This window comes from Mustelus asterias, unplaced genomic scaffold (assembly GCF_964213995.1).
Source record: "Mustelus asterias unplaced genomic scaffold, sMusAst1.hap1.1 HAP1_SCAFFOLD_346, whole genome shotgun sequence".
NCBI lineage: Eukaryota > Metazoa > Chordata > Chondrichthyes > Carcharhiniformes > Triakidae > Mustelus > Mustelus asterias.
This window is the reverse complement of record NW_027590306.1, coordinates 374,504-490,515: the sequence shown is the minus strand read 5'-3', so window position 1 is coordinate 490,515 and position 116,012 is coordinate 374,504. Positions and strand designations below refer to the sequence as shown.

General features: G+C 48.7%; 2 protein-coding genes across 3 annotated transcripts; both read left to right on the top strand.

Annotated features, from left to right (window-relative positions):
- Positions 1-592: 592 nt before the first annotated feature.
- On the top strand, positions 593-7,303 carry LOC144486457 (X-ray repair cross-complementing protein 6-like; the record flags this gene model as incomplete). The annotated part of the gene is made up of 3 exons (XM_078204488.1): positions 593-823; positions 1,199-1,299; positions 6,948-7,303. Coding segments are annotated over 3 exons (535 nt in total), but the record flags the coding sequence as incomplete, so codon positions are not given.
- Positions 7,304-28,939: 21,636 nt separating this feature from the next.
- Positions 28,940-103,723, top strand: LOC144486453 (X-ray repair cross-complementing protein 5-like). Of its 2 annotated transcripts, none has more exons than XM_078204482.1 (12): positions 28,940-29,032; positions 32,823-32,932; positions 34,023-34,161; positions 37,022-37,276; positions 80,912-81,095; positions 83,578-83,764; positions 87,155-87,323; positions 92,601-92,762; positions 95,374-95,503; positions 95,879-95,979; positions 98,749-98,865; positions 101,090-101,316. In XM_078204482.1, the coding sequence occupies exons 1-12, from the start codon at positions 28,963-28,965 to the stop codon at positions 101,290-101,292; spliced, it is 1,827 nt and encodes a 608-aa protein (XP_078060608.1). In that variant the 5' UTR covers positions 28,940-28,962; the 3' UTR covers positions 101,293-101,316. The 2 variants fall into 2 exon arrangements, with proteins under 2 accessions (XP_078060608.1, XP_078060609.1); XM_078204483.1 differs by lacking the exon at positions 101,090-101,316 and adding an exon at positions 103,497-103,723 and having other exon boundaries at positions 28,963-29,043; positions 32,825-32,932.
- Positions 103,724-116,012: the final 12,289 nt, after the last annotated feature.

Genomic DNA, 116,012 nt, shown 5'->3' with positions numbered 1-116,012 from the left:
GCAGTGATTTTAGACGTGGGTCTTCACTTGTGGTTTCCTCCCTGGGAACAGTAACCTGACGATAGGCAGAGTTTTTTAAGCGATGTTGATTGAGGGATGAATACTGGCCGAGACACCAGGGAAAACTCCCCGCTGCTCTTCAAAACAGGGTCGTTAACATCCACCTCCGTGGGATGTGGGGACCGCAGTTTTCTGTCACGTCTGAAAAGCATTAAATTACACAAAGAATCCACCCCACGGAGCTGCAATCACCACTCACACACGCACCCAGGGACCTGGGTCAATTTCCAGCTTGGGTCACTGTCTGTGTGGAGTCTGCACGTTCTCCCCGTGTCTGCGTGGGTTTCCTCCGGGTGCTCCGGTTTCCTCCCACAGTCTGAAAGACGTGTGGGTTAGGGTGGATTGGCCGTGCTAAATTCTCCCTCAGTGTACCCGAACAGGAGTGTGGCGACTCGGGGATTTACACAGTAACTTCATTGCAGTGTTAATGTAAACCTACTTGTGACACTAATAAAATAAACTTTGAAACTTTAAAACTTTACTAGTCGTAGCTTTGACCTGATTTCTGCAAAAACGCGAATGTTCATCCCAGGTCATCCCATCAAACGCAACTCCTGAGTCGGGCAGAGTGGACGTGTGAAATGCTCACCGATTCCTGGTACAAACAAAACCTTTCCGTCGTTTTCCCATCAGGATTCCACCTGATTTATTTGCCTTACGCCGACGATGTCAGGAAGATCGGCTTTACGGAGAAGCGAGTGGCCAGCGAGGATCAGATCGAGAAGATGAAATCAGTGGTGCAGAAGCTCCGGTTTAAATACAGGTCAGTCAGAGGTTCCAGCGATACTTTCTGCGCCATTAGAGGATCACTGTCTGTGCGGAGAGTCTGCACGTTCTCCCCGTGTCTGCATGGGTTTCCTCCGGGTTCCTCCCACAGTCTGAAAGGTGTGCGGGATTGGCCGTGCTAAATTGCCCCTCAGTGACCCAGATGTGTAGATTAGAGGGACTAGCGGGGTAAATACATTGGGTTACGGGGATAGGACCTGGGGTGGGATTGTTGTCGGTGCAGACTCGATGGGCTGAATGGCCTCCTCCTGCACTGTAGGATTTCTATGATTTCCCCAGTGCAGATGAACAGGAAATTTCTGCAAATTCTCCTTAAAATAAAATGGTGACCATTTCTATCCCTCTGGATTAGGCCTGAGAGCTTTGAGAATCCGGTTCTTCAGCGGCATTTCCGTAATCTGGAGGCACTGGCCCTCGATTTGAAGGAACCGGAAGAAGTTGAAGATTTGACACGTGAGTATCCTGCTGTACAGCTCGTACCCACTGCCCAGCAGCAAAAGGAATTAATTTGATTTGATTTGATTTATTATTGTCACATGTATTAACATACAGTGAAAAGTATTGTTTCTTGCGCACTATACAGACAAGGCATACCGTTCATAGAGAAGGAAAGGAGAGAGTGCAGAATGTAGTGTTACAGTCATAGCTCGGGTGTCGAGAAAGATCAACTTAATGCGAGGTCGGTCCGTTCAAAAGTCTGACAGCAGCAGGGAAGAAGCTGTTCTTGAGTCGGTTGGTACGTGACCTCAGACCTTTTCCCCGACAGAAGAAGGTGGAAGAGAGAATGTCCGAGGTGTGTGGGGTCCTTGATTATGATAAGGAATGATAGTGATTATGAAAAGATAGTGATTGTAAAGACTAAAAAAGCCCAGCTTTCACACGTAGTCTGTAACAGAGCAGTATATCGGGAATATTTCCCATTGGATTCAGGGCCCCGGGGCAGGTATGAATATTGGGTAATTGTTGAATCCAGTTGTAATGCCCCCTGGGGGGCAGAGAGGGGTTGCTGGGGGCATGAAGAGGGGAGAAATATGGCAAAGTGGGGGGGGGTTAGGGTGGGGGAGCTGGGGGATGCAGAGAGGAGAGTCAGTGTATCAGCAAATGCATACTGTGGCAATTACAGTAATTGCCTTATTAAAGACAGGCGATGGTTATTGACTCAACCTCTGAAAGAGTATAAATGGACACAGGGGGAACAGATACTGTGGGGGAATCAGAGGAGCTTGTATCTGTACTGAGCTGTATGTAGAATAAACTTGCTGAAGGAAAAAGACCAGCTAATGTATTATTCCTCCACTGTTAATAAGAGCGAGCTCGGACGGGGTGGGATGGGAGGGGTGCAGAGCTCAGGGGAAGAGGAGGCAGAGCAGGGGGGAGAGGGGACAGAGCTCAGGGGAGGGGGGGCAGAGCTGGGGGGAGAGGGGACAGAGCTGGGGAAAGGAGCAGATAGTGGGGAGAGAGGGGGAGCTGGGGGGAGGGAGGGGCAGCTGGCGGGGAAAGGGAGAGCTGGCGGGGAGGGGGAGCTGGGGGTGTTGGAGAAGGGCAGCTGGGGGGAGTAGGGGAGCTGAGGGGGAGCTGGGGAGAGAGAGGGAGCTGCGGGTGAGGGGAAGCTGGGGGGGAAGAGGGGGAGCTGGGGGGGACGAGGGGGAGCTGGGGGGGAAGAGGGGGAGCTGAGGGGGAGCTGCGGGGGAGAGAGGGGAGCTGGGGGGGAGAGAGGGGAGCTGAGGGGAGAGAGAGGAGCTGGGGGGAGAGGGGGAGCTGGGGGGGAGAGAGGGGAGCTGGGGGGAGCTGGGGGGAGAGGGGGAGCTGGGGGGGAGAGAGGGGGAGCTGGGGGGCGAGGGGGAGCTGGGGGGGAGAGAAGGGAAAGAGGGGGAGCTGGGGGAAGAGGGGAGCTGGGGGGAGAGAGGGGAGCTGGGGGGAGAGAGGAGGAGCTGGGGGGAGAGGGGGAGCTGGGGGGAGAAAGGGGGAGCTGGGGGAGAGAGGGGGAGCTTGGGGGGAGGGAGAATTGGGGGTGGGGAGAGGGTGGAAGTATACTGTGAAAGGTCTGACACTGGGAAGTTCCGAAGAACAAAGGGACCTTGGCGTGTTTGTCCATAGATCTCTGAAGGCGGAAAGGCAGGTTAATAGGGTGGTGAAAAAGGCATATGGCACACTCGCCTTTATCAATCGGGGTATAGATCACAAAGCAGAGAGGTCATGATGGAGTTGTATAGAACTTTGGTGAGGTCACAGCTGGAGCACTGTGTGCAGTTCTGGTCACCACATTATAGGAAGGATGTGATCGCACTGGAGGGGGTGCAGAGGAGATTCACCAGGATGCTGCCTGGGACGGAGTGTTTAAGTTATGAAGAGAGGTTGGATTGGCTTGCGTTGTTTTCTCTGGAGCGGAGAAGACTGAGGGGCGACTTGATTGAGGTGTTCAAGATTATGAGGGACATGGACAGGGTGGATAGGGAGCAGCTGTTGCCCTGAGTTGAAGGGTCAGTTACGAGGGGACACAAGTTAAAAGTGAGGGGTGGGAGGTTTAGGGGGGATTTGAGGAAAAGGTTTTTTCCCCAGAGGGTGGTGAGGGTCTGGAATGCGCTGCCTGGGGGGGTGGTGGAGGCGGGATGCCTCACATCCTTTAAAAAGTACCTGGATGAGTACTTGGCACGTCATAACATTCAGGGCTATGGGCCAAGTGCTGGTAAATGGGATTAGGTGGGCAGGTCAGGGCATTTCATGCATCAGTGCAGATTTGGTGGGCCGAAGAGGATTCTGTGATTCTGAGCTGGGGGGGCAGAGAGGGGGAGCTGGGGGGCAGAGAGGGGGAGCTGGGGGGCAGAGAGGGGGAGCTGGGGGGCAGAGATGGGGAGCTGGGGGGCAGAGAGGGGGAGCTGGGGGGCAGAGAGGGGGAGCTGGGGGGCAGAGAAGGGGAGCTGGGGGGCAGAGAGGGGGAGCTGGGGGGCAGAGAGGGGGAGCTGGGGGGCAGAGAGGGATAGCTGGGGGGCAGAGAGGGGGAGCTGGGGGGCAGAGAGGGGGAACCGGGGGGAGAAGGGGAGCCAGAGGGGAGATGGGTGCTGGGGGGGAGGAGGAAAGGTAGAGAGGTGGAGAAGGGGGGTTGGAGAGGGAGAGCCGTGGCAGTGGGTGGGGGGGGGGGGGGGGGGGGGGGGCGGGGGGGCTGGAGTGAACGTGGGGTGAGAAGCTGGGGGGGAGAGAGGAAGCTGGAGAGGTGCAAATAAATGACTTTGATAGAGGAGCGTAATAGGGGCCTGGAGCTGGTTTATCCCCCGGGCTATAACCTAGGTGAAAAGAGCCAACAGAAGAGGAAGCTCAGTGAGTACTGCGGCAAGGGGAGCAAATTAAACGTTGTGTCAGTAAATGCGCCGCGTGGGATACAAGTGAGCCACACAGACACGGAAATCTCTGCTCAATTCTCTCAGAACTGAACCAGCTGGTCGCCAAAAGAAACAAAGAATTGCGTTTCTTTAGTGCCTTTCCTCAGGACATTGTAAAACACTACAGTCAGTGAAGTGTAGTGGCCGCTGTAATTTATTACAACCCTGTTAGGAACATTTATAGAGAATTAACTGACCATAATTACCTGACAGAACTACGTCACTAGATTTCAACTTTTTCAAATAAAAACAAACTTTATTGTATTTTAGAGTTAAACAAAGCAAGCACTATTAACTCAACACCGCAGTTTATCATTCCTCATGCCTGTGAACTCAGTTCATCTTTGTGCTCCCTGCCCAAGAATTCCCCTTTACGTGGCAAGAATATTGAAGGTGCATTCACTTCTGTAGAAACCAGCCCGTGAGGTATGCCACAGCCCTCCAGAATTCACTTTATCGTTCCTCCCTGTTAGTTATTTCCTGAGGAAAGGTTTTATGGGGATCCTGCCCATTGATTTTTGGCAAAGCAACCTTCCAACCTTTATTTAACATCACACAACTGTGGAGGTTCAGCTCCTTGTTCTGGTGGCTGGTAGGTACCCAACTTGCTCCTCAGAGTTTCCAAACAATTCTGTTGACTGCTTTCGGCCTCAGGGTTCTGGGGTGGACCACTGTAGATAATCCAGGGAACAAATAGCTGTTTTATTATACAGGACAGATGCAAGAATATCAAATTTCAAAGAGCAGCAATTAAAGATTATCAGTCGGGCTCGCAATGTGGCCCATTTACGCCTGCTAGAAATTACGTGTATTCATATGGAGGGACCTGTCCTCTACAGGCAAAAGGAACATGTCCAGGCACTGCCTTTTTTAATTAAATGGAAGCATGGGGAGGGGGGGTCAATAGTTCCCTGGCGCACCCACCATGGCAATACCTCAACCAATCAAAATCGATATGCTGACCAATCAGCACCCATTTTTTCGTGGAGTATAAATTGTTACTCCCTTTGAAATTTGGCATTCTTGTGTCTGTCCTGATGAGTGCAAGATGAAAAGCTTTGACAGCACGCCTCTGTTTTTGCAGCGGTATTCAAATCCAGAGGGAAAATGTGGGTTCAAATGCCCACCATGACTGTCTGAGAATTCTAAGCGAGTATTTGTTTTTTAAAAACTTGATCAATATCAAGTAGCTCCCGATAAAGGTGACCCCAAAACCTGTCAGATTGTCAGAAAAATCCAACGACCGAGCTCATGTCTATTATGGAAGGGGGTGGCACGGCGGCACAGTGGTTAGCACTGCTGCCTCACAGCGCCAGGGACCCGGGTTCGATTCCCGACTTGGGTCACTCTCTGTGCAGAGTCTGCACGTTTCTCCCCGTGTCTGTGTGGGTTTCCTCCGGGTGCTCCGGTTTCCTCCCACCATCCCGAAAGACGTGCTGGTTAGGGTGCATTGGCCGTGCTAAATTCTCCCTCAGTGTTACCCGAACAGGCGCCAGAGTGTGGTGACTGGGGGATTTTCACAGTAACTTCATTGCAGTGTTAATGTAAGCCCACTTGTGACTAATAAATAAACTTTAAACTTGCTGTCTTTACCAGCCTGTCCTCCTGGTGATTCCAGTCCCAATGAGGCTGACAGCTGAACGTTCTCTGAATTAACTTGGCAAGTCCCACACAAAACTGCCCTATTCATGGCAACTAAAGAAGGGCAATAAATGCTAGCGATGCCCGCTCCTCCAGAATGATTATTGTTTTACTGTCCCTTATAGAACATAGAACAGTACAGCACAGAACAGGCCCTTCGGCCCACGATGTTGTGCCGAGCTTTATCTGAAACCAAGATCAAGCTATCCCACTCCCGATCATCCTGGTGTGCTCCATGTGCCTATCCAATAACCGCTGAAATGTTCCTAAAGTGTCTGACCCCACTATCACTGCAGGCAGTCCATTCCACACCCCAACCACTCTCTGAGTAAAGAACCTACCTCAGACATCCTTCCTATATCTCCCACCATGAACCCTATAGTTATGCCCCCTTATAATAGCTCCATCCACCCGAGGAAATAGTCTTTGAACGTTCACTCTATCTATCCCCTTCATCATTTTATAAACCTCTATTAAGTCTCCCCTCAGCCTCCTCCGCTCCAGAGAGAACAGCCCTAGCTCCCTCAACCTTTCCTCATAAGACCTACCCTCCAAACCAGGCAGCATCCTGGTAAATCTCCTCTGCACTCTTTCCAGCGCTTCCACATCCTTCTTATAGTGAGGTGACCAGAACTGCACACAATATTCCAAATGTAATTCCAAATTATAAACAATGAACAGGTGTAAAGTAAATTTAAAAGTAAAGTTTATTTATTAGTGTCGCAAGTAAGACTTACATTGACACCGCAATGAAGTTACTGTGAAATTCCCCTAGTTGCCACACTCCGGCGCCTGTTCAGGTACACTGAGGGAGAATTTAGCACGGCCAATGCATCCTAACCAGCATGTCTTTCGGACTGTGGGAGGAAACCGGAGCACCCGGAGGAAACCCACGCAGACACGGGGAGAACATGCAGACTCCACACAGACAGTGACCCGAGCCATAATTAACTGAAGTGGAATTGCACGGTGCTGTTTCTTATTAGCCGAATATTCAAGAGTGGGGCCATTGTTTGTCTTCGGTACTTCGGAGATTTGTCACGGTGACTGTCTGAAGAATGAACTGCTGTTCTCTGTGATCAGGCGACGCAGCCGGGGGAGCCGAGAAGAAGCCAAACGTGGAGGTGTCGCTGGGGAAGGAGGAGGTCAGGCAGTACCTGCGGAGCGGGACGCTGGGCAAGCTGACCGTGCCGGTGCTCAAGGAGGTCTGTAAACAGTACGGGCTGAGGGGCAGCAAGAAGCAGGAGCTGATCGACGCCATCACCGGTCACTTCGCTGAGAACTGACCGCGGTGGAATTCAGGCCATGGCCTGGGGGGGAGCGGGGGGAGGGCGGGGGCTGCGGGTCGTGTACGAGCAGCGGAGACTGTCGGGTTTAGCTGGGGAAAAGACCCAACTGGCCTTCCCAAATGAATCAAAACATCACAGGAATCTTCAAACTGTGACCGCCCCCCCACAACCGCCCCCCCTCCCACCCCGCCCCCAACATCCCCCCCCCCAACCCCCACCCCCACCGCAGCCAGCAGCCAGTATCCAAATCAGCTCTGATCCAAATATAACAGAACCAGGACTTGCTCTGACTCCGTGATTCCGACCATCTGCGTAATGAGGAGAGCCCAGGCTCTCCTTCCGAGGCCTCCAGGATATACAGGCCACCTCGCTGACAAGGAACTCAGAAATCTGCCCCCGGGATATTTTTGTACCTGTTGAATTTGTCACAAGTTTATTTTATACTTTGTGTTTTACAGGCCACCTGTAACCTACTCACCTCCAACAAAACCCAGTCCTGGGAAAGTCACTGCCACGTCTGAATATTATTTTCCTCCCTGTTATTTTTACCGGGGGGTTGGTGAGGAAGCCCCGGACTTGGTTATGGCAGAAAGGTACCTGTTAACAACCAGCTGGCACCGCCCAAGGGTAGTATACTGACCCTTGGCTGCGCTCTTTACACTTGTAGTTCTAGTGAGTGGAGAGAGAAATAGGCAGCACGGAGCTGCAAAGGTTAACCTAAACATGCAAGATCCATGTGCGGGCTGGGTGGATTGGCCATACTAAATAGCGCCTTAGTGTCAGGGGGATTAGCAGGGTAAATATGTGGGGTAACGGGGATAGGGCTTGGGTGGGATTGTAGTCAGTGCAGACTCGATGGGCCGAATGGCCTCTTTCTGCCCTGAAGGGATTCTATGATTTCTTTTAACAACGGTACAAAGTAATAACGAGGTTTTGGGACCTCGCTTTGATGGGAACAGTTACCGTATCAGATCAGTAATCTCTCGCTGGAAACAGAGGCAGGCCATTCAGCCCCTCGAGCCTGTTCTGGGTGAAGGCAGTTAGGGTTGCTCTGAGGTGAAAAGTTCAAATTAAATACAAACCATCTCTTCTCGCATTTCCCTCGCACGCTAACCAACCTCCAATCCTGATTTTGGCTGTCTGTATTTTAATATAAGTGACAAGATTAAAGAGTTTACTGGGGATGATTTTTTTTGGGTACTTCCTGCCTGTTTTGTTGCCGCTCCTGTGTGTTTTTCTTCTCGAAACTCTATGGCCAGAATTTTCCCGTTCTGCCCGGCACGGGAATCGGAGCGGGCGAGGGGCGGAACGCGAAAAGGTGCGTTGACCTCGGGTGGGATTTTACGGTTTCAGGACGAGTGAGTCTGTAAAATCCCACCCTTTCTTATTTACTTCCTCTCTCGGACCTCAGAGTCCTGAGATTCCACATCACCATCTCCAGACCACCACCATTGCTCACTCAGTGTTTAATTGAACCAGACTCTAAACATCTTTTTGTAGCTTCCTCAGAGCTCCATCATAGTTGCCTTGAGTTCCACAGCATCACTCTCAGAGCCCCATCGCAGCTGCTTCACAGCATCACTGCAACTCCCTCGCAGCACCACTGCAGCTCCCTCGCAGCACCCCTGCAGCTCCCTCACGGCACTGCCTGCAGCTCCCTCTCAGCACCACTGCAGCTCCCTCGCAGCACCACTGCAGCTCCCTCGCAGCACCACTGCAGCTCCCTCGCAGCACCCCTGCAGCTTCCTCCTTCTCGTTCCATAGTAATGATGTTCACCTCCTATATTGAGGACAAGACATGCAGCCGCTGGTGATTATACCCGAGCAACGAGTATGGCTCCCAGGAGGAAATCTTCCATTTATATGTTTCTAAGATAACTGTTTAAAGAAGCGGTTGTGTACGGGTCAGGACTTCATAATATCGAGAAGTTAAAATAATTCACTGTTTTGTTGAAGTAAAATATTTGAGAATCTGTTTCTGTTTTTCTGATACGGCTATTGTTGGGAAATTGGGATTACCCAGCGGCAGCTGGATTCAGTGTCACGACAGTGAGGGGCAAACTCCGCCCAGTGTGATTCTGAAGCTCCATTATCATGAGAATCATAGAATCCCTACAGTGCAGAAGGAGGCCATTCGGCCCATCGAGTCTGCACCGACAACAATCCCACCCAGGTCCTATCACCATAACCCCACATATTTACCCTGCTAGTCCCCCTGACACTAAGGGGCAATTTAGCACGGCCAATCCACCTACCCCATGCATCTTTGGAGTGTGGGAGGAAACCGGAGCACCCGGAGGAAGCCCACGCAGACACGGGGAGAATGTGCAAACTCCACACAGACAATGACCCAAGCCAGGAATCAAACTCAGGTCCCTGGCGTTGTGAGGCAGCAGTGCCAACCACTGTGCCATCCTGGCATTTATCAGGCATATCTGAGGGAGGGGGTGATTCTCTCCAGGCTCAGCCAGTATTAATTTATCGCACTCTCACTTTGGGACTGGAGTCTGCTGACAGAACCCTGCTCCAGGGTTTGGGCACATTAGGCTGGCACTGCAGGGCGATACCAGGCGGATGCTGCATTGTCAATGGTGCCATTCCCCCAATGGAACATCAATTCTGACCATTGTCTGGTTTCAGGGCAGTATCGAGATCTATGATTCAAACACAGTCACCCAGTGGCACACTGGTTGGCACTGCTGCCCCACAGCGCCAGGGACCCGGGTTCAATTCCCAGCCAGGGTTACTGTGTGGAGTTTGCACATTCTCACCATGTCTGCGTGGATTTCCTCCCACAGTCCAAAGGTCTGCGGGTTAGGTGGATTGGCCATGCTAAATTGTCCCTTAGTTAAGGGGGATTGGCTAGGGTAAATACATGGGGTTACGGGGATAGGGCCTGGATGGGATTGTGGTTGACTCAATGGGCCAAATGGCCTCCTTCTGCATTGTAGGGTTTCTATGATTCATACCCACTGCTGTAAGGAACTTTGAGTGCGACAAAGATGTTAACAGCAGGGGACAAATTGTAGAAAAATGGAGATTTATTAAGCATCAAGGATGTTAAATAAGATGGGCAGTAATTGACACAGGTTTATGTGCCCCTGTTTTAGCTTTGGACAACAGCACACACAAAAACCTGGACTGCTTTTCATGGAGTCGTAGAATCCCTACAGTGCTGAGGGAGGCCATTCCGCCCCCGTCCCCGAGCTTGGACCACAGTGTTTAAACTTATACAGACGTGCTCTCTGACAACGCATAATTAATTGTCAGGCGTGATATTCTCAGTGTCCTACCCAACAGTCCGCCCTCTGCCGACTCCAAAATAAAACCGATTGGTCACTGATACATCTGTGCACAAAATAACGACCATATTCATTTTTATTTATTGATGGGATGTGGGTGTCGCTGGCTAGACTAGCATTTATTGCCCATCCCTAGTTGCCCTTGAGAAGGTGGTGGTGAGCTGCCTTCTTGAATCGCTGCAGTCCCTGTAATGTAGGTACACCTAAAGTGCTGTTAGGGAGGGAGTTTCAGGGTTTGACCCAATGACAGTTAAGGAATGGTGATAGATGCAAGTTTGGATGGTGTGTGGTTTGAAGGGGAACTTGCAGGTGGTGATGTTCCCGGGTATCTGCTGTTATCCTAGCTGATTTTGATTTAATTTATTATTGTCACATTATTAGTATAGAGTGAAAAGTATTGTTTTTTGCACGCTATACAGACAAAGCATACTGTTGGTGTCTCAGTGAGGGAGTGCTGCTCGGGCTGCAGTGGAGAGTGACAGTTGGTGTCTCAGTGAGGGAGTGCTGCTCGGGCTGCAGTGGAGAGTGACAGTTGGTGTCTCAGTGAGGGAGTGCTGCTCGGGCTGCAGTGGAGAGTGACAGTTGGTGTCTCACTGTGGGAGTGCTGCTCGGGCTGCAGTAGAGTGTGACAGTTGGTGTCTCAGTGAGGGAGTGCTGCTCGGGCTGCAGTGGAGAGTGACAGTTGGTGTCTCACTGTGGGAGTGCTGCTCGGGCTGCAGTAGAGAGTGACAGTTGGTGTCTCAGTGAGGGAGTGCTGCTCGGGCTGCAGTAGAGTGTGACAGTTGGTGTCTCACTGTGGGAGTGCTGCTCGGGCTGCAGTAGAGTGTGACAGTTGGTGTCTCACTGTGGGAGTGCTGCTCGAGCTGCAGTAGAGTAATTAATTTATTTAATTATTTTTCAGTTCAATTAGTGAAAAAAATCGGAGGTTTTTTTTTCTAAACAGGAAATAGGCCCAGCAGCAGCCTGGGAAGATTTTGGAGGGTTTAAAAGTAGGCCGCACCTTTGAGCGGGCAGCGTCGTTAGCGGGCAGTGGAGTGAGCAGGGGACAGAGTGAGAGCTAAAAGGGCTTTGGCTCACAGGGCTTCGGCGAGGAAGGTTGTTTGTTTGTTTTTCTTCGGTTACACCCCCTTTTTGTTTTATCCCCAAAACTAAAAAGGACATGGCTGGTATGAGTGGGAGGCCAGTATACTGCATTCGGTGTGGGATGTGGGAGTTCCTGGAGACAACTTGCCTCCCGGAAGTCCATATCTGTGCCAGATGTGTGGAACTGCATCTCCTGAAGGATCGTGTAAGGGAGCTGGAGCTGAGGCTCGATGAACTCAGTTTAGTTAGGGAAAATGAGAGAGTCATAGATAAAAGTTATAGTCAGGTAGTGACACCAGGGTCTCGGAAGGAAGACACGTGGGTCACGGTTAGGAGGGGTAATAGTCAGAAGGGTGATGTGCCAGAAAGCACCCCAGTGGCAGTCTCCCATAAGAGAAAGGGATGGGCAACAGATGGGAGAAGGGAAGGGAGTGAGCAGTCTGTGGAGGGATCCCCTGTGGTTGTCCCCCTCCACAATAGGTATATTGTTTTGGATTCTGTGGAGGGGGATGACCCTCCAGGGGTAAGCCACGAGGACCGGATCGCCTCCACGGGGACAGGCTCAGGGGTCCGGAAGGGAAAGAAGGGGTTTAGGAGAGCGATAGTTGTGGGGGACGCAATAGTTAGAGACACGGACAGGCGCTTCTGTGGGACTGAACGAGAATCCAGGATGGTAGTCTGCCTCCCTGGTGCCGGGGTACTGGATGTCTCCGAGAGGGTAGGAAGCATATTTAAAAAGGAAGGTAGTCAAACGGATGTGATTGTACACATTGGGGGAAATGATGTAGGTAGGAAGAGCAGGGGGGTCATACGAGAGAAATTCAGGGAGTTGGGTGCTAGGCTAAAAAGTAAGACCTCCAGTGTAGCAATCTCTGGACTGCTCCCGGTGCCTAGTGCAAGTGAGGCTCGGAACAGGGAGATTCTACAGTTGAACGCGTGGCTAAAGGACTGGTGCAAGAGGGAGGGTTTTAAATTCATAGATAACTGGGAAATCTTCAAGTCAGGATGGCAACTGTACAGAAAGGATGGGTTACACCTTAACTGGAAGGGAGCAAATATCCTGGCTGGGAGTTTTGCGAGAGTGTTTCGGCAGGATTTAAACTAGTGTGGCAGGGGGGTGGGGAACAAAACAGGAGGTCAGTAAATACTGAGGCTGGGGTCGAGCTGGGGGCCAGGGCAAGGCTAGCTAAGAAGAGGAGCACTCTGGAGGAGGAGGACCTGACTGGGCCTGGAGGTCTGGAGTGCATCTGCTTCAATGCGAGGAGTGTAACGGGTAAAACAGACGAACTTAGGGCCTTAATGCTTGTGCGGAATTTGGATGTGGTTGCGGTGACGGAAACTTGGTTAAAAGAAGGACAGGACTGGCAGCTGAATATTCCGGGGTATCAGTGTTTTAGGCGAGACAGAGGAGGGGCTAAAAAAGGTGGGGGAGTAGCGATATTAGTTAAGGAGCATATTACCGCGGTGCAGAGGGTAGACAACTTAGAGGGGTCATGTACTGAGTCGCCGTGGGTGGAACTCAGAAACAGGAAGGGTGCAGTCACTATGCTGGGGGTGTACTACAGACCACCCAACAGCCCACGGGAAGTGGAGGAAAGGATATGTCAGGAGATTCTGGATAGGTGCAGAAAAAATAGGGTTGTTGTAGTGGGGGACTTTAATTTCCCTGGCACAGACTGGAAAGTGCTTAGAGCTGGGGGACCGGACGGGGAGGAATTTGTAAAATGCGTACTGGAAGGTTCTTTGGAACAGTATGTAGATAGCCCGACTAGAGAGGGGGCAATACTGGACCTAGTTCTGGGAAATGAGCCCGGTCAGGTCGTCAAAGTTTCGGTAGGGGAACATGTGGCAAATAGTGACCACAACTCTGTTAACTTTAGGATAGTAATGGACAAGGATGAGTGCTGTCCTACGGGCAGGGTGCTAAATTGGGGGAAGGCTGACTATAGCCGGATTAGGCAGGAATTGGTGGATGTTGATTGGGAGAGGATGTTCGAGGGTAAGTCCGCGTCTGGCATGTGGGAGTCTTTTAAGGAACTATTGATAAGGCTGCAGGATAGGCATGTGCCTGTAAAAAGGAAAGATAGGAAAGGTAGGATTCGAGAGCCGTGGATAACCAGGGAAATTGAGGATCTGATTAAAATGAAAAGCGAGGCGTACGTTAAGTCCAGGCAACTGAAAACAGATGGAGCTCTGGAGGAATACAGAGAGAGTAGGAAAGATCTCAAACGGGGAGTTAGAAGGGCAAAAAGAGGGCACGAGATGTTCTTGGCAGGCAGGATTAAGGAGAATCCTAAGGCATTCTATTCATACGTTAGGAACAAAAGAGTTGTCAGGGAGAAAATCGGACCTCTCAGGGACAAAGGAGGGGAATTATGCTTAGAACCCAAGGGAATAGGGGAGATCCTAAATGAATACTTTGCATCGGTATTCACGAAGGAGAGGGGCGTGTTAACCGGGAGTGTCTCGGAGGGAGGTGTTGACCCGTTAGAGAAAATCTCCATTACGAGAGAGGAAGTGTTAGGTTTTTTAGGGAACATTAAAACTGACAAAGCCCCAGGGCCTGATGGCATCTATCCTCGACTGCTCAGGGAGACGAGACAGGAAATTGCTGGGCCTCTGACGGAAATCTTTGTCGCTTCTTTGGACACGGGTGAGGTCCCTGAGGATTGGAGGATAGCGAATGTGGTCCCGTTGTTTAAGAAGGGTAGCAGGGATAACCCAGGAAATTATAGGCCGGTGAGCTTGACGTCCGTGGTAGGGAAGTTGTTGGAGAGGATTCTTAGAGACAGGATGTATGTGCATTTAGAACGGAACAATCTCATTAGTGACAGACAGCATGGTTTTGTAAGAGGGAGGTCGTGCCTTACAAATTTGGTGGAGTTTTTTGAGGAAGTGACAAAAACGGTTGATGAAGGAAGGGCCGTGGATGTCGTCTATATGGATTTCAGTAAGGCATTTGACAAAGTCCCACATGGCAGGTTGGTTAAGAAGGTTAAGGCTCATGGGATACAAGGAGAAGTGGCTCGATGGGTGGAGAACTGGCTTGGCCATAGGAGACAGAGGGTAGTGGTCGAAGGGTCTTTTTCCGGCTGGAGGTCTGTGACCAGTGGTGTTCCGCAGGGCTCTGTACTGGGACCTCTGCTATTTGTGATATATATAAATGATTTGGAAGAAGGTGTAACTGGTGTAATCAGCAAGTTTGCGGATGACACAAAGATGGCTGGAATTGCGGATAGCGAAGAGCATTGTCGGGCAATACAGCAGGATATAGATAGGCTGGAAAATTGGGCGGAGAGGTGGCAGATGGAATTTAATCCGGATAAATGCGAAGTGATGCATTTTGGAAGAAATAATGTAGGGAGGAGTTATACAATAAATGGCAGAGTCATCAGGAGTATAGAAACACAGAGGGACCTAGGTGTGCAAGTCCACAAATCCTTGAAGGTGGCAACACAGGTGGAGAAGGTGGTGAAGAAGGCATATGGTATGCTTGCCTTTATAGGACGGGGTAGAGAGTATAAAAGCTGGAGTCTGATGATGCAGCTGTATAGAACGCTGGTTAGGCCGCATTTGGAGTACTGCGTCCAGTTCTGGTCGCCGCACTACCAGAAGGACGTGGAGGCATTGGAGAGAGTGCAGAGAAGGTTTACCAGGATGTTGCCTGGTATGGAGGGTCTTAGCTATGAGGAGAGATTGGGTAGACTGGGGTTGTTCTCCTTGGAAAGACGGAGAATGAGGGGAGATCTAATAGAGGTATACAAGATTATGAAGGGTATAGATAGGGTGAACAGTGGGAAGCTTTTTCCCAGGTCGGAGGTGACGATCACGAGGGGTCACGGGCTCAAGCTGAGAGGGGCGAAGTATAACTCAGACATCAGAGGGACGTTTTTTACACAGAGGGTGGTGGGGGCCTGGAATGCGCTGCCAAGTAGGGTGGTGGAGGCAGGCACGCTGACATCGTTTAAGACTTACCTGGATAGTCACATGAGCAGCCTGGGAATGGAGGGATACAAACGATTGGTCTAGTTGGACCAAGGAGCGGCACAGGCTTGGAGGGCCGAAGGCCTGTTTCCTGTGCTGTACTGTTCTTTGTTCTTTGAAGGGGGGGAGGTTTAACACAGATATCAGAAGGACATATTTCACACAGAGGGTCGTGGGGGCCTGGAATGTGTTGCCGGGCAAGGTGGTGGAGGCGGACACACTGGGAACGTTTAAGACTTATCTAGACAGCTATATGACCGGAGTGGGAATGGAGGGATACAAAAGAGTGGTCTAGTTTGGACCAGGGAGCGGCGCGAGCTAATTGTTCCTTGTTTCTCGTTTCAAGGCTTCATTCTATGATCATCTTGCTGGTGCCAGTACAGAGCGAGACTGCGGATAGTTGGGAACCTGTCTCGGGGGCAGGGAATTCATATGGTGTTCATGGAAGTGGAAATGACTAGGGTTGGGAAGCATTTTCCGATCAGGGCCATTGTGATCTCCTGGACTCGTTTCGATCGCCTCAGGGAGTCGGAGAGGAATTTCCCAGATTTTTTTTTTCCCCATATTGGCCCTGAGGTTTTTCACTCTGGGTTTTCGCCTCTCCCTGGGGATCACATGGTCTGGAATAGGGGGGTGGGGGTGAGTTAATAGGTTGTAATGAACAAAGCATCGTAGCTGTGAGGGACAGCTCGGTGGATAGGATATTGGTATGTAGATAGGCTGGAAAATTGGGCGGGGATCCTGGATTCAGGATTCAATCCTGGACCGGGGAGCGGCGCGGGCTTGGAGGGCCGAAGGGCCTGTTCCTGTGCTGTATTGTTCTTTGTTCTTTTGTTCTGTTCATAGAGAAGGAAAGGAGAAAGTGCAGAATGTAGTGTTACAGTCATAGCTAGGGTGTAGAGAAAGATCAACTTAATGCAAGGTAGGTCCATTCAAAAGTCTGATGGCAGCAGGGAAGAAGCTGTTCTTGAGTCGGTTGGAACGTGACCTCAGACTTTTGTATCATTTTCCCGAAGGAAAAAGGTGGAAGAGAGAATGTCTGGGGCGTGTGGAGTCCTTAATTATGCTGGCTGCTTTTCCAAGGCATGATGGACTGGGCTACATTCACAACCCTTTGTAGTTTCTTGCGGTCTTGGACAGAGCAGGAGCCAAACCAAGCTGTGATACAACCAGAAAGAATGCTTTCTGTGGTGCATCTGTAAAAGTTGGTGAGAGTCGTAGCTGACATGCCAAATTTCCTTAGTTTTCTGAGAAAGTAGAGGCGTTGGTGGGGCTTTCTTAACTATAGTGTCGGCATGGGGGGACCAGGACAGGTTGTTGGTGATCTGGACAACTAAAAACTTGAAGCTCTCAACCCTTTCTACTTCATCCCCATTGATGTAGACAGGGGCATGTTCTCCTTTATGCTTCCTGAAGTCGATGACAATCTCCTTCGTTTTGTTGACTTTGAGGGAGAGATTATTGTTGCCGCACCAGTTCACCAGATTCTCTATCTCATTCCTGTACTCTGTCTCGTCATTGTTTGAGATCCGACCCACTATGGTGGTTTCATCAGCAAATTTGAAAATCGAGTTGGAGAGGAATTTGGCCGCACAGTCATAGGTGCATAAGGAGTATAGTAGGGGGCTGAGAACACAGTCTTGTGGGGCACCGGTGTTGAGGATGATCGTGGAGGAGGTGTTATTGCCTATCCTTACTGATTGTGGGCTGTAGGAAGTTCAGGATCCAGTCACAGAGGGAGAAGCTGAGGCCCAGGCCACGGAGTTTGGAGATGAGTTTTGTGGGAATAATGGTGTTGGAGGCTGAGCTGTAGTCGATAAATAGGAGTCTGACATAGGTGTCCATGTTATCTAGGTGTTTCAGGGTTGAGTGCAGGGCCAGGGAGATGGCGTCTGCTGTGGACCTGTTGCAGCGATAGGCAAACTGTAGTGGATCCAGTCAATGGAGTGTCAGTCAAGCGGCTTGCTTTGAGTCCTGAATGGTGACAGGCTTTGAGGAATCGGGAGCTGAGTTCATCGCCACAGCGACTGACCTGCTTTTGTAGATGCAGAACGTGGCTGGTCCAGTTAGGTTTCTAGTCATTAGTGACCCCCTCATGATAATAATGGAGCATTCAGCAATGGTAATATTTGAATGTCAAGGGAAGCAGCTGAGATTCTCTCTCATTGGGAATGGTCACTGGTGCTGGTGATGCAAGTGTTACTGTTAGATTTGCCCCCATGTCCCTTTTCCAGTCTTGTCCGTTACTTGGTGCCCCTCAGTGACACCATCTGAAGACATGATGCCAGGCTCCACAATATGCTGATGACATCCAAGTCTACCTCATCACCCCCTCTCGTGACCCCTCCATGGTGTTATCGGACTGAACAACAAAGAACAGTACAGCAAAGGAACAGGCCCTTCAGCCCTCCAAGCCTTCGCCAATCACTTTTACCTATCTAACCAACCGCTTATATCCCTCTATTCCCCGTTTGTTAATGTGTCTATCAAGATAAGTTCAATAAAAAAAATCTGGAATTAAGAATCTACTGATGACCATGAAACTAGAGTCATAGAGGTTTACAGCATGGAAACAGGCCCTTCGGCCCAACTTGTCCATGCCGGGCCACACTTGGAATACTGTGTGCAATTCTGGTCACCCTATTATAGAAAGGATATTATTAAACTAGAAAGAGTGCGGAAAAGATTGACGAGGATGCTACCGGGACTTGATGGATTGAGTTATAAGGAGAGGCTGGATAGACTGGGACTTTTTTCTCTGGGGCGAAGGAGGCTGAGAGGTGATCTTATTAGAGGTCTATAAAATAATGAGGAGCATAGATCAGCTAGTTCGTCAATATCTTTTCCCAAAGGTAGGGGAGTCTAAAACTAGAGGACATAGGTTTAAGGTGAGAGGGGAGAGATACAAAAGTGCCCAGAGGGGCAATTTTTTCACACAGAGGGTGGTGAGTGTCTGGAGCAAGCTGCCAGAGGTAGTAGTTGAGGCAGGTACAATTTTATCTTTTAAAAAGCATTTAGACAGTTACATAGGTACGATGGGTATAGAGGGATATGGGCCAAATGCAGGCAATTGGGATTAGCTTCGGGGTTTTTTAAAAAAAAGGGCAGCATGGACAAATTGTAGGGGTAGGGCCTGGGTGGGATTGTGGTCGGTGCAGACTTGATGGGCCGAATGGCCTCCTTCTGCACTGTAGGGTTTCTATGATTTCTATGATTTCTATGAAATTGGGCCGAAGGGCCTGTTTCCATGCTGTAAACCTCTATGACTCTAGTCCCAATTGCTTGCATTTGGCCCGTATCCCTCTAGACCCATCTTACCCATGTAACTGTCTAAATGCTTTTTAAAAGACAAAATTGTACCCGCCTCTACTACTACCTCTGGCAGCTTGTTCCAGACACTCACCACCCTCTTGTGAAAAAATTGCCCCTCTGGACACTTTTGTATCTCTCCCCTCTCACCTTAAACCAGTGGTTCCCAAACTTTTTTCACTGGGCCGCACTTTCGGAATAAAAATTTGCTCGCGCCACACCGGATTTTTTATTGATAAGAAATACATCCAAAAAAAAAAACAACTCCTAGCAGTGCTTGATTCATAACATAGAATACAACTACTTTATAATATGATCATGGGGCATCCAGAAAGTATAAAACAATGCTTGTTCAAACCATGTTTAACTGTTTCTTTGATTGTCCTTGAATCTTCCCACCACTCTTGCCATCCTCTCTCGCCGCACCAGTGTGGCGCGCCGCACCCTTTGGGAACCACTGCCTTAAACCTATGCCCTATAGTTTTAGACCCCCCTACCTTTGGGAAAAGATTTTGACTATCTAGCTGATCTGTGCCCCTCATTATATTATAGACCTCTATAAGATCACCCCTAAGTCACCTACGCTCCAGAGAAAAAAGTCCCAGTCTATCCAGCCTCTCCTTGTAACTCGTCAATTGTTGGAAAAACCCATCTGGTTCACTAATGTCCCTTTAGGGAAGGAAATCTGTCGCCCTTACCCGGTCTGGCCTACATGTGACTCCAGAGCCGCAGCAATGTGGTTGACTCTCAACTGCCCTCCAAAGGGCAGCGAGGGACGGGCAATAAATGCTGGCAGCCAGTGACGCCCGGGTCCCACAAAGTAATGAAAAAAAAAGCACAACCTTGTGTGATTTATTTTGTTGTGATGTGTTGGTACAAAGGCCCCAAATAAGCCCCAGTGTCAGGGTTGAAAAGGGCTCCCTCCAATCCTTTATTATTGTCACAAGTAGGCTTACATTAACACTGGAATGGAGTTACTGTGAAAATCCCCTCGTCGCCTGATGCGCATCAATTGGACACGAGGCACGAAGCTTCGGTAAAAGAAGGCTTTTATTAACTAACAATGGAACTAACAGAACTTTAACACACTATCCCAGACTGAAGAGGTCCCGCCCAAGCAGGGGGTCTTATACCTCTCCCAGGAGGCGGAGCCCGACTGGGATGTGCCACAACAGTAACAACCACAGGTGTATCAATCCCACCCTAGCCCAACAACAACATTAGAACAACCCAACAACAACATTAGAACAATCCCACAGTGGGAACCAACGATGGTTCACCACATTCACCCCTCCTTTGAGAACAAAGGCCGGCGGGGTACGAAAACAGACTAAAATGTCAACAGATTATAAGTTCAGACGGTCTGGAGGACCGCACCATCATTGTGACCTCCTCAATACCGGCGGTGACACCGGAGTAGGTGCATGCGGTGGCGTTCTCCCCAAAACAGCGTCCAGCTGTTCTCCCACGGACTCACAGGCCGGTTGACCCTGATGAAGCGGTAGTGCAGGGGATCCCGATACATTCTGCGATGGCGCCGATCTTCGGGGCTCAGGCAAGCTGTGCATTGGAGTAAAACTGTTAAGCACTGGTCCCGGTGCTGTCCGCGCCACGTCCGGGGGAGAAATAAGGGATAAGGGATTCGTCACTGGGGGTATGGGAGCGACAGGAGTTGCTACGTCCCCTGCGGGCGCCAGGTCTCGGATCGAGACTGTGTCCTCTCGCCCGTCAGGAAATGCCACATAGGCATACTGAGCGTTGGCGTGGAGGAGGTGGACCTGTTCGACCAAGGGGTCGGACTTGCGGGCCCTTACATGTCGCCGCAGAAGGACGGGTCCTGGGTACGTCAACCAGGCTGGTAAAGATATCCCCGAGGACGACTTCCGAGGGAATGAGAACATCCTCTCATGGGGAGTAGCATTGGTTGCCGTACACAGGAGGGAGCGAATGGAGTGAAGCGCATCAGGGAGGACCTCCTGCCAACGGGAGATTGGAAGGCCTTTGGACTTCAGCGCCAATAGGACAGCCTTCCAGACAGTAGCATTCTCTCTTTCCACCTGTCCATTACCCCTAGGGTTGTAACTCGTGGTCCTACTAGAGGCAATCCCGTATGAGAGCAGGAATTGCCTCAAGTCATTACTCATGAACGACGAGCCCCTGTCGCTATGGATATAGCTGGGGTACCCGAACAGGGTAAAAAGATCACGGAATGCCTTGATCACCGTGGCAGTCGACGTGTCCGCGCAGGGGACAACAAACGGGAACCGGGAGTACTCATCTATTATGTTCAGAAAGTACACGTTCCGATCTGTTGAGGGAAGGGGGCCCTTAAAATCTACACTCAGCCTCTCGAAGGGGCGAGTGGCCTTGACCAAATGTGCCCGGTCAGGTCGGTAAAAGTGCGGTTTGCATTCCGCGCAAATCCGACAGCTCCTTGTCACCGACCTGACGTCCTCCACCGAGTAAGGCAGGTTGCGGGCTTTGACAAAGTGGTAGAGCCGAGTGACCCCAGGATGGCACAGGTCATTATGGAGGGTGTTCAAGCGATCCTCCTGCGTAGTAGCGCATGTTCCGCGCGTGAGGGCATCCGAGGGCTCATTGAGTTTCCCGGGACTATACATGATATCGTAGTTATAGGTGGAGAGTTCAATTCTCCACCGCAAGATCTTATCATTCTTGATCTTGTCTCTCTGCGTGTTGTTGAACATGAACGCCACGGACCGCTGGTCCGTGATCAGGGTGAACCGCTTTCCCGCCAGGTAATGGCGCCAGTGTCTGATGGCCTCCACAATGGCCTGGGCCTCCTTTTCCACCGCTGAATGCCGAATTTCGGGGCCTTGGAGGGTGCGGGAAAAAAACGCGACGGGCCTGCCCGCCTGGTTTAGTGTGGCGGCCAGGGCGAAATCAGATGCATCGCTTTCCACCTGAAAAGGGATGGATTCGTCTACCGCATGCATCGTGGCTTTCGCGATGTCGTGTTTCAATTCCTTGAAGGCCAATTGGGCCTCTGGCGTGAGTGGAAAAGTCGTGGACTTAATAAGCGGACGGGCTTTGTCCGCGTAGTTGGGGACCCACTGCGCATAATAGGAGAAGAAGCCTAGGCATCTTCTCAGTGCTTTTGCGCTAGCGGGCAAGGGAAGTTCAGCAAGGGGGCGCGTACGGTCTGGATCAGGGCCAATGACCCCGTTTTCCACCACGTATCCCAGGATGGCTAACCGGCGCGTACGGAATACACACTTCTCCCTGTTGTAGGTCAAATTCAGGCGAGATGCAGTGCGTAAAAAGTTCTGGAGATTTGTGTCATGGTCCTGCTGATCACGGCCACAGATGGTGACATTATCCAGGTACGGGAAGGTAGCCCGCAGCCTGTTCTGGTCCACCATTCGGTCCATAGCACGCTGGAAGACCGAGACCCCATTGGTGACACCAAATGGAACCCTACGAAACTGATACAGACGACCATCCGCCTCAAAGGCCGTGTAGTGTCGGTCCTCTGGGCGAATGGGGAGTTGGTGGTAGGCGGACTTAAGGTCTATGGTGGAGAACACCCGGTACTGCGCAATCTGATTGACCATATCAGATATGCGCGGGAGGGGATACGCATCCAGCTGCGTATATCGATTAATGGTCTGACTGTAATCAATGACCATCCGGGGTTTGTTCCCGCTCTTGACCACCACAATCTGTGCTCTCCACGGACTAACACTGGGCTGTATGATCCCTTCTTTGAGGAGTCGCTGAACCTCAGATCTGATGAAGATCCGATCTTCAGTGTTGTAACGCCTACTTTTAGTAGCGATGGGCTTGCAGCCTGGTACCAGATTCTTGAATAAAGAGGGTGTGGTGATCTTTAATGTAGAAAGATTGCAGGCGGGGCGCTTTGGACAATTTGGAGACTGCAGCTGTTCCCCTACTGTCAGCGAAGGGAGTGGCCCACCATACTGTAGGATCACACTCTTCATGTGGACCATAAAGTTTAGTCCGAGGAGAATTGGTGCGCAAAGATACGGCAACACAAGGAGCCTGAATCGCTCGTAAATTGTACCTTGCACTTTCAAAGTTACCACACAACGTCCTAGCACAGGGACAGACCGGGACCTTGATGCCATAGTGATTGTCTGTTTGGCAGGTTGAATCTGGAGTCCACACCTCTTTACAGTGTCAGGGTGAATAAAGCTCTCAGTTCTCCCGCTGTCAAACAGACAATAAATTGCACGACCATTTACCTGTATATCCATCATCGAACAATCAAGCCTGTGAGGCTTAGCCTGGTCCAGGGTGATCGACGCCACCGTTGGTCCGTGAACGTCACTGCAGGCAGCTGAGGTCGATGCTGAGGACCCCTGCTGGTCGCTCATGGTCATCATCGACCAAAATGGCCAGCCCCATGAATCGCACATGGGTGAGGGCGCCAAACGTAGCGACTCCTGGTGGTCATCCTCCTCTGACTCCGTCGACCGCAATGGCGTCGTCCTGGACTCGCATATGGACGAACCCCGTGAGTACTTCGACGACGATGGTGATGATCCCCGTTCCGAAGGGTCACAGGCCGCACTGCCGTTCTTGGGCTTCGATCTGCACACCTTCGCATAATGTCCCTTTTTACCGCATAAGTTACAGACTACCGCTTTAGCGGGACACTTTTGTCGTGGATGCTTGGCTCCTCCGCAGAAGTAGCACCGCGGGCCGCATGGGGCTGCAGCCGTCGTCTGGTCCACATGGGAGCACGCCATAACACTGCACTTTGAGCCCGTGGGGCGAGGAGGGATTTGCGACTGCTCCTGCCACGTTGTCTCCACGTGGTCCTCCGGATACAGGACCAAGCTCTTCGAAGCCGCCTCAAGCATTTCAGCTAATTCCATAGCTTGGGTCAGGTTGAGATTTCCCTTTTCTAGCAGCTTGAGATGGATGTATGAAGACCCGACCCCGGCCACAAACGCATCTCGGGCGAGGTCATACATGTACTGCTCAGCCGACACGGCTTTGCAGTCACAGCCCCTGGCTAGCTGCAAGAGCTCATTGGCGTAATCCTCCATGGTTTCGCCCGACTGCCGACGTCGTGTAGCGAGGAGGTAACGAGCGTGGATCTCATTAGGAGGTTTCGTATAGCGCTTTTTTAAAAGCTCGAGGGCCCTCGGGTAAGTGGTGGCCGCACGGATCGCGAGGTAGACTGTGTCGCTTACCCTCGCATGGAGGACCCGGAGTCTGTCATCATCTGTGGTGACCGCTGCGGAGGCTGCCAGGTAATCTTCAAAACACTTCAGCCAGTGGTCGAAGGTGTTAGAAGCGCCCACCGCACGTGGATCTAGCGTCAGACGTTCTGGCTTTAGGATTTGCTCCATACTCTCCTTTTTTTTTTTCTTCCGTCGAGAGTTTTATGTGAGTTAATAAAATTGATGCGCATCAATTGGACACGAGGCACGAAGCTTCGGTAAAAGAAGGCTTTTATTAACTAACAATGGAACTAACAGAACTTTAACACACTATCCCAGACTGAAGAGGTCCCGCCCGAGCAGGGGGTCTTATACCTCTCCCAGGAGGCGGAGCCCGACTGGGATGTGCCACACCAGTAACAACCACAGGTGTATCAATCCCACCGTAGCCCAACAACAACATTAGAACAATCCCACAGTGGGAACCAACGATGGTTCACCACATCGCCACACTCCGGTGCCTGTTCGGGTACACTGAGGGAGAATTTAGCACGGCCAATGCACCCTAACCAGCATGTCTTTCGGTCTGTGGGAGGAAACCGGAGCACCCAGAGGAAACCCACACAGACACGGGGAGAATGTGCAAACTCCACACAGACAGTGGCCCAAGCCGGGAATCGAACCTGGGTCCCGGGTGCTGTGAGGTAGCAGTGCTAACCACTGTGCCACCGTGCCGCCCCCAAAAATAAGCCAAATTTCAAAAGTCAATCCCCTCATGGTCTGTATCATCCTGGGGAATTGCCCTGGACTAACGCCATAACCTGGTGTTCTGTCTGTGGGAGGGTGCCTGGAACTGAACTCCATGAGGTGTGGCCAGCGTTCTGTGTGAGCGCTGTCGTAATTTCGTGCCCCGGATGGCGCACTCCAAATCCATGAACTTGACCCTGACAACTGCGGATACACACCTCACCATGGTTCAGTTACTGCTCCTGCTAAACATTAGGCTGTATGATTGACTGAAGAATTAAATCCTTTTACAGGAGTCAGTGCCTTCAAGCTGAGTCGTGCTATCGAGGCTGTCGGCGGAAACTTACGGTAATCATTTCTCTTCCCAAAACTGCACTTTGATACATTTTGAAATGACCAATTGGGTTCTGCTCCTGGTGCAGTTGCTGAATGCACCACGTGTTGTGTTGTTAAACTATAAACACGAGTGGGGTGGCTCTGGGGAGGGTGGTTAAAACTGATCTCTGTGCTGCCCATTATTCAGCCTTTACGAGGCCTCTTAAACTCCCAAGATGGTGTCAGTGACATGTGTACACTTGCAATGGAAAGAATGCAGGACACCATATTTGTAAAGGTATTAGTATCTAGGGGCAGCGAGGTGGCACAGTGGTTAGCCCTGCCACCTCACAGTGCCAGGGACCCGGGTTCAATTCCCAGCTTGGGTCACTATCTGTGTGGAGTCTGCACGTTCTCCCCGTGACTGTGTGGGTTTCCTCCGGGTGCTCTGGTTTCCTCCCACAGTCCAAAAGATGTACTGGTTAGGGTGCATTGGCCGTGCTAAATTCTCCCTCAGGTAAAGAAGTTAAAATATTGAGAGATATGGGAGCTAGTCTGTCTCCAATAGTAAGAGATGAAAATATTTGCACTCCTGAAATATTGCCCGAGAGAGTGGTAATCTGTGGAATAAATGGAGAGAGGAGTATGTCCCCTGTGTAAGATAAGGCTAGAAAGTCCAATCAAGACTGGGTAAGTGATAGTGGGAGTGATGGAAAACTTGGCTATTCCAGGAATACAGTTTATTCTTGGAAATGATATCGCTGGTTCACAGGAGGGACTGATGCTCACTGTAGTGGAAAAGCCAAAAGAAAACCAGGGAACTGAGGAGTTAAAAGAAAAATACCCTGGAATTTTTCCAGATCGTGTGGTGACAAGATCCCACAGCCATTAGTTAAAACAGGAGTGGGAGAACAAAAGAGAAAGATGAAGGAATTGAGGTCCAGCTAGCTGACACTCTGATGAGATGGTAAAGGAAAGACCTAAGCAGGTAGAGGATCAGGCAGAGGTGTCTAGCTCTAAAAGATTAATGGAGTTATAACAAAGAAATGAGGTGATAAAGGATTTATATCATAAAGCCGACTCGGAAAAGGAATCAGAGTGTATTCCAGAATGCTATTACCTTAATAGTAAAATCTTAAGGTGAAAATAGAGACCTTGGCAAGTTAGTGCAGATGAGAAATAGGCAGAAGTTCACCAGATTGTGTTGCTGGTAGAATACAGACAGGAAGTATTGCGGGTAGCACAAGAGTTACCTGTAGGAGGTCATCTAGGGGTGAGGAAGACTCAGGCTAAGATACAGAAGCATTTCTATTGGTCTGGACTACATAAAGATGTGATTGAATCTTGCCGTACCTGTCATACGTATCAGATGGTAGGAAAGCCACAGGCAGTGATAAAACCAGCACCTTTGATGCCACTTCTCGCATTTGAAGAACCTTTTACACGGGTTATCATTGATTGTGTAGGTCCCCTCTCTAAAACCAGAAGTGGGAACCAGTATTTTTTTAACCGTAATGAATGTGTCTACCAGGTTTCCAGACGCAATTCCATTATGGAATGTCAAGGCAAAAAAGGTTGTGGGGGATTTGCTTGCTTTCTTTACCCGTTATGGATTTCCCAGGGAGATTCAGTCAAACGAAGGGTCCAATTTTACTGCTAAATTATTTAAGAGAGGCAAGGACTGATTAGGGACAGTCAGCATGGCTTTGTGAGTGGAAAATCATGTCTCACAGATTTGATTGAGTGTTTTTGAAGGGGTAACCAAGAAGGTAGATGAGGGCAGTGCAGTTGATGTTGTCTACATGGACTTTAGCAAGGCCTTTGACAAGGTATCGCACGGTAGGTTGTTGCATAAGGTTAAATCTCACGGGATCCAGGGTGAGGTAGCTAAATGGATACAAAATTGGCTTGATGACAGAAGCCAGAGGGTGGTTGTCGAGGGTTGTTTTTCAAACTGGAGACCTGTGACCAGCGGTGTGCCTCAGGGATCGGTGTTGGGTCCACTGTTATTTGTCATTAATAAACGTGGGCAATTGTGATTAGCTTAGGGGTTTAAAATAGCATTAATTCAAAAACTCTGCTTCCACCACCATTTCAAGAGAGACTTCCAAAGACACTGAACCCCCAGAGAGAAAATGTTTCACCTTTTCTCCATTTTAAACGGGTGACCAATTACTTTTTAACAGTGAGTCTCTAGTTCTACGTTCTCCCACAAGAGGAAACATCCTCTCCACATCCACCCTGTCAACACCCCCTCAGGATCTTATCTGTTTCAATCAAGTCGCCTCTTATTCTTCGAAACTCCAGCGGATACAAGGTTCACCTCTCCAAACCTTGCTCAAAACACCACCCACCCATTCCTGGTATTAGTCCAGTAGACATTCTCCGAACTGTTTCCAATGCATTTACATCCTTCCTTAAACAAATAAACAAGAGTAAACATTCTCCCACTATCAAAAACTTTTCATAATTTTAAAGATCCTATTAGTGATGGTATGGATCATCGCTTATCCCGCCACCAGCGTCACAGATTGTTGGTTCGTTTATCTCATTGCCATTTATGGGAGCTTGCTGTGCACATGACACGTTCCTCCCTGTTTCAGAACAGTGAGCATGCCTTCCCTGGCTGTGAGGTTGGTCGGGACGGCCTGAGGTCCTCAGTAATCAGGAGTTATGTTGAGCCGAGAGTGAGACTGCGGGCGGCAATGCAACTGAATACCAGGAGATGGCAGAGGCGGACAAGGCGAGTTTGAGGATGGAATTGCAAGGCCAGGAGCTGGGGGGAGATACAATCCTGACAGTAAAATGCTTCAGCGGAACTGAAGAAAGAAAGAGGACCTTTTAAGTATTAACATATTTGCTCACTTAACTCTCCATTTCTGATATAATCTCTCTCTAACCCACTTTGAATCATAGAATCCCTACAGTGCAGAAGGCGGCCATTCAACCCATCGAGTCTTCACTGACAACAATCCCACCCAGGCCCTATCCCCGTAACCCCATGTATTTACCCGAGCTAATCCCCCTGACACTAAGGGTCAATTTAGCATGCTTAATCCACCTTACTTGTACATCTAGTGGCTTTTGCGCCCAAATAAACCTGTTGGACTTTAACCTGGTGTTGTGAGACTTCTTACTGCACTCTTAAAGCGCCATATTCTCCTCTTAAAGGGACAGCTCCCTCCAGGGGAACACATTTCAATAACTGCTGCTTTAATGCTAACTTATATTTCTTCTCCCATTGCTCTTCTCTGTTGTATATCATTCCAAACATTTAAAATCCAGTTGTGTAATTTAAAAGAGACTTATATTGGGCACATTTCCCAACACCAAGTCTCACTTTCCACCGAGGAGGCGGCCATTCGGTCCCTCGAGTCTGTTCCATCATTCAGCTAATTCATGACTGATCTGGGTCACCTACCTTGAATCTGTTAATACCCTTTGCCTGGAGAAAATTAATCAGCCACAGTGAGGCCAGCACTGGATGAGGCTGGGAGCCGTACATCTCCCTTTGGAACGCTCCACCCCACTGTGGACTGTGGATGCTCACTCGATGAGCATAGTCCAGGCAGAAATCAATAGGACTTTGGGTGCCAAAGGAGATGGGGATAATGCAGGGAGGTGGAGTTGAGGTAGATGATTAGTCATGATCTTATTGAATGGCAGGACAGGCTTGAGGGCCCGAATGGTCTACACTAGCTCCGATTGAGAGAGCTGTATGCCCTTGAAGAAGTGAAACCAATCAAGGCACTTTTGTTTTTAAATCGTTTTGAGTCCAAAGTGACTGAATTATTCTGCCACCTTGTCTCTGTCACTTCTCTGGGCTAATCCCATGATCCAGGAATGTCTCCTTTGGTTAATGTTGTCCCTTGTACTTCTACCTGACAGGGGAGTTGGCACTTCCTCCACAGCAGATATGGCGGATTGGCAGTCACACTTTCGGAATGAAGATGAGGAGGATCCAGAGGAGGCAGAGGAAAACGAAGGTAGGTCAAATGTGAACCCTAGGTTTACAACGGCACGGTGGCACAGTGGTTAGCACTGCTGCCTCACAGCGCCAGGGACCCGGGTTCAATTCCCGGCTTTGGTCACTGTCTGTGTAGAGTTTGCACATTCCCCCCGTGTCTGTGTAGGTTTCCTCTGGGTCCTCTGGTTTCCTCCCACAGTCCAAAGATGTGCGAGTTAGATGTATTGTCCATGCTAAATTGCACCTCAGTGTCAGGGGGGCTAGCTAGGGTAAATGCATGGGGATAGGGCCTGGTAGGATTGTGGTCAGAGCAGACTTGATAGAACATAGAACAGTACAGCACAGAACAGGCCCTTTGGCCCACGATGTTGTGCCGAGCTTTATCTGAAACCAAGATCAAGCTATCCCACTCCCTATCATCCTGGTGTGCTCCATGTACCTATCCAATAACCGTTTAAATGTTCCTAAAGTGTCTGACTCCACTATCACTGCAGGCAGTCCATTCCACACCCCAACCACTCTCTGCGTAAAGAACCTACCTCGGACATCCTTCCTATATCTCCCACCATGAACCCTATAGTTATGCCCCCTTGTAATAGCTCCATCCACCCGAGGAAATAGTCTTTGAACGTTCACTCTATCTATCCCCTTCATCATTTTATAAACCTCTATTAAGTCTCCCCTCAACCTCCTCCGCTCCAGAGAGAACAACCCTAGCTCCCTCAACCTTTCCTCATAAGACCTACCCCCCAAACCAGGCAGCATCCTGGTAAATCTCCTCTGCACTCTTTCCAGCGCTTCCACATCCTTCTTATAGTGAGGTGACCAGAACTGCACACAATATTCCAAATGTGGTCTCACCAAGGTCCTGTACAGTTGCAGCATAACCCCACAGCTCTTAAACTCCAACCCCCTGTTAATAAACGCTAACACACTATAGGCCTTCTTCACAGCTCTATCCACTTGAGAGGCAACCTTCAGAGATCTGTGGATATGGACCCCAAGATCTCTCTGTTCCTCCACAGTCTTCAGAACCCTACCTTTGACCTGATGGGCCAAATGGCCTCCTTCTGCACTGTAGGATTCTACGATTCTAACATGCTGTACACCTCTCGATAATAAGAACATTCGAGGCTGATGAGACAGGTTTTTGATAGGAGAGGGAAACAGGCAGGGAAGTGGAGTTAAGGCCACAATCAAATCAGCCGTGATCTCATTGAATGGTGGAGCATTCCTGTTCCTATTTATTATGTTTAAGTACAACACACTGCGCACGTTTTGATAATTCTAATCCTGACCTGAAACCATAGCCTTGCCAGTGCTTCACCCAGATGTTATATAGGGTGGCACAGTGGTTAGCACTACTGCCTCACAGCGCCAGGGATCCGTGTTTGACTCTCGGCTTGGGTGACTGTGCGGAGTCTGCACATTCTCCCCGTGTCTGTGTGGGTTTCCTCCAGGTGCTCCAGTTTTCTCCAGAAAGATGTGCTGGTTAGGTGCATTGGTCCTCTGGTTCTTGATCCTTCCACCAATGGGAACAGTTTCTCCCTCTTGACTCTGTCCAGATTCCTCGTGATTTTGAACTTTTCCAAGGAAAACAGTTCCAACTTCTCCAATCTATCCACATAACTGAAGTCCCTCATCCCTGGAACCACCTGGACCTTTTCTGAAACCGTCATATCTTTCCTAAATTGCAATCTCCAGAATTGGACGCAATACTCCAGTTGATGCTGGACCAGTGTTTTGTAAAAATTCATTTTCACTCCCTTGCTGTTGTACTCTGTGCTGTTATTTATAAAGACCAAGATCCCATGTGCCTTTTTATCCACTTTCTCAACTTGTCCTGCCACCTTCAGTGATTTATGCACATATACACCCAGGTCTCTCTGCTCCAGCACCCACTTTAGAATTGTTTGTTTTATTTTATATTGTGTCCTTTGCATTCTTCCTACCAAAATGAATCAGAAAGAGGCTATTCGGCCCATCGGGTCTGCACCGACCACAATCCCACCCAGGCCCTACCCCCATATCCCAACATATTTACCCACTACTCCCTCTAACCTACGCATCTCAGGACACTAAGGGCAATTTTTAGCATGGCCAATCAACCTAACCCGCACATCTTTGGACTGTGGGAAGAAACTGGAGCACCTGGAGGAAACCCACGCAGACACGAGGAGAATGTGCAAACTCCACACAGATAGTGACCCAAGCCGGGAATCGAACCCAGGTCCCTGGAGCTGTGAAGCAGCAGTGCTAACCACTGTGCTAGCGTGCCGAATCATTTTGCGTTTCTCAGCATTACATTTAATCTGATACTTGTCCATTCCATCAGCCCCGTCTTTGTCCTCTTCAAGTTTAACACTATCTCCCTGACAGTTCACAGTACTTCCAAGTCTTTCTTAATTCAATTTTTGCAAACACATTTCCAGCTTCATGACAGGTGGCACAGTGAAGGTATTCCTCCCATGTGACTCAGCCACAACTTCAGAAAGATCTGAATCCTTTCTCTCTCCACAGACACTGCCAGACCTGCTGAATTTTTCCAGCATTTTCCATTTTTATTTCAGATTTCCAGCATCCCCAGTTATTTGATTTTATTAGATGAGTAAAACGCGATCATTAAGAAACCCACCAACGCCTCTATTTTCTGAGGAGACTAAGGAAATACAACTGGAAGAATGCTTTCGATGATGCATCTGTAGGTGTTGGTGAGAGTCGTATGTCCGCAGATAGAAAGCATCCTTTCTGGTTGTATCACAGCTTGGTATGGCTCCTGCTCTGCCCAAAACCGCAAGGAACTACAAAAGGTCGTGAAGGTAGCCCAATCCATCACACAAACCAGCCTCCCATCCATTGACTCTGTCTACACTTCCCGCTGCCTTGGCAAAGCAGCCAGCATAATTAAGGACCCCACGTACCCCGGACATTCTCTCTTCCACATTCTCCCATCGGGATTTAGATGCAAAAGTCTGAGATCATAGTACCAACCGACTCAAAAACAGTTTCTTAGAATCATAGAATCCTACAGTGCAGGAGGAGGCCATTTGTCCCATCGAGCCCGCACCGCCAACTATCCCACCCAGGCCCTATCCCCGTAACCCCACATATTTACCCTGCTAATCCCCCTGACACTAAGGGACAATTTAGTATAGCCAATCAACCTAACCCGCACATCATTGGACTGTGGGAGGAAACCCACGCAGACACGGGGAAAATGTGCAGACTCCACACAGACTTTCACTCAAGCTGGGAATTGAACCCGGGTTCCTGGCGCTGTGAGGCAGCAGTGCTAATCACTGTGCCACCGTGCACCCCTGCTACCATCAGACTTTTGAATGGACCTACCTCGCATTAAGTTGATCTTTCTCTACACCCGAGCTTTGACTAACACTACATTCTGCACTCTCTCCTTTCCTTCTCTATGAATGGTATATTTTGTCTATATAGCGCGCAAGAAACTATACTTTTCACTGTATACTAATCCACGTGACAATAAATCAAATCAAACCAGGGTGACACCCTCCCCCCCAACCCCTGCAGTCTTTCCGGGGCCTTCTCTGAGTGATGTCACTGCGGTTCTAGCAGTTAGAAGGTTGTTGAGGCACAGCTATCGATTTTTTTTTACAAAAGAGAATGTATTACATCCACTCACAGAGATGTCCAGCTGTTACAAACACCATAAATCCCTCCTAATACAAAGAAGCGTGTAGTGGTTGGAGAATGATCACAAGCTGCGATTCCTCGGTTTTGTCACCAGCCGCTCTTTTCTATCAGTTAAGGTTGTGACGTGTTGATTTATGTTTCAGAGGACGTTCGATACGCAGGCAGGGATAGCTTAGTCTTCCTCATCGATGCCTCGGAGGCCATGTTTGAAATGAATGATGAGGCCACTTCAGCATTCGACATGACTATTCAGGTAAGAGGAGACCAGTGACAGTGCTGTAGGTGACAGTCGTTAAGTATGTTCAGGGCTGAGGTAGACAGATTTTTAATCAGTCAGGGAATCGAGGGTCTTGGGGATAAGGCGGGAAAGTGGAGTTGAGGATTATCAAATCAGTCATGATCTCATTGAATGGTGGAACAGACTCGATGGGCTGAATGGCCTCCTTCTGTTCCTATGCCTGATACTCTAATGGTCCTATAAAACCAGATGTCTGTCTCTCCCTCACATCTCTGAGAGACACACACACACAGTCCCTCTTCTTGAAAACATTCAAGGCACATTTTTACCTCAAAAAAGGTTTTCGAAATTTGTCCTGATGTTTTTCAAAAATACTGTGAAGAAAATCGACCGTGCAAAAGGGACAGCACGGTGGCACAGTGGTTAGCACTGCTGCTTCACAGTGCCAGGGACCCAGGTTTGATTCCTGGCTTGGGTCACTGTCTGTGTGGAGTTTGCATGTTCTCCCTGTGTCTGCGTGTGCTGAGTGTTTTAAGAATATAAGAACATAAGAAATAGGAGCAGGAGTAGGCCATCTAGCCCCTCAAGCCTGCCCCGCCATTCAATAAGATCATGGCCGATCTGATCGTGGTTTTGTTCCACTTACCCGCCCGCTCCCCATAACCCTTAATTCCCTTATTGATCAGAAATCTATCTACCTGTGACTTAAACATTTTTAATGAGGTAGCCTCCACTGCTTCAATGGGCAGAGATTCCCTACCCTCTGAGAGAAGAAGTTCCTCCTCTACTCTGTCCTAAACTGACTCCCCCTTATTTTGAGGCTGTGTCCTCTAGTTCTTGTTTCCTTTCTAAGTGGAAAGAATCTCTCTGCCTCTCCCCTCTCTAGCCCCTTCATTATCTTATATGTCTCTATAAGATCTCCCCTCAGCCTTCTAAACTCCAACGAGTACAGGCCCAATCTACTCAATCTCTCCTCATAAGCTAACCCCCTCATCTCCGGTATCAACCTGGTCAACCTTCTCTGTACTCCCTCCAAGGCCAATACATCCTTCCGCAAAGGTCGGTTGATAGTGCTGCTGACTGATTAGACTCTCTCTACTTGCAGTGTGTCCACAGGGTTTACACCAGTAAGATTATTAGCAGCGACCGTGACCTTCTGGCTGTCGTGTTCTTCGGGACTCAGAAGCACAAGAACTCTGTTGACTTCAAGCATGTTTATGTCCTCCACGACTTGGACACACCAGGCAAGTTTATCCCCCAGATCTGGAGCAAGTCCATTTAAACTCGGTGTGGGGTATGTCCTTCCCTTGGGACTCTGCTCTGTGCAAGTTGTGGTGTAGGTACGCAGCTGGGAGCAGTAAAGTGACAATAACCAGGCAATCTGATTCAGTGATGTTGATTGAGAAGTAACTATTGGCCGGAATACTGGGAATACACTTCAGAAGTATTGACTGTAAAGCGTTTTGGGACATCTGGGATTGGGAAAGGCGCTATATCAATGCAATTGGTGCCTTTCGGTTGCACTTTTCACATTTACCCACCGTCTTCTCATTGGATCACTGATATGAAGAGCAGGGAACAGGCATGATGGACTGAATGGCCTCCTCATCATAGAATACTACAGTGCAGAAAGAGGCCATTCGAGTCAACACTGACAACAATCCCAGCCCTATCCCTGCAACCCCATGTCTTTACCCTGCTAATCCCCTGACACTAAGGGTTAATTTAGCATGGCCATTCCACCTAACTGTACGTCTTTCAGACTGTGGGAGGAAACCAGAGCACCCAGAAGAAACCCACGGGGAGAATGTGCAGACTCCACGCAGACAATGACCTGAGGCCGGAATTGAACCCGGGCCCCTGGCGCAGTGAGATGGCAGTGCTAACCACTGTGCCACCCGTGCCACCATGTATGTAAAATTCGATATTTCCTTGATCCCATTTCCTTTGTCCCTCTGTCCAGTTGGGTTAACATCCTTTCTGCCTCAACCACAAAACTTGAAAATAAATTTCACATGTTTACAACTCACAATTCTCCAAGACTTGTCTGGACCCCAGGAACGGAATGAATATTCTGCTAATAAGAATAGTCTATTTGAAACTCCAGATTTAATGCCCATTCTTGGACCTAATTGCTAATAACCGCAATCTCAGCCCGTCCAGAGCCACTAAGCGGACGGCTCAAGTCCAGATGAGATTCTGTTTCCATGGAGCAGAACATGTGTCTCCTCGAGCCCACTTCCACTGGAGGTGTGGGGAACTCTGGCTGGCATAAAGAACAAAGAACAATACAGCACAGGAACAGGCCCTTCGGCCCTCCAAGCCCGCGCCGCTCCCTGGTCCAAACTAGACCATTCTTTTGTATCCCTCCATTCCCACTCCGTTCATATGGCTGTCTAGATAAGTCTTAAACGTTCCCAGTGTGTCCGCCTCCACCACCTTGCCTGGCAGCGCATTCCAGGCCCCCACCACCCTCTGTGTAAAATATGTCCGTCTGATATCTGTGGCATGAGGCACCATTTTGCAGGACAGCTCAGACTGAGGTTCAAAACGCACAAGTTCTTGGATGCATTGTTTTGAGGTCCTGGTGGAATAGAAATATTGTGGTTACAAATGCAGGTCAGATGCTGGGAACTCTGCGGGGAGTAACTCACCTTCTGACTCCCCCAATATCTGTCCACCATCTACAGGGCACAAGTCAGGAGTGTAATGGAATACTCCCCACTTGCCCGGATGAGTGCGGCTCCAACTTCACGCAAGAAACTCGACTCCATCCAGGACAAAGTGGTCCACTTGATTGGCATCACATCTACCACCTTCAACACTCTCACTCTCCTCCACCGAGTGGCAGCCGTGTGTACCATCTGTAAGATGCTCTGCAGCAACTCACCTAAGGCTCCTTCAACAGGATAAAGTAGACGTGGATCGGATGCTTCTGCTAGTGGGGCATTCTAGGACGAGAGGTCGCAGTCTTAGGATAAGGGGCAGCAAATTTAAAACAGAGTTGAGGAGAAACTACTTCTCCCAAAGGCTTGTGAAACTCTGGAATTCGCTCCCCCAAAGTGCAGCGGATGCTGGAACAGTGAGTAAAATTAAGGAGGAGTTAGACTGATTTTTTAATTGGGAATGGGTTGAAAGGTTATGGGGAGAAGGCAGGAAAATGGGGATGAGGAGCATATCAGCCATGATTGAATGGCGGAGCAGACCCGATGGGCCAAATGGCCTAATTCTGCTCCTATATCTTATCAACTTATGAACAGCACCTTCCAAACCCATGACTTCTACCATCTAGAAGGAAAAAGGCAGCACATATCTTGGAACTCCGCCACCTGCAAGTTCCCCTCCAAGCCACTCACCATCCTGACTTGGAAATATATCAGCTGTTCCTTCACTGTCGCTGGGGCAAAATCCTGGAAGTCCCTCCCTAACAGCACTGTGGGTGTGCCTACACCACAGGGACTGTAGCGGTTCAAGATGGCGGCTCACCTCCTACTTTCTCGAGGGCAATAACAGATGGTCGAGCCAGCAACACCCACATCCTATAAAAGAAAAATTAAAAAGCCAAGAGGAGGAGGAGAGTTCTAGCCCCAGGATCCTTAAGTTTGAAAGTGTAAGAGCAGGTTTCTGAGGCCTCTGTCCCTAATAGGTCATCATCCTGTATCTATGTAAAAAGAACATGGGCCATTTCCTGTTTTTTATTCATTTGTGGGACACGGGCGTCGCTGGCTGGCCAGCATTTATTGCCCATCCCTAGTTGCCCGAGGGCAGTTGAGAACCAACCACATTGCTGTGGCTCTGGAGTCACATGTAGGCCAGACCAGGTAAGGACGGCAGATTTCCTTCCCTAAAGGACATTAGTGGCCCAGATGGGTTTTTCTGACAATCGACCATGGTTCATGGTCATCAGTGGATTCTTAATTCCAGATTTTTTCTTTATTGAATTCAAATTCCACCGTCTGCCGTGGCGACATTCGAACCCGGGTCCCCGGAACATTAGCTGAGTTTCTGGGTTAATAGTCTAGCGATAATACCACTGGGCCATCGCCTCCCCTGGTGTGTTTAATAGATTGATGTTCTAATCTGACTCTCTCTGTCTGGGCTCAGGTGCTAAGCGAGTACTGGAGTTGGACCAGTATGAGGGGGAGAAGGGGAACAAGTCCTTCAAGAAGAACATAGGCCACAGTGCCGATGACTCGTTGAGTGATGCTCTCTGGGTCTGCTCCAATCTCTTCAGTGACGTCACGCTGAAACTGAGCCACAAGCGCATCATGCTGTTCACCAACAATGACAACCCACATGCTAAAGACAGCTCCAAAGCACGACTGACCAGAACAAAGGCCAATGACCTGCGAGAGACAGGTCGGCAAACCACTGTTACCATCAAGCATTTGTCAGCGACTGGTTCAAAGATGTTGAATCACAAAGTCCTCACTTAAGATTGCAGTTGCATTGCCGTGAAGTGCAACTTTATGTGAAACAACTTTAAACAAATCAGGTTTTCCCATTAAAACCAATGTGAAAGCTGTCTTTAGAGTCTGTAGGACATTTCTCAACATGATAACCTGTGAGTGAAAATATTTAATGTTGCTGAATTACTATAGCGGTCGATGAAATAACTTTTGAAATGAAATCAATTTAAAGATATAAATATACTTCGCTCCGGTTTTCTGCCCATCATGCTTGCCGAATCTCCCACGTGCCACGCATTCCACTCGCTGACCCTCCCTCTGGGTCACTGCAGACCCTCTTCCTCAGCTTGTCACCTGAGAGCAGAGATTTCAGAGGGTTATTGGACTGGGGTGCAGGTCGCAGAGACGGGGAGGGCTGAGGCAATGGATGGATTTGACAAGATTGAAAATAGTGCTTCGCACAAAATTGGAGCGTAAGTAGGCCATTCGGCCCCTCCCGCCTGCTGTGCCGTTCAATGAGATCATGCCTTGTACGTTTGTGTTTCAAATTCCACATTCCTATCTACCCACAAAAATCTTTGATTCCCTCACCGAACAAGAATCTCTCTACCTCTGCCTTAAAGATATTCAGTGACCCCCCCATTGCCTTCTGCGACAGAGGCCGGAATTTTACCGGCACGCCTGCCCTGATTCCAGGGATGGGTGAGGCTCGGAGAACGGCATTCTCCGTTAGCCTCGGGCGGGATCGTGCGAACCTCAAGCGGACATGCCAGTAAATTCCGGCCAGAGAGTTCCAAAGTCATGCAACCCTCTGAAAGAAAAGAATTCTCTCCATCTCTGTCCTAAAAGGGCAACCACTAATTTCAAAACAGAGCCCGCTCGTTCTGGACTCTCCCACAAGAAGAAACATCCTTTCCATGCCCACCTTGTCCAGACCGTTCAGGATCTTAGTTACTTCAATCAAGTCACCCCTCACCCTTCTAAACTCCAGTGGAAACAAGCCCAGTCTGCCCAACCTTTCCCCATAAGATAACCCGCTCGTTCCAGCTATCGATCCAGCAAACCCCCTCTGAAATGTCTCCAACTCATTTACACACTTCCTTAGAATCCCATGGAATCCCTACAGTGCAGAAGGAGGCCATTCGGCCCATCAAGCCTGCACCAACCACAATCCCACACAGGCCCTATTCCTGTAACCCCACATATTTACCCTGCTCATCCGACTGACACTTACAATCACTTCACTGACAATCCCACCCCGGCCCTATCCCCAAAACCTTATGTATTTACCCAGCTAATTCCCCTGATGCTGTAGGTTAGGTGGATTAGCCATGGTAAATGCATGCGGTTACAGGGATAAATCGATTGGGTGGACCTGAGTAAGATGTTTTTTCGGAGAGTCGGTGCAGACTCAATGGGCTGAATGGTCTCCTTCTGCACTGTAGGGATTCTATGGTTCATTCTAACTCTCTAGAGGACTCACTTAACTTGCTAATTTCCTGTTTAAACACCTGTAGAAACACAATCATATAAGTTTTCACATTTCTAGCCATCTTCCTCTCATACTCTAATTTCTTTCTCCTGATTAACCTTTGGTCATTCTCTGCTGTTCTTCACATTCTAACCAATCATCTGGCCTGCAGTTATATGCTTTTTCCTTAAGTTTGACAGTTTCCTTAACTTCTTTAGTTAACCACGGAAGTGGGTCCTCCCCCTTCAAATATTTTTAATAGTAGAAATTTACTTATTCAGAATATTCTGAAATAGCCCCTTAAATGTCTGCCACTGCTTGTCTATTGATCTGTCCCCTAGCCTAATCTCCCAGTTCACTTAGCTAGCACAACTTTCATGCCCACATAGTTGCCTTTATTTAAGTTTAAAATACTAGCCTTAGACCCACTCTTCTCCCTTTCAAACTATTCAGTCGTGTTGAAGCGGGGTTAGACAGTGTAGTGGCCAGACCAGTGTTGTACTGTGCATTGGAGCTTCATCGAACAATCCCTTCACTGCTTCCACTGTCCTGATTGTCACCTGAAGCGTGGTTCTGTAGGGATGGCCAGAAGGCTGTTTCCCAACATGGGTTGGTGTCCTGCCAGCCAGCATCCAAAACTAAAGGAAGGGTAAGACCTGCAGCCCACGCCAGCCTGCCCTGTGACGTGATGGTACGAAGACCGGAACTAAACACTTCTTCCTCTCTTTCCTCATTCTATCCCCCCCGCCCCCCGCTCCCCCCAGTCACCGACATAGTCTGCTAATCAAGGCAAATAAACAGGCCCAAAGTCAAACACGTCAGGCAACCAAAACCAGTCTAGGAGATCACAGATCAAATCTGATTTTCTGTACTTCACAATCTTTACCCTCGTCAAGAACTGGGTCCAGCTCCAACTTAAAGAATCTGAGAAACGTTGCAGGGAAAATTGCCGATCATTTTTTGTCAAAAGACTGGGCGGAATTTTCCCGTCCCGCCCACCACGGGAATCGTAGCGAGCGGGACATGGACCCTTGGGGGTGAGCGTGGCTGGAAAATCCCGCCCATCATCTCGCGAGCAATAATAACAGAAGCTTTGCCTTTTGCTGCTATGCTGTGAATGGCGTGTCTTTGTCTCTGCCCTTGTCTGTGTACAGGTATCATCCTTGACCTGATGCATCTGAAGAAGCCTGGTGGGTTTGACATGTCTCTCTTTTACTGCGACCTTGTCAGTGTATCGGAGGATGGGGATGCAGCTGTGCAAGGCGAGGGGTCAGCCAGGTTGGGCGATCTGCTTCGGAAAGTGTGGGCCAAGGACTACAAGAAGAGGACCGTCACCAGGTCAGCAGTCACTCAGAGTAGCACCGCGTCTCCTGGGTCCTCGGAGAGTTTCTAATGTATTCCCTGCGGACCTTGGCAGACAGAACGTCCGTGTTCATGCACACAATCTGCTCAAATGTACGGACGATCTTCATAGATTAGGCACTCAGGGCATGTTTCCACTCGCTGGGAAGAGCGAAACCAGAAGCCGTCAACACCAGGTAGTGACCAGGCCAGGAATGCAGGAGAAATTTCTTTACCCAGAGAGTGATGGGAATGTGGAACTTGGCTACCACAGGGTTGTAATGAATGGTGTAGCTGCGTTTAGGGAGAAGCTGGATGAGCATGAGAGAGAAAATCATTGGCCGGTTACGCTGATAACGCTAAAGGGAGAGGGGAGGGAGAAAGTTCATGGGAAGCGGAAATACTGGCATGCAGCTGTTGGGCTGAATGGCCTGTTTCTCTGCTGCGTCTCTTATTTTGAAACATCATAAGGTGCATCATGTTACTTTGACAGGAATCGGCCATACAAAGAATATAGTACAGCACAGGAACAGGCCCTTCAGCCCTCCAAGTCTGCGTCTGGACACAGGACGCCTTTCTAAACTAAAGACCTTTCGTCTCTACATAGCAAATTCCTCCATTCCCAGCCTTTTCATGTATCTATCCAGATGCCTCTTAAATGTTGCTATTGTATCTGCTTCTACCACCTCCTCTGGCAGCGCGTCCCAGGCACTTACCACCCTCTGTGTAAAAAAACTTGCCTCTCACATCTCCTTTAAACTTTCCCCCTTTTTGCCTTAAACCTCTGTCCCCTAGTAATTGGCATTTCTACCCTGGGAAAAAGACTCTGACTATCCATTCTATCCACGCCTCTCATAATCTTGTAGACTTCCAACAGGTCGCCCCTCAGCCTCTGACGTTCAAATGAAAACAAATCAAGTTTGTCCAATCTCTTCTCATAGCTAATACCCTCCAAACCAGGTAACATCCTGGTAAACTTTTAATGTGGCGACCAGAACTGTATGCAATATTCCAAACATGCCCTAACTAAAGCTCTATACAGCTGCAACTTGACCTGCCAAATTTTGCACCCTATGGCCCAACCGATGAAGGCAAGCATGCCATACGCCATCTTGACCACCTTATCCACTTGTGTTGCCACTTTCAGGGAACTGTGGACCTGTACGCCCAGATCCCTCTGCATGTTAATGCTTCTAAGGGTCCTGCCATTTACTGTGTATTTCCCTACTGCATTGGACCTTTCAAAATGCATCATCTTTGATTTGATTTGATTTATTATTGTCACATGTATTGGTATACAGTGAAAAGTATTGTTTCTTGTGCACTATACCGACAACGCATACCATTCATAGAGAAGAAAAGGAGAGAGCGCAGAATGTTACAGTCATAGCTAGGATGGAGAGAAATATCAACTTAATGCAAGGTAGGTCCATTCGAAAGTCTGATAGCAGCAGGGAAGAAGCTGTTCTTGGGTCAGTTGGTACGTGACCGTATCTTTTGGTGGAAGAGAGAATGTCCGGGGTGTGTGGGGTCCTTAATTATGCTGAGTGCTTTGCTGAGGCAGCGGGAAGTATAGACAGAGTCAATGGATGGGAGGCTGGTTTACGTGATGGATTGGGCTACATTCACAACCTTTTGTAGTTTCTTGCGGTCTTGGGCAGAGCAGGATCCATACCAAGCTGTGATACAACCAGAAAGAATGCTTTATATGGTGTATCTGTAGAAGGTGGTGAGAGTCATAGTGGACATGCCAAATTTCCTTAGTCTTCTGAGAAAAAAGAGGCACATTTGTCTGGATTAAATTCCATCTGCCATTTCTCCGCCCAAGTCTATCCAGACTATCGATATCCTGCTGCATCCTCTGACAATCCTCCTCACAAACATTGGTAAACGTAGCAACTATTTTCCACACACACTTGAACAGTGAGATAATGACCAGATCTGTTTTTTGGAGGTTAATTTGACAGGACAGAGCTTCCCTGCTCTCCAAAGTAAAGTTTATTTATTAGTCACAAGTAAGGCTTACATTAACACTGCAATAAAGTTACTGTGAAATTCCCCTAGTTGCCACAGTCCGGCACCTGTTCGGGTCAATGCACCCTAACCAGCACATCTTTCAGAATGTGGGAGGAAACCGAAGCACCCGGAGGAAACCCACGCAGACACGGGGAGAATGTGTAAACTCTACACAGACAGTGACCCGAGCCGGGAATCGAACCCGGGTCCCTGGCGCTGTGAAGCAGCAGTGCTAACCACTGTGCCACCGTGCCATCCTCCATGTGGTGCTGTGGGATCTTTTACATCCAACTGACCAAGTCGTCAGGACCTTGGCTTAAACCCCACCGCCCCCCATCCCTAAACTGCCGCCTTCTTCAACCGCTTAATGTGCATCAGAATGTCTTTGAGTTTCAGCCCCTGTTAAACTCTCTGTTCCGGTGTCGGTTGTATTTGATGTCCTGTTTTTGTTTTGTTTTGTTTTGGCCAGGCTGAACCTGAAGCTGGGAGAAGGCGTGGAACTTTCAGTCGGAGTTTACAATCTCGTGCGGAGTGCCAGGAAACCCAGTGCCATCCGCCTGTACCGAGAAAGCAACGAGCCCGTCAAAACCAAAACCCGCTGGTTTAACGGGGAGATGGGCAGTCCGCTCCTGCCCAGCGACACCAAGAAGGCCCAGGTAAAGGACGGTGAACCTATACCGTGCTGAATTAAAACGTCAACTCCTGCCTGACCAAAGGCAAAACACTGCGGATGCTGGTAATCTGAAATACAAACAGAAAATGCTCTTTCTTAATTCATGAACGAGATGTGAGTTATTGTGCATCCCTAATTGCCCTCGAGAAGGCGATGATGGGGCGTTTTCTAAACCTGCTGCACTCTGCGATGTGAAGGCACATCCACAGTGCAGTTTCATCATGACTTTTGACACAACTGAGTGGCTTTCTAAGTCAATCAGAGGGTAGTTGAGAGTCAGCCATGCGGTTCTGGATCCTCAGACAGGCCAGACCGGGTAAGGACGGCAGATTTCCTTCTCTAAAGAGCATTAATGAACCAGATGGGTTTTTACAACAATCGGGTAATTTCATGATCACAGACTAATTTCCCCTTTATTATACAGCTCTGGCGAAGGGTCATCCAGACTCGAAACGTTGGCTCTTTTCTCTATTCACAGATGCTGCCAAACCTGCTGAGATTTTCCAGCATCTTCTCTTTTTCTCCCCCAGTTGCTGTGGTGTGGTTTGAACTCGTGCCTCTAGATCGACGGCACGGTGGCACAGTAGGTTAGCACTGCTGACTCACAGCGCCAGGGACCCGGGTTCGATTCCTGGTTTGGGTCACTGTCTATCTGGAGTTTGCACGTTCTCCCCGTGTCTGCGTGGGTTTCCTCCGGGTGCTCCGGTTTCCTGCCACAGTCCAAAGATGTGCGGTTTAGGTGGATTGGCCATGCTAAATTGCCCCTTTAGTATCAGGGGGACTAGCTCGGGTAGATGCATAGGTTTATGAGGACAGGGCCTTGGTGGGATTGTGGTCGGTGCAGACTTGATGGGCTGAACGGCCTCCTTCTGCACTGTAGGGATTCTATGATTCTATCATTAGTCAAAACCTCTGAATTACTCATCCAGTAATATAACTCCCCTGTTATTGTATCCCTTGTGCGTACTGTACAGAGAGAAACAAGAGTTAATCTTTCAGGTCAATGACTTTTCTTTACAACTAGCCCGCGTTAGACATGCCACAGGGTTCAAACAGGTACAGAAGGAAGGTATGCATGGAGGGCTGGAAAGAGTGAAAGGGGAGGCAGCAGAGATTAAATAACAGAAGAGACAATGGTGCAAGGCAAAGATAGAATGGTAATGAGATGAGTAAATAAAGAGAAAAAGAACTTGTATTAATTAAAATAGCGCCTTCCACAACTTCAAGATGGCCCAAAGCACTTCACAGCCAATGAAGTACTTCTGAACTTTCCTGCAGACAAAAGGAATATGCCCAAGCCTTGCACCTGTTTTGAATTATCTGGCAGCTTGAGGAGCCTATAGCTCCCCATTGCTTTGTCCATGGCAAGACCTCGGCCAATCAGAGTCGACTTGTCAACCAATCAACACCCTTTTCTCCTGTGGTATAAATTGTCACAATTGTTTGAAATTTGACCTTCTGGGGTTTGTCCTGATGAGTGCAAGACAAAAAACTTCGACAACCTGTCTCCTTGTTCAGCATTGGTTTCGAAGTTTAGCCACTGCTGTAATGTAGGAATCTTTCTACTTACGTTTGACTCTCTCCATCCCTTTCTTCCACAAACTGATTCCCTCCCTGTAACTTGCTTTTTTATTTTAAAATAAGGATCAGTACGAGGTCTGTGTGGAGTTTGCACATTCTCCTCGTGTCTGCGTGGGTTTCCTCCGGGTGCTCCGGTTTCCTCCCACAGTCCAAAGATGTGCAGGTTAGGTTGATTGGCTAGGTTAAAAAAATTGCCCCTTAGAGTCCTGGGATGCGTAGGTTAGAGGGATTAGCGGGTAAAATATGTGGGGGTAGGGCCTTGGTGGGATTGTGGTCAGTGCAGACTCGATGGGCCGAATGGAATCCTTCTGCACTGTAGGGTTTCTATGATTCTATGATTTCTATGTATCATTTTTATTTTCTGCTCTGTCTTTAACTGGTTACCTGTTTAAAGTTAAAAGTTTATTTATTAGTGTCACAAGTAAGGTTACATTAACACTGCGGTGAAGTTACTGTGAAAATCCCCTAGTCGCCACACTCCGGCGCCTGTTCGGGTAACGCTGAGGGAGAATTTAGCACGGCCAATGCACCCTAACCAGCACGTCTTTCGGACTGTGGAAGGAAACCGGAGCACCCGGAGGAAACCCACGCAGACACGGGGGAGAACGTGCTGACTCCACACAGACAGTGACCCAAGCCGGGAAACGAACTCGCGTCCCTGGCGCTGTGAAGCAGCAGTGCTAACCACTGTGTCACCGTGCCGCCCCGTTTCTGGGGTACGCATCACCCTTCTTCCAATGTCCTGAATATTTTGTACCATCGTAATCCAGACAGCCAGTGGGAAGAGGCTTCCATCCCTTTGCTCTTTTTATACCGAGATTAACTTTCCATTTTTCAGTCAGACCTTCACTGGATTAGCTCTTTGAAGAAGAGGCATACGGACCCGAAATGTTAACTCTGCTTCTCTCTCCGTGCACCTGCTGAGCTTTTCCAGCATTCTCTGTTTTTATTTCAGATTTCCAGCGTCCATAGTATTTTGCTTTCACTTCATTGAGTTTATCTGCTTGATGTGGTTACATGACCATCTATATTGATGGAATATTCCACAAAATATGTCCAGCCTAATGAACAGAGCGTGCTTGAGCCTCTGTGTTATTTAACAAAATAACACAGAGGCTGTGTTACTCATGACGGTGATTGCTCATATCACACAGTGTGACCTAATCCAGAAGAGGACCGTTAGGGCGGCACGGCGGTTAGCACTGGTGCCTCACAGCGCCAGGGACCCGGGTTTGATTCCCGGCTTGGGTCACTGTCTGTGTGGAGTCTGCACGTTCTCCCTGTGTCTGCGTGGGTTTCCTCCGGGTGCTCCGGTTTCCTCCCACACTCCAAAGATGTGCAGGTTAGTTGATTGGCCATGATAAATTGCTCCTTAGTGTCAGGGGCACTATCAGGATAGATACATGGGGCTACAGGGATAGGGGCTGGGTGGGATTGTGGTCGGTACAAACTCAATGGGCTGAATGGCCTCCTTCTGCACTGCAGGGTTTCTATGATTACCCATCCCCAGTTGCCCTTGAGAAGGTGGTGGTGAGCTTCCTTCTTGAAACGCTACAGTGCATGTGGTGTAGGTACACCCACTGTGCTGTTAGGGAGTGAGTTCAGGGATTTTGACTCAGCGACAGTGAAGGAACAGCCAATATATTTCCAAGTCAGGATCGTGAGTGGCTTGGAGGGGAACTTGTAGGTGATGGTCTTCCCAGGTATCTGCTGCCCTGGCCCTTCTAGATGGAAGTAGTTGTGGGTTTGGAAGGAGCTATTGAAGGAACCTTGGTCAGTTCCTGCAGTGCATCTTATCGATGGTACACACGGCTGCCAATGTGTCCGTGGTGGAGGAAGTGAATGCTTGTAGAAGGAGTGCCAGTCAAGCGGGCTGTTTTGTCCTGGATGGTGTCAAGCTTCATGAGTGTTGCTGGAGCTGCAAGTGGAGAGTACTCCATCACTCCTGACTTGTGCCTTGTAGATGGTGGACAGGCTTTGGGAGGGTCAGCGGGTGAGTACCTCGAAAGATGTTGCTCTTTCATATAATTTAAGCCTGTTCTTGTTCTTTTTGGTTCCCAGGTTTATGGACAGAGGCAGATTGTTCTGGAGAAAGAGGAAACCGAGGAATTGAAGAGATTTGATGGCCCAGGCTTGGTTCTCATTGGTTTCAAGCCATTGTCACTCTTAAAGAAGCACCACCACATCAGACCCCCACAGTTCATTTACCCAGATGAGACTCTGATAACAGGTAACCCTCAGCCGCTGTTACTGCTGCCCTTTGGCCAAGTGGGCATGGCTCTACCCAGGGTATTTATAGAGCACAGGGTCCAAACTTCATCCCCCTTCTCCTCAGTTAGCTGATGGTTCACAAGACAGATTCATGCAGATAATGATGGGAAACCCTGCACTGGCAGCTAGAAGTGTTAAAACGTTAGGAGCTAATGTTCCAGCATGAGGGAATCCTACTGGAGAGAGAGAGAGTGTCTCGGAGGGAGGTGTTGACCCGTTAGAGAAAATCTCCATTACAAGAGAGGAAGTGTTAGGTTTTTTAGGGAACATTAAAACTGACAAAGCCCCAGGGCCTGATGGCATCTATCCTCGACTGCTCTGGGAGACGAGAGATGAAATTGCTGGGCCTCTGACGGAAATCTTTGTCGCTTCTTTGGACACGGGTGAGGTCCCTGAGGATTGGGGGATAGCGAATGTGGTCCCGTTGTTTAAGAAGGGTAGCAGGGATAACCCAGGAAATTATAGGCCGGTGAGCTTGACGTCCGTGGTAGGGAAGTTGTTGGAGAGGATTCTTAGAGACAGGATGTATGTGCATTTAGAACGGAACAATCGCATTCGTGACAGACAGCATGGTTTTGTAAGAGGGAGGTCGTGCCTTACAAATTTGGTGGAGTTTTTTGAGGAAGTGACAAAAACGGTTGATGAAGGAAGGGCCGTGGATGTCGTCTATATGGATTTCAGTGAGGCATTTGACAAAGTCCCACATGGCAGGTTGGTTAAGAAGGTTAAGGCTCATGGGATACAAGGAGAAGTGGCTAGATGGGTGGAGAACTGGCTTGGCCATAGGAGACAGAGGGTAGTGGTCGAAGGGTCTTTTTCCGGCTGGAGGTCTGTGACCAGTGGTGTTCCGCAGGGCTCTGTACTGGGACCTCTGCTATTTGTGATATATACAAATGATTTGGAAGAAGGTGTAACTGGTGTAATCAGCAAGTTTGCGGATGACACGAAGATGGCTGGACTTGCGGATAGCGAAGAGTATTGTCGGGCAATACAGCAGGATATAGATAGGCTGGAAAATTGGGCGGAGAGGTGGCAGATGGAGTTTAATCCGGATAAATGCGAAGTGATGCATTTTGGAAGAAATAATGTAGGGAGGAGTTATACAATAAATGGCAGAATCATCAGGAGTATAGAAACACAGAGGGACCTAGGTGTGCAAGTCCACAAATCCTTGAAGGTGGCAACACAGGTGGAGAAGGTGGTGAAGAAGGCATATGGTATGCTTGCCTTTATAGGACGGGGTATAGAGTATAAAAGCTGGAGTCTGATGATGCAGCTGTATAGAACGCTGGTTAGGCCACATTTGGAGTACTGCGTCCAGTTCTGGTCGCCGCACTACCAGAAGGACGTGGAGGCGTTAGAGAGAGTGCAGAGAAGGTTTACCAGGATGTTGCCTGGTACGGAGGGTCTTAGCTATGAGGAGAGATTGGGTAGACTGGGGTTGTTCTCCTTGGAAAGACGGAGAATGAGGGGAGATCTAATAGAGGTGTACAAGATTATGAATGGTATCGATAGGGTGAACAGTGGGAAGCTTTTTCCCAGGTCGGAGGTGACGATCACGAGGGGTCACGGGCTCAAGGTGAGAGGGGCGAAGTATAACTCAGATATCAGAGGGATGTTTTTTACACAGAGGGTGGTGGGGGCCTGGAATGCGCTGCCAAGTAGGGTGGTGGAGGCAGGCACGCTGACATCGTCTAAGTCTTACCTGGATAGTCACATGAGCAGCCTGGGAATGGAGGGATACAAACGATTGGTCCAGTTGGACCAAGGAGCGGCACAGGCTTGGAGGGCCGAAGGGCCTGTTTCCTGTGCTCTACTGTTCTTTGTTCTTTGTTCTTTGAGTCTGTACCGCCAACTATCCCACCCAGGTCCTATCCCCATAGCCCCACATATTTACCCTGCTAGTCCCCCTGACACTAAGGGGCAATTTAGCACGGCCAATCCACCTACCCCATGCAACTTTGGAGTGTGGGAGGAAACCGGAGCACCCGGAGGAAGCCCACGCAGACACGGGGAGAATGTGCAAACTCCACACAGACAATGACCCAAGCCAGGAATCGAACTCAGGTCCCTGGCGTTGTGAGGCAGCAGTGCCAACCACTGTGCCATCCTGGCATTTATCTGGCATATCTGAGGGAGGGGGTGATTCTCTCCAGGCTCAGCCAGTATTAATTTATCGCACTCTCACTTTGGGACTGGAGTCTGCTGACAGAACCCTGCTCCAGGGTTTGGGCACATTAGGCTGGCACTGCAGGGCGATACCAGGCGGATGCTGCATTGTCAATGGTGCCATTCCCCCAATGGAACATCAATTCTGACCATTGTCTGGTTTCAGGGCAGCATCGAGATCTATGATTCAAACACAGTCACCCAGTGGCACACTGGTTGGCACTGCTGCCCCACAGCGCCAGGGACCCGGGTTCAATTCCCGGCCAGGGTCACTGTGTGGAGTTTGCACATTCTCACCATGTCTGCGTGGATTTCCTCCCACAGTCCAAAGGTCTGTGGGTTAGGTGGATTGGCCATGCTAAATTGTCCCTTAGTTCAGGGGGATTGGTGAGGGTAAATACATGGGGTTACGGGGATAGGGCCTGGATGGGATTGTGGTTGACTCAATGGGCCAAATAGCCTCCTTCTGCATTGTAGGGTTTCTATGATTCATACCCACTGCTGTAAGGAACTTTGAGTGCGACAAAGATGTTAACAGCAGGGGACAAATTGTAGAAAAATGGAGATTTATTAAGCATCAAGGATGTTAAATAAGATGGGCAGTAATTGACACAGGTTTATGTGCCCCTGTTTTAGCTTTGGACAACAGCACACACAAAAACCTGGACTGCTTTTCATGGAGTCGTAGAATCCCTACAGTGCTGAGGGAGGCCATTCCGCCCCCGCCCCCGAGCTTGGACCACAGTGTTTAAACTTATACAGACGTGCTCTCTGACAACGCATAATTAATTGTCAGGCGTGATATTCTCAGTGTCCTACCCAACAGTCCGCCCTCTGCCAACTCCAAAATAAAACCGATTGGTCACTGATACATCTGTGCACAAAATAACGACCATATTCATTTTTATTTATTGATGGGATGTGGGTGTCGCTGGCTAGACTAGCATTTATTGCCCATCCCTAGTTGCCCTTGAGAAGGTGGTGGTGAGCTGCCTTCTTGAATCGCTGCAGTCCCTGTAATGTAGGTACACCTAAAGTGCTGTTAGGGAGGGAGTTTCAGGGTTTGACCCAATGACAGTTAAGGAATGGTGATAGAGTGCAAGTTTGGATGGTGTGTGGTTTGAAGGGGAACTTGCAGGTGGTGATGTTCCCGGGTATCTGCTGTTATCCGAGCTGATTTTGATTTAATTTATTATTGTCACATTATTAGTATACAGTGAAAAGTATTGTTTTTTGCACGCTATACAGACAAAACATACTGTTCATAGAGAAGGAAAGGAGAAAGTGCAGAATGTAGTGTTACAGTCATAGCTAGGGTGTAGAGAAAGATCAACTTAATGCAAGGTAGGTCCATTCAAAAGTCTGATGGCAGCAGGGAAGAAGCTGTTCTTGAGTCGGTTGGAACGTGACCTCAGACTTTTGTATCATTTTCCCGAAGGAAGAAGGTGGCAGAGAGAATGTCTGGGGCGTCTGGAGTCCTTAATTATGCTGGCTGCTTTTCCAAGGCAGCGGGAAATGAAGACGGAGTCAATGGATGGGAGGCTGGTTTGCATGATGGACTGGGCTACATTCACAACCCTTTGTAGTTTCTTGCGGTCTTGGACAGAGCAGGAGCCATACCAAGCTGTGATACAACCAGAAAGAATGCTTTCTGTGGTGCATCTGTAAAAGTTGGTGAGAGTCGTAGCTGACATGCCAAATTTCCTTAGTTTTCTGAGAAAGTAGAGGCGTTGGTGGGGCTTTCTTAACTATAGTGTCGGCATGGGGGGACCAGGACAGGTTGTTGGTGATCTGGACACCTAAAAACTTGAAGCTCTCAACCCTTTCTACTTCATCCGCATTGATGTAGACAGGGGCATGTTCTCCTTTATGCTTCCTGAAGTCGATGACAACCTCCTTCGTTTTGTTGACTTTGAGGGAGAGATTATTGTTGCCGCACCAGTTCACCAGATTCTCTATCTCATTCCTGTACTCTGTCTCGTCATTGTTTGAGATCCGACCCACTATGGTGGTTTCATCAGCAAATTTGAAAATCGAGTTGGAGAGGAATTTGGCCGCACAGTCATAGGTGCATAAGGAGTATAGTAGGGGGCTGAGAACACAGTCTAGTGGGGCACCGGTGTTGAGGATGATCGTGGAGGAGGTGTTATTGCCTATCCTTACTGATTGTGGGCTGTAGGAAGTTCAGGATCCAGTCACAGAGGGAGAAGCTGAGGCCCAGACCACGGAGTTTGGAGATGAGTTTTGTGGGAATAATGGTGTTGGAGGCTGAGCTTTAGTCGATAAATAGGAGTCTGACACAGGTGTCCTTGTTATCTAGGTGTTTCAGGGTTGAGTGCAGGGCCAGGGAGATGGCGTCTGCTGTGGACCTGTTGCAGCGATAGGCAAACTGTAGTGGATCCAGTCAATGGAGTGTCAGTCAAGCGGCTTGCTTTGAGTCCTGAATGGTGACAGGCTTTGAGGAATCGGGAGCTGAGTTCATCGCCACAGCGACTGACCTGCTTTTGTAGATGCAGAACGTGGTTGGTCCAGTTAGGTTTCTAGTCATTAGTGACCCCCTCATGATAATAATGGAGCATTCAGCAATGGTAATATTTAAATGTCAAGGGAAGCAGCTGAGATTCTCTCTCATTGGGAATGGTCACTGGTGCTGGTGATGCAAGTGTTACTGTTAGATTTGCCTCCATGTCCCTTTTCCAGTCTTGTCCATTACTTGGTGCCCCTCAGTGACACCATCTGAAGACATGATGCCAGGCTCCACAATATGCTGATGACATCCAAGTCTACCTCATCACCCCCTCTCGTGACCCCTCCATGGTGTTATCGGACTGAACAACAAAGAACAGTACAGCAAAGGAACAGGCCCTTCAGCCCTCCAAGCCTTCGCCAATCACTTTTACCGATCTAACCAACCGCTTATATCCCTCTATTCCCCGTTTGTTAATGTGTCTATCAAGATAAGTTCAATAAAAAAAATCTGGAATTAAGAATCTACTGATGACCATGAAACTAGAGTCATCGAGGTTTACAGCATGGAAACAGGCCCTTCGGCCCAACTTGTCCATGCCGGGCCACACTTGGAATACTGTGTGCAATTCTGGTCACCCTATTATAGAAAGGATATTATTAAACTAGAAAGAGAGCAGAAAAGATTGACTAGGATGCTACCGGGACTTGATGGATTGAGTTATAAGGAGAGGCTGGATAGACTGGGACTTTTTTCTCTGGGGCGAAGGAGGCTGAGAGGTGATCTTATTAGAGGTCTATAAAATAATGAGGAGCATAGATCAGCTAGTTAGTCAATATCTTTTCCCAAAGGTAGGGGAGTCTAAAACTAGAGGACATAGGTTTAAGGTGAGAGGGGAGAGATACAAAAGTGCCCAGAGGGGCAATTATTTCACACAGAGGGTGGTGAGTGTCTGGAGCAAGCTGCCAGAGGTAGTAGTAGAGGCAGGTACAATTTTATCTTTTAAAAAGCATTTAGACAGTTACATAGGTACGATGGGTATAGAGGGATATGGGCCAAATGCAGGCAATTGGGATTAGCTTTGGGTTTTTTTTTAAAAAAGGGCAGCATGGACAAATTGGGCCGAAGGGCCTGTTTCCATGCTGTAAACCTCTATGACTCTAGTCCCAATTGCTTGCATTTGGCCCATATCCCTCGATACCCATCTTACCCATGTAACTATCTAAATGCTTATTAAAAGATAAAATTATACTCGCCTCTACTACTACCTCTGGCAGCTTGTTCCAGACACTCACCACCCTCTGTGAAAAAATTGCCCCTCTGGACACTTTTGTATCTCTCCCCTCTCACCTTAAACCAGTGGTTCCCAAACTTTTTTCACTGGGCCGCACTTTCGGAATAAAAATTTGCTCGCCCCACACCGAATTTGTTATTGATAAGAAATACATTTTAAAAAAAACAACTCCGAGCAGTGCTTGATTCATAACATAGAACACAACTACTTTATAATATGATCATGGGACATCCAGAAAGTATAAAACAATGCTTGTTCAAACCATGTTTAACTGTTTCTTTGATTGTCCTTGAATCTTCCCACCACTCTTGCCATCCTCTCTCGCCACACCCTTTGGGAACCACTGCCTTAAACCTATGCCCTATAGTTTTAGACCCCCCTACCTTTGGGAAAAGATATTGACTATCGAGCTGATCTGTGCCCCTCATTATTTTATAGACCTCTATAAGATCACCCCTAAGTCACCTACGCTCCAGAGAAAAAAGTCCCAGTCTATCCAGCCTCTCCTTATAACTCGTCATTTGTTGGAAAAACCCATCTGGTTCACTAATGTCCCTTTAGGGAAGGAAATCTGTCGCCCTTACCCGGTCTGGCCTACATGTGACTCCGGAGCCACAGCAATGTGGTTGACTCTCAACTGCCCTCCAAAGGGCAGCTGGGGACGGGCAATAAACGCTGGCAGCCAGTGACGCCCGGGTCCCACAAAGTAATGAAAAAAAAAGCACAACCTTGTGTGATTTATTTTGTTGTGATGTGTTGGTACAAAGGCCCCAAATAAGCCCCAGTGTCAGGGTTGAAAAGGGCTCCCTCCAATCCTTTATTATTGTCACAAGTAGGCTTACATTAATACTGGAATGGAGTTACTGTGAAAATCCCCAAGTCGCCACACTCCGGTGCCTGTTCGGGTACACTGAGGGAGAATTTAGCACGGCCAATGAACCCTAACCAGCATGTCTTTCGGTCTGTGGGAGGAAACCGGAGCACCCAGAGGAAACCCACACAGACACGGGGAGAATGTGCAAACTCCACACAGACAGTGGCCCAAGCCGGGAATCGAACCCGGGTCCCGGGTGCTGTGAGGTAGCAGTGCTAACCACTGTGCCACCGTGCCGCCCCCAAAAATAAGCCAAATTTCAAAAGTCAATCCCCTCATGGTCTGTATCATCCTGGGGAATTGCCCTGGACTAACGCCATAACCTGGTGTTCTGTCTGTGGGAGGGTGCCTGGAACTGAACTCCATGAGGTGTGGCCAGCGTTCTGTGTGAGCGCTGTCGTAATTTCGTGCCCCGGATGGCGCACTCCAAATCCATGAACTTGACCCTGACAACCGCGGATACACACCTCACCATGGTTCAGTTACTGCTCCTGCTAAACATTAGGCTGTATGATTGACTGAAGAATTAAATCCTTTTACAGGAGTCAGTGCCTTCAAGCTGAGTCGTGCTATCGAGGCTGTCGGCGGAAACTTACGGTAATCATTTCTCTTCCCAAAACTGCACTTTGATACATTTTGAAATGACCAATTGGGTTCTGCTCCTGGTGCAGTTGCTGAATGCACCACGTGTTGTGTTGTTAAACTATAAACACGAGTGGGGTGGCTCTGGGGAGGGTGGTTAAAACTGATCTCTGTGCTGCCCATTATTCAGCCTTTACGAGGCCTCTTAAACTCCCAAGATGGTGTCAGTGACATGTGTACACTTGCAATGGGAAGAATGCAGGACACCATATTTGTAAAGGTATTAGTATCTAGGGGCAGCGAGGTGGCACAGTGGTTAGCCCTGCCACCTCACAGTGCCAGGGACCCGGGTTCAATTCCCAGCTTGGGTCACTATCTGTGCGGAGTCTGCACGTTCTCCCCGTGACTGTGTGGGTTTCCTCCGGGTGCTCTGGTTTCCTCCCACAGTCCAAAAGATGTACTAGTTAGGGTGCATTGGCCGTGCTAAATTCTCCCTCAGGTAAAGAAGTTAAAATATTGAGAGATATGGGAGCTAGTCTGTCTCCAATAGTAAGAGATGAAAATATTTGCACTCCTGAAATATTGCCCGAGAGAGTGGTAATCTGTGGAATAAATGGAGAGAGGAGTATGTCCCCTGTGTAAGATAAGGCTAGAAAGTCCAATCAAGACTGGGTAAGTGATAGTGGGAGTGATGGAAAACTTGGCTATTCCAGGAATACAGTTTATTCTTGGAAATGATATCGCTGGTTCACAGGAGGGACTGATGCTCACTGTAGTGGAAAAGCCAAAAGAAAACCAGGGAACTGAGGAGTTAAAAGAAAAATACCCTGGAATTTTTCCAGATCGTGTGGTGACAAGATCCCACAGCCATTAGTTAAAACAGGAGTGGGAGAACAAAAGAGAAAGATGAAGGAATTGAGGTCCAGCTAGCTGACACTCTGATGAGATGGTAAAGGAAAGACCTAAGCAGGTAGAGGATCAGGCAGAGGTGTCTAGCTCTAAAAGATTAATGGAGTTATAACAAAGAAATGAGGTGATAAAGGATTTATATCATAAAGCCGACTCGGAAAAGGAATCAGAGTGTATTCCAGAATGCTATTACCTTAATAGTAAAATCTTAAGGTGAAAATAGAGACCTTGGCAAGTTAGTGCAGATGAGAAATAGGCAGAAGTTCACCAGATTGTGTTGCTGGTAGAATACAGACAGGAAGTATTGTGGGTAGCACAAGAGTTACCTGTCGGAGGTCATCTAGAGGTGAAGAAGACTCAGGCTAAGATACAGAAGCATTTCTATTGGTCTGGACTACATAAAGATGTGATTGAATCTTGCTGTACCTGTCATATGTATCAGATGGTAGGAAAACCACAGGCAGTGATAAAACCAGCCCCTTTGATGCCACTTCTCGCATTTGAAGAACCTTTTACACGGGTTATCATTGATTGTGTAGGTCCCCTCTCTAAAACCAGAAGTGGGAACCAGTATTTTTTTTAACCGTAATGAATGTGTCTACCAGGTTTCCAGACGCAATTCCATTATGGAATATCAAGGCAAAAAAGGTTGTGGGGGATTTGCTTGCTTTCTTTACCCGTTATGGATTTCCCAGGGAGATTCAGTCAAACGAAGGGTCCAATTTTACTGCTAAATTATTTAAGAGAGGCAAGGACTGATTAGGGACAGTCAGCATGACTTTGTGAGTGGAAAATCATGTCTCACAAATTTGATTGAGTGTTTTTGAAGGGGTAACCAAGAAGGTCGATGAGGGCAGTGCAGTTGATGTTGTCTACATGTACTTTAGCAAGGACTTTGACAAGGTATCGCACGGTAGGTTGTTGCATAAGGTTAAATCTCACGGGATCCAGGGTGAGGTAGCTAAATGGATACAAAATTGGCTTGATGACAGAAGCCAGAGGGTGGTTGTTGAGGGTTGTTTTTCAAACTGGAGACCTGTGACCAGCGGTGTGCCTCAGGGATCAGTGTTGGGTCCACTGTTATTTGTTATTAATATAAATGATTTGGATGAGAATATAGGAGGCATGGTCAGTAAGTTTGCAGATGACACCAAGATTGGTGGCATAGTGGACAGTGCAGAAGGTAATCTTGGATTGCAACGGAATCTTGATCAATTGGGCCTGTGGGCTGACGAATGGCAGATGGAGTTTAATTGAGATAAATGCGAGGTAATGCATTTTGGTAGATCAAACCAGGGCAGGACTTATTCAGTTAATGGTACGGCGTTGGGGAGAGTTACAGAACAAAGAGATCCAAGGGTACATGTTCATAGCTCCTTGAAAGTGGAGTCACAAGTGGACTGAATGGTGAAGAAGGCATTCAGCATGCTTGGTTTCATTGGTCAGAACATTGAATACAGGAGTTGGGATGTTTGTTGAAGTTGTACAAGGCATTGCTAAGGCCACACTTGGAATACTGTGTACAGTTCTGGTCACCCTATTATAGAAAGGATGTTATTAAACTAGAAAGAGTACAGAAGAGATTTACTAGGATGCTACCGGGACTTGATGGTTTGAGTTATAAGGAGAGGCTGGATAGACTGGGACTTTTTTCTCTGGAGTATATAAGGCTGAGCGGTGATCTTACAGAGGTCCATAAAATAATGAAGGGCATAGATCAGCTAGATAGTCAACATCTTTTCCCAAAGATAGGGGAATCTAAAACTAGAGGGAATAGGTTTAAGGTGAGAGGGGAGAGATACTTAAGGATCCAGAAGGACAATTTTTTCACACAGAGGGCGGTGAGTGTCTGGAACAATCTGCCAGAGGCAGTATTAGAGGCGGGTACAATTTTGTCTTTTAAAAAGCATTTAGACAGTTACATGGGTAAGATGGGTATAGACGGATATGGGCCAAACGTGGGCAATTGGGATTAGCTTAGGGGTTTAAAATAGCATTAATTCAAAAACTCTGCTTCCACCACCATTTCAAGAAGAGACTTCCAAAGACACTGAACCCCCAGAGAGAAAATGTTTCACCTTTTCTCCATTTTAAACGGGTGACCACTTACTTTTTAACAGTGAGTCTCTAGTTCTACGTTCTCCCACAAGAGGAAACATCCTCTCCACATCCACCCTGTCAACACCCCCTCAGGATCTTATCTGTTTCAATCAAGTCGCCTCTTATTCTTCGAAACTCCAGCGGATACAAGGTTCACCTCTCCAAACCTTGCTCAAAACACTACCCACCCATTCCTGGTATGAGTCCAGTAAACATTCTCCGAACTGTTTCCAATGCATTTACACCCTTCCTGAAATAAATAAACAAGAGGAAACATTCTCCCACTATCAAAAACTTTTCATAATTTTAAAGATCCTATTAGTGATGGTATGGATCATCGCTTATCCCGCCACCAGCGTCACAGATTGTTGGTTCGTTTATCTCATTGCCATTTATGGGAGCTTGCTGTGCACATGACACGTTCCTCCCTGTTTCAGAACAGTGAGCATGCCTTCCCTGGCTGTGAGGTTGGTCGGGACGGCCTGAGGTCCTCAGTAATCAGGAGTTATGTTGAGCCGAGAGTGAGACTGCGGGCGGCAATGCAACTGAATACCAGGAGATGGCAGAGGCGGACAAGGCTAGTTTGAGGATGAAATTGCAAGGCCAGGAGCTGGGGGGAGATACAATCCTGACAGTAAAATGCTTCAGCGGAACTGAAGAAAGAAAGAGGACCTTTTAAGCATTAACATATTTGCTCATTTAAACAACTCTCCATTTCTGACATAATCTCTCTCTAACCCACTTTGAATCATAGAATCCCTACAGTGCAGAAGGCGGCCATTCAACCCATCGAGTCTGCACTGACAACAATCCCACCCAGGCCCTATCCCCGTAACCCCATGTATTTACCCTAGCTAATCCCCCTGACACTAAGGGGCAATTTAGCATGCTTAATCCACCTTACTTGCGCATCTTTGGAGTGTGGGAGGAAACCGGAGCATCCGGAGGAAACCCATGCCGACATGGGGAGAATGAGCAAACTCCACACAGACAGTGACCCAAGGCCAGAATTGAACCCAGGTCTCTGGAACTATGAGGCAGCAGTGCTAACCACTGTGCCACCGTGCCACCCACGGTATGGTGAGGTTGGGAGTGTGTTAATCTTATTTGAATGGCAGCTTCAGTGCAGCTTGTCTTTCATTCTCAATAAACACATGTACCATTTCCTGGAATCCTTTGCAGTGTAATTAAGAATGTGCATTTTGTTGCGTTAAATCCTGTTTCCATTTGTTCATTCTGCCCCAGATAGTTTTGAGTGCAGTTGCTAACTGTGGTGATTAACACTCAGTAAGCTTGCAATTATTGGTGCTGGGGAAATGGGAAACTTTCCCCGTTTCAAATACCCAGAGTATTGACTGGGGGGAATGGAGGGGCAATCTCACTCACTCGATTTGGGGGTGCTTCAGGGGGCTCACACTCTTAACTCCATTTCGGTCGGCTGTGGTTTCAGTCCCACTCCAGAGGCTTGGGTGCAAAAGGCGAGATTGGAGCTGCTGCATCTTGGACGAGACAGTAAAGGGAGGCCATGTATCTGCCCTCTCAGGTGGCATTCTCTTTGGAAGAGTCATCCGGGGGACTTCTAGCCAAGCCCTGAACCAACATCGCTAAAACCTGGTCATCTGCTGGCTGTTTTGTGGGATCTTGCCATGCCCAAATGAGTGACTGTCTTCCCTACATTATAATAGTGGCGACACTTCAAAAGTACGTTGCTGATGGTGGGTGTCCTGATGTTATGAAAGGTGTTGTGTAAAGAGACACCTTACAGTGTTATCCCAAACCTGTCTTGGGTCAGGGAGAAGCGAGGTGAGGATGTTCTAAAGATATTGATGACCCATTCTTCCCCACTGAGATATTCAATCGGGCGGCACGGCAGCACAGTGGTTAGCACTGCTGCCTCACAGTGCCAGGGACCCGAGTTCGATTCTCGGCTTGGGTGACTGTCTGTGTGGAGTCTGCATGTTCTCCCCGTGTCTGCGTGGGTTTCCTCCGGGTGCTCTGGTTTTCTCCCACATCTGAAAGACGTGCTGCTTCGGTGCATTGGCCGTGCTAAATTCTCCCTCAGTGTACCCGAACGGGTGCCGGAGCGTGGCGACTAGGGGATTTTCACAGTAACTTCATTGCAGTGTTAATGTAAGCACGCTTGTGACACTAATAAATAAACATTAAACAGATTTTAGGACAACAGACCGATGCTCTTTCTCTCCTCTCAGAGGTGCTGACCTGTGCTCCGGTCACAAGTGTTGGCAACAATTGGTTCCTTGCTGAAAGTGTGGTTTTTATGAGTGAGGTCAGACAGCGGGCCCTATTTTACCATTTTGATTCTCAGTGCTGGACGGGGGGGACTTGAAACTGGGAGTGTTTCAGATCCGACTTTTAGACCCATTCTCAGGCGCCTCCATACACACTCTGCCTGCAAAAATATCAGCGATTCCGAATTGCGCTGAAGAAGTCTGTGGGTGGGGCTTAATGCGCCTGAAACCCTGCAACTCCGATCAGTGCTTCCAACTGCGCATGCGCAGTAAAAAAAACCTGATAGAATGCCCCTCCCCACCACATCCCTCCTGGGCCGGATAATGCCTCCCCTGGCGGTCCTAATCGTGGCCATTTTCGGGCCTTGGTGAAGGAGGAACCGGCACAAAGGCAGGCGTGGTTTGCGCTACTCGCCTCACGCCTGACTTTACCAAGTTTTTGCACCCGAAAACGGGCGCAACACGGTGGTAGAATCGGGCCCAGCATGTATTGACAGGCAATTTGACTGTGAGAGGTATCGCAGTCTGGCCCTGTGCATACCCAACACACACTCTCCCTGTTAGAGACTGCTGGCTGATTTTATTTACTGCTCCCTGAGCCAGAGGTTCCTGAGGGTAGATGTGTGTAACTGAGCGAATCAGAATCGTCACGACACAGAAAGGGACCATTGAGTTAGTGCCAGCTCTCTGTTGAACAATCCAGTCAGTCCCACTCCCCCGCTCTATCCCCGTCTCCCCACAAGTTTATCTTCCCCCAAGTGCCCATCCAATTTCCTTTCGAAATCTTTCATCATATCTGATTTCACCCCCTTCCTCATTTTCCCCCCTGCACACCTTGCCCGAAACCTCATCTCTGTCTCCTTCAGTCCTTGTACCCTCAGCTAACGGCAATAGCTTTTCTTTGTCCACTTGATCTAAACCTTGTACACCCTTGGCAAATCTCCTCTCAATCTCCTTCACTCCAAGGAGAACAACCCCAACTTCTCCAACCGAACCCTGTAGCTAAAATCCCCCCCCATCCCTGGCACCATTCTGATAAATCTCCCTCTTCACTGTCACAAGGACCCTCACACCCTTCCTAAAGCGACCAGAACTCAGTGCAGTCTTCTAATTGGTGCTTAACCCAAGCTTTATACAGGTTCAGCATAACTTCCCTACTTTTGTCCTCAGTGCCTCTAATAATGAAGCCCAAGATGCTTTGCTAACCGCTCTCAATATGTCCAGCCACCTTGAAAGATGCACATGAACCCACAAGTGTCTCTGTCCCTGCTCACTCTCCGGATTTCTGCCATTAAGGAATATCCCAAAAAATCTCTTCTTTCCAATACAACTTCTATTTGTTCCTTTCACCTTCCTCCCTGGTTCTGTACGTGCTTAAAAACAGTTCATCATCAACAACTTCTTGTTCTATGATATAGAATTACATCAAATATACGAGGTGCTGTGGCACAGTGGGTTAGTGTCCCTGCCTCTGATCCAGAAGCTCCAGGTTCGAGTCCCACCCCAGGACTTGATGTCCAAGGAAGGTGAGTTCATAATGCGGCCAAACAGGTTGAAAATCAGCCTGCAAAATCCTTCCAAACAGACGCCAATGTCAGGTGGTGAGAGTGGGAGAGATTCCTGGTCAGACATGTGATGGAAAGAATGTTGGAGCCTCAACCGTCACTGACCATAGCTCCAGACGACAACACGCATGGAAAAGTTCAGGTTACCAAGGCAACTCGGACTCTCTGAGTGAACTGTAACATGAAGTCTACAGCCATTCAGCCAAACGAGGTTGTGCTAGTTTGTAAGTTCCACACAAGTTACTGCCCACTCTGCTTCCTCTCCGCTTCTCAACGTACCCTTTCTCTCTCAGGTGGTTTATCCAGCTTCCCTGTTTTAAATGAATTTAAGGAAGGCTCCTGATCTGGAACATTGGGCCGGAAATTCATCGTGCAGGCGAGAATTGGGAGTTGAGTATTTTCCCTCCATCCCTGTAGTGCCCCTCCGCGGGATATCCATCTGCCTGAGACAGAAATGGAGGTAGTGGATGCTAAGGTGGCATTCACAGAGACATTAGCCCAGTTCTGAAGACCATTGTAAAGCAGCCCCCCCCCTCACCCCTCTCACCACCCTGCACCACCTTGAGTGCCCTCACCCACACACTCAGTGTTCATTTTACATACATACAGTCATAGAGACATAGAGTTTTACAGCACAGAAAGAGGCCCTTTGGCTCATTGTTTCCACGCTGGCCATCAAACACTTATCTATTCTAATCCTATTTTCCAGCACTTGATTTGTAGCCTTGCATTCTATGGTGTTTCGTGTGCTCATCTAAATGCTTCTTCTGAGGGTTCCTGCCTTTACCACCCTTTCAGGCAGTCAGCTCTAAATTCCCACCAGCCTCTGGGTGAAAAAGCTTTTCCTCACATCTCTTTTAAACAACCTGCCCCTTAACTTAAATCTATGCCCTGGTTATTGATGATGTGGAGATGCCGGCGTTGGACTGGGGTAAACACAGTAAGGAGTCTAACAACACCAGGTTAAAGTCCAACAAGTTTATTTGGTAGCAAACGCCACTAGCTTTCGGAGCGCTGCTCCTTCGTCAGGTGAGTGGGAGATCTCCTCACAAACAGGGCATATAAAGACTCAAACTCAATTTACAGAATAATGGTTGGGATGTGAGTCTTCACAGGTAATCTTAAAGGTACAGACATTGTGAGTGGAGAGAGCGTTAAGCACAGGTTAAAGAGATGTGTATTGTCTCCAGACAGGACAGTTAGTGAGATTTTGCAAGTCATGGGGGTTACAGGTAGTGTGACATGAACCCAGGATCCCGGTTGAGGTCGTCCTCATGTGTTTGGAACGTGGCTATCACTCTCTGCTCAGCGACTCTGCGTTGTCGTGAAGGCCATCTTGGAGAGCGCTTACCTGAAGATCAGAGGCTGAATGCCCGTGACCGCTGAAGTGTTCCCCAACAGGAAGAGAACACTCTTGCCTGGTGAAGTGGACCTCTTCACCGCACAGGACCTTCAACTGATGCTATACACTAGATACATCGATGACATTTTCTTCCTTTAGATTCATGGTGAACAATCACTGAAACAACTATATGATGACATCAACAAGTTCCATCCCACCATCAGGCTCACCATGGACTACTCTCCAGAATCGGTTGCATTCTTGGACATACGCATCTCCATCAAGGACGGTCACCTCAGCACCTCACTGTACCGCAAGCCCACAGATAACCTCACGATACTCCACTTCTCCAGCTTCCACCCTAAACACGTTAACGAAGCCATCCCCTATGGACAAGCCCTCCGTATACACAGGATCTGCTCAGATGAGGAGGATCGCAACAGACTCCTCCAGACGCTGAAAGATGCCCTCATAAGAACAGGATATGGCGCTCGACTCATCGATCGATAGTTCCAACGCGCCACCGCGACAAATCGCACCAACCTCCTCAGAAGACAAACACGGGACACGGCAGACAAAGTACCCTTCATCGTCCAGTACTTCCCCGGAGCGGAGAAGCTATGACATCTTCTCCAGAGCCTTCAACATGTCATTGATGAAGACAAACATCTCACCAAGGCCATCCCCACACCCCTACTTCTTGCCTTCAAACAACCGCACAACCACAAACAGACCATTGTCCGCAGCAAACTACCCAGCCTTCAGGAGAACAGTGACCACGACACCACACAACCCTGCCACAGCAACCTCTGCAAGACGTGCCGGATCATCGACATGGATGCCATCATCTCACGTGAGAGCACCATCCACCAGGTACACGGTACATACACTTGCAACTCGACCAACGTTGTCTACCTCCATACACTGCAGGAAAGGATGCCCCGAGACATGGTACATTGGGGAGACCATGCAGACGCTACGCCAACAGATGAATGAACACCGCTCGACAATCACCAGGCAAGAGTGTTCTCTTCCTGTTGGGGAACACTTCAGCAGTCACGGGCATTCGGCCTCTGATCTTCGAGTAAGCGTTCTCCAAGGCAGCCTTCACGACATGCGACAGCGCAGAGTCTCTGAGCAGAGACTGATAGCCAAGTTCCGCACACATGAGGACGGCCTCAACCAGGATCTTGGGTTCATGTCACACTATCTGTAATCCACGACTTGCCTGGGCTTGCAAAATCTCACTAACTGTCCTGTCTGGAGACAATACACATCTCTTTAACCTGTGCTTAACCCTCCCTCCACTCACATTGTCTGTATCTTTGAGACTTGATTACCTGTAAAGACTCGCATTCCAACCATTGTTTTGTAAATTGAGTTTGTGTCTTTATATGCCCTGTTTGTGAACTGAAATCCCACTCACCTGATGCAGGAGCAGCGCTCCGAAAGTTAGTGGCTTTTGCGACCAAATAAACCTGTTGGACTTTAACCTGGTGTTGTGAGACTTCTTACTGCACTCTTAAAGCGCCATATTCTCCTCTTAAAGGGACAGCTCCCTCCAGGGGAACACATTTCAATAACTGCTGCTTTAATACTAACTTATATTTCTTCTCCCATTGCTCTTCTCTGTTGTATATCATTCCAAACATTTAAAATCCAGATGTGTAATTTAAAAGAGACTTATATTGGGCACATTTCCCAACACCAAGTCTCACTTTCCACCTAGGAGGAGGCCATTCGGTCCCTCGAGTCTGTTCCATCATTCAGCTAATTCATGACTGATCTGGGTCACCTCCCTTGAATCTGTTAATACCCTTTGCCTGGAGAAAATTAATCAACCGCAGTGAGGCCAGCACTAGATGAGGCTGGGAGCCATACGTCTCCCTTTGGAACGCTCCACCCCACTGTGGACTGTGGATGCTCACTCGATGAGCATAGTCCAGGCAGAAATCAATAGAACTTTGGGTGCCAAAGGAGATGGGGATAATGCAGGGAGGTGGAGTTGAGGTAGATGATTAGTCATGATCTTATTGAATGGCAGGACAGGCTTGAGGGGCCGAATGGTCTACACTAGCTCCGATTGAGAGAGCTGTATGCCCTTGAAGAAGTGAAACCAATCAAGGCACTGTTTTGTTTTTAAATCTGTTTCAGTCCAAAGTGACTGAATTATTCTGCCACCTTGTCTCTGTCACTTCTCTGGGCTAATCCCATGATCCAGGAATGTCTCCTTTGGTTAATGTTGTCCCTTGTTTTTCTACCTGACAGGGGAGTTGGCACTTCCTCCCCAGCCGATATGGCGGATTGGCAGTCACACTTTCGGAATGAAGATGAGGAGGATCCAGAGGAGGCAGAGGAAAACGAAGGTAGGTCAAATGTGAACCCTAGGTTTACAATGGCACGGTGGCACAGTGGTTAGCACTGCTGCCTCACAGCGCCAGGGACCCGGGTTCAATTCCTGGCTTTGGTCACTGTCTGTGTAGAGTTTGCACATTCCCCCCGTGTCTGTGTGGGTTTCCTCTGGGTCCTCTGGTTTCCTCCCACAGTCCAAAGATGTGCGAGTTAGATGTATTGTCCATGCTCAATTGCACCTCAGTGTCAGGGGGGCTAGCTAGGGTAAATGCATGGGGATAGGGCCTGGTGGGATTGTGGTCAGAGCAGACTTGATAGAACATAGAACAGTACAGCACAGAACAGGGCCTTCGGCCCACGATGTTGTGCCGAGCTTTATCTGAAACCAAGATCAAGCTATCCCACTCCCTATCATCCTGGTGTGCTCCATGTGCCTATCCAATAACTGTTTAAATGTTCCTAAAGTGTCTGACTCCACTATCACTGCAGGCAGTCCATTCCACACCCCAACCACTCTCTGCGTAAAGAACCTACCTCGGACATCCTTCCTATATCTCCCACCATGAACCCTATAGTTATGCCCCCTTGTAATAGCTCCATCCACCCGAGGAAATAGTCTTTGAACGTTCACTCTATCTATCCCCTTCATCATTTTATAAACCTCTATTAAGTCTCCCCTCAACCTCTTCCGCTCCAGAGAGAACAACCCGAGCTCCCTCAACCTTTCCTCATAAGACCTACCCCCCAAACCAGGCAGCATCCTGGTAAATCTCCTTTGCACTCTTTCCAGCGCTTCCACATCCTTCTTATAGTGAGGTGACCAGAACTGCACACAATATTCCAAATGTGGTCTCACCAAGGTCCTGTACAGTTGCAGCATAACCCCACGGCTCTTAAACTCCAACCCCCTGTTAATAAACGCAAACACACTATAGGCCTTCTTCACAGCTCTATCCACTTGAGAGGCAACCTTTAGAGATCTGTGGATATGGACCCCAAGATCTCTCTGTTCCTCCACAGTCTTCAGAACCCTACTTTTGACCTGATGGGCCAAATGGCCTCCTTCTGCACTGTAGGATTCTACGATTCTAACATGCTGTACACCTCTAGATAATAAGAACATTCGATGCTGATGAGACAGGTTTTTGATAGGAGAGGGAAACAGGCAGGGCAGTGGAGTTAAGGCCACAATCAAATCAGCCTTGATCTCATTGAATGGTGGAGCATTCCTGTTCCTATTTATTATGTTTAAGTACAACACACTGCGCACGTTTTGATAATTCTAATCCTGACCCTGGGCGGCACGGTAGCACAGTGGTTAGCACTGCGGCTTCACAGCTCCAGGGACCTGGGTTCGATTCCCGCTCGGGTCACTGTCTGTGTGGAGTTTGCACATTCTCCTCGTGTCTGCGTGGGTTTCCTCCGGGTGCTCCGGTTTCCTCCCACAGTCCAAAGATGTGCGGGTTAGGTTGATTGGCTGTGCTAAAATTGCCCCTTAGTGTCCTGAGATGAGGAGGTTAGAGGGATTAGCGGGGAAAATATGGAGGGATATGGGGGTAGGGCCTGGGTGGGATTGTGGTCGGTGCAGACGCGATGGGCCGAATGGCCTCTTTCTGCACTGTAGGGTTCTATGATCTATGATCTTCTATGATCTATGACCTGAAACCATAGCCTCGCCAGTGCTTCACCCAGATGTTATATAGGGTGGCACAGTGGTTAGCACTACTGCCTCACAGCGCCAGGGATCCGTGTTTGACTCTCGGCTTGGGTGACTGTGCGGAGTCTGCACATTCTCCCCGTGTCTGTGTGGGTTTCCTCCAGGTGCTCCAGTTTCCTCCGGAAAGATGTGCTGGTTAGGTGCATTGGTCCTCTGGTTCTTGATCCTTCCACCAATGGGAACAGTTTCTCCCTCTTGACTCTGTCCAGATCCCTCGTGATTTTGAACTTTTCCAAGGAAAACAGTTCCAACTTCTCCAATCTATCCACGTAACTGAAGTCTTTCATCCCTGGAACCACCTGGACCTTTTCTGAAGCCGTCATATCTTTCCTAAATTGCAATCTCCAGAATTGGACGCAATACTCCAGTTGATGCTGGACCAGTGTTTTGTAAAAATTCATTTTCACTCCCTTGCTGTTGTACTCTGTGCTGTTATTTATAAAGACCAAGATCCCATGTGCCTTTTTATCCACTTTCTCAACTTGTCCTGCCACCTTCAGTGATTTATGCACATATACACCCAGGTCTCTCTGCTCCAGCACCCACTTTAGAATTGTTTGTTTTATTTTATATTGTGTCCTATGCATTCTTCCTCCCAAAATGAATCAGAAAGAGGCTATTCGGCCCATCGAGTCTGCACCGGCCACAATCCCACCCAGGCCCTACCCCCATATCCCTACATATTTACCCACTAATCCCTCTAACCTACGCATCTCAGGACACTAAGGGCAATTTTTAGCATGGCCAATCAACCTAACCCGCACATCTTTGGACTGTGGGAGGAAACCGGAGCACCCGGAGGAAACCCACGCAGGCACGAGGAGAATGTGCAAACTCCACACAAACAGTGACCCAAGCCGGGAATCGAACCCAGGTCCCTGGAGCTGTGAAGCAGCAGTGCTAACCACTGTGCTACCGTGCCGAATCATTTTGCGTTTCTCAGCATTACATTTAATCTGATACTTGTCCATTCCATCAGCCCCGTCTTTGTCCTCTTCAAGTTTAACACTATCTCCCTGACAGTTCACAGTACTTCCAAGTCTTTCTTAATTCAATTTTTGCAAACACATTTCCAGCTTCATGACAGGTGGCACAGTGAAGGTATTCCTCCCATGTGACTCAGCCACAACTTCAGAAAGATCTGAATCCTTTCTCTCTCCACAGACACTGCCAGACCTGCTGAATTTTTCCAGCATTTTCCATTTTTATTTCAGATTTCCAGCATCCCCAGTTATTTGATTTTATTAGATGAGTAAAACGCTATCATTAAGAAACCCACCAACGCCTCTATTTTCTGAGGAGACTAAGGAAATACAACTGGAAGAATGCTTTCGATGATGCATCTGTAGGTGTTGGTGAGAGTCGTATGTCCCCAGATAGAAAGCATCCTTTCTGGTTGTATCACAGCTTGGTATGGCTCCTGCTCTGCCCAAAACCGCAAGGAACTACAAAAGGTTGTGAAGGTACCTCAATCCATCACACAAACCAGCCTCCCATCCATTGACTCTGTCTACACTTCCCGCTGCCTTGGCAAAGCAGCCAGCATAATTAAGGACCCCACGCACCCCGGACATTCTCTCTTCCACCTTCTCCCATCGGGAAAAAGATGCAAAAGTCTGAGATCATAGTACCAACCGACTCAAAAACAGTTTCTTAGAATCATAGAATCCTACAGTGCAGGAGGAGGCACAAGAACTCTGTTGACTTCAAGCATGTTTATGTCCTCCATGACTTGGACACACCAGGCAAGTTTATCCCCCAGATCTGGAGCAAGTCTGTTTAAACTCGGTGTGGGGTATGTCCCTCCCTTGGGACTCTGCTCTGTGCACGTTGTGGTGTAGGTACGCAGCTGGGAGCAGTAAAGTGACAATAACCAGGCAATCTGATTCAGTGATGTTGATTGAGAAGTAACTATTGGCCGGAATACTGGGAATACACTTCAGAAGTATTGACTGTAAAGCGTTTTGGGACATCTGGGATTGGGAAAGGCGCTATATCAATGCATTTGGTGCCTTTCGGTTGCACTTTTCACATTTACCCACCGTCTTCTCATTGGATCACTGATATGAAGAGCAGGCAACAGGCATGATGGACTGAATGGCCTCCTCATCATAGAATCCTACAGTGCAGAAAGAGGCCATTCGAGTCAACACTGACAACAATCCCAGGCCCTATCCCCGCAACCCCATGTCTTTACCCTGCTAATCCCCTGACACTAAGGGTTAATTTAGCATGGCCATTCCACCTAACTGTACGTCTTTCAGACTGTGGGAGGAAACCAGAGCACCCAGAAGAAACCCACGGGGAGAATGTGCAGACTCCACGCAGACAATGACCTGATGTCGGAATTGAACCCGGGCCCCTGGCGCAGTGAGACGGCAGTGCTAACCACTGTGCCACCCGTGCCACCATGTATGTAAAATTCTATATTTCCTTGATCCCATTTCCTTTGTCCCTCTGTCCAGTTGAGTTAACATCCTTTCTGCCTCAACCACAAAACTTGAAAATAAATTTCACATGTTTACAACTCACAATTCTCCAGGACTTGTCTGGACCACAGGAACGGAATGAATATTCTGCTAATAAGAATAGTCTATTTGAAACTCCAGATTTAATGCCCATTCTTGGACCTAATTGCTAATTACCGCAATCTCAGCCCGTCCAGAGCCACTAAGCGGACAGCTCAAGTCCAGATGAGATTCTGTTTCCATGGAGCAGAACATGTGTCTCCTCGAGCCCACTTCCACTGGAGGTGTGGGGAACTCTGGCTGGAATAAAGAACAAAGAACAATACAGCACAGGAACAGGCCCTTCGGCCCTCCAAGCCCGCGCCGCTCCCTGGTCCAAACTAGACCATTCTTTTGTATCCCTCCATTCCCACTCCGTTCATATGGCTGTCTAGATAAGTCTTAAACGTTCCCAGTGTGTCCGCCTCCACCACCTTGCCTGGCAGCGCATTCCAGGCCCCCACCACCCTCTGTGTAAAATATGTCCGTCTGATATCTGTGGCATGAGGCACCATTTTGCAGGACAGCTCAGACTGAGGTTCAAAACGCACAAGTCCTTGGATGCATTGTTTTGAGGTCCTGGTGGAATAGAAATATTGTGGTTACAAATTGTGGTGAACCATCGTTGGTTCCCACTGGATAGTGCTGAGCCGGGGCTGGCCAGGACTACAAGGATGTACATATGTTCCTGTTGGATTGTGCTATTGTTGCTGTTGGGTTAGGGTGGGGTTGTTACACCTTTGTATTGTAGTGTTGTGGCACATCCCAGTTGGGCTCCGCCTCCTGGGAGAGGTATAAGAGTCCCTGCTCTGGCCGGGACCCCTTCAGTCTGGGATAGTGTATATAAGTTCTGGTAGCTTCATTAACAGTAAATAAAAGCTTTTCATTTACTGAGCTTCAAGCCTCGTGTCTGAATAGCGCATCAATTTTATTTACTGTCGTTAAACTCTCGTCGAAAAAAAAAGAGAGAGAGTATGGAGCAAATTCTCAAGCCGGAACGCCTTACGCTAGATCCACGTGCGGTGGGCGCTTCTAACACCTTCGACCACTGGCTGAAGTGTTTCGAAGACTACTTGGCAGCCTCCGCAGCGGTCACCACAGATGATGACAGACTCCGGGTCCTCCATGCGAGGGTAAGCGACACTGTCTACCTCGCGATTCGTGCGGCCACTAATTACCCTAAGGCCCTCGAGCTTCTAAAGAAGCGCTATACCAAACAACCTAACGAGATACACGCTCGTTACCTCCTAGCCACTCGACGACGGCAGTCTGGCGAAACGATGGAGGACTATGCCAATGAGCTCCTACAGCTAGCCAGGGGCTGTGACTGCAAAGCTGTGTCGGCTGAGCTGAGCATGTACGACCTCGCCCGAGATGCGTTTGTGGCCGGGGTCGGATCGTCGTACATTCGACTTAAACTGTTGGAGAAGGGTAACCTTAATCTTACCCAGGCCATCGAGTTAGCAGAGATGCTCGAGTCGGCTTCAAAGAGCTTAGTTTTATATCCGGAGGACCACGTGGAGACAACGTGGCAGGAGCAGTCGCAAATCCCTCCTCGTCCCTCGGGTTCGAAATGCTGTGTAATGGCGTGCTCCCATTCGGGCCAGAGGACGGCTGCAGCCCCGTGCGGCCCGCGGTGCTACTTCTGTGGAGGAGCGAAGCATACCCGGCAAAAGTGTCCCGCTAAAGCTGTATTGTGCACCGCATGCGGTAAAAAAGGGCATTATGCAAAAGTGTGCCGATCTAAACCCAGGAACGGCAGTGCGGCCTGCGATTCTTCAGAGCTTGGGTCATCATCGTCGAAGTTGTCGCGGGGTTCGTCCACGTGCGAGACCAGGACGACGCCATTACGGTCGACGGAGTCGGAGGAGTATGACCACCAGGGGTCGCTGAGTTTGGCGCCCTCACCCACGTGCGATTCATGGGGGCAGCCATGTTGGTCGACACTGACCACGAACGACCAGCAGGGGTCCTCCGCATCGATTTCAGCTGCCTGCAGTGGCGTTCATGAACCAACGGTGGCGTCGATCATCCTGGACCAGGCCAAGCCTCAGAGACTCGACCGTTCTATGATGAATATCCAGGTAAATAATCATGTGATTTATTGTCTGTTTGACAGCGGGAGCACTGAGAGCTTTATCCACCCAGACACTGTGAAGCGGTGTGGACTCCAGATTCAACCTGCCAAACAGACAATCTCTATGGCATCGAGGTCCCGGTCTGTTGCCGTGCTAGGGAGTTGCGTTGTAACCTTGAAAGTACAAGGCACAGTTTACGAGCGCTTCAAGCTCCTTGTGTTGCCGTATCTTTGCGCGCCAATACTTCTCGGACTAAACTTCATGGTCCACTTGAGGAGTGTAATCCTACAGTATGGTGGGCCACTCCCTTCACTGGCAGTGGGAAAACAGCAGCAGCCTCCAAATTGCCCAACGCGCCCCGCCTGTAGCCTCTCGACGCTGAAGATCACCACACCCTCCTTGTTTCAGAATCTTGTGCCAGGCTGCAAGCCCATCGCGACTAAAAGTAGGCGTTACAGCACTGAGGATCGGATCTTCATTAGATCTGAGGTTCAGCGGCTCCTCAAAGAAAGGATCATACAACCCAGTGTTTGTCCGTGGAGAGCACAGGTCGTGGTGGTCAAGAGCGGGAACAAACCCCGGATGGTCATTGACTACAGTCAGACCATTAACCGATATACGCAGCTGGATGCGTGTCCCCTCCCGTGCATATCTGATATGGTCAATCAGATTGTGCAGTACTGGGTGTTCTCCACCATAGATCTCAAGTCTGCCTACCACCAACTCCCCATTCGCCCAGAGGACCGACAATACACGGCTTTTGAGGCGGATGGTAGCTTGTATCATTTTCTCAGGGTTCCCTTTGGTGTCACCAATGGGGTTTCGGTCTTCCAGCGTGCTATGGACCGAATGGTGGACCAGAACGGGCTGCGGGCTACCTTCCCGTACCTGGATAATGTCACCATCTGCGGCCATGACCAGCAGGACCACGACACAAACCTCCTGAACTTCTTACGCACTGCATCTCACCTGAACTTGACCTACAACGGGGAGAAGTGTGTGTTTCGTACGCGCCGTTTAGCCATCCTAGGATACGTGGTGGAAAACGGGGTCATTGGCCCTGATCCAGACCGTATGCGCCCCCTTGCTGAACTTCCCTTACCTACTGGTGCAAAAGCACTGAGAAGATGCTTAGGCTTCTTCTCTTATTATGCGCATTGGGTTCCCAACTACGCGGACAAAGCCCGTCCGCTCATTAAGTCCACGACTTTTCCCCTAACGCCAGAGGCCCGATTGGCCTTCGATAAATTGAAAGCCGACATCGCGAAAGCTACGATGCACGCGGTAGACGAGTCCATCCCCTTTCAGGTGGAAAGCGATGCATCTGATTTCGCCCTGGCCGCCACACTTAACCAAGCGGGCAGGCCTGTCGCATTTTTTTCCCGCACCCTCCAAGGCCCCGGAATTCGGCATTCAGCGGTGGAAAAGGAGGCCCAGGCCATTGTGGAGGCCGGCGGCATTGGCGCCATTACTTGGCGGGAAAACGGTTCACCCTGATCACGGACCAGCGGTCCGTGGGGTTCATGTTTAACAACACGCAGAGGGGCAAGATCAAGAATGACAAGATCTTGCGGTGGAGAATTGAACTCTCCACCTATAACTACGATATCATGTTTCGTCCAGGGAAACTCAATGAGCCCTCGGATGCCCTCTCGCGTGGAACATGCGCTAGTATTCAGGAGGACCGTTTGCACGCCCTCCATAATGACCTGTGCCATCCTGGGGTCACTCGGCTCTACCACTTTGTAAAAGCCCGCAACCTGCCTTACTCGCTGGAGGACGTCAGGTCGGTAACAAGGAGCTGTCGGATTTGCGCAGAATGCAAACCGCACTTTTACCGACCTGACCGGGCACATTTAGTCAAGGCCACTCGTCCCTTCGAGAGACTGAGTGTTGATTTTAAGGGCCCCCTTCCCTCAACAGATCGGAACGTGTACTTTCTCAATATCATTGATGAGTACTCTCGGTTCCCTTTTGTTGTTCCCTGCTCGGATACATCCGCTGCCACGGTGATCAAGGCATTCCGTGATCTTTTTACCCTGTTCGGGTACCCCAGCTACATCCATAGCGACAGGGGCTCGTCGTTCATGAGCGATGACTTGAGGCAATTCCTGCTCTCATACGGGATTGCCTCTGGTAGGACCACGAGTTACAACCCTAGGGGTAATGGACAGGTGGAACGCGAGAATGTTACAGTCTGGAAGGCTGTCTTACTGGCGTTGAAGTCAAAAGGTCTTCCAGTCTCCCGTTGGCAAGAGGTGCTCCCTGATGCGCTCCATTCTATTCGCTCCCTCCTGTGCACGGCAACCAATGCTACTCCCCACGAGAGGATGTTCTCATTCCCTCGGAAGTCTTCCTCGGGGACCTCATTACCGTCTTGGTTGACGTACTCAGGACCCGTCCTCCTGCGGCGACATGTAAGGGCCCGCAAGTCCGACCCGTTGGTCGAACAGGTCCATCTCCTCCATGCCAACCCTCAGTATGCCTATGTGGCATACCCTGACGGGCGAGAGGACACGGTCTCGATCCGAGACCTGGCGCCAGCAGGGGACGTAGCAACCCCTGTCGCTCCCATACCCCCAGTAACAAACCCATTATCTCTTATTTCTTCCCCGGACATGGCGCGCGCAGCATCGGGACCATTGCCTAACCATTTTACTCCCATGTACAGCTTGCCTGAGCCCAGAAGATGGTCGCCACCGCAGGGCGTGTCAGGATCCCCTGGACTACCGTCACCGCGGGGTCAACCGGCCTGTGAGTCCGTGGAAGAACAGCTGGACGCCGTTTTGGGGAGAACGCCACTGCGAGTGCCTACTCCGGTGTCACCGCCGGTATTGAGGAGGTCACAACGACGGTGCGGTCCCCCTGACCGTCTGAACTTATAGACTGCTGACATTTTATTCTGGGTTTTTCGTACCCCGCCGGCCTTTGTTTTCAAAGGAGTGGTGAATGTGGTGAACCATCGTTGGTTCCCACTGGATAGTGCTGAGCCAGGGGCTGGCCAGGACTACAAGGATGTACATATGTTACTGTTGGACTGTGGTATTGTTGCTGTTGGGTTAGGGTGGGGTTGTTACACCTTTGTATTGTAGTGTTGTGGCACATCCCAGTTGGGCTCCGCCTCCTGGGAGAGGTATAAGAGTCCCTGCTCTGGCCGGGACCCCTTCAGTCTGGGATAGTGTATATAAGTTCTGGTAGTTTCATTAACAGTAAATAAAAGCCTTTCATTTACTGAGCTTCAAGCCTCGTGTCTGAATAGCGCATCACAAATGCAGGTCAGATGCTGGGGACTCTGCGGGGAGTAACTCACCTTCTGACTCCCCCAATATCTGTCCACCATCTACAGGGTACAAGTCAGGAGTGTAATGGAATACTCCCCACTTGCCCGGATGAGTGCGGCTCCAACAACACGCAAGAAACACGACACCATCCAGGACAAAGCGGTCCACTTGATTGGCATCACATCTACCACCTTCAACACTCTCAGTCTCCTCCACCGAGTGGCAGCCGTGTGTACCATCTGTAAGATGCTCTGCAGCAACTCACCTAAGGCTCCTTCAACAGGATAAAGTAGACGTGGAGCGGATGCTTCTGCTGGTGGGCCATTCTAGGACGAGAGGTCGTAGTCTTAGGATAAGGGGTAGCAAATTTAAAACAGAGTTGAGGAGAAACTACTTCTCCCAAAGGCTTGTGAAACTCTGGAATTCGCTCCCCCAAAGTGCAGCGGATGCTGGAACAGTGAGTAAAATTAAGGAGGAGTTAGACTGATTTTTTAATTGGGAATGGGTTGAAAGGTTATGGGGAGAAGGCAGGAAAATGGGGATGAGGAGCATATCAGCCATGATTGAATGGCGGAGCAGACCCGATGGGCCAAATGGCCTAATTCTGCTCCTATATCTTATCAACTTATGAACAGCACCTTCCAAACCCATGACTTCTACCATCTAGAAGGAAAAAGGCAGCACATATCTTGGAACTCCGCCACCTGCAAGTTCCCCTTCAAGCCACTCACCATCCTGACTTGGAAATATATCGGCTGTTCCTTCACTGTCACTGGGTCAAAATTCTGGAAGTCCCTCCCTAACAGCACTGTGGGTGTACCTACACCACAGAGACTGCAGCGGTTCAAGATGGCGGCTCACCACCTACTTTCTCGAGGGCAATAAGAGATGGTCTAGCCAGCAACACCACATCCTATAAAAGAAAAATTAAAAAGCCAAGAGGAGGAGGAGAGTTCTAGCCCCAGGATCCTTAAGTTTGAAAGTGTAAGAGCAGGTTTCTGAGGCCTCTCTCCCTAATAGGTCATCATCCTGTATCTATGTAAAAAGAACATGGGCCATTTCCTGTTTTTTATTCATTTGTGGGACGCGGGCATCACTGGCTGGGCCAGCATTTATTGCCCATCCCTAGTTGCCCTTGGAGGGCAGTTGAGAGTCAACCACATTGCTGTGGATCTGGAGTCACATGTAGGCCAGACCAGGTAAGGAAGGCAGATTTCCTTCCCTAAAGGACATTAGTGAACCAGATGGGTTTTTCTGACAATCGACCATGGTTCATGGTCATCAGTGGATTCTGAATTCCAGATTTTTAAAAAATTGAATTCAAATTCCACCGTCTGCCGTGGCGGGATTCAAACCCGGGTCCCCGGAACATGAGCTGAGTTTCTGGGTTAATAGTCTAGCGATAATACCACTGGACCATCGCCTCCCCTGGTGTGTTTAATAGATTGATGTTCTAATCTGACTCTCTCTGTCTGGGCTCAGGTGCGAAGCGAGTACTGGAGTTGGACCAGTATGAGGGGGAGAAGGGGAACAAGTCCTTCAAGAAGATCATAGGCCACAGTACCGAGGACTTGTTGAGCGATGCTCTCTGGGTCTGCTCCAATCTCTTCAGTGACGTCACGCTGAAACTGAGCCACAAGCGCATCATGCTGTTCACCAACAATGACAACCCACATGCTAAAGACAGCTCCAAAGCACGACTGACCAGAACAAAGGCCAATGACCTGCGAGAGACAGGTCGGCAAACCACTGTTACCATCAAGCATTTGTCAGCGACTGGTTCAAAGATGTTGAATCACAAAGTCCTCACTTAAGATTGCAGTTGCATTGCCGTGAAGTGCAACTTTATGTGAAACAACTTTAAACAAATCAGGTTTTCCCATTAAAACCAATGTGAAAGCTGTCTTTAGAGTCTGTAGGACATTTCTCAACATGATAACCTGTGAGTGAAAATATTTAATGTTGCTGAATTACTATAGCAGTCGATGAAATAACTTTTGAAATGAAATCAATTTAAAGATATAAATATACTTCGATCCGGTTTTCTGCCCATCATGCTTGCCGAATCTCCCACGTGCCACACATTCCACTCGCTGACCCTCCCTGTCGTTGCCCCTTCAGCTCCCGCCTCTTCCACTCCCTCACCTTTCCTCTTGCTACCAGCCCTCTGGCTTATGGCTGCCGCCCCCCCCAGACCGATCCTTGACCCTCTGGGTCACTGCAGACCCTCTTCCTCAGCTTGTCACCTGAGAGCAGAGATTTCAGAGGGTTATCGGACTGGGGTGCAGGTCGCAGAGACGGGGAGGGCTGAGGCAATGGATGGATTTGACAAGATTGAAAATAGTGCTTTGCACAAAATTGGAGCGTAAGTAGGCCATTCGGCCCCTCCCACCTGCTGTGCCGTTCAATGAGATCATGCTTTGTACGTTTGTGTTTCAAATTCCACATTCCCATCTACCCACAATAATCTTTGATTCCCTCGCCTAACAAGAATCTCTCTACCTCTGCCTTAAAGATATTCAGTGACCCCCCCATTGCCTTCTGAGACAGAGGCCGGAATTTTACCGGCACGCCTGCCCTGATTCCAGGGGTGGGTGAGGCTCGGAGAACGGCATTCTCCGTTAGTCTCGGGCGGGATCGTACGAACCTCGAGTGGACATGCCAGTAAATTCCGGCCAGAGAGTTCCAAAGTCATGCAACCCTCTGAAAGAAAACAATTCTCTCCATCTCTGTCCTAAAAGGGCGACCACTAATTTTAAAACAGAGCCCGCTCGGTCTGGACTCTCCCACAAGAAGAAACATCCTTTCCATGCCCACCTTGTCCAGACCGTTCAGGATCTTAGTTACTTCAATCAAGTCACCCCTTACCCTTCTAAACTCCAGTGGAAACAAGCCCAGTCTGCCCAACCTTTCCCCATAAGATAACCCGCTCGTTCCAGCTATCGATCCAGCAAACCCCCTCTGAAACGTCTCCAACTCATTTACACACTTCCTTAAAATCCCATGGAATCCCTACAGTGCAGAAGGAGGCCATCGAGTCTGCACCAACCACAATCCCACACAGGCCCTATTCCTGTAACCCCACATATTTACCCTGCTAATGCGCCTGACATTAGGGACAATTTAGCATAGCCAATTAACATAACCTGCACGTCTTTGTAGTGTGGGAGGAAACCGGAGCACCCGAAGGAAACCCACGCAGACACGGGGAGAATGTGCAAACTCCACAGACAGTGACCCAAAGCTGGAATTGAACCCGGGGGTTCGTGGCGCTGTGAGGTAGCAGTGCTAACCGCTGTGCCACCATACCTTCAATAAGACAAAAACTGCACACAGTATTTGAGATGCGGTCTCACCAATGCCCTGTGTAACTGAAGCATACCATCCTTACTTTTATGTTCAATTCCTTTTGTAATAAGGAATAACATTCTATTAGCCTTCTCATTTACATGCTGTACCTGCATACTAACTTTTCGTGATTCAAGCACAGGAACACCTCGATCCCTCTGCACCTCGGCATTCTGCAATTATTCTCCATTTAATTAATGCTGATTTTTAAATTCTTCCTGCTAAAGTGAACAACTTCACATTTTCCCACATTATACTCCATCTGCCAGATTTTTGCCCACTCAACCTATCTGTATTCATCTGCAAACTCACGTCCCCTTCACAACATACTTTCCTATCTATCATTGTACTGTCTGCAAATGTATCTCCCATGCCTTTGCTTCCCTCATCTAAGTCATTGATGTAAAAGGTTGAGGCCCCAGCACAGACCTCGACAGGACTCTGCTCATCACCTCCTGCCCTGCCAGTCAGACAAAGACCCATTTATACATACTCTCTGTTTTCTGCCAGCCAGCCAGTCTTCGATCTAGGCTCAAATGTTACCCCCTACATCGTGAGCTTTTATTTTTCACAATAATCTTTGATGCTTATCAAATGCTTATGAGAGGCATGGACGGAGTGGATAGTCAGATGCTCTTTTCTAGGGTAGGAAAGTCAGGTACTAGGAGACATAGGTTTAAGGTGCGTGGGGGAAAAGTTTAGAGGAGATGTGCCGAGGAAATTTTTTTACACAGAAGGTGATGAATGTCTGGAACGCGCTGCCCGGGGAGGTGGTGGGAGCGGGTACGATTGCGGCATTTAAGGGGCAACTAGACGAATACATGAATAGGATGGGAATGGAAGGATATGGGCTCCGTAAGTGCATACGGTTTTAGTTTAGACAGGCATCATGATCGGCGCAAGCTTGGAGGGCCGAAGAGCCTGTTCCTGTGCTGTACTTTTCTTTGTTCTTCTTGCTTTGCTTTCTGGAAATTGAAGTACAGCACATCTACAGGTTCCCCTTTATCCACAGTATATGGTACTCCTTCAAAGAATGCCATTAAGTTGGTTAAACATAATTTCCCTTTCACAAAATCATGCTGACTTTTCCCAATTACCTTGGGATTTTATAAGTGTCCAGCTATAGCCTCCTTCATAGAATCATAGAAACCCTACAGCACAAAAGGAAGCCATTCGGCCCATCGAGTCTGCACCGACCACAATCCCACCCAGGCCCTACCCCCACATCCCTTCATATTTACCCACTAATCCCTCTAACCTACGCATCTCAGGACACTAAGGGCAATTTTAGCATGGCCAATCAACCTAACCCGCGCATCTTTGGACTTAACAATCAATTCTAACAATTTTCCCACGGCAGATGTCAAGCTAACTGGCCTATAATTTCCTGTTTTTGGCCTCCCTCCCTTCTTGAATAGAGGGGTTATATTTGCCACTTTCCAATTTGATGGAAACTTTCCAGAATCTAGAGAATTTTGCAAAATTAACACCAATGTATCTACCACCTCATTTGTTCAAGACCCTAGGATGAAGTCTATCAGGACCCGGAGACTTGCCAGCCTTAGCTCCATCAGTTTGCTCAAACCACTTCTCTAATGATTGTAATTTCACCAAGTTCCTCTCCCCTTTCCACCTCCAGATTTACAGATATTTCTGGAATGTTTATGTATTCTCTCCAGTGAAGAAAAAATCCAAATATGTGTTCATTTTGTTGGCCATCTTCCTATTATCTACTATTGTCTACCCATTGGGCGACGTGGTGGCACAGTGGTTAGCACTGCTGCCTCACAGCACCAGAGACCCGGTTTGATTCTCGGCTTGGGTGACAGCCTGTGTGGAGTTTGCACGTTCTCCTCGTGTCTGCGTGGGTTTCCTCCGGGTGCTCCGGTTTCCTCCCACAGTCCAAAGATGTGCAGGTTAGATGGATTGGCCATGCTAAATTGCCCCTTAGTGTCCAAAAATGTGTAGAATCATAGAATCCCTATAGTGCAGGAGGAGACCATTCGGCCCATTGAGTCTTCACTGACAATCCCACCCAGGCCCTATCCCCATAACCTTATGTATTTACCCAGCTAATTCCCCTGATACTGTAGGTTAGGTGGATTAGCCATGGTCAATGCATGGGGTTACAGGGATAAATCGATTGGGTGGACCTGAGTAAGATGTTTTTTCGGAGAGCTGGTGCAGACTCAATGGGCTGAATGGTCTCCTTCTGCACTGTAGGGATTCTATGGTTCATTCTCACTCTCTAGAGGACTCACTTAACTTGCTATTTTCCTGTTTAAACACCTGTAGAAACACATGCTATAAGTTTTCACAATTCTAGCCATCTTCCTCTCATAGTCTAATTTCTTTCTCCTGATTAACCTTTGGTCATTCTCTGCTGTTCTTCACATTCTAACCAATCATCTGGCCTGCAGTTATATGCTTCTTTTTCCTTAAGTTTGACAGTTTCCTTAACTTCTTTAGTTAACCACGGAAGTGGGTCCTCCCCCTCCAAATCTTTTTAATAGTAGAAATTTTCTGATTCAGAATATTCTGAAACAGCCCCTGAAATGTCTGCCACTGCTTGTCTATTGATCTGTCCCCTAGCCTAATCTCCCAGTTCACTTAGCTAGCACAACTTTCATGCCCACATAGTTGCCTTTATTTCAGTTTAAAAAACTAGCCTTAGACCCACTCTTCTCCCTTTCAAACTAGTCAGTTGTGTTGAAGCAGGGTTAGACAGTGTAGTGGCCAGACCAGTGTTGTACTGTGCATTGGAGCTTCATCGAACAATCCCTTCACTGCTTCCACTGTCCTGATTGTCACCTGAAGCGTGGTTCTGTAGGGATGGCCAGAAGGCTGTTTCCCAACATGGGTTGGTGTCCTGCCAGCCAGCATCCAAAACTAAAGGAAGGGTAAGACCTGCAGTCCACGCCAGCCTGCCCTGTGACGTGATGGTACGAAGACCGGAACTGAACACTTCTTCCTCTCTTTCCTCATTCTATCCCCCCCACCCCCCCCAGTCACCGACATAGTCTGCTAATCAAGGCAAATAAACAGGCCCAAAGTCAAACCCGTCAGGCAACCAAAACCAGTCTAGGAGATCACAGATCAAATCTGATTTTCTGTACTTCACAATCTTTACCCTCGTCAAGAACTGGGTCCAGCTCCAACTTAAAGAATCTGAGAAACGTTGCAGGGAAAATTGCCGATCATTTTTTGTCAAAAGACTGGGCGGAATTTTCCCGTCCCGCCCACCACGGGAATCGTTGCGAGCGGGACATGGACCCTTGGGGGTGAGCGTGGCTGGAAAATCCCGCCCATCATCTCGCGAGCAATAATAACAGAAGCTTTGCCTTTTGCTGCTATGCTGTGAATGGCGTGTCTTTGTCTCTGCCCTTGTCTGTGTACAGGTATCATCCTTGACCTGATGCATCTGAAGAAGCCTGGTGGGTTTGACATGTCTCTCTTTTACTGCGACATTGTCAGTGTATCAGAGGATGGGGATGCAGCTGTGCAAGGCGAGGGGTCAGCCAGGTTGGACGATCTGCTTCGGCAAGTGTGGGCCAAGGACTACAAGAAGAGGACCGTCACCAGGTCAGCAGTCACTCAGAGTAGCACCGCGTCTCCTGGGTCCTCGGAGAGTTTCTAATGTACTCCCTGCGGACCTTGGCAGACAGAACGTCCGTGTTCATGTACACAATCTGCTCAAATGTACGGACGATCTTCATAGATTAGGCACTCGGGGCATGTTTCCACTCGCTGGGAAGAGCGAAACCAGAAGCCGTCAACACCAGGTAGTGACCAGGCCAGGAATGCAGGAGAAATTTCATTACCCAGAGAGTGATGGGAATGTGGAACTTGGCTACCACAGGGTTGTAATGAATGGTGTAGCTGCGTTTAGGGAGAAGCTGGATGAGCATGAGAGAGAAAATCATTGGCCGGTTACGCTGATAACGCTAAAGGGAGAGGGGAGGGAGAAAGTTCATGGGAAGCGGAAATACTGGCATGCAGCTGTTGGGCTGAATGGCCTGTTTCTCTGCTGCATCTCTTATGTTGAAACATCATAAAGTGCATCATGTTACTTTGACAGGAATCGGCCATACAAAGAATATAGTACAGCACAGGAACAGGCCCTTCAGCCCTCCAAGCCTGCGTCGACACAGGACGCCTTTCTAAACTAAAGACCTTTCGTCTCTACATAGCAAATTCCTCCATTCCCAGCCTTTTCATGTATCTATCCAGATGCCTCTTAAATGTTGCTATTGTATCTGCTTCTACCACCTCCTCTGGCAGCGCGTCCCAGGCACTTACCACCCTCTGTGTAAAAAAACTTGCCTCTCACATCTCCTTTAAACTTTCCCCCTTTTTGCCTTAAACCTCTGTCCCCTAGTAATTGGCATTTCTACCCTGGGAAAAAGACTCTGACTATCCATTCTATCCACGCCTCTCATAATCTTGTAGACTTCCAACAGGTCGCCCCTCAGCCTCTGACGTTCAAATGAAAACAAATCAAGTTTGTCCAATCTCTTGTCATAGCTAATACCCTCCAAACCAGGTAACATCCTGGTAAACTTTTAATGTGGCGACCAGAACTGTATGCAATATTCCAAACATGCCCTAACTAAAGCTCTATACAGCTGCAACTTGACCTGCCAAATTTTGCACCCTATGGCCCAACCGATGAAGGCAAGCATGCCATACGCCATCTTGACCACCTTATCCACTTGTGTTGCCACTTTCAGGGAACTGTGGACCTGTACGCCCAGATCCCTCTGCATGTTAATGCTTCTAAGGGTCCTGCCATTTACTGTGTATTTCCCTACTGCATTGGACCTTTCAAAATGCATCATCTTTGATTTGATTTGATTTATTATTGTCACATGTATTGGTATACAGTGAAAAGTATTGTTTCTTGCGCACTATACCGACAACGCATACCATTCATAGAGAAGGAAAGGAGAGAGCGTAGAATGTTACAGTCATAGCTAGGATGGAGAGAAATATCAACTTAATGCAAGGTAGGTCCATTCAAAAGTCTGATGGCAGCAGGGAAGAAGCTGTTCTTGAGTCAGTTGGTACGTGACCGTATCTTTTGGTGGAAGAGAGAATGTCCGGGCTGTGTGCGGTCCTTAATTATGCTGAGTGCTTTGCTGAGGCAGCGGGAAGTATAGACAGAGTCAATGGATGGGAGGCTGGTTTACGTGATGGATTGGGCTACATTCACAACCTTTTGTAGTTTATTGCGGTCTTGGGCAGAGCAGGATCCATACCAAGCTGTGATACAACCAGAAAGAATGCTTTATATGGTGTATCTGTAGAAGTTGGTGGGAGTCATAGTGGACATGCCAAATTTCCTTAGTCTTCTGAGAAAACAGAGGCGCATTTGTCTGGATTAAATTCCATCTGCCATTTCTCCGCCCAAGTCTAACCAGACTATCTATATCCTGCTGCATCCTCTGACAATCCTCCTCACAAACATTGGTAAACATAGCAACTATTTTCCACACACACTTGAACAGTGAGATAATGACCAGATCTGTTTTTTGGAGGTTAATTTGACAGGACAGAGCTTCCCTGCTCTCCAAAGTAAAGTTTATTTATTAGTCACAAGTAAGGCTTACATTAACACTGCAATGAAGTTACTGTGAAATACCCCGAGTTGCCACAGTCCGGCGCCTGTTCGGGTCAATGCACCCTAACCAGCACATCTTTCAGAATGTGGGAGGAAACTGGAGCACCCGGAGGAAACCCACGCAGACACGGGGAGAATGTGTAAACGCGACACAGTGACCCGAGCCGGGAATCGAACCCGGGTCCCTGGCGCTGTGAAGCAGCAGTGCTAACCACTGTGCCACCGTGCCATCCTCCATGTGGTGCTGTGGGATATTTTACATCCAACTGACCAAATCGTCAGGACCTTGGCTTAAACCCCACCGCCCCCCATCCCTTAACTGCTGCCTTCTTCAACCGCTTAATGTGCATCAGAATGTCTTTGAGTTTCAGCCCCTGTTAAACTCTCTGTTCCGGTGCCGCTTGTATTTGATGTCCTGTTTTTTTTGTGTTTTGTTTTGGCCAGGCTGAACCTGAAGCTGGGAGAAGGCGTGGAACTTTCAGTCGGAGTTTACAATCTCGTGCGGAGTGCCAGGAAACCCAGTGCCGTCCGCCTGTACCGGGAAAGCAACGAGCCCGTCAAAACCAAAACCCGCTGGTTTAACGGGGAGACGGGCAGTCCGCTCCTGCCCAGCGACACCAAGAAGGCCCAGGTAAAGGACGGTGAACCTATACCGTGCTGAATTAAAACGTCAACTCCTGCCTGACCAAAGGCAAAACACTGCGGATGCTGGTAATCTGAAATACAAACAGAAAATGCTGTTTCTTAATTCATGAACGAGATGTGAGTTATTGTGCATCCCTAATTGCCCTCGAGAAGGCGATGATGGGGCGTTTTCTAAACCTGCTGCACTCTGCGATGTGAAGGCACATCCACAGTGCAGTTTCATCATGACTTTTGACACAACTGAGTGGCTTTCTAAGTCAATCAGAGGGTAGTTGAGAGTCAGCCATGCGGTTCTGGATCCTCAGACGGGCCAGACCGGGTAAGGACGGCAGATTTCCTTCTCTAAAGAGCATTAATGAACCAGATGGGTTTTTAACAACAATCGGGTAATTTCATGATCACAGACTAATTTCCCCTTTATTATACAGCTCTGGCGAAGGGTCATCCAGACTCGAAACGTTGGCTCTTTTCTCTATTCACAGATGCTGCCAAACCTGCTGAGATTTTCCAGCATCTTCTCTTTTTCTCCCCCAGTTGCTGTGGCGTGGTTTGAACTCGTGCCTCTAGATCGATGGCATGGTGGCACAGTAGGTTAGCACTGCTGACTCACAGCACCAGGGACCCGGGTTCAATTCCTGGTTTGGGTCACTGTCTATCTGGAGTTTGCATGTTCTCCCCATGTCTGCATGGGTTTCCTCCGGGTGCTCTGGTTTCCTCCCACAGTCCAAAGATGTGCGGGTTAGGTGGATTGGCCATGCTAAATTGCCCCTTTAGTATCAGGGGGACTAGCTAGAGTAAATGCATAGGTTTATGGGGATAGGGCCTGGGTGGGATTGTGGTCGGTGCAGACTTGATGGGCTGAACGGCCTCCTTCTGCACTGTAGGGATTCTCTGATTCTATCATTAGTCAAAACCTCTGAATTACTCATCCAGTAACAGAACTCCCCTGTTATTGTATCCCTTGTGCGTACTGTACAGAGAGAAACAAGAGTTAATGTTTTAGGTCGATGACTTTTCTTTACAACTAGCCCGCGTTAGACATGCCACAGGGTTCAAACAGGTACAGAAGGAAGGTATGCACGGAGGGCTGGAAAGAGTGAAAGGGGAGGCAGCAGAGATTAAATAACAGAAGAGACAATGGTGCAAGGCAAAGATAGAATGGTAATGAGATGAGTAAATAAAGAGAAAAAGAACTTGTATTAATTAAAATAGCGCCTTCCACAACTTCAAGATGGCCCAAAGCACTTCACAGCCAATGAAGTACTTCTGAACTTTCCTGCAGACAAAAGGAATATGCCCAAGCCTTGCACCTGTTTTGAATTATCTGGCAGCTTGAGGAGCCTATAGCTCCCCATTGCTTTCTCCATGGCAAGACCTCGGCCAATCAGAGTCGACTTGTCAACCAATCAACACCCTTTTCTCCTGTGGTATAAATTGTCACAATTGTTTGAAATTTGACCTTCTGGGGTTTGTCCTGATGAGTGCAAGACAAAATACTTCGACAACCTGTCTCCTTGTTCAGCATTGGTTTCGAAGTTTAGCCACTGCTGTAATGTGGGAATCTTTCTACTTACATTTGACTCTCTCCATCCCTTTCTTCCACAAACTGATTCCCTCCCTGTAACTTGCTTTTTTATTTTAAAATAAGGATCAGTACGAGGTATCATTTTTATTTTCTGCTCTGTCTTTAACTTGTTACCTGTTTAAAGTTAAAAGTTTATTTATTAGTGTCACAAGTAAGGCTTACATTAACACTGCAGTGAAGTTACTGTGAAAATCCCCTAGTCGCCACACTCCGGCGCCTGTTCGGGTAACACTGAGGGAGAATTTAGCACGGCCAATGCACCCTAACCAGCACGTCATTCGGACTGTGGAAGGAAACCGGAGCACCCGGAGGAAACCCACGCAGACACGGGGGAGAACGTGCAGAGACTCCACACAGACAGTGACCCAAGCCGGGAATCGAACTCGCGTCCCTGGCGCTGTGAAGCAGCAGTGCTAACCACTGTGTCACCGTCCGGCCCGTTTCTGGGATACGCATCACCCTTCTTCCAATGTCCTGAATATTTTGTACCATCGTAATCCAGACATCCAGTGGGAAGAGTCTTCCATCCCTTTGCTCTTTTTATACCGAGATTAACTTTCCATTTTTCAGTCAGACCTTCACTGGATTAGCTCTTTGAAGAAGAGGCATACGGACCCGAAATGTTAACTCTGCTTCTCTCTCCGTGCACCTGCTGAGCTTTTCCAGCATTCTCTGTTTTTATTTCAGATTTCCAGCGTCCATAGTATTTTGCTTTCACTTCATTGAGTTTATCTGCTTGATGTGGTTACATGACCATCTATATTGATGGAATATTCCACAAAATATGTCCAGCCTAATGAACAGAGCGTGCTTGAGCCTCTGTGTTATTTAACAAAATAACACAGAGGCTGTGTTTCTCATGACGGTGATTGCTCATATCACACAGTGTGACCTAATCCAGAAGAGGACCGTTAGGGCGGCACGGCGGTTAGCACTGGTGCCTCACAGCGCCAGGGACCCGGGTTCGATTCCCGACTTGGGTCACTGTCTGTGTGGAGTCTGCACGTTCTCCCCGTGTCTGCGTGGGTTTCCTCCGGGTGCTCCGGTTTCCTCCCACACTCCAAAGATGTGCAGGTTAGTTGATTGGCCATGATAAATTGCTCCTTAGTGTCAGGGGCACTATCAGGATAGATACATGGGGCTACAGGGATAGGGGCTGGGTGGGATTGTGGTCGGTACAAACTCAATGGGCTGAATGGCCTCCTTCTGCACTGCAGGGATTCTATGATTGCCCATCCCTAATTGCCCTTGAGAAGGTGGTGGTGAGCTTCCTTCTTGAAACGCTACAGTGCATGTGGTGTAGGTACACCCACTGTGCTGTTAGGGAGGGAGTTCAGGATTTTGACCCAGAGACAGTGAAGGAACAGCCAATATATTTCCAAGTCAGGATAGTGAGTGGCTTGGAGGGGAACTTGTAGGTGATGGTCTTCCCAGGTATCTGCTGCCCTGGCCCTTCTAGTTGGAAGTAGTTGTGGGTTTGGAAGGAGCTATTGAAGGAACCTTGGTCAGTTCCTGCAGTGCATCTTATCGATGGTACACACGGCTGCCAATGTGTCCGTGGTGGAGGAAGTGAATGCTTGTAGAAGGAGTGCCAGTCAAGCGGCTGTTTTGTCCTGGATGGTGTCAAGCTTCATGAGTGTTGCTGGAGCTGCAAGTGGAGAGTACTCCATCACTCCTGACTTGTGCCTTGTAGATGGTGGACAGGCTTTGGGAGGGTCAGCGGGCGAGTACCTCGAAAGATGTTGACCTTTCATATAATTTAAGCCTGTTCTTGTTCTTTTTGGTTCCCAGGTTTATGGACAGAGGCAGATTGTTCTGGAGAAAGAGGAAACCGAGGAATTGAAGAGATTTGATGGCCCAGGCTTGGTTCTCATTGGTTTCAAGCCATTGTCACTCTTAAAGAAGCACCACCACATCAGACCCCCACAGTTCATTTACCCAGATGAGACGCTGATAACAGGTAACCCTCAGCCGCTGTTACTGCTGCCCTTTGGCCAAGTGGGCATGGCTCTACCCAGGGTATTTATAGAGCACAGGGTCCAAACTTCATCCCCCTTCTCCTCAGTTAGCTGATGGTTCACAAGACAGATTCATGCAGATAATGATGGGAAACCCTGCAGTGGCAGCGAGAAGTGTTAAAACGTTAGGAGCTAATGTTCCAGCATAAAGGAATCCTACTGGAGAGAGAGAGAGTGACATTTTATATATTTACAATGCAGCCGTAATAGAGAGCAGATGCAAATATGTTATCGGATAGAATACCCCTCCTCTCGAATCCCTCTACCCTAGAATACCCTGAATAGAATCCCTCTATCCTAAAATACCCAGAATAGAATACCTCTATCCTAGAATACCCTGTGTAGAATCCCTCTATCCTAAAATACCCCGTATAGAATACCTCTACCCTAAAATACCCTGTCTAGAATATCTCTATCCTAGAATACCCCATATAGAATACCTCTACCCTAGAATACCTCGTATAGAATCCTTCTATCCTAAAATACCCTGAATAGAATACCTCTATCCTAGAATACCATGAATAGGATACCACTATCCTAAAATACCCTGAATAGAATCCCTCTACCTTAGAATACCCCGTATAGAATACCTCTACCCTAGAATACCCCGTATAGAATCCCTCTATCCTAGAATACCCCATATGAAATACCTCTATCCTAAAATACCCCGTATAGAATACCTCTACCCTAGAATACCCTTTATGGAATACCTCTACCCTAGAATACCCCGTATGGAATACCTCTACCCTCGAATACCCCGTATAGAATACCTCTCTCCTAGAATACCCCGTATAGAATCCCTCTATCCTAGAATACCCAATATAGAATACCTCTACCCTAGAATATTCCGTATAGAATACTTCTATCCTAAAATACCCTGAATAGAATACCTCTATCCTAGAATACCATGTATAGAATACCTCTATCCTAAAATACCCTGAATAGAATCCCTCTACCCTAGAATATCCCTTATAGAATACCTCTACCCGAGAATACCCCGTATAGAATACCTCTACCCTAGAATACCCCATATGGAATACCTCTACCCTAGAATACACCATATAAAATACCTCTATCCTAAAATACCCCGTATAGAATACTTCTACTCTAGATTACCCTGTATAGAATATCTCTACGCAGAGTACCCGGTATAGAATGCCTCGACCCTAGAATACCTTGTATAGAATACCACTACCGCAACATACCCTGTATAGAATATAACTATCCTAGAATACCATGTATAGAATACCTCTATCCTAGAATACCATGTATAGAATACCTCTACCCTAGAATACCCTGTATAGAATACCACTACCCTAGAATACCCTGTATAGAATATCACTACCCTAGAATACCCTGTATAGAATACCACTACCCCAACATACCCTGTATAGAATATAACTATCCTCGAATACCATGTATAGAATACCTCTATCCTAGAATACCATGTACAGAATACCTCTACCCTAGAATACCCTGTATAGAATACCACTACCCCAACATACCCTGTATAGAATATAACTATCCTAGAATACCATGTATAGAATACCTCTATCCTAGAATACCATGTATAGAATACCTCTACCCTAGAATACCCTGAATAGAATACTACTACCCCAACATACCCTGTATAGAATATAACTATCCTAGAATACCATGTATAGAATACCTCTATCCTAGAATACCATGTATAGAATACCTCTACCCTAGAATACCCTGAAGAGTATACCCCTATCCTTGGGAGCTGTATCACTGATTGTTTGATGCTACCTGAGCATTATTATATCTTAAGAGATGAGAAGATGAATTTGAGCTCATTGTACCTGGTCCACTTTCTCTCATTACAGCATGCGGTTACATACTGAATGGCGTGAATGTGTTCTCTCCACTGCTCTGGATCATAGATCACGCCAAAGATTTCTCACACTTTGAATCGAGGAGTCAGATGCTGAATCGTGGGCAGCATGGTAGCACAGTGGTTAGCACTGCTGCTTCACAGCTCCATGGACCTGGGTTCGATTCCCGGCTTGGGTCACTGTCTGTGTGGAGTTTGCACATTCTCCTCGTGTCTGCGTGGGTTTCCTCCGGGTGCTCCGGTTTCCTCCCACAGTCCAAAGATGTGCGGGTTAGGTTGATTGGCCATGCTAAAATTTCCCTTAGTGTCCTGAGATGCGTAGGTTGGAGGGATTAGCGCGTAAATATGTAGGGATATGGGGGTAGGGCCTGGGTGGGATTGTGGTCGGTGCAGACTCGATGGGCCGAATGGCCTCTTTCTGGACTGTAGGGTTTCTATTCTATTCTCTGAATCCTATTACCCTGGTTAGAAACATAGAAAATCGGAGCAGGAGGAGGCCATTCAGCCCTTCGAGTCTGCTCCATCATTCATTATGATCATGGCTGATCATCCAACTCAATATTCTGTTCCCATCTTCCCCCCCATATCCTTTGATCCTCTTCGCCCCAACCAAGTGCTATATCTAACTGCTTCTTGAAAACATTCAATATTTTGGCCTCGATTACTTTCTGTGGTAGCAAATTCCACATATTCACCACCCTCTGGGTGAAGACATTTTTCCTCATCTCTGTCCTAAATGATTTAGCCTGTATTCTTAAATTGTGATCCCTGGTTCTGTACGCCGCCCCAACCCCCCGCCATTGGGGAACATCCTTCCTGCATCTACATTGTCTCGTCTTGTTAGAATTTCAAGTTTATTTATTTGTGTCACAATTACATTAACACTGCAATGAAGTTACTGTGAATATCCCTGAGTTGCCACACTCTGGCGCCTGTTTAGATACACCGAGGGAGAATTTAGCATGGCCAATGCACGTCTTTTGGATTATGGGAGGAAACCGGAGCACCCGGAGGAAACCCACGCAGACACGGGTTTCTATGAGATTCCCCCCCCACCCTCATTCTTCTGAACTCTGGTGAATATAATCCTAACCGACTCAATCTCACCTTGGGAGTCAGTCCCGCCATCCAAGGAATCAGCCTGGTAAACCTCCGCTCTACAGCAAGAACGTCCTTCCTCAGATAAGGAGACAAAAGCTGCACACAATATTCCAGGTGTGGTCCCACCAAGGCCCCATATATATGCAACCAGACACCCCTGCCCCGTACTCAAATCCTCTCGCTATGAAGGCCAACATTCCATTTGCCTTTTTCACCGCCTGCTGCACCTGCATGCTTCACTTCAGCGACTGGTGCATGAGGACACCCAGGTCTCATTTCACATTCCTTTCTCCTAATTTATGGCCTTTCAGAGAGTAATCTGCCTTCCGTTTTTGCTACCAAAGTGGATAACCTCACATTTCTCCAAATTATACTGCATCTGCTGTTCATTTGCCCACTCACTCAACTTGTCCACATCACACTGAAGCATCTCTCCATCTTCCTCACAGCTCACCCAGCTTTGTGTCATCTGCAGATTTGGAGATATTACATTTAGTTCCTTCGTCTAAATCATTAATTTATATGTAGTGAATAGCTGGGGCCCCAGCACTGATCCCAGCGGTACCCCACTAATCACTCCCTGCCATTTGGAAAAAGACCTGTTTATTTCCTACTCTTTGTTTCCTGCCTGCCAACCAGTTTTCTATCCATCTCAATACACTACCCAATCCCATGCACTTTAATTTTACACACTGATCTCTTATGTGGGACCTTATTTGAAAGTTCAAATAAACCACATCCACTGGCTGCCCCTCATCAACTCTACTAGTTACATCCTTGAAGAATTCCAGTAGATTTGTCAAGCATGATTCCCCTCGTGTAAATCCATCTGACTCTGTCCTGTCCAGCCGCTGTTTACCAAGTGCTCTGCTATTAAATCCTCCCCCACTACAGTCAGGCTGACTGGTCTATAATTCCCTGTTCTCTCTCTGCCTCCCTTTTTAAATAGTGGGGTTACATTAGCTACCCTCCAATCCATAGGAACTGTCCCAAAGGCTATAGAACCTTGGAAGATGAATACCAATATACCCACTATTTCTCAGACCATTTCCTTAAGTACTCCGGGGTGTAGATTATCGGGCCCTGGGGATTTATCAGCCTTCAATCTCAATTTCCCCAACACCATTTCTCTACTAATATTAATTTCCTTCAGTTCCTCCCTCTCCCTAGACCCTGTGTTCCCCAACTTTTCTGGTACGTTATTTGTGTCCTCCTTTGTGAAGACAGAACCAGAGTATGTATTTAGTTGGTCAGCCATTTCTTTGTTCCCCATTATAAATTCCCCTGTTTCTGACTGTAAAGGACCTAGTTTGTCGTTAACAATCTTTTTCACCTCACACACCAAATAGAAGTTGGATGGCATGGTAGCACAGTGGTTAACACTGCTGCTTCATAGCTCCAGGGGCCTGGATTCGATTCCCGGCTTGGGTCACTGTCTGTGTGGAGTCTGCACATTCTCCTCGTGTCTGCGTGGGTTTCCTCCGGGTGCTCCGGTTTCCTCCCACAGTCCAAAGATGTGCCGGTTAGGTTGATTGGCCATGCTAAAAATTGCCCCTTAGTGTCGTGAGATGTGTCGGTTAGAGGGATAAGTGGGTATATATGTAGGGATATGGGGGTAGGGCCTGGGTGGGATTGTGGTCGGTGCAGACTCGATGGGCCGAATGGCCTCTTTCTGTACTGTAGGATTCTATGTTTCTAAACTTTTACGGTCAATGTTTATGTTTCCCGCGAGCTTACTCTCGTACTCCATTTTCCCCTTATTAATTAGTCCCTTTGCTGAATTATAAACTGTCCCAATCCTCAGGTCTACAGTTTTTCTGGATCATTTGTATGCCTCTCCCTTGGACCTTTAACTATCTCTAATTTCCCTTGTAAGCCTTGGTTTGGCCACCTTTCCAGTTTTATTTTTGTGCCAGACTGGATTAAATAATCATTCTTTGAATGTTTGCCGTTGCCGATCCACCATCGTCCCCTTAAATAACATTTCCCAATCTATCAAAGCCAACTTGTGCCTCATATTCATCGTAGTTTCCTTTATTAAGATTCAGGACCCTCGTCTCAAAATCAACTCCCTCACTGTCCACCTTGATGAAGAATTCTATCGTGTTATAGGGGATGAAGTAACAATTTGACTTTATCGTCGCCACTTGCTAAGCAGCTCAGAGAGGTCACCCCCCCTGGTCCTTTCCAGCAGCCTTTGGGCCAGCCCTGGTGCCAGGTGCTTATTGTTCTGAGCTGTGTTTATGTTTCACATTCCCAACAGGAAGCACCACTTTATTCAGCGCACTGCTCACCAAGTGCCTGGAGAAGGACGTGTATGCTGTTTGCCGCTACACTCCCCGGAGGAACACCCCACCCCGATTTGTGGCGTTGGTCCCACAGGAGGAGGCGCTGGATGATCAGAAAGTGCAGACCATCCCTCCAGGTCAGTGACACTGTCTCTCTCGGATCGCTCACTGACTGGGTGAGTACACTTGATTTGTCTCTCCTTTCTGACTGAGTTATGGTCACACCAGTACCACTGAATCTCCGGCACCTTTTCTGCCTGACCACATATGATAATTATTCACACACTATTTGTCTATGGAGGGCATCGTAGCTGTTGCCTATCCTACCCCCACTCACACACACACACACCCGCACACACACACCACATACCACACATATACACACCACACGTATACACACCACACGTATACACACCACACGTACGTACATCACACGTACACACATCACATGTACACACATCACATGTACACACACCACACGTACACACATCATGTACACACATCTCATGTACACACACCACACGTACACACACCACACGTACACACCACACGTACACACATCACATGTACACACATCACATGTACACACACCACACGTACAGACAACACACGTACACACATCACATGTACACACATCACATGTTCACACACCACACGTACACACACCACACGTACACACATAGCACACATTTACACACATCTCAGATACACACACGCACCACATGTACACAGACACACCACACGTACACGCACACACCACACGTATACACACGCACCACACGTACACGCGCACACCACACGTACGCGCGCACACCACATGTACGCGCGCGCACCATACATACGTGCGCACACCACACGTACAAGCACGCACCACACGTACAAGCGTGCACCACATACGCGCACACCACACGTACGCGTGCACCACACGTATACACACACCACACGTACACGCACACACCACACGTACACGCACACACCACACGTACGCGTGCACCACACGTACACACACACACCACACGTACACGCACACAGCACATGTACACGCGCACCACACATACACGCACACACCACACGTACACACGCACCACACGTATACGCACACACCACACGTATGCGCGCACCATACGTATGCACGCACCACACGTACATGCACGCACCACACGTACATGCACGCACCACACGTACACGCACGACCACACGTACGCGCACGCACCACACATACACGAGCACCACACATACGCGCGCACCACACGTGTGTGCGCACACCACACGTACGCGCACAAACCACACGTACAAGCGTGCACCACACGTACAAGCGCGCACCACACGTACAAGCGCACACCACACGTACAAGCGCGCACCACACGTGCGCACACCACACGTACGCGCGCACCACACGTGTGCGCACACCACACGTGCGGGCGCACACCACACGTGCAAGCGCACCACACGTACACGCGCGCACCACACGTACGCGCACACCGCACGTACACACACATATATACACACAGTGGAGCCTGGCTGATTGTGTGCAGCTCCAATGCAGAGAGGAACTGAAACCAGATATTTGATTTGATTTATTATTGTCACGTTTATTAGTATACAGTAAAAAGTATTGTTTCTTGCGTGCTATGCAGACAAAACATACCGTTCATAGAGAAGGAAAGGAGAGAGTGCAGAATGTAGTGTTACAGTCATAGCTAGGGGTGTAGGGAAAGATCAACGTAAGAGAAAGATAGCACCACAGCCTGGGCTTGGACTCAGATGAACTAACTTCAGATTTCTATAGTTCAGAGTTACAGCGGATACATGTTACAGTGGGTGGATGAAAATTGAAGATTACATCATAACTGCTGAGAGGAAATTGATCCAATCTATAAAGGGGAAAAGATTGCAGGGCTGGGGGAAAGAGAAGGCTCTTGAGACGCATTGGATAAGCTCTTTCAAAGAGCCAGTATAGCCATGATGGGCTGAATGGCTTCTATGCAGTGTCATTCAATGAATCATTTACCATCGCTGTAGTCCTGCATTACATTGGCAGTGCAGTGATTTTAGACGTGGGTCTTCACTTGTGGTTTCCTCCCTGGGAACAGTAACCTGACGATAGGCAGAGTTTTTTAAGCGATGTTGATTGAGGGATGAATACTGGCCGAGACACCAAGGAAAACTCCCCTGCTGCTCTTCAAAACAGGGTCGTTAACATCCACCTCCGAGGGATGTGGGGACCGCAGTTTTCTGTCACGTCTGAAAAGCATTGAAGTACGCGAAGAATCCAAACACCCCACAGAGCTGCAATCCCCACTCACACACGCACCCAGGGACCTGGGTCAATTCCCAGCTTGGGTCACTCTCTGTGCGGAGTTTGCACGTTCTCCCCGTGTCTGCGTGGGTTTCCTCCGGGTGCTCCGGTTTCCTCCCACAGTCTGAAAGACGTGCGGGTTAGGATGGATTGGCCGTGCTAAATTCTCCCTCAGTGTACCCGAACAGGAGTGTGGCGACTAGGGGATTTTCACAGTAACTTCATTGCAGTGTTAATGTAAACCTACTTGTGACACTAATAAAATAAACTTTGAAACTTTAAACTTTAAAACTTTACTAGTCGTAGCTTTGACCTGATTTCTGCAAAAACGCGAATGTTCATCCCAGGTCATCCCATCAAACGCAACTCCTGAGTCGTGCAGAGTGGACGTGTGAAATGCTCACCGATTCCTGGTACAAACAAAACAAAAAGTATTGTTTTCCCATCAGGATTCCACCTGATTTTTTTGCATTATGCCGACGATGTCAGGAAGATCAGCTTTACGGAGAAGCGAGTGGCCAGCGAGGATCAGATCGAGAAGATGAAATCAGTGGTGCAGAAGCTCCGGTTTAAATACAGGTCAGTCGGAGGTTCCAGCGATACTTTCTGCGCCTTTAGGGGATCACTGTCTGTGCGGAGAGTCTGCACGTTCTCCCCGTGTCTGCATGGGTTTCCTCCGGGTTCCTCCCACAGTCTGAAAGGTGTGCAGGATTGGCCGTGCTAAATTGCCCCTCAGTGACCCAGATGTGTAGATTAGAGGGACTAGCGGGGTAAATACATTGGGTTACGGGGATAGGACCTGGGGTGGGATGGTTGTCGGTGCAGACTCGATGGGCTGAATGGCCTCCTCCTGCACTGTAGGATTTCTATGATTTCCCCTGTGCAGATGAACAGGAAATTTCTGCAAATTCTCCTTAAAATAAAATGGTGACCATTTCTATCCCTCTGGATTAGGCCTGAGAGCTTTGAGAATCCGGTTCTTCAGCGGCATTTCCGTAATCTGGAGGCACTGGCCCTCGATTTGAAGGAACCGGAAGAAGTTGAAGATTTGACACGTGAGTATCCTGCTGTACAGCTCGTACCCACTGCCCAGCAGCAAAAGGAATTAATTTGATTTGATTTGATTTATTATTGTCACATGTATTAACATACAGTGAAAAGTATTGTTTCTTGCGCACTATACAGACAAAGCATACCGTTCATAGAGAAGGAAAGGAGAGAGTGCAGAATGTAGTGTTACAGTCATAGCTAGGGTGTAGAGAAAGATCAACTTAATGCGAGGTCGGTCCATTCAAAAGTCTGACAGCAGCAGGGAAGAAGCTGTTCTTGAGTCGGTTGGTACGTGACCTCAGACCTTTTCCCGACAGAAGAAGGTGGAAGAGAGAATGTCCGAGGTGTGTGGGGTCCTTGATGATGATAAGGAATGATAGTGATTATGAAAAGATAGTGATTGTAAAGACTAAAAAAGCCCAGCTTTCACACGTAGTCTGTAACAGAGCAGTATATCGGGAATATTTCCCATTGGATTCAGGGCCCCGGGGCGGGTATGAATATTGGGTAATTGTTGAATCCAGTTGTAATGCTCCCTGGGGGGCAGAGAGGGGTTGCTGGGGGCATGAAGAGGGGAGAAATATGGCAAAGTGGGGGGGGTTAGGGTGGGGGAGCTGGGGGATGCGGAGAGGAGAGTCAGTGTATCAGCAAATGCATATTGTGGCAATTACAGTAATTGCCTTATTGAAGACAGGCGATGGTTATTGACTCAACCTCTGAAAGAGTATAAATGGACACAGCAGGAACAGATACTGTGGGGGAATCAGAGGAGCTTGTATCTGTACTGAGCTGTATGTAGAATAAACTTGCTGAAGGAAAAAGACCAGCTGCTGTATTATTCCTCCACTGTTAATAAGAGGGAGCTCGGGGTGGGGCGGGGGGGGGGGCGGTGCAGAGCTCAGGGGAGGTGGGGGCAGAGCTGGGGGGAGGAGCAGACAGGGGGGAGAGAGGGGGAGCTGGGGGGAGAGGGGGAGCTGGCAGGGAAAGGGGGAGCTGGCGGGGAGGGGGAGCTGGGGGTGTTGAGCTCCAGCTGACGAAGGGGCAGCGCTCCGAAAGCGAGTGGCATTTGCTACCAAATCAACTTGTTGGACTTTAACCTGGTGTTGTTAAACTTCTTACCGTGTTGGAGAAGGGCAGCTGAGGGGAGTGGGGGCGAGAGAGAGGGGGTGCTGGGGAAGAGAGAGGGGATGCTGGGGGCGAGAGAGAGGGGGTGCTGGGGAAGAGAGAGGGGGTGCTAGGGAAGAGAGAGGGGGTGCTGGGGAAGAGAGAGGGGGTGCTAGGGAAGAGAGAGGGGGTGCTGGGGAAGAGAGAGAGGGGGTGCTGGGGAGGAGAGAGGGGGTGCTGGGGAAGAGAGAGGGGGTGCTGGGGAAGAGAGAGGGGGTGCTGGGGAAGAGAGGGTTAGCTTGGGGGGGAGAGGAGAGGGGGAGCTGGGGGGGGTAGAGGGGGAGCTTGGCGGGAGGGAGAGGGGGAGCTGGGGCGGGGAGAGCTGGGGGGGGAGAGGGGGAGCTGGGGGGGGGAAGAGGGGGAGCTGGGGGGGGGAAGAGGGGGAGCTGGGGGGGGAAGAGGGGGAGCTGGGGGGGGGAGAGAGGGGGAGCTGGGGGTGGGGGGAGGGGGGGGGAGAGGGGGTGACCTAGGGTTGGAGAGGGGGAGCTGGGGGGAGGGAGAATTGGGGTGGAGAGGTGGGGGTGGAGATGGGGAGTGGGGGTGGGGAGAGGGTGGAAGTATACTGTGAAAGGTCTGACACTGGGAAGTTCCGAAGAACAAAGGGACCTTGGCGTGTTTGTCCATAGATCTCTGAAGGTGGAAAGGCAGGTTAATAGGGTGGTGAAAAAGGCATATGGCACACTCGCCTTTATCAATCGGGGTATAGATTACAAAGCAGAGAGGTCATGATGGAGTTGTATAGAACTTTGGTGAGGCCACAGCTGGAGCACTGTGTGCAGTTCTGGTCGCCACCTTATAGGAAGGACGTGATTGCACTGGAGGGGGTGCAGAGGAGATTCACCAGGATGCTGCCTGGGACGGAACATTTAAGTTATGAAGAAAGGTTGGATAAGCTTGCGTTGTTTTCTCTGGAGCGGAGAAGACTGAGGGGTGCCCTGATTAAGGTGTTCAAGATTATGAGGGACATGGACAGGGTGGATAGGGAGCAGCTGTTCCCCTTAGTTGAAGGGTCAGTTACGAGGGGACACAAGTTAAAAGTGAGGGGTGGGAGGTTTAAGAGGGATTTGAGGAAAAAGGTTTTTACCCAGAGGGTGGTGAGGGTCTGGAATGCGCTGCCTGGGGGGGTGGTGGAGGCGGGACGCCTCACATCCTTTAAAAAGTACCTGGATGAGCACTTGGCACGTCATAACATTCAAGGCTATGGGCCAAGTGCTGGCAAGTGGGATTAGGTGGGCAGGTCAGGGCCTTTCATGCATCAGTGCAGATTTGGTGGGCCGATGGGCCTCTTCTGCATTGTAGGATTCTGTGAATCTGTGCTGGGGGGCAGAGAGGGGGAGCTGGGGGGCAGAGAGGGGGAGCTGGGGGGCAGAGAGGGGGAGCTGGGGGAGAGAGAGGGAACCGGGGGGAGATGGGGAGCCGATGGGGTGCTGTGGGGGAGGAGGAAAGGTAGAGAGGTGGAGAAGGTGGGCTGGAGAGGGAAAGCCGCGGGAGGGGAAATGGGGGAGAGGGGGGGATGCTGGGGGTAGGGGGGGGAGAGGAAGCTGGAGAGGTGCAAATAAATGACTTTGATAGAGGAGCGTAATAGGGGAAATCGTCTTTTCCCCACACAGTGCCAAAGAATGATGTTATGGACAGGGGAATCGGACAGCTGGCAGAGGAGTTCCTGGAGCTGGTTTATCCCCCGGGCTATAACCCAGGTGCAAAGAGCCAACAGAAGAGGAAGCTCAGTGAGTACTGCGGCAAGGGGAGCAAATTAAACGTTGTGTCAGTAAATGCTTCGCGTGAGATACAAGTGAGCCACATGGACACGGAAATCTCTGCTCAATTCTCTCAGAACTGAACCAGCTGGTCGCCAAAAGAAACAAAGAATTGCATTTTTTTAGCGCCTTTCCTCAGGACATTGTAAAACACTACAGTCAGTGAAGTGTAGTGGCCGCTGCAATTTATTACAACCCTGTTAGGAACATTTATAGAGAATTAACTGACCATAATTACCTGACAGAACTACGCCACTCGATTTCAACTTTTTCAAATAAAAACAAACTTTATTGTATTTTAGAGTTAAACAAAGCACTATTAACTCAACACCGCAGTTTATCATTCCTCATGCCTGTGAACTCAGTTCAACTTTGTGCTCCCTGCCCAAGAATTCCCCTCTCCGTGGCAAGAATATTGAAGGTGCATTCACTTCTGTAGAAACCAGCCCGTGAGGTATGCCACAGCCCTCCAGAATTCACTTTATCGTTCCTCCCTGTTAGTTATTTCCTGAGGAAAGATTTTATGGGGATCCTGCCCATTGCTTTTTGGCAAAGCAACCTTCCAACCTTTATTTAACATCACACGACTGTGGAGGTTCAGCTCCTTGTTCTGGTGGCTGGCAGTTACCCAACTTGCTCCTCAGAGTTTCCAAACAATTCTGTTGACTGCTTTCGGCCTCAGGGTTCTGGGGTGGACCACTGTAGATAATCCAGGGAACAAATAGCGGTTTTATTATACAGGGCAGATGCAAGAATATCAAATTTCAAAGAGCAGCAATTAAAGATTATCAGTCGGGCTCGCAATGCGGCCCATTTACGCCTGCTAGAAATTACATGTATTCATATGGAGGGACCTGTCCTCTACAGGCAAAAGGAACATGTCCAGGCACTGCCTTTTTTAATTAAATGGAAGCATGGGAAGGGGGGGTCAATAGTTCCCTGGCGCACCCACCATGGCAATACCTCAACCAATCAAAATCGATATGCTGACCAATCAGCACCCTTTTTTTCGTGGAGTATAAATTTTTACTCCCTTTGAAATTTGGCATTCTTGTGCCTGTCCTGATGAGTGCAAGATGAAAAGCTTCGACAGCACGCCTCTGTTTTTGCAGCGGTATTCAAATCCAGAGGGAAAATGTGGGTTCAAATGCCCACCATGACTGTCTGAGAATTCTAAGCTAGTGTTTGTTTTTTAAAAGCTTGATCAATAAAAAGTAGCTCCCGGTAAAAGTGACCCCAAAGCCTGTCAAATTGTCAGAAAAATCCAACGACCGAGCTCATGTCTATTATGGAAGGGGGTGGCACGGCGGCACAGTGGTTAGCACCGCTGCCTCACAGCGCCAGGGACCCGGGTTCGATTCCCGACTTGGGTCACTCTCTGTGCAGAGTCTGCACGTTCTCCCCGTGTCTGCGTGGGTTTCCTCCGGGTACTCCGGTTTCCTCCTACAGTCCCGAAAGACGTGCTGGTTAGGGTGCATTGGCCGTGCTAAATTCTCCCTCAGTGTTACCCGAACAGGCGCTGGAGTGTGGCAACTAGGGGATTTTCACAGTAACTTCATTGCAGTGTTCATGTCAGCCTACTTGTGACGAATAAATAAACTTTAAACTTGCTGTCTTTACCAGCCTGTCCTCCTGGTGATTCCAGTCCCAATGAGGCTGACAGCTGAACGTTCTCTGAATTAACTTGGCAAGTCCCACACAAAACTGCCCTATTCATGGCAACTAAATGCCAGCGATGCCCGCTCCTCCAGAATGACGATTGTTTTACTGTCCCTTATAAACAATGAACAGGTGTAAAGTAAATTTAAAAGTAAAGTTTATTTATTAGTGTCGCAAGTAAGACTTACATTGACACCGCAATGAAGTTACTGTGAAATTCCCCTAGTTGCCACACTCCGGCGCCTGTTCGTGTACGCTGGGGGAGAATTTAGCACGGCCAATGCATCTAACCAGCATGTCTTTCTGACTGTGGGAGGAAACCGGAGAAACCCCGGAGGAAACCCACGCAGACACGGGGAGAACGTGCAGACTCCACACAGACAGTGACCCGAGCCATAATTAACTGAAGTGGAATTGCACGGTGCTGTTTCTTATTAGCCGAATATTCAAGAGTGGGGCCATTGTTTGTCTTCGGTACTTCGGAGATTTGTCACGGTGACTGTCTGAAGAATGAACTGCTGTTCTCTGTGATCAGGCGACGCAGCCGGGGGAGCCGAGAAGAAGCCAAACGTGGAGGTGTCGCTGGGGAAGGAGGAGGTCAGGCAGTACCTGCGGAGCGGGACGCTGGGCAAGCTGACCGTGCCGGTGCTCAAGGAGGTCTGTAAACAGTACGGGCTGAGGGGCAGCAAGAAGCAGGAGCTGATCGACGCCATCACCGGTCACTTCGCTGAGAACTGACCGCGGTGGAATTCAGGCCATGGCCTGGGGGGGAGCGGGGGGAGGGCGGGGGGGTGGGGTGCGGGTCGTGTACGAGCAGCGGAGACTGTCGGGTTTAGCTGGGGAAAAGACCCAACTGGCCTTCCCAACTGAATCAAAACATCACAGGAACCTTCAAACTGTGACCCCACCGCCCCCAACCCGCCCACCCCCCCTTCAGGGCAGAAAGAGGCCATTCCGCCCATCGGGTCTGCACCGACAACAATCCCACCCAGGTCCTATCCCCATAACCCCACATATTTACCCTGGTAGTCCCCCTGACACTAAGGGGCAATTTAGCACGGCCAATCCACCTACCCCATGCATCTTTGGAGTGTGGGAGGAAACCGGAGCACCCAGAGGAAACCCACGCAGACACGGGGAGAATGTGCAAACTCCACAGAGACAGTGACCCAAGCCGGGAATCGAACTCGGGTCCCTGGCACTGTGAGGCAGCAGTGCTAACCACTGTGCCATCCTGGCATTTATCTAGCATATCTGAGGGAGGGGGTGATTCTCTCCAGGCTCAGCCAGTATTAATTTATTGCACTCTCACTGTGGGACTGGAGTCTGCTGACAGAACCCTGCTCCAGGGTTGGTGCACATTAGGCTGGCACTGCAGGGCGATACCAGGCGGATGCTGCATTGTCAATGGTGCCATTCCCCCAATGGAACATCAATTCTGACCATTGTCTGGTTTCAGGGCAGCATCGAGATCTATGATTCAAACACAGTCACCCAGTGGCACACTGGTTGGCACTGCTGCCCCACAGCGCCAGGGACCCGGGTTCGATTCCCGACTTGGGTCACTCTCTGTGCAGAGTCTGCACGTTCTCCCCGTGTCTGCGTGGGTTGCCTCCGGGTACTCCGGTTTCCTCCTACAGTCCCGAAAGACGTGCTGGTTAGGGTGCATTGGCCGTGCTAAATTCTCCCTCAGTGTTACCCGAACAGGCGCTGGAGTGTGGCGACTAGGGATTTTCACAGTAACTTCATTGCAGTGTTAATGTCAGCCTACTTGTGACTAATAAATAAACTTTAAACTTGCTGTCTTTACCAGCCTGTCCTCCTGGTGATTCCAGTCCCAATGAGGCTGACAGCTGAACGTTCTCTGAATTAACTTGGCAAGTCCCACACAAAACTGCCCTATTCATGGCAACTAAAGAAGGGCAATAAATGCCAGCGATGCCCGCTCCTCCAGAATGATCATTGTTTTACTGTCCCTTATAGAACATAGAACAGTACAGCACAGAACAGGCCCTTCGGCCCATGATGTTGTGCCGAGCTTTATCTGAAACCAAGATCAAGCTATCCCACTCCCTATCATCCTGGTGTGCTCCATGTGCCTATCCAATAACCGCTTAAATGTTCCTAAAGTGTCCGACTCTACTATCACTGCAGGCAGTCCATTCCACACCCCAACCACTCTCTGAGTAAAGAACCTACCTCGGACATCCTTCCTATATCTCCCACCATGAACCCTATAGTTATGCCCCCTTATAATAGCTCCATCCACCCGAGGAAATAGTCTTTGAACGTTCACTCTATCTATCCCCTTCATCATGTTATAAACCTCTATTAAGTCTCCCCTCAGCCTCCTCCGCTCCAGAGAGAACAGCCCTAGCTCCCTCAACCTTTCCTCATAAGACCTACCCTCCAAACCAGGCAGCATCCTGGTAAATCTCCTCTGCACTCTTTCCAGCGCTTCCACATCCTTCTTATAGTGAGGTGACCAGAACTGCACACAATATTCCAAATGTAATTCCAAATTATAAACAATGAACAGGTGTAAAGTAAATTTAAAAGTAAAGTTTATTTATTAGTGTCGCAAGTAAGACTTACATTAACACTGCAATGAAGTTACTGTGAAAATCCCCTAGTTGCCACACTCCGGCGCCTGTTCGGGTAACACTGAGGGGGAATTTAGCACGGCCAATGCATCCTAACCAGCACATCTTTCGGACTGTGGGTGGAAACCGGAGCACCCGGAGGAAACCCACGCAGACACGGGGAGAACATGCAGACTCCACACAGACAGTGACCCGAGCCATAATTAACTGAAGTGGAATTGCACGGTGCTGTTTCTTATTAGCCGAATATTCAAGAGTGGGGCCATTGTTTGTCTTCGGTACTTCGGAGATTTGTCACGGTGACTGTCTGAAGAATGAACTGCTGTTCTCTGTGATCAGGCGACGCAGCCGGGGGAGCCGAGAAGAGGCCAAACGTGGAGGTGTCGCTGGGGAAGGAGGAGGTCAGGCAGTACCTGCGGAGCGGGACGCTGGGCAAGCTGACCGTGCCGGTGCTCAAGGAGGTCTGTAAACAGTACGGGCTGAGGGGCAGCAAGAAGCAGGAGCTGATCGACGCCATCACCGGTCACTTCGCTGAGAACTGACCGCGGTGGAATTCAGGCCATGGCCTGGGGGGGAGCGGGGGGGTGGGGGGGGGGGGGGGTGGGGGGGGCTGCGGGTCGTGTACGAGCAGCGGAGACTGCCGGGTTTAGCTGGGGAAAAGACCCAACTGGCCTTCCCAACTGAATCAAAACATCACAGGAACCTTCAAACTGTGACTCCACCGCCCCCAACCACCCCCCCTCCCACCCCGCCCCCAACATCCCCCCCCCCCAACCCCCACCCCCACCGCAGCGAGCAGCCAGTATCCAAATCAGCTCTGATCCAAATATAACAGAACCAGGACTTGCTCTGACTCCATGATTCCGACCATCTGCGTAATGAGGAGAGCCCAGACTCTCCTTCCGAGGCCTCCAGGATATACAGGCCACCTCGCTGACAAGGAACTCAGAAATCTGCCCCCGGGATATTTTTGTACCTGTTGAATTTGTCACAAGTTTATTTTATACTTTGTGTTTTACAGGCCACCTGTAACCTACTCACCTCCAACAAAACCCAGTCCTGGGAAAGTCACTGCCACGTCTGAATATTATTTTCCTCCCTGTTATTTTTACCGGGGGGTTGGTGAGGAAGCCCCGGACTTGGTTATGGCAGAAAGGTACCTGTTAACAACCAGCTGGCACCGCCCAAGGGTAGTATACTGACCCTTGGCTGCGCTCTTTACACTTGTAGTTCTAGTGAGTGGAGAGAGAAATAGGCAGCACGGAGCTGCAAAGGTTAACCTAAACATGCAAGATCCATGTGCGGGCTGGGTGGATTGGCCATACTAAATAGCGCCTTAGTGTCAGGGGGATTAGCAGGGTAAATATGTGGGGTAACGGGGATAGGGCTTGGGTGGGATTGTAGTCAGTGCAGACTCGATGGGCCGAATGGCCTCTTTCTGCCCTGAAGGGATTCTATGATTTTTTTTAACAACGGTACAAAGTAATAACGAGGTTTTGGGACCTCGCTTTGATGGGAACAGTTACCGTATCAGATCAATAATCTCTCGCTGGAAACAGAGGCAGGCCATTCAGCCCCTCGAGCCTGTTCTGGGTGAAGGCAGTTAGGGTTGCTCTGAGGTGAAAAGTTCAAATCAAATACAAACCATCTCTTCTCGCATTTCCCTCGCACGCTAACCAACCTCCAATCCTGATTTTGGCTGTCTGTATTTTTATATAAGTGACAAGATTAAAGAGTTTACTGGGGATGATTTTTTGGGGGTACTTCCTGCCTGTTTTGTTGCCGCTCCTGTGTGTTTTTCTTCTCGAAACTCTATGGCTGGAATTTTCCCGTTCCGCCCGGCACGGGAATCGGAGCGGGCGAGGGGCGGAACGCGAAAAGGTGCGTTGACCTCGGGTGGGATTTTACGGTTTCAGGACGAGTGAGTCTGTAAAATCCCGCCCTTTCTTATTTACTTCCTCTCTCGGACCTCAGAGTCCTGAGATTCCACATCACCATCTCCAGACCACCACCATTGCTCACTCAGTGTTTAATTGAACCATACTCTAAACATTTTTTTGTAGCTTCCCCAGAGCTCCATCATAGTTGCCTTGAGTCCCACAGCATCACTCTCAGAGCCCCATCGCAGCTGCTTCACAGCATCACTGCAACTCCCTCGCAGCACCCCTGCAGCTCCCTCGCAGCACCCCTGCAGCTCCCTCACGGCACCGCCTGCAGCTTCCTCGCAGCACCGCCTGCAGCTCCCTCGCAGCACCGCCTGCAGCCTTCTCGCAGCACCGACTGCAGCTCCCTCGCAGCACCACTGCAGCTTCCTCACAGCAACACTGCAGCTCCCTCACAGCACCACTGCAGCTCCCTCAGCACCACTGCAGCTCCCTCGCAGCACCTCTGCAGCTCCATGTCAGCACCACTGCAGCTCCCTCTCAGCACCACTGCAGCTCCCTCTCAGCACCACTGCAGCTCCCTCATGGCACTGCCTGCAGCTGATTCACAGCACCACTGCAGCTCCCTCGCAGCACATCTGCAGCTCCCTCACGGCACCACCTGCAGCTCCCTCGCAGCACCCCTGCAGCTCCCTCACGGCACCACCTGCAGCTCCCTCGCAGCACCTCTGCAGCTCCCTCACGGCACCACCTGCAGCTCCCTCGCAGCACCTCTGCAGCTTCCTCCTTCTAGTTCCATAGTAATGATGTTCACCTCCTATATTGAGGAAAGACATGCAGCCGCTGGTGATTATACCCGAGCAACGAGTCTGGCTCCCAGGAGGAAATCTTCCATTGATATGTTTCTAAGATAACTGTTTAAAGAAGCGGTTGTGTACGGGTCAGGACTTCATAATATCGAGAAGTTAAAATAATTCACTGTTTTGTTGAAGTAAAATATTTGAGAATCTGTTTCTGTTTTTCTGATACGGCTATTGTTGGGAAATTGGGATTTACCCAGCGGCAGCTGGATTCAGTGTCACGACAGTGAGGGGCAAACTCCGCCCAGTGTGATTCTGAAGCTCCATTATCACGAGAATCATAGAATCCCTACAGTGCAGAAGGCCATTCGGCCCATCGAGTCTGCACCGACAACAATCCCACCCAGGTCCTATCCCCGTAACCCCACATATTTACCCTGCTAGTCCCCCTGACACTAAGGGCAATTTAGCACGGCCAATCCACCTACCCCATACATCTTTGGAGTGTGGGAGGAAACCGGAGCACCCGGAGGAAGCCCACGCAGACACGGGGAGAATGTGCAAACTCCACACAGACAGTGACCCAAGCCGGGAATCGAACTCGGGTCCCTGGCGCTGTGAGGCAGCAGTGCCAACCACCATGCCATCGTGGCATTTATCTGGCATATCTGAGGGAGGGGGTGATTCTCTCCAGGCTCAGCCAGTATTAATTTATCGCACTCTCACTTTGGGACTGGAGTCTGCTGACAGAACCCTGCTCCAGGGTTTGGGCACATTAGGCTGGCACTGCAGGGCGATACCAAGGGGTATGCTGCATTGTCAATGGTGCCATTCCCCCAGTGGAACATCAATTCTGACCATTGTCTGGTTTCAGGGCAGCATCGAGATCTATGATTCAAACACAGTCACCCAGTGGCACACTGGTTGGCACTGCTGCCCCACAGCGCCAGGGACCCGGGTTCAATTCCCAGCCAGGGTTACTGTGTGGAGTTTGCACATTCTCACCATGTCTGCATGGGTTTCCTCCCACAGTCCAAAGGTCTGCGTGTTAGGTGGATTGGCCATGCTAAATTGTCCCTTAGTTCAGGGGGATTGGCTAGGGTAAATACATGGGGTTATGGGGATAGGGCCTGGATGGGATTGTGGTTGACTCAATGGGCCAAATGGCCTCCTTCTGCATTGTAGGGTTTCTATGATTCATACCCACTGCTGTAAGGAACTTTGAGTGCGACAAAGATGTTAACAGCAAGGAAAAATTGTAGAAAAATGGAGATTTATTAAGCATCAAGGATGTTAAATAAGATGGGCAGTAATTGACACAGGTTTATGTGCCCCTGTTTTAGCTTTGGACAACAGCACACACAAAAACCTGGACTGCTTTTCATGGAGTCGTAGAATCCCTACAGTGCTGAGGGAGGCCATTCCGCCCCCGCCCCCGAGCTTGGACCACAGTGTTTAAACTTATACAGACGTGCTCTCTGACAACGCATAATTAATTGTCAGGCGTGATATTCTCAGTGTCCTACCCAACAGTCCGCCCTCTGCCAACTCCAAAATAAAACTGATTGGTCACTGATACATCTGTGCACAAAATAACGACCATATTCATTTTTATTTATTGATGGGATGTGGGTGTCGCTGGCTAGACTAGCATTTATTGCCCATCCCTAGTTGCCCTTGAGAAGGTGGTGGTGAGCTGCCTTCTTGAATCGCTGCAGTCCCTGTAATGTAGGTACACCTAAAGTGCTGTTAGGGAGGGAGTTTCAGGGTTTGACCCAATGACAGTTAAGGAATGGTGATAGATGCAAGTTTGGATGGTGTGTGGTTTGAAGGGGAACTTGCAGGTGGTGATGTTCCCGGGTATCTGCTGTTATCCTAGCTGATTTTGATTTAATTTATTATTGTCACATTATTAGTATACAGTGAAAAGTATTGTTTTTTGCACGCTATACAGACAAAGCATACTGTTCATAGAGAAGGAAAGGAGAAAGTGCAGAATGTAGTGTTACAGTCATAGCTAGGGTGTAGAGAAAGATCAACTTAATGCAAGGTAGGTCCATTCAAAAGTCTGATGGCAGCAGGGAAGAAGCTGTTCTTGAGTCGGTTGGAACGTGACCTCAGACTTTTGTATCTTTTTCCCGAAGGAGAAAGGTGGAAGAGAGAATGTCTGGGGCGTGTGGAGTCCTTAATTATGCTGGCTGCTTTTCCAAGGCAGCGGGAAATGTAGACGGAGTCAATGGATGGGAGGCTGGTTTGCATGATGGACTGGGCTACATTCACAACCCTTTGTAGTTACTTGCGGTCTTGGACAGAGCAGGAGCCATACCAAGCTGTGATACAACCAGAAAGAATGCTTTCTATGGTGCATCTGTAAAGGTTGGTGAGAGTCGTAGCTGACATGCCAAATTTCCTTAGTTTTCTGAGAAAGTAGAGGCGTTGGTGGGGCTTTCTTAACTATAGTGTCGGCATGGGGGGACCAGGACAGGTTGTTGGTGATCTGGACACCTAAAAACTTGAAGCTCTCAACCCTTTCTACTTCATCCGCATTGATGTAGACAGGGGCATGTTCTCCTTTATGCTTCCTGAAGTCGATGACAACCTCCTTCGTTTTGTTGACTTTGAGGGAGAGATTATTGTTGCCGCACCAGTTCACCAGATTCTCTATCTCATTCCTGTACTCTGTCTCGTCATTGTTTGAGATCCGACCCACCATGGTGGTTTCATCAGCAAATTTGAAAATCGAGTTGGAGAGGAATTTGGCCGCACAGTCATAGGTGCATAAGGAGTATAGTAGGGGGCTGAGAACACAGTCTAGTGGGGCACCGGTGTTGAGGATGATCGTGGAGGAGGTGTTATTGCCTATCCTTACTGATTGTGGGCTGTAGGAAGTTCAGGATCCAGTCACAGAGGGAGAAGCTGAGGCCCAGACCACGGAGTTTGGAGATGAGTTTTGTGGGAATAATGGTGTTGGAGGCTGAGCTTTAGTCGATAAATAGGAGTCTGACACAGGTGTCCTTGTTATCTAGGTGTTTCAGGGTTGAGTGCAGGGCCAGGGAGATGGCGTCTGCTGTGGACCTGTTGCAGCGATAGGCAAACTGTAGTGGATCCAGTCAATGGAGTGTCAGTCAAGCGGCTTGCTTTGAGTCCTGAATGGTGACAGGCTTTGAGGAATCGGGAGCTGAGTTCATCGCCACAGCGACTGACCTGCTTTTGTAGATGCAGAACGTGGCTGGTCCAGTTAGGTTTCTAGTCATTAGTGACCCCCTCGTGATAATAATGGAGCATTCAGCAATGGTAATATTTGAATGTCAAGGGAAGCAGCTGAGATTCTCTCTCATTGGGAATGGTCACTGGTGCTGGTGATGCAAGTGTTACTGTTAGATTTGCCTCCATGTCCCTTTTCCAGTCTTGTCCATTACTTGGTGCCCCTCAGTGACACCATCTGAAGACATGATGCCAGGCTCCACAATATGCTGATGACATCCAAGTCTACCTCATCACCCCCTCTCGTAACCCCTCCATGGTGTTATCGGACTGAACAACAAAGAACAGTACAGCAAAGGAACAGGCCCTTCAGCCCTCCAAGCCTTCGCCAATCACTTTTACCGATCTAACCAACCGCTTATATCCCTCTATTCCCCGTTTGTTAATGTGTCTATCAAGATAAGTTCAATAAAAAAAATCTGGAATTAAGAATCTACTGATGACCATGAAACTAGAGTCATAGAGGTTTACAGCATGGAAACAGGCCCTTCGGCCCAACTTGTCCATGCCGGGCCACACTTGGAATACTGTGTGCAATTCTGGTCACCCTATTATAGAAAGGATATTATTAAACTAGAAAGAGTGCAGAAAAGATTGACTAGGATGCTACCGGGACTTGATGGATTGAGTTATAAGGAGAGGCTGGATAGACTGGAAATTTTTTCTCTGGGGCGAAGGAGGCTGAGAGTGATCTTATTAGAGGTCTATAAAATAATGAGGGGCACAGATCAGCTAGTTAGTCAATATCTTTTCCCAAAGGTAGGGGAGTCTAAAACTAGAGGACATAGGTTTAAGGTGAGAGGGGAGAGATACAAAAGTGCCCAGAGGGGCAATTTTTTCACACAGAGGGTGGTGAGTGTCTGGAACGAGCTGCCAGAGGTAGTAGTAGTGGCAGGTACAATTTTATCTTTTAAAAAGCATTTGGACAGTTACATAAATTTTACGTTAGGAACAAAAGAGTTGTCAGGGAGAAAATCGGACCTCTCAGGGACAAAGGAGGGGAATTATGCTTAGAACCCAAGGGAATAGGGGAGATCCTAAATGAATACTTTGCATCGGTATTCACGAAGGAGAGGGGCGTGTTAACCGGGAGTGTCTCGGAGGGAGGTGTTGACCCGTTAGAGAAAATCTCCATTACGAGAGAGGAAGTGTTAGGTTTTTTAGGGAACATTAAAACTGACAAAGCCCCAGGGCCTGATGGCATCTATCCTCGACTGCTCAGGGAGACGAGACAGGAAATTGCTGGGCCTCTGACGGAAATCTTTGTCGCTTCTTTGGACACGGGTGAGGTCCCTGAGGATTGGAGGATAGCGAATGTGGTCCCGTTGTTTAAGAAGGGTAGCAGGGATAACCCAGGAAATTATAGGCCGGTGAGCTTGACGTCCGTGGTAGGGAAGTTGTTGGAGAGGATTCTTAGAGACAGGATGTATGTGCATTTAGAACGGAACAATCTCATTAGTGACAGACAGCATGGTTTTGTAAGAGGGAGGTCGTGCCTTACAAATTTGGTGGAGTTTTTTGAGGAAGTGACAAAAACGGTTGATGAAGGAAGGGCCGTGGATGTCGTCTATATGGATTTCAGTAAGGCATTTGACAAAGTCCCACATGGCAGGTTGGTTAAGAAGGTTAAGGCTCATGGGATACAAGGAGAAGTGGCTCGATGGGTGGAGAACTGGCTTGGCCATAGGAGACAGAGGGTAGTGGTCGAAGGGTCTTTTTCCGGCTGGAGGTCTGTGACCAGTGGTGTTCCGCAGGGCTCTGTACTGGGACCTCTGCTATTTGTGATATATATAAATGATTTGGAAGAAGGTGTAACTGGTGTAATCAGTAAGTTTGCGGATGACACAAAGATGGCTGGAATTGCGGATAGCGAAGAGCATTGTCGGGCAATACAGCAGGATATAGATAGGCTGGAAAATTGGGCGGAGAGGTGGCAGATGGAATTTAATCCGGATAAATGCGAAGTGATGCATTTTGGAAGAAATAATGTCGGGAGGAGTTATGCAATAAATGGCAGAGTCATCAGGAGTATAGAAACACAGAGGGACCTAGGTGTGCAAGTCCACAAATCCTTGAAGGTGGCAACACAGGTGGAGAAGGTGGTGAAGAAGGCATATGGTATGCTTGCCTTTATAGGACGGGGTATAGAGTATAAAAGCTGGAGTCTGATGATGCAGCTGTATAGAACGCTGGTTAGGCCGCATTTGGAGTACTGCGTCCAGTTCTGGTCGCCGCACTACCAGAAGGACGTGGAGGCATTGGAGAGAGTGCAGAGAAGGTTTACCAGGATGTTGCCTGGTATGGAGGGTCTTAGCTATGAGGAGAGATTGGGTAGACTGGGGTTGTTCTCCTTGGAAAGACGGAGAATGAGGGGAGATCTAATAGAGGTATACAAGATTATGAAGGGTATAGATAGGGTGAACAGTGGGAAGCTTTTTCCCAGGTCGGAGGTGACGATCACGAGGGGTCACGGGCTCAAGCTGAGAGGGGCGAAGTATAACTCAGACATCAGAGGGACGTTTTTTACACAGAGGGTGGTGGGGGCCTGGAATGCGCTGCCAAGTAGGGTGGTGGAGGCAGGCACGCTGACACCGTTTAAGACTTACCTGGATAGTCACATGAGCAGCCTGGGAATGGAGGGATACAAACGATTGGTCTAGTTGGACCAAGGAGCGGCACAGGCTTGGAGGGCCGAAGGCCTGTTTCCTGTGCTGTACTGTTCTTTGTTCTTTGTTCTTTGAAGGGGGGGAGGTTTAACACAGATATCAGAAGGACATATTTCACACAGAGGGTCGTGGGGGCCTGGAATGTGTTGCCGGGCAAGGTGGTGGAGGCGGACACACTGGGAACGTTTAAGACTTATCTAGACAGCTATATGACCGGAGTGGGAATGGAGGGATACAAAAGAGTGGTCTAGTTTGGACCAGAGAGCGGCGCGGGCTAATTGTTCCTTGTTTCTCGTTTCAAGGCTTCATTCTCTGATCATCTTGCTGGTGCCAGTACAGAGCGAGACTGCGGATAGTTGGGAACCTGTCTCGGGGGCAGGGAATTCATATGGTGTTCATGGAAGTGGAAATGACTAGGGTTGGGAAGCATTTTCCGATCAGGGCCATTGTGATCTGCTGGACTCGTTTCGATCGCCTCAGGGGGTCGGAGAGGAATTTCCCAGATTTTTTTTTTCCCCATATTGGCCCTGGGGTTTTTCACTCTGGGTTTTCGCCTCTCCCTGGGGATCACATGGTCTGGAATAGGGGGGTGGGGGTGAGTTAATAGGTTGTAATGAACAAAGCATCGTAGCTGTGAGGGACAGCTCGGTGGATAGGATATTGGTATGTAGATAGGCTGGAAAATTGGGCGGGGATCCTGGATTCAGGATTCAATCCTGGACCGGGGAGCGGCGCGGGCTTGGAGGGCCGAAGGGCCTGTTCCTGTGCTGTATTGTTCTTTGTTCTTTGTTCTTTATAGGTACGATGGGTATAGAGGGATATGGGCCAAATGCAGGCAATTGGGATTAGCTTAGGGTTTTTTTTAAAAAAAGGGCAGCATGGACAAATTGGGCCGAAGGGCCTGTTTCCATGCTGTAAACCTCTATGACTCTAGTCCCAATTGCTTGCATTTGGCCCATATCCCTCGATACCCATCTTACCCATGTAACTGTCTAAATGCTTATTAAAAGACAAAATTGTACCCACATCTACTACTATCTCTGGCAGCTTGTTCCAGACACTCACCACCCTCTGTGAAAAAATTGCCCCTCTGGACACTTTTGTATCTCTCCCCTCTCACCTTAAACCAGTGGTTCCCAAACGTTTTTCACTGGGCCGCATTTTCGGAATAAAAATTTGCTCGCGCCACACAGAATTTGTTATTGAAAAGAAATACATCCAAAAACAAAAAAAAAACAACTCCGAGCAGTGCTTGATTCATAACTACTTTATAATATGATCATGGGACATCCAGAAAGTATAAAACAATGCTTGTTTAAACCATGTTTAACTGTTTCTTTGATTGTCCTTGAATCTTCCCACCACTCTTGCCATCCTCTCTCGCCACACCCTTTGGGAACCACTGCTTAAACCTATGCCCTATAGTTTTAGACCCCCCTACCTTTGGGAAAAGATATTGACTATCTAGCTGATCTGTGCCCCTCATTATTTTATAGACCTCTATAAGATCACACCTAAGTCACCTACGCTCCAGAGGAGAAAGTCCCAGTCGATCCAGCCTCTCCTTGTAACTCGCCAATTGTTGGAAAAACCCATCTGGTTCACTAATGTCCCTTTAGGGAAGGAAATCTGTCGCCCTTACCCGGTCTGGCCTACATGTGACTCCAGAGCCGCAGCTGGGGACGGGCAATAAATGCTGGCAGCCAGTGACACCCGGGTCCCACAAATTAATGAAAAAAAAAGCACAACCTTGTGTGATTTATTTTGTTGTGATGTGTTGGTACAAAGGCCCCAAATAAGCCCCAGTGTCAGGGTTGAAAAGGGCTCCCTCCAATCCTTTATTATTGTCACAAGTAGGCTTACATTAATACTGCAATGGAGTTACTGTGAAAATCCCCTAGTCGCCACACTCCGGTGCCTGTTCGGGTACACTGAGGGAGAATTTAGCACGGCCAATGCACCCTAACCAGCATGTCTTTCGGTCTGTGGGAGGAAACCGGAGCACCCAGACGAAACACACACAGACACGGGGAGAATGTGCAAACTCCACACAGACAGTGGCCCAAGCCGGGAATCGAACCCGGGTCCCGGGTGCTGTGAGGTAGCAGTGCTAACCACTGTGCCACTGTGCCGCCCCCAAAAATAAGCCAAATTTCAAAAGTCAATCCCCTCATGGTCTGTATCATCCTGGGGAATTGCCCTGGACTAACGCCATAACCTGGTGTTCTGTCTGTGGGAGGGTGCCTGGAACTGAGGTGAGGCCAGCGTTCTGTGTGAGCGCTGTCGTAATTCCGTGCCCCGGATGGCGCACTCCAAATCCATGAACTTGACCCTGACAACTGCGGATACACACCTCACCATGGTTCAGTTACTGCTCCTGCTAAACATTAGGCTGTATGATTGACTGAAGAATTAAATCCTTTTACAGGAGTCAGTGCCTTCAAGCTGAGTCGTGCTATCGAGGCTGTCGGCGGAAACTTACGGTAATCATTTCTCTTCCCAAAACTGCACTTTGATACATTTTGAAATGACCAATTGGGTTCTGCTCCTGGTGCAGTTGCTGAATGCACCACGTGTTGTGTTGTTAAACTATAAACACGAGTGGGGTGGCTCTGGGGAGGGTGGTTAAAACTGATCTCTGTGCTGCCCATTATTCAGCCTTTACGAGGCCTCTTAAACTCCCAAGATGGTGTCAGTGACATGTGTACACTTGCAATGGAAAGAATGCAGGACACCATATTTGTAAAGGTATTAGTATCTAGGGGCAGCGAGGTGGCACAGTGGTTAGCCCTGCCACCTCACAGTGCCAGGGACCCGGGTTCAATTCCCAGCTTGGGTCACTATCTGTGTGGAGTCTGCACGTTCTCCCCGTGACTGTGTGGGTTTCCTCCGGGTGCTCTGGTTTCCTCTCACAGTCCAAAAGATGTACTAGTTAGGGTGCATTGGCCGTGCTAAATTCTCCCTCAGGTAAAGAAGTTAAAATATTGAGAGATATGGGAGCTAGTCTGTCTCCAATAGTAAGAGATGAAAATATTTGCACTCCTGAAATATTGCCCGAGAGAGTGGTAATCTGTGGAATAAATGGAGAGAGGAGTATGTCCCCTGTGTAAGATAAGGCTAGAAAGTCCAATCAAGACTGGGTAAGTGATAGTGGGAGTGATGGAAAACTTGGCTATTCCAGGAATACAGTTTATCCTTGGAAATGATATCGCTGGTTCACAGGAGGGACTGATGCTCATTGTAGTGGAAAAGCCATAAGAAAACCAGGGAACTGAGGAGTTAAAAGAAAAATACCCTGGAATTTTTCCAGATCGTGTGGTGACAAGATCCCACAGCCATTAGTTAAAACTGGAGTGGGAGAACAAAAGAGGAAGATGAAGGAATTGAGGTCCAGCTAGCTGACACTCTGATGAGATGGTAAAGGAAAGACCTAAGCAGGTAGAGGATCAGGCAGAGGTGTCTAGCTCTAAAAGATTAATGGAGTTATAACAAAAAAATGAGGTGATAAAAATGAGGCTCATAAAGCCGACTCAGAAAAGGAATCAGAGTGTATTCTAGAATGCTATTACCTTAATAGTAAAATCTTAAGGTGAAAATAGAGACCTTGGCAAGTTAGTGCAGATGAGAAATAGGCAGAAGTTCACCAGATTGTGTTGCTGGTAGAATACAGACAGGACGTATTGCGGGTAGCACAAGAGTTATCCGTAGGAGGTCATCTAGGGGTGAGGAAGACTCAGGCTAAGATACAGAAGCATTTCTATTGGTCTGGACTACATAAAGATGTGATTGAATCTTGCCGTACCTGTCATACGTATCAGATGGTAGGAAAACCACAGGCAGTGATAAAACCAGCACCTTTGATGCCACTTCTCGCATTTGAAGAACCTTTTACACGGGTTATCATTGATTGTTTAGGTCCCCTCTCTAAAACCAGAAGTGGGAACCAGTATTTTTTTAACCGTAATGAATGTGTCTACCAGGTTTCCAGACGCAATTCCATTATGGAATGTCAAGGCAAAAAAGGTTGTGGGGGATTTGCTTGCTTTCTTTACCCGTTATGGATTTCCCAGGGAGATTCAGTCAAACGAAGGGTCCAATTTTACTGCTAAATTATTTAAGAGAGGCAAGGACTGATTAGGGACAGTCAGCATGGCTTTGTGAGTGGAAAATCATGTCTCACAGATTTGATTGAGTGTTTTTGAAGGGGTAACCAGGAAGGTCGATGAGGGCAGTGCAGTTGAT

Excerpts from the sequence above, each read along its gene's own strand:
- LOC144486453 (XM_078204483.1), top strand. The coding sequence starts at position 28,963 with ATGGCGGATTGGCAGTCACACTTTCGGAATGAAGATGAGGAGGATCCA. Across the intron at positions 37,277-80,911 it reads CAATGACCTGCGAGAGACAG|GTATCATCCTTGACCTGATG; the intron begins GTCGGCAAACCA and ends GTCTGTGTACAG. Across the intron at positions 81,096-83,577 it reads AAGAAGAGGACCGTCACCAG|GCTGAACCTGAAGCTGGGAG; the intron begins GTCAGCAGTCAC and ends TGTTTTGGCCAG.